Source organism: Carassius carassius, chromosome 10 (assembly GCF_963082965.1).
Source record: "Carassius carassius chromosome 10, fCarCar2.1, whole genome shotgun sequence".
Taxonomy (NCBI): domain Eukaryota; kingdom Metazoa; phylum Chordata; class Actinopteri; order Cypriniformes; family Cyprinidae; genus Carassius; species Carassius carassius.
In genome coordinates, this window is record NC_081764.1 from 11,130,320 (window position 1) to 11,246,842 (window position 116,523).

General features: G+C 38.1%; 5 protein-coding genes and 1 long non-coding RNA gene across 9 annotated transcripts; 4 read left to right on the forward strand and 2 right to left on the reverse strand.

Moving 5' to 3' along the window:
- Positions 1–1,905: 1,905 nt before the first annotated feature.
- LOC132151776 (E3 ubiquitin-protein ligase HERC2-like) lies at positions 1,906–56,024 on the reverse strand. 2 transcript variants are annotated; one of them, XM_059560135.1, is made up of 93 exons: positions 55,912–56,024; positions 54,619–54,728; positions 49,786–49,879; positions 49,543–49,671; positions 42,261–42,483; positions 42,057–42,157; positions 40,038–40,179; positions 39,321–39,431; positions 38,942–39,113; positions 38,691–38,864; positions 38,223–38,411; positions 37,907–38,058; positions 37,181–37,338; positions 36,971–37,084; positions 36,637–36,888; positions 35,748–35,941; positions 35,468–35,668; positions 35,114–35,342; positions 34,754–34,878; positions 34,307–34,485; positions 33,992–34,176; positions 33,736–33,900; positions 33,066–33,251; positions 32,719–32,889; positions 32,529–32,632; positions 32,289–32,439; positions 31,891–32,105; positions 31,652–31,784; positions 31,377–31,504; positions 29,578–29,773; positions 29,360–29,490; positions 28,714–28,890; positions 28,421–28,557; positions 28,106–28,257; positions 27,411–27,602; positions 26,950–27,137; positions 26,643–26,835; positions 26,348–26,527; positions 24,712–24,896; positions 24,341–24,488; positions 24,040–24,236; positions 23,660–23,890; positions 23,368–23,506; positions 23,063–23,209; positions 22,500–22,642; positions 22,059–22,323; positions 21,817–21,959; positions 21,608–21,706; positions 21,358–21,526; positions 21,134–21,259; positions 20,838–20,946; positions 20,611–20,750; positions 20,336–20,526; positions 20,073–20,178; positions 19,885–19,976; positions 19,625–19,800; positions 19,423–19,534; positions 19,190–19,271; positions 18,689–18,832; positions 18,518–18,608; positions 18,245–18,422; positions 17,751–17,832; positions 17,093–17,264; positions 16,868–17,012; positions 16,451–16,676; positions 16,191–16,362; positions 15,885–16,068; positions 15,554–15,697; positions 14,773–14,964; positions 14,508–14,661; positions 13,838–13,945; positions 13,605–13,736; positions 13,372–13,530; positions 12,393–12,511; positions 12,179–12,304; positions 11,935–12,090; positions 11,729–11,844; positions 11,373–11,571; positions 10,959–11,173; positions 10,415–10,592; positions 9,698–9,859; positions 9,510–9,601; positions 9,291–9,430; positions 8,980–9,167; positions 7,843–8,040; positions 7,669–7,752; positions 6,743–6,884; positions 6,458–6,652; positions 6,225–6,337; positions 3,939–4,129; positions 3,723–3,828; positions 3,416–3,628; positions 1,906–2,915 (listed from the first exon to the last, which is right to left on the reverse strand). In XM_059560135.1, exons 2-93 carry the CDS (start codon positions 54,688–54,690, stop codon positions 2,643–2,645), a joined length of 14,484 nt encoding a protein of 4,827 aa, XP_059416118.1. In that variant the 5' UTR covers positions 54,691–54,728; positions 55,912–56,024; the 3' UTR covers positions 1,906–2,642. The 2 variants fall into 2 exon arrangements, with proteins under 2 accessions (XP_059416118.1, XP_059416117.1); XM_059560134.1 differs by having other exon boundaries at positions 26,348–26,530.
- A 1,024-nt stretch (positions 56,025–57,048) lies between these two features.
- nipa1 (NIPA magnesium transporter 1) lies at positions 57,049–61,018 on the forward strand. The gene is made up of 5 exons (XM_059560141.1): positions 57,049–57,323; positions 57,422–57,469; positions 57,554–57,644; positions 57,849–58,009; positions 60,405–61,018. The coding sequence occupies exons 1-5, from the start codon at positions 57,209–57,211 to the stop codon at positions 60,908–60,910; spliced, it is 921 nt and encodes a 306-aa protein (XP_059416124.1). The 5' UTR covers positions 57,049–57,208; the 3' UTR covers positions 60,911–61,018.
- LOC132151780 (magnesium transporter NIPA2-like) lies at positions 57,899–70,461 on the forward strand. 3 transcript variants are annotated; one of them, XM_059560140.1, is made up of 6 exons: positions 57,899–58,009; positions 64,395–64,624; positions 66,167–66,223; positions 66,346–66,436; positions 68,649–68,809; positions 69,435–70,461. In XM_059560140.1, exons 2-6 carry the CDS (start codon positions 64,486–64,488, stop codon positions 70,088–70,090), a joined length of 1,104 nt encoding a protein of 367 aa, XP_059416123.1. In that variant the 5' UTR covers positions 57,899–58,009; positions 64,395–64,485; the 3' UTR covers positions 70,091–70,461. The 3 variants fall into 3 exon arrangements, with proteins under 3 accessions (XP_059416123.1, XP_059416121.1, XP_059416122.1); XM_059560138.1 differs by lacking the exon at positions 57,899–58,009 and adding an exon at positions 63,457–63,718; XM_059560139.1 differs by lacking the exon at positions 57,899–58,009 and adding an exon at positions 64,283–64,305.
- A 476-nt stretch (positions 70,462–70,937) lies between these two features.
- Positions 70,938–98,890, reverse strand: LOC132151779 (cytoplasmic FMR1-interacting protein 1 homolog). The gene is made up of 30 exons (XM_059560137.1): positions 98,760–98,890; positions 98,561–98,650; positions 96,532–96,609; positions 96,329–96,430; positions 96,061–96,242; positions 94,822–94,918; positions 94,475–94,603; positions 93,780–93,884; positions 93,515–93,606; positions 93,114–93,231; positions 92,127–92,249; positions 89,412–89,537; positions 89,050–89,216; positions 88,816–88,963; positions 87,487–87,640; positions 86,973–87,129; positions 86,792–86,888; positions 86,613–86,689; positions 86,380–86,488; positions 86,165–86,284; positions 85,538–85,737; positions 83,952–84,039; positions 79,683–79,826; positions 78,683–78,773; positions 77,275–77,405; positions 74,429–74,501; positions 74,229–74,323; positions 72,115–72,353; positions 71,865–72,012; positions 70,938–71,773 (listed from the first exon to the last, which is right to left on the reverse strand). The coding sequence occupies exons 1-30, from the start codon at positions 98,874–98,876 to the stop codon at positions 71,609–71,611; spliced, it is 3,762 nt and encodes a 1,253-aa protein (XP_059416120.1). The 5' UTR covers positions 98,877–98,890; the 3' UTR covers positions 70,938–71,608.
- LOC132151778 (uncharacterized) lies at positions 79,914–80,625 on the forward strand. Its single transcript, XR_009436441.1, has 2 exons — positions 79,914–80,120; positions 80,490–80,625. It is a non-coding gene; the product is annotated as an uncharacterized LOC132151778 (long non-coding RNA).
- LOC132151777 (fibronectin type III domain-containing protein 9-like) lies at positions 80,832–83,616 on the forward strand. Its single transcript, XM_059560136.1, has 2 exons — positions 80,832–80,983; positions 82,332–83,616. The coding sequence occupies exon 2, from the start codon at positions 82,351–82,353 to the stop codon at positions 83,092–83,094; it is 744 nt and encodes a 247-aa protein (XP_059416119.1). The 5' UTR covers positions 80,832–80,983; positions 82,332–82,350; the 3' UTR covers positions 83,095–83,616.
- Positions 98,891–116,523: the final 17,633 nt, after the last annotated feature.

Genomic DNA, 116,523 nt, shown 5'->3' on the forward strand with positions numbered 1-116,523 from the left:
CTGTGAAATTCAATGTCAGGGGTCATATGGCATCATGCTATTTATGTTTTAAAGGAAGTGAGATAGAGCATAAAAGGCATAGATTATTCAGAAGCTGATTCTGGTTGGGCGACTTTTAACACACACAGTTCTGCGGACCTTAAATTACGCACTTTCTTTCTTTTCATTGTGCATCACGTTTTGGAATAAAAATGTGAAAGTGTTAAAAACCTGCAGAAGAAAAGCGGGAGAGAGCGGAGTGTTCTTGGAAGTGATGTGGTGTATGTGGGGAAGAGGAAAGAGTCGGAAAGCCTTTCATGTGACTTCTGGGTTTTGGCCCAGTGCACACTCATCTACACTTGTGTCTGAAGGTTATGACCAATATAACAACACAGCATTTATACACAAGACAGATTATTATGCATGCACAAAAATTACATGTATATTAATAAAGTCGAGTCCAAAAATCTGAGATCCCATTGGACACAACTGCAATAAATAAATAAATAAAAAGGTAACAATTAAACAAAACAAATAACTGAAATTAATATGTCTTGTTTCCAAGATCATGCTGGATAAAATGATCATAATTGTGCATAATTGGACTTTGCAAAGGTCAAATAGAGTGTTCGGATAACAGCGAGGAAAGGAGAAAACTGACCACACACATGCCCTCCTATGCTTATGTAACCCAACCGACTGAATTCAACTCTTCTTACATAACATTTCATTTACCGAATCGACAGGAGCAGCAAGAAGGGTACAGGAACGCCTTTTTGGTGGGCGGGGGCGGAAGGATGGATGGATGTTTTCACAAACCCAAATTCAGATACACAGCCTGATTAACTTAAAACAAGTGTTTTGGTTTTCTCTGGCTTTTTGAACAATTTTATGAATGTGCAGTAAAGTCAGAATACAGTTCAAATACAGTTTTACAGCTCTGGTCCTTTTCTTCTGCCTGCCTGGAGCCCACCAGACATGAGTAGAGCACCTGACCCATTCCAGCATAATGCGCTCTGTGATTTCTGCTTATGAAAGAAAGAAAAAAGCATTAAGACGGAGAAGAATGCTCTGGATTTCTAAGCCAAACTAAGCCATCATAAAACACTTTCCTCTCTGTCATGCACCCATAATACCCTTTTATCTCCACAACAGAGGAGGCTGGTTACGTTGTGACCTTTGACCTCTGAACTTACTACTGTGGTCCATTAACAACAAAGCCTGTGAACCGAGAGTAGTATATGTCAAGCTAGATGGCTCAGCTGGTTCATGGATAAACATCACTTGACTATCCTCTGACTGCACGTGAGAGCTGTGAGGGGGTGGAAGTGCTCACTCTATTCCACATAAGCCAGTACGAGTCGTGCAGGTCATTATGAGGATTTTATTAAACCCTTTATGTTAGTGTTTGAGAGGAATGAACTGGCCTGGAAATCCCACACGAGTCTAAAGCCACAGTAGATTGAACCTGAACCATGTTAACCTGAAACAATGGCAAACTGACTACATATTTGGAGATTTCAAATATTATATATCAGGCATAATTAAAACTACATAATATATGTATATATATATATATATGTATGTAAGATGCATGTAAGTTGACAAAATATTGGTCAATATATCTGAAATGCACATTTTTTTTGTAGTGACATACAGTAATTTTACATTTTCTATTTTTGTAGATTGTATGTTAGCTTTGGTGTTTTTATTGCCAAATACAAAGTGTCTTTATATATATTTATAATACATTTATATATATATATATATATATATATGTATTATAAATGTATATAAAAGGTTTTTTTTGTTGTTTTTTTAGAAACCTGCATTGAATTTTTCCAATTTAAACAAGCAATTTATTCTCTATGAACACACGAAAATACACATATAAATTCAAAAATTCTAATCAAGAAAATTATACAATTTACTAGAGAAATTTGGTTTCAGTTTATTAACAGAAATGAACATTTATAACATGGGAATGAGACCTCTCATTAACACATGGCACAATCAAATTATATACATTCCATTAGGAGAACAGTGCAGACACATATAGGAGGAGGAGAGAATACAGTGACCGACAACCTAAAAACAACCCCTGCTCAGGCTTCCACTGACCAAGAAAACTAAATATCCTGTTCAGTTAAAAAGGTTTTTTAAAGAAACACTGCTGTTTTCAAATAAAGAGGAGAAGCTAAAGTTCATAATACTACTTCTTTAACACAAATTCGATCAGGAGTCAGTCAGGAGTCGTCTACCACAGTGCTAGGCTAAGCAGTCTGTCCTCTGTAATAAAACATGAACACAATGTTTAACAAAGAGATGTGTAGTTTCTCCTGGCTTCCTGGTTCTCTTCACAACAAAGATAAAAATAAAATAAAAAATCTCTATCTTGCTTTTCACCTGCTTAATAGTGCTTTAAAAAGTTAATTGCACATAATGATATACACTTATTACTCTTCTTTTAGATGTATTTGTGTCTATACACATATTAATAAGTGAGATTAAAACGGACAACTTCGGTTCAGTTTTCATTTAAACTTCTTTTGTCAGCTTATTGTCAAAACAACTGTGTGTGTGTGTGTGTCTGCCTGTGTGTGTGTGTGTGTGTGTGTGTGTGTGTATGTTTGTGGAACGGAGATAAACCAGAGGTTAAGAGTTCAGTGGCCTGTCAAGTAATCCTGCGTGGAGTCGGAAGCAAAGGAGTCTGCATCCTCATTGTCAGAGTCGTCGCTGCTGTCATCTGCGGCCGGCTCACCACTTAAAGCAATCCGTGCGTAATCATCTGTGTCAATTGACTTGCAGAAGTGAATGGCGTATTTTAGTTTCTCCTCCAAGACTAGCCTACAGGAGTAGCGAGGCAACTTGAGCAGGAAGAAGCAGGTGTAGGACTCTGGGAGGAAGTGGTCGGGTGGGTTGTATTTATCCAGAACCTGGTCAAATAGGACAAACACTCTAAAAATGAGCACTAATATTTATTTAGATATTATTTTTTATATACATAGAAAAAAACAAGATTTGAGGAAAAACTCAAAAGTCTGAGTTTTCATCTCATTATTTTAACATTTTCCCTCTGAATTCTGAATTTTATTAAAATTTCGCCACTGAGGAAAAAAAAAAAAAAGAATATCTTGCAATTGTGAGTTTATATTGTACAATTCTGACTTTTCTTCTAAGAATTACGAGAAGGAAGTCAGAACTTATATAAATGCATAACTGCCTGATTAAAAAAAGCATAATTAAGCAACTTAAGAAAATAAATAAAAATCAACTTTTCGTAAAAATAACATTGTTCTTTTGAAATTTCTACTCCACATTTTATAATTTCCGCAAAAAAAATATTATTTCATTAATAATAATAATATGAAATGTTTCTTGATCTACAAATAAGCATATTAGAATGATTTCTGAAGGATCATGTGACACAAGTTACCTGCACTACAAAGTCTCGTCCACGGAAGTCTGCAATGGTCCTGGGGAGGCGCGTGCGACCCCAGACGAACCTGAGGAAGAGCGAGCGCTCCGTGTTGGAGAAAGACTCCATCACCTCCCAGAACCACTGGATGAGAGGAGCAGTGGGTTCCACCCCCTTATATGTGGCCACTGATTTGAGCAGGTGCAGGGGGATGTCTGGACTGCCACACACCTAAACACCACAAACAAGTGATGTGGAGTCTAATAAGAATTCATGATGACATATTAGCTCAGTCTGCATTAATGCTGAAGACACACTCACTCACCATGGTCTCCAGCTCATAGCCAGTAAAGAGAGAGAGCAGAGGCACTGGTACAACACGTGCCATTCCTTCCCTTACTGCAGACACCTGCTCATCGAACTCATGCAGCCTGGAAGAACAAAACAACATACCATACATAATAAAATTCATTTTATTCATGAACACTTTTACCACAGAATTGGTTGCTAACACTTTTTTTTTTCAGCAGATTGTTCACACCTGTAGTTTATTGCTAGCCGCACATATTCGCTGCGGTTCTCTAGGCTAATGTGGGGATGTTTGGAGCTGAGCTGGACTTCCTGTCCACAAGCGCTGGGCACAGTGAAGGGCAGAGGCATAGCTTCAAACTCCTCTGCAGACGCCTCATTATCTCTGATATACATCAGACCGGGAATGAAGTCCTTGTCCACCTAAAACACAAAAAAGGGTGAGATCAGATGGAAAATGTTGTGAAAAGCAAGCATGTATATGTATATATATTAGTGGTGGGCATAGATACATTTTTTTAATCTAGATTAATCTCACTGTGATCTTGAAATTAATCTAGATTAATCTAGATTAAAATGGCTCATTCGAATTCTGCCGAAGGCATTCAGAATAAGTGTGTTACCCAAATAAAATTGACAAACAGTAAGTCTTTGAGGAGGGGTTTATCAAGCTAGGTGGTGCATTAGAAAAGGGGCTCATCTCCTGTTTCCAAAATGCATCACAAAGTGCTTGAAAAAGCTGTAAACTAATTCCACATTGCACAAGGTGTAAACAACCTTATGCCTGTTTCACACATACTCAGTCTGCAGTGCATATGCGTTTCATATTTTTTTACGCACTCATGTTAATGGATTCCAGTTGCGTTCACAGAGCGTTGCGTCTGCAGCAGTGCAGCGATCGTTTACGTACCGAGTAGCAGACTGCAAACGCGTCCTGTGTGAAAGTACATCGAGTCCGTGCTGCACCACATACTTAACGCACTCAGACTGCATACGCACTGCAGACGGAGTATGTGTGAAACAGGCGTGAGCAGGGCCGTAGCTGGGGTCAGCGGGGACCCGGTGAAGGTTGTACCAGTGGGCCCTGTTTGAAATTGTTTCATTTGTATGTTCGTTTATTTTTATTTATTAGTGCTATTTACACAATGTTTAAGTTTTTTTCAAGTTTGTAGGTGTCAAGGTACAGAAACCAAATAATTAAATGTAAAATAACACTGGATAGTCTTCAATGTAAAAATGAAACATACAATCAAACCTACATTTTTTCTGACACCTTAACATTTCTCACATTATTACAGTTTTGCTATATATATCATAAATTATATCTGGTGTTAAAACTACAAAGTAATTCAGTCAAGAGCAGTGAGTGATTTTCTTTCTTTCATTTTCTTGGATTAACATTACAGCAGCCAGTAGCTAAATTAGGCGCGGTCACTTTAAGAGACAATGAACGCATCCAATATAATACACATCCCATTTTTTTCCTCAACCGTTTACTTTCACTTAAGAAATAACTGACAGTTTTTTCGAGCATAATTTCCAAGGTGGATATTTTGACATATTTTGTATGTATTTGTCGGCACAAGAGCAAAAATAAGCAAACTCGATGTTCAAGTGTTATGAGACGCCTTTCTCTGCGTGAGCCCTGAACACCAGAACACCGTGCGTACTGAATTGGGCTCTTTCACATCTTTTTGTTTGTTCAAACTGCGATTTGTATTTGTTCGTTCAGGTGCAGGAGGGACTTTGAGGAGAACTTCGCAGAAGAGAGCTATATACACACACACACACACACACACACACACACACACACACACACACACACATACATATACACACACACACACACAAACATACTATAATTTCAAAGTTCCTTCAACAAAAATGACTGAATATAATCTAAACCTGTGCAATTTACTAGAAAAGGAATGAAAAGAATGTGTGTGTGTTTTTGATTGCATCACAGTCAGTGTCTCACTCTTGTCTTGTGCTCCGCAATCTCTCTTTTTAACCTTTCTAATATCTCCAGGCAAAAGTAACAAACAACAGTTGCTCTGTGAGCAAGAGACATCCTGCGCTGAAAAACGCCATCACTGCAGACGTCCCAGCAACACATGATCTCAGCATGAATGCAGGAGACGCATACACCCATTCATTTTCACGTGCATGTGCACACACTCACCCACAAGCTTTATATCTCTGACAGCACATCTCAGAGATCATTAAATAATATATACATATAAGTGAGTATAGAAAAGAATCACCCCCCACCCCCAAAAAAATAAATAATCACATTTTGTTGATTTGCAGCCTGAAATGAAGACAGACACAGTCTATCGGCCCAACCCTAATGTCAAGAAATAAATGAAAAGATGGGGGGCTATTTCCAGAAAGCAGGAAAAAAACTTACCATAAAACTTCATCTTTCGGCTGATTAATCTTAACCTTTAAGTTTTAATTTTGTATTCGTTTTAGTTGACAATAATAACCCTGGATTCACTCACACCCATGGCCCTACCTCACTCAGATCTGCGATGGTCAGATTCATGCCTGCCAGCTGTTTCCACACGGGTTCAGCCAGGTACAGACTTAGAGGACTTCCTGTACGGATTGCTATGCCCAGAAGCACTCCTATACACAAATAAAAGAAGTGAGCATGGTATATCAATAGATCTAAAGGTGGGACATTCTACAGCTATTTCCTCAAGTCTTGAAAGTATTTTCAATGTAGGAAACACAATTGGAAGGTACCTAGGAAGCGGAACATGCTGATGTGCAGAGGGGACTTGGCAGCTGGGTTGAGCAGGAAGCAATCTCTGTTTGCTCCCGACTCGTCCCGGCCGTTAGGAGTGACGATGAGGAGAGGAGTGAGACCGTTCTGTAGTTCCTCACACATTTCTGCGATAGATTCACTGTATCCACCACCACAGTCATCGACTGACTCTCCTACAAACACAAAGGGTCAAAAACAAGACCCAAGGGCCATTTTTCCTCTACATGCTGCCATCTTTTATCCTCCTCTAAATATAAACTCACCCACAAACTTGACCTTCCAGACCCGGTGTGGCAGCAGCAAACTGTCAGGGCTGAAAGAGCTCATCTTAGCACACATCTGCCCAAATACTGACTTGGTGCCATCTGGTCCTGCCAGTCCTCCTTTACTGCGGGAACGCTTGACCTGATCGAGAGAATGTTGGATAAATGAATATAACTTATTACCGGCTTCTCCACACAGCATTTCTGCTCTGATCTATAAACTCTACTCTATTGGTTTCTGGTTGTGAGACTTGCCAGATCACTGCCAGGCTCCAAAGGCCCTACTACAGGGCCAATGGTCCATGAACAAACACATTTGGAGGTAAACCTCATGCTGAGCAGATTCAAAAACAAATCACACAGGATGCTTTATGAACAAATCTCTCAAAATATTAAGATTTATTGCTGCTAATTCTCACTCAAATGATAGCTAAAATAAAAAAGGATGGTAATAATCATATGGTGTACATAGTACATGTGTGTGCATGCTGACAGGAAGGAGCAGAGAAGGCAACAGTAATTACGGTGATTAGGAAAAGAAGACAATTTTACAGAGGACCTGCTAGCTATTTTTGCCCATTAAAAGTGATTGTTCATTTTGGATCCTGTTTTACACTCTAATGAACTCTCAAAACCAAGTGGGAAATGCAAGCAAACATTAGCTTTGGAGATTAAATAACATGCACTTTGGAACATAAATACATGGTTTAAAATTACAACAAAAGAATGACTGTCTGAGAGCAAATTTAATGTATTTTTTTATATATGGTTGGAACATAACAACATACCTACTTTAAATTTACTGACATAAGAACCTGTTTGCTAACATATTTTAAATATGCAAAAAAGTGAGGTTTATTTCATGTCAAAGTAGGATACAGTTGAATGCAAATCTCAAACCTCATTTGAAGTAAATACAAGTGTACCTGTATCCTGTTTAGCTCCACCACTGGCCCGTGTTGTCGGTCTCGAACCATAGTGGCTTGAACCACCTTACGGAATGCTGCCTCCTACAGATATTTAAAACAAGTATTAATAAATATAATCAGGAACTGTAATTTAAAACATTATCCAAATACGATCCAAAAGCATATTCTTACCTTGCCCTGCGAAATAAGAATTCCACGCAGTGTGTCAAAGCCAACGGATACGCCGCGTCCAGTTTCACCCAGTCGTCCTTCTAGGTCAAACATTGGGATACAGGGGCAGAAGAGCTCAGAGATTTGGTGCAGTAGCAGTAATCGGTTCCTCAGGCCTATGATGGCGATCTCCTGCAGGTGGTTGTACTCCATAGGAACCTACAGACAGACATTTAATCACTTAAACACAACATTTAATCAGTGGTGGACAGTACGTTTTTTTACTTTAAAATACTTTTAAAATTTGCACTGAATGATTCTTTCGCGAATTGGATCAGATTGCAGCTGTTCTCAAATCAGCTACTCGCTGATTCAAATGATCCGGTCCAAGCGAGTCTCAAGTTAACAACTCACTGAATTCACAAGTCTGACTCAAAAGAACGGGAGATCCTTGGTGCTTGAGTGTGCGCGCAACTGATGCCATTAAAAATAAGTTATTAAATGCCAAACTTTAGCATTTAGTAAATGAAAATCCTATTTAGGTCATGAGTGTCCATTGCTTGCAAACTAAAACTGCTGTAAAAGTGCTGTTTAAGCCCACTGTATACATTTTTTGAACGCAGCCATGTCAATTTTTTGTGTATTACCCTCTAAATGGGGTAGGTTTTATTTAAAAACTAAACATAACGTAAAACAACGCAAAGTAATGCTCATAAATCTATCCCGCTGCCATAGCACTTTCAAATGATGTAAAAGTACCATGTCTATTTGATTTTTTTTATTGAAATGCTCACACATTTTAACCAATGCTACTCTGTGTTTTTATATTGTGCATTTATATTTAGAAACACAAATTTAGTTTTTCCTCTATTTCTATATTATATTATATGATATATTTTGTTATTTTGCACACTTAAATTATCAGTAATCATCAAAAATGGGTACTTTTACCCAAGTAAAAACTGAAAAGGAGTAGTTAATACTTTTACTGGAGTAATATTTTATTAGTATATCTGTACTTTTACTCAAGTATTTGATTTGTGTACTTCGTCCTATTTTGAATTGAATATGTTCAAAAGGTTAAACTATAAAATATTTAGTTCTTTGAGATTGAGATTTTGTAGTCGTGTGTGATTCAACTTTAGTGTGGTACAGTACCTGAGCAGGCAGTTTTCCAGCATTGGTAGGTTTGCTAGTGGACCAGGCAAGTGTGTGTGCAGAGCCACAAGCCACACGGTTGATCTTCTTGCCCTGCAGTGCTCCCACGAGCCTGGGCCGCTGAATAGCATTGGTGGTCCCATCACCCAGCTGACCCTCATCATTATCACCCCATGTGTACACTTCACCTGTGTGTTTAAATTCACGTCCTTAGCAAATACAAACAGGCATGCAGAATATGCCAGACAAAGGAAAACCTGATATCTATTTTATATCAACATGTTATATGACTTAACACCCAGATGACCTACCATCCTCTGTGCAGCATACACAGTGAAGGGAACCAGTTGCTATGGCAACGACCTTCTTGCCTTGCAAACCCTGGACCTGCCTGGGTCTGCGTACATGATCATCCGAGCCATGTCCCAGTCTGTGGTAGTCTCCTTTCCCCCTAAAACACACATAAACATTTAAATAACACGTTTTCACTAAATAAAAGCTTGGTTTATCTACATTATGGGATTGATTACCATGTGTAAACTGCTCCAGACTTTGTGAGCGCCACAGAGAACTGAGAGCCACATTCCACTTTCACAACACCCAATCCGGTTAACGAGTCAATCTGAGCAGAGAAACAGAGAATGAGATCTGAATATTCATACTGTAATCACTAACCAGAAAGCCTTTGATGCTTGAGTAACTACACCAGCAGTCCCACCTTCATAGGCACTTTACATCCATCACTTCCTCCTCGACCCAGCTTGCCATAGTCTCCATCCCCCCATGACCAGACCATGTCATCATCAGTCAGACACAGGGTCTGGGCGTCCCCACTGCCACATCCAACGTCTATCACCCGGTGACCCTGCAGAGCCTCCACCTATAAACATGCACAAGCAATTCACAGAATATACAGTCTTAGGGAGTCTAGATGATACTAACTAAACCAAATTTAGCAGCAGTTTTCAAAATATTCTAGATCCAAAAAAATTCAACTACCACTGACTGATTTCAGAGAATAAGTTTGTTTAGTTAGTTATTAATTCTAATACTAATAAAAAAAGATGTAAATATAATACATTATATTATGATAATTATATAATTAATCATAATTTTTCCAGTTGCTCTTAAAAAATAAAAATAAAATAAAAAGAATATATATATATATATATATTTTTTTTTTTTTCTTTTTGTTTTTTTTTGAGATTGTACACAACAATTGCTGAATCACCATTTTAGAGCAGATATAATATAATATTGTATTACAAAAGTCTAACAATATTAAGTAATGCAAATTTTATTAAATACAGTTATGTATCATGGTTTTGTAAAATAATTACAAAAATCTATATTTTACGAGATGTAAATTTGTGTTATTTTCTATTTGCAATCTTTTTTTTGGCAAACAAATATGCATAACTCGCAATAAACACACCAGTTTTGGTTTAAGCTGGTCCTCACTGTCTCCATGACCCAGGCGACCATAACGACCTTTGCCCCATGTGTAGAGCTCTCCGCTGGCTGTGATGCAGGCACTATGGGCCCCACCGGCTGCAATGTCCACCACCTCCACCCCTCTGAGAGACTCAATCACGCGTGGACGGTCACATGGGCTGGGAAAAAGACAGCACTACCAGTCACACAAACTGCACTTCTTGGTATAAGCTGCTAAACCGAATCAGTAATAGTCTAGCGCACATACTTGAGTGGGTACTGTGGTATGATACAGTCATATCCCATAGTACAGAATTCAGAAATCACATGGTACTCAAAAACACTTCTAAAGAATACCTTGGTACCAGTTTTAAAAATCATGGTATCATGTCCAAAAATGTGCTTTTCTTTCAGCATTTGTCTTCACAGTGAAAATAGGAAACTGTTAAATACTGAAAATTAAGTATGTAGAAGGTCACTACATGAGATGAACCAAAGGTGCCCATGTGAAAGGACAACTGTAGTAACCACAGCATGGGGCTGACCTTCTGTTTCCATGTCCCAGTTTTCCATCTTCAGCCTCTCCCCAGGAGTACAGTTCTCCTTCAGAGGAGAGAGCCAAGCAGTGCTTCCCGCCAGAGTTCACAGCCACCTTCCGGATGAAAACATGCTGGATCGACTCCAGCAGGGTCGGAGTGGAGACGGACTCTGTGCCTCCTATTCCCAGTCGACCGCCAGCACCATATCCTGTAGCATACAGCTAAGGACAACACAGACAAGTTACGAAGGACATTATTCAGCTGACAGAGTGACTAAAACTAGAGATTATAGCAACTGCTGAATATACAACATTGGTCTATATTTAAGTAAACAAAAAGGGATTTGTATTGAAGAACTTAAACCTTTACTGGCTTGGAACTACACATTTTTTTGATTGTAAGAAGCTAATTAAGCCTTACTTTCCCATCAGCAGTTACAGCAAACAGGGTCTGCTCTCCACCGATCAGCTGAACAGGTCTCAGTGTGGCTAGAGCTTCTGTTGGTGTTGGAACCTTGACTTTTGCTCCTTCAATACCACCTAACTGACCCCGGTGGTTGTGTCCCCAGCCGTAGATGGTCCCACTGCCACCGGCTGAGAGCGTCCAATCATCTGGCCGTCTAGTGAACCAAAACAGACATTGAGAAATAAAAATTAAAAAAGACTTAGATTATGAATCCCACCCATTTTAAAATGCTTAAAGGGTCACCAAGTCATGTTTGCTTTTGTTTCACTACCTAAAGCAACAGCAGTCTCGGATTTGTGAAGTTGATTTACCTGTTCATCCACAGAACTAACTGCTCATCCTGCTCCCTCTTAAACAGGTCGTGACTCTCATGGACTGTGTTCATGTTTTCATAGTCTGCCATGAGCTCACGGATTTTCTTTGCCACCTGGTGGAAAAATGGGAAACATTTACAGAACATAAACACAACAGCTCTCCGTAAAGTAAGTAATTTCAAACCAATCTTAGAAGTCCCTACCTCATCCAGGAAAGGACGGGGCAAAGGCGTCCTCTTGTCTAGAGCCACTAACACTCTTGAGGCAGTACAATAGCGGCGGAACCAAGCCCACTTGTGTGTTTCAGCACAGCATGGAAGAGTGTCCAACTCCAGGTCACATGCAAGTGCCACCAACACCTACACAGGACAAGTAAAAAAAAATATTTTAGGAAACCTTGTACTGCAATCTTACCATGTCCATCTGTTAGGGAGACAAAAAACATACCTTGAAGAAAGGACTGTGGAGCAGCTGTTTGCCACCTCTGACTACAGGTTCCTCATACTCATACTGTCTTTGTAAAGCCTCGGGAAGTCCTTTCACCAGAGCAGCTAGTGCACTTCCTGTAAAACTCTACACAACATTCAATACAAGTCATGTCAATTTTTATGTTTATTTATTTATTCACTTATTTATTTAATTATATAGAACACTGTCTAACCACAGAGCGAGCCTCTCCTTCACTGTCTCCTAAGAGGCGGTTGATGTTTATGGATTGACCATATTCAGTGGTTAGGAGCTTGCGGAGCCTCTGCAGGGCCCACATACGATGACCAGCCGCTGGACAAGCACAGAGACAATATTGAATAATGATTATAAAACATTCTAAAAATTCTAAAACATAATTGTATTAATTCTAAATATAAAAATAAATTATTAGAAATAAAATATAATAATATAATATCTAACAATTAGGGCTGCCCCCTAATCGTCGACCAACTATTAGTCGACTAGAAGAGGCTTAGACGTTAACATTTTTTTAGTCACTCAGTAGCAGGGACAAAAAAATTTATTAATAATTTCCACAGAGAGGTGCAAAGTCACGTATCCCATAGGAAACAGATTATTAATAGCTGGTACAGTACAGCGTTCAGGACATCCACACAGTCATTTTGTTTGGGACCTCAAATGTGGCTTTTCATCCGAAACATGCAAGTAGTAGCGACATTACATGGCCGCTTGCTGGAAAGTTAACCTAGAAAAATATGTGTCATTTAAGTGTTTGTGTGGAAGCTAAATATTAGCACGCTCACTCTGTGCAATCATTTGTTTTTAACTTAAAATACTCACAGACTCAGTAACAGCTTTTGAATCTGTAAAAGGATCCTTTCATTTGCGTGCAATAACAACAAAACGTTGTGCTTTTGTAAAATGATGAAAGAAAACAGGGTCCGCTTTTTACCGTCTAGGTCTCTGTGAACTTGAGCGCAAGCATAATGCTGATAAGCTATTGGCAATTAAAGGCTCATTATTATGAATTATATGGTTTATTAATATAAACGTGCAATTATTTGAATAAAAATCACTTTAAATTAACCACTATTTGTCAATCAGAAAAATCTTTAGTCGAGGGCAGCCCTAATAATAATAATAATAATAATAATAGAATAGAAAAAATTTTTCAAAGGCTCCTCTCTTACCCAAGGCACTGAGCTGGGCACATGCAGCAAGTGAGGCTGCCAACCTTGGAACAATGCTACGGTTTGAAGCAAAGTTCAGGCGAAAGTCCAGCAGACATGTTACTAAATCCATCGAAGGGCAGGACAGAATACAACGGTCTGACAGGAGGTCTTTCGGACCTGCAGGTAAATCAATAAAAGATCAAGCATATGAAGTATGTACAATGAAGTGATATCATATTAAACTGATGTACCAGCAGCAGGCATGATGGGATAGACAGTGAAGCGCCATCCCCAGCCGTTAACAGAGCCATCACTGGTGAACTTCCATTTAAGCTCGTCTCCCGTAATCCTCAATTCACTGGACCAATCAGACCACTCCCGACCTAAAGGGGTGCAAACAGGTATTGGTTATGTGGCCAATGATCAAACTACTTTTTTTTTTTTTTTTTACTAGTGCTAAAACAAAAAGAATAAAGAATGTGACCTGATCGAACAGACACAATCCTATTGGCTCCGTCCATGATGGTAAGAGGGTCGTGTCTCCTTTCTGTTGAACACTGGCGATCAAATTCCACCCTCAATCCTTCAGCACCTAAAATAACCACACAAAAGATAAGGTTTTCATGTCTTAAAATCTCCTAATTCTTAAAGCTTCATAAAGCATATACACTACAGTCCAAACATTTTTTTTGAAAGAAATTAATTTTTTCTTCCATAAGGATGTTAAATTGAAGTGCAAATAAATAAATTAACAGTATAATGTTACAGTATAAAAAAAATCTGTGGTTTCAGTAGCACAACTAATTTCAACATTGAAAGCTGAGATGAAGGATCATGTGACAATGAAGACTAGAATAATGGCAGCTAAAAATTCAGCTTTGCCATTAAACAATTCAAGTATATTTTAAAATACATTTAAAAAATAGTTACTGCAAATTTTAATATTTCACAATTTCACATTTTTTTCTGAATATTTGGTCAAATAAAAGCAGCACTTGTGTGTCGGTTAATTTCCATCAACAATAAAATACTAGATTTTTTTCTGTGGTTTTGTTTTATTTGTCCAAATAAAAATAATAATGCTTTAGCAAGCACCATTAATGAGGTTGTGATGGCTGCAGAGATGCTGAATAAACAGAAAAACACAAGGTGACCTGGTATTTTCACAGTTCCGCTAGTGGAAGTGTCGTCGGTGTATGGATGACTGCTCTCCACCACCACAGGCTGCGATGACAGCCGTCCGCTTTGAGAATCAGTGGCTACGTCCTCCAACTCAGTCACACACAACTCCAGCAGCATATCTGCCACCTGTGTGCCAACAAACACATTTGGATAGGAGTACACAAAATTTCAATGATGAAACAATACCATTTTAGTTCGAAAAAGATGTAGTGAGTTACTAAAGAGGTTGATTTTTACCTGTGGGAAGGCTGAACCTAAGCCAGACAGCACAGCAGACAGCACCTCCTTGCCTTTATCGCCTGAGCGCAGAGACACGGCCAGTTTTAACAGGTCTACCAACACACGTGTGTCATCAGGAACCAGCAGACTGGTGAACTCATCCAGATATTGTTGCTCTGGGCCCACTGCTTTACTCTGGCTCTCAGAGTCCTGTTCCAATAAATCAAACCAGGCCACTGTAAATATCACTTTAGTTTATACAAGCAATTGAAGCAAATCAACATACAAATGTAATCCTTTTTAAACAGACTTGAAGTGTGCGCATTACATTTTAAAGATCAGGAACAAACATCAACAACGAATGATTAACAGGAACATTTCTATGACCGGCAGCCTGGAATTCATTTGGGTCATCTTATTATTTTTCCTCTACAATGCAGTCAAAGAGCCATACATTTAAAGTAACACCATGTTCCTTAATAAAAAAAAAAAAAAAGTAAAATAAATATGAACGCTAGCTTGGTCAAACAATGAAATAATAAATCCCTTCTATTAAACAAAACAAGAAACACACCATCAAAAATTGTGACATGCATCCATAAACACAATTCATTATAGCAGTATAAGAAATTAGGTTTTAAAATAGCAGGCTGATGCTGCTATAAAAAAAATTATAAATGCAATAAATTGACAAATAATTAAAATAATATGGACAAACTCATTGACGAATACTCAAATACAGTGAAAAATAAATGTTTGACTTCATAAAACCAAATGCATCCAAGCATGTGAGACTCACCTCTTTGGTTTTGGTCATGGTCTCAGCAATGATGCTGGCAGCACCAGGGTCATCTGTGACTGGGATAAAGGGGCGAGATGAAGCAGAGGCAGTGGAAGGGGTCACCGCTGATGAAGGGGTAGTGGCATCCTCAGAAGTGGTCACCTAGAGCGCAATATACCATATGACAACATGAGCTAGCGAAATACACAGCATATACTGTTGTTTTGGACATTTGAATGATTGTGTTTTTAAAGAAAAAAATAACAACAAAAAATATTACAGAATATTTACTATATAATAAAAAAAAAAAAAGTACAGCAATTGTGAATGAACGGTAAGCACTACTCACCTCTCCTCGTTTGTCCATCCAGGGGTGCGGACTGACCCTCTCCTCTGTTTCTGAGGGCAGGACTGGACCCTCAGCCTCACAGGGGCTGGAGGCCGATGAACAATCTGAAGGGGGCACTGGAGAGCTTGAGGGACACTCCAGAGGCACCATAAAGGCAGGCATCAATGCCCCCACCACTGCATCTCTGTGTGACATGAGAGCAATTAAGTGATGCCAGAGCTTTTATTTTATTTTATGGAGCAGAAAACAATCAATCTGGAATGCAGAGTAGTTCTAATGACCTAAATATATGCTTTAAGGTTGTACCTGGCATACATGATCTGTAGGGCAGAGAGGACATGGGACAAGGCCTGCTGTTTGGCCAGATTACCATCCAGAGAGAGCAGAATCTTTGCCAGAGACGGCCGGTTGGGCTTTGCATTGTTCACACCATTGAACTTATTATTTAGTAAAGATGGATCACTGTCTGATGGGACACCTATAACAAAAAACACCCCAAAAAACTTTAACTTTAAGCAACAGGCACACAACAAAAGGAAAATCAATGTAGATTGGGTGGAAATTACCAAGGTAAGAGGCTCCCAGAGAGTCTCTAGCAGTCTGGAAGAGGACAGGCTCATGGACGGAAGGTGTGGTGACATCTACAGTGGTCCAGGCCACGCTGTGAGAGGAGCCGCAGGCCACACGGGTAATTTTCTGCCCTTCTAGACCCTGCACCAGTGTAGGCTTCCTGTTGACTGTGGTTGTGCCGTTCCCCTGCTGCCCATGGTCATTATCCCCCCATGCGTACACCTACCCAAACAACACTTCATCTTACACAAGCACTAAAGTGAACAACTGTTCATCAGCAAAAGGTGAGTCTTCTTTACCATGCAGCACGAGTTGTTAAATGTGCCAAAATAAAAAGCAGGAGGAAGTTGCTCTTGTGCTACTCCTCTACACCACCAAGCAGCTAAATGTAAAAAACCAAGCCTACAGCGCACCTGTCCAGTGTCTGTGACAGCCAGGCAGTGCAGGGCCCCTACAGCCACGTGAACAATCTTCTTTCCCCTCAGTCCTTCAACCATCTGGGGTTTGCGCACGTGAACATCTGTGCCATGACCCAGTCGGAAGTAATCCCCCTTACCCCTGCACAATGCAACAGCAGCATGTTAAAAAGTTTCACTGAGCAAAAAAGCTATTTTTAATATATCCCATGATATTCTTACCAGGTCCAGACAACTCCAGATTTGGTGAGGGCAAGGGAAAATTGAGCTCCACATTCGATCTGACACACCCCCTGCCCATTTAGACGCTCAATGTTTTGAGGAATGTTACAGCCTTCACTTCCGCCACGGCCCAGCTTCCCAAAGTCTCCATCTCCCCATGAGAACACCAGTCCTAAAGAATATACAAAAACATAAATTCATACATCCGAAACAACAAAAAAACGGAACTAAAGAAACAAAATCAAACCAAATGAAGCTAAGCGAAACCAAACAAAACCTTGGGTCGTTATCACACCAGGCGAATGAAACTAAAGCAAACAGAGCTAAATGAAACTAAATGAGAACAATCCAAACTAAAAACAAGGCCAAACAAAACCAAACTAAACAAAAAAAGGCCAAACAAAACCAAACTAAACAGAACCAAATGAAACTAAACACTACTAAATGGAAACTCACCAAATGAAACCAAATTAAGCTAACCTAAACTAGACAAACCCTGATAAACCTAAACAAAACCAAGGCCAAACAAAACCAGACAGATAAAAAATAAATGTAAACACTGAAACTGAACTAAAAACGAAACCAAAAGAAAGAAAGAAAAAAACAAAAAACAAATGAACCTCACATTAAATCCACAAAACAAAAAGCTGGTTTATACCTTCATCTGTAAGGGCAAGGGTCTGGGCATCTCGACTTCCGCAAGCCACCTGGACAACACGATGGCCTAAAAGCACTTTGACCTGCAAACCAGACACAGAGAAGTTTGATCTAGTGCATCGAAGGATACATACAGCATCCAGTGAATTTAAACTGCACAAGGAGAATAAACAAAGTCATCTTAAAGCAACTCCATCCACTTTGTACTCATCTTGTTACTTGTTGTTACATATCTTCTACGTAGAAATAGACATACAAGTGCTGCTACTATCTACAGAAATTGGGCATGACTTAAATCTTCAAAGATTCTGTCACAATTAATTTTCAATTACATATTAAAAAAAATTTATATTATATAAGATGTTTCTCCATTGTGCATTGCACATCACCTCCACCCAATATATAGGGATTCCTCTGCAAATATGGTAAAAATATGGTAACCATGCAGTTCAAAACAGAGAGGTCTGAGTTTACTGACGTAAGTAAAACAAATACCAGTTTGGGTCTGAGCTGAGTGGTGTTGTCCCCATGGCCCAGCCGGCCATATTCACCCAGACCCCAGCTGTACAGTTCACCACTGGAGGTGATGGCGGCACTATGAGAGCTACCACAGGCAATATCTCGTATGCGCTTTGTTTTCAATGCCTCAATTAGCCGTGGCTTATCACAGTTCCTGGGAAAAGAGAAAAAAAGAAAATTCTCATCAGATCCCTCTATATACCTTCCACATATTCTACATTCCTACTGGAAGAGGTATAAATAACCTACATTCGACTGAAATGCCCAAGCTTGCCATCATCTCCTTCACCCCAAGAGAATACTTTTCCATCCACAGTCAACGCCATGGCATGCCTTCCACCTGAACACAAAGTTTATACACTTTGAACAACACATTCTGACAGCAAAGGACATTTACATTTAAATGGAAAAAGCACATACCTGAATGTACAGCAACTTTCTTCACCACATAGTTGCTGAGGGCAGAAATCTGTCTTGGTATGGGGATTGTTCCACTGGACAGTCCTAAACCAAGTCTTCCGTTAGTGGCCTCTCCACAGGCATAAACTTTGCCTTCAGCCGTTACTGTAAAGACAAAGAAGCAATCATTCATTTGGTTAAAAGAGTATAGTGTCATACTCTAATTGCATCTAATTGCTAAATAATATGCATCCAACGCTAATAAAACAGTAATTTTATATTTAAAATCCAATTTGAGAGTCACACTGGTGGTCATGTATCATATTGATGTTGCTGCAATTTTGCAAAAGCAAAATGATACACAAGGCAATGTGTTACAGTGCTTTTTACCAACTTGCATCATAGACGAAGGGTTGGAACTTAAATTTCATAGACCACTTAACTGCTGGTGCAATCAAAGTAACGCATGGCACTAAGAAGCCATTTTATATAATTATTTTTTTTTTTTTTATAAATACTCACCAGCAAAAAGACTTTTAGAGCCTCCAGCCACCTGCACTACATTCAGACCAGACATGGTCTCTGAGAATGATGGGACTTTGATCTGAGAGAAAAAAAAAACAAGAAAATAAGAAAATTATGCTATTCTAGACATCTATAGAAAAATATATTTTATATAAAATAAATCATTTTTTAAATAAAATTATATATTTTTTTAAATTACAAAACTGAATGCGTTTTTACACATTACTGACCTTAGAGCCCTTAAGCCCTCCAAGTTGGTCCTTATCGTTGAGACCCCAGACGAAGACTTTGGTTCTGATGGTGGCAGCGGACTCCAGTCCCGCCAACCTCTTTCGGGTTAGACTGCAAAAGGAGATGGAAAGAGAAACTAAGTAATGTACAAGTTAATGCTTCTTTAGGTTTATGCATTACCAAACCCACTAAAACACACACCTTCCAGTCGCTGTCTTCTCATCCTCCTCTTCCTCATTGTCAGATGCCAAAAAAGGCACAGTAGCCAGATCTTCATCCTCGGCGCGAACACGCCCAACAATGCTCAAGCCGTGGATTTTACAGTCAATCCCTGAACTCCGGCACTGTTTTATGGCAATCTCGATGTACCTGTGATACTGAACACACAAACACAAGAATACTCAACATTCCTAAAGAAACAGTCCAAAAGAAAATTCTCTCAAATACGAATTCAAACCAACCTCTGTGCAGTCACTGAGCAGAGCGACAGCAGTGTCTGTGGGATTGATGTTGATGGTCTTCAACTCAATCAAATTATTGAGAGAGCTTCCACCTGGAGAATAAACACAGTTGATCAGGTCACCCATAAAAGGCTTCTCTATTAATGACCTGAAAGGCTTCACAGTTTTTTTTTTTCACAGTTCTTTACCCGATACCACCACCAGTGAAGGCATGTAGCTACTGTCAGCTGGATCTACAGTCGTTTTCAGTCTGTGGACCAGGATGTCTGGGAACAGCTCCAGCCTGATCCAGTGCTATTGAAAACAAGCAAAACTTTTTTTTCCTCACAATCAAGTGTTTCAAATTGATCTTTTCTATGTGAACAAGCACATATAAGAGTAAGGCTGCATTTATTTGATCAAAAAGCTTACGGACCCCAAATTTTTGAAAGGTGCCTAGTATTAGACTGACCTTGCCTTGAGAGCCTGAGGACTGCCAGCATTGCTCTCCACAGTCTATGAGTCGAGACGCCTGGTTAACAGAGGATGAAACACTGAGGTTCTTCACCACTCTGGACCACTCATCAATCAGCATGCCACGCTGACTGTTGTGATTTCTCTTCAGCTGCTTTCCTGAACGTCCACTGAGGGTGGGTGACTGGCCTAAAAGGAAATGGTTGGGTTACATTGTTGTAATGCTAAATGACATGTAGTAGCTATTGAATTACGCATGGAATTTTCCTAGACCTGGTTCATTTATTCGTCCAAATGAATGTCTAGGGTTGTGTTTACGGGTCTTGAAGCAGCTCTCACAAAAGTCAAAGTCATCACAGCTCCGACATTTAAACCTAGAGCCATTTATAGGGAACATCTGACATCCGTCACACCTACGGAAAATGTAGGAACCGGAGGAAAATTATTCTTAGTTGGTTTATTTATTGATTTAATTATTTATTTGCCGTCTAGATGTGTACCTGACACCAGGATGTATGCTAGGAACGAGTTCCATCTCTGACAGCAGCCCAGTCCAGTGTGACTGCTGAGGAAAGTCCACGATCACATCTTTACCATTGGCACTGAATGCTGGACACAAATGGTACATATTTAAACAGACTGTTGAAACCCAACTACAACAGTTCTCAAATTATACTTGAAGAGAAAGCCTACAGGTTTGAAACAATTTGCTAAATACAAAAATGGACCCAGGCTGTTAATTTTAGAGCAATTAGTTTAAACCGGTGAAAGAAATGTTTAAACATAATCAAGTTACCTTTGACAACTCCCACGCTCCTGTGCGTGACAGATCCCCACTTGTACTTTGGCGTTGTGACCGAGGGCTTCACTCGCACTTTATCACCAATCTTTATATGAGACGGAGAACTCTGGGGAGGAAACCCTGGAAAACACAGAGTTACATTTATTTATTTAAAACAAACAATTAAGTCTTAAGTGCATTTAAAGTGTTTAAGAGCAGAACACATAAAGAGGATTTACCCAGTAGCTCAGTGTGGATGTAACGGACCCAATACGTTCCTCCTTTCTGCTGCCAGTCACACTGCACATTCAGATCATGCAGGCCATCTCTGTCCAGCTTGATCACTTTCCCCACATCTCCCTCATATACTTCCTCATACGTCCTGCAGCACCGTACCATCATGCCCACCTGCAACACAAACAGGCTGTGATTAGCTCACCTCATCAGTTACCACCCAAAACCAGTCAATTAACAAGCACAGCTCCTCACCTGAATGTTCTCTCTCACATACACAGCGTAATCATCATTGCTCTGAAAATCGGACCTCTTTTTAAATGTCTGGCTCTCTGTCACCACAACCCCAGGAGGCTACCATGCAAGGGAAAGAGCATTTGTTATGCATTTAATGACTACAAGTGAATCTGCACCTCATATGTGGTGCATGACAGATCACTGTGTGAATGTGTAAATATACACACCAGAGGGAAGGCTGGTTCAGGCTCCTCTAGCTCTTCCGGCACCTCTTCATCGGAGTATTCATCTGATACAGTATCTGCATCTGACAGCTCTGTAATATGAACATCCGGATGGTCCAACAACCAGCCCACTAATGCCTCTACACCTGAAACCCAAGCAATCACGAAATAAGTTGCTAGCAAAAAAATATTGTGGCGGTAGCACGTTGTACAGACACCAAATTCAATTTAAAATGTTGCATTACCTGGCACTCCAGAAGTGCCTGTGGTTCCAGACAGTGATTTAAGGGCAAATTCAATGTTTTTCCTTTGAAAGCCCATCTCCATCAGCTGCAGGACGATGGGTGCAGGTGGCACAGGTGAAATCTTGGGTTTCTTCTGCTTGGGTGGGTGCATATGCTGCACAGTGACCGGTGTGGTGGCCTCGCTGGAGCTGCTGTCCTCAAACAAGGGGGAGGACGGGTGTGTGGATTCAACTGCCAAATACTGACACACTGCCAGAGCTGCTGCCTGAAAACATACCGGCACAAAGTATTTTGAAATTCAGGGAGAAAAAAAAAATGGAACAACTGGGTGAGCTGGTGATTGAAAGGCTTTAGGTTCACATTCACAAACCACCCAAGTTCAATGGCATCTGAGACATAATGTTGGTTACCACAGACAAATAATATTTGTTATAAAATGACCTCCAACTCCTGGCGGTGGAATATGGCTTTGATAGGGGATGGTTGAGTGGATGCTGACAGCAGCTGCTGGAGGAGGATGAGGGGAGGCTGAGGACCCTCAGGAGACAAATCTCCCACATCAGGAGACGACGCACAGTGATCCTCTGAACACAAACACACAAAATCCTTACAGAAGCACGTTACAAAATTGTCATTTCCACAGAAAATACAGTGTTGTTATTGTGAAACAGATGTGGAACATAGAGAAAAAAGACACCATATTTAAAATCAGATACCAAAAAACTAAACAAAATCTACACATGATCACCAGAGGGTAGTGCTGAGATACAGCTGAACAGGATTCAGGCATTCCCAGTACATTAGAAACAGTTAAAATATAATCAATCACTCCTGCATTTTCTGGTTGGTGTGTGAGCTGTGAGAAAATTGGATCACTTATGACACCAAAGAATTGAAACAACTGCACAGAGAGGAAGACAATAACAAATGACTGAAACAGGGCATCAGAAAATGCACGCCGTTTGAAACTAGAGGTCAGATGAAGGGAGACATTCTGGTCTTACCTGTAGGATTGGGGCTGACATCTATGACGGCTGGCTGAGAAAGGATCTGTCGGAGTTTGTCCTGGTGGGAGAGCAGAGCACGCGCTGCCTTCAGGATATACAGCCTGAGCTGCTGACACCGCAACAAATACACATCCACCTGATCGGCTGCAAAGACAAACACACAAACCAGAATATTTATTATCATACACAGATTAGTTTGAGTGGAATAGATGTTTTTGCATGGGAAGTCACATTAATTATTTTCCCATCAGATCATCAAAATGTCATTTGATTTGTGATTGCTGCATATAGCACAAGTATACCTGTAAGTCCTCTGCTGAGGGATTTCTTCATGCGTTGTTTCTCTAGTTTTCTTCCCGCCAAGTTGACTAGCTGAGCCCAGACCGTCAGCATAGGCTCAGTGAAGGGCAGGTTCTGAACACTGAATGGAACCATATGAATCTACAACGATATCAAGACAGACAGAAAATAAACAACATCAGTCCACAGAGCAAAACAATGGCTATGTACGGAAAATCATACTATTCTCAATATATCTACAGTATATAGTACTGTATACATATTGTGCATTACACATAACAGTTACACATGTACCGGTTTGAGCTGACTGAGCAGACAGACTTTGCAGTTCCTCATCTCATGGAACTGAACAGTGATTCGTCCTTTAGGTGTAATGCGAGTCACAGTGCCCTCCCCGTATTCCTCATGAACCACAGGTCCTCCCAGACGCAGACGCCCATCAATCCCACCAATGACTGCCAAAACTGCCATCAGACAGCCCACCGCAGGGGCTTCTGCATTGGGAAGGTAGTCTTCAAGCACAGCCTGATAGAGACCCAGTGTAGAAAAAAAGTCTATCATCAAAGACTCAAACTAATATATGGTACCTTAAAATAGTAAAATACTTCCATAATTTAACAACACTAATATTAGTTGGCTAAGGAATATGAAAAACATCAAAATTTGACGTGTACCGTTTCACTGTGTCTGCCTGCCATGACATCACTGATACCACTGAGCTGGGAGTTAATATATTCGTTAATAAGGCTATTCCATTGGCCAAGGGAGTGAAGTGTACGCAGTACAGCCACTATTTCCTCTGCTAGGGTACTGCTGTGAGTGGCTGTCAGAGAGGCTTGAGGGCGTGATTTCCTCCTACGCATCGAACCTTCTGTAAAGCACAAAACGTGATGTTAAAGTGACATCCTGATATCAGCATTTGTACTACCTCACAAAGAGCACATAGTGAGAAAGGAGTTAATGAATGTACAGTACCCCTGAGGAGGGGCAGATCTGAGGAACAAGTGCTGAGCAAGCTGCCAAGGAACCCAAAGAGTTTCTCCACCAGAAACTTCATATCCTGAAAGCGCTCGGTCTTATCCCAGGATGGCAATACTGCCTGTAAAAGCCGCAGGGCAAGAATCTGCCAGGGAGTGAGGAAAGATAGATTAAGTGGCAATAAATGGATCCCGTCAACAGCAATAATGTGTACGACACTTCTGCACTCATTTTAACCATGTGGTACTCATGAGGGTTTCAGAATGACAATTATACAGTAATGAGACAAGGAGAGCTCTCATCCTTTTGGCAAATCCAGTCAGAACCCTTGGTAAGTGTTGAATGAATCCAGGATGCAATGCTGGCACCTGTCTCTGTAGCGTGACTGCAGTGAAGGACTGGTGGCCCTCCACGATGCGTATAAGCAGACTGATCCAGGCAGAGGAGCTCAGGGTACTGCACATCTGGGGCATGAGAGCTATACTGCGAATAAATCCCAGTGTGCACCAGCTTCTGTGCTGCTCACGGGACACGAGCTTGTGAGATGAACAACCTAAAATACAGAGAGGGAAATTTAAACCATTATATTATATAGCCCACTTTGTTAAGAGTATTTAACTACATGCCAACATTTGTAATTTTATACAATGCACTTTGTGTATTTACATGCTTTCATGTTCTATTTATATTTTTTTATTATATTAGGGAGGCAGCGAAATTTCGTCCACCGAAAAGGGCCATTTTCAGATTTTGCCCGAAAGAAGAAAAACGAGCAAAAAATATGAGCCGAATTTGATTGTTTTACTTTTAAATAAAAGTGTGGTTATTTTATTGACCTTTAAAAAAAAATAGTATCAAATGAAAATTATTGAGTTAAATTAAAGTCTTACAAAATTATTTTTAGGGCTGCTCCGATCACGATCGGCCGATCATTAATGCGCATCTCGTCAGTGAAGCCGGTTCTCTAATCAGCGGTAAATTCCATCGGGTGCGTGATTTCACATAGAGCACCTGATACTACACAGAGCCGTTGTTAACTGAGAAGATGCACAAATAAACGCTGAAAATGAACGTGGATTTGCGCATCTTCTTAGTTAACAATGGCTCTGTGTAGTAACAGCTGCTCTATGTGAAATCACGCACCTGATGGAATTTACCGCTGATTAGAAAACCGGCTTCACTGACGAGATGCGCATTAATGATCGGCCGACCGTGATCGGAGCAGCCCTAATGATTTTAAAATAATAATTATTAAAAAGCATTTTCAGTTTCGGACCATCCCTAGTAATTACATCTGTATTACATATGTACTGTGTAATCTGTATTACACCGTATTTTCCAGACTATAAGTCGCACTTTTTTTCATAGTTTGGCTGGTCCTGCGACTTATAGTCAGGTGCGACTTATTTATCAAAATTAATTTGACATGAACCAAGAGAAATGAACCAAGAGAAATGAACCAATAGAAAACATTACCGTGCTCAGTGCTCCTGTAGTCTACCACTGAGCAGCATAGAGCGCCCTCTTGTGGATGTAGACTGTAATGTTTTCACTTGGTTCTAAATAAATGCGACTTATAGTCCAGTGCGACTTATATATGTTTTTTTCCTCATCATGATGTATTTTTGGACTGATGCGACTTATACTCAGGTGCGACTTATAGTCCGAAAAATACGGTATATACTTACACCACTGACCCCATATCTTAACCCACCCTTAAACCTAACCATACCACAAAACCAGTCCCTACCTTTAACTGCCTCAAAAGCAGCAATAAGTGTTTTGCAATACAATAACACACAAGTGTTAATAACTAACACTGTATATAACAATTATATTTTACAAAAGTACAAATTACAAACACCTAATAGAACCATATACTTAATACACCCAAATATACACCCTTATTCTAAAATGTGTACAAATAGGACCATATAATTTTAAAACAATATGAATAATTGTTTTATATTATTATATTAATAAAAAGAACTGTGTTACTGTTACCAGTCTTGTCATTGGCTCCACTCTCCACCAGTATCCGGAGTAGACCACACAGAGTGCTAACAGCCTCAGTCTGCATCACATCAGCATGAATCCCTGAGGATAGTGATAGTGTCTTCAACAGATTAACTGTACTGGTCAACATGATTGCAGTGGGGTGAACACTCTTCTCAATCACCTCCCCTTCTAAAAGAAAGAGGGAGAGACTGTATAAATCAACATGCCAATTTTAAGACTAAGGCTGGGTAGTAAATGCTTTGTTCTATGGCATGATAAACTGCCAAAGTGCATCACAAACCTGTGTCGTCCTCTGTGTCAGAGTCTTCTGTGGCCGGTTGGGTAGCAGGTGGAGGTTCTGCCAGTTTAAGGTCATACTTGCCCTCTTTGCCCATCCTGTAGGAATTGGTGCTGCTGGTATCCCACTGGACACGAATCCAGCCATCTTCTCCCAACTCCCCAATCACACGGCCCAGGCCTGGTGGTGGTCCGTCCTAATACACGCCATAAAGGAACTTGAATAAACTGACCTTAAAATGCCTTATCCACATTTCCAATGCAGAATTCATACAATACGCGCAAATGCAAACAAGTCAGCTTTAACTTACCTGATCTCCCCATTTCCAGTCAGGTCCTCTCATCACCCTAGTGCCAATCTTCATCATAGCTGCCAACTCGGGGCCAGAGGCAGGGAGAGGGGTGGGGGCCGTCTCCTTTCTGGACTCCTCGAGAACAGTAGCTGAGCCTCCATGAGCTACAGAGCTCAGCTCCTCCTCACTGCTATCAGAACTGGGACCTGTGCAATACAATGCAAACATATTCACAATCAAAACTTACAAAACACACTAAACAGTAATGAACAGACCATTCTGTGCCCATTTTAAAATACAACCAATATGTCCCTATAGAACAGAGGTCAACTGACACGACAGAATAGAACCTACCTTACCCTATACAATAAAGTTCATCTGACCCCAATGTATTTAACCAATCTGACACAGTACAACTGGCCCTATAAACTAAAACCCATCTGATTTAAAAAGAAAGCAAGTCAAGAGAAGGTCCTGACCAATGAGTCGTAGAACACTCTGGGTGAGGGCGAGGATGCCAGAGTTCAACAGGAGACTGAGGCTGTTGGCTCCATGTTTAAGAGTGAGCATATGGAGCATGGCAAGCAAGAAGCGAGCCTGAGGAATGGTACCCAGACTGGGGCCTGCTGGGTTCTCATTAGTGATGGTCTGCAGAGGTACTGGCTGCACACCTGGAGGAGAGAAAACAACACTAAATACCATACCGTTCAAATAGTTGGGGTCAGTAAGATTTTCTTTTTTTCTTATTTCATATTTCAAGCAAATGCTGTTCTTTTCAATTTGCTTTTCAAAGAATCCTGAAAAAAATTGTTTCCACAAACATACTAAGCGGCAAAACCGTTTTCTGCATTGATTATGTGAAACTGAAGAATGAGGTAATGGTCAAAACTAAGTGTTGCTATGAGAGCAATAATTTACATTTTAAAAATATTTTCAAACTGATAAGTTATTTTAAATAGCAATAATATTCCATAATATTGATGCTTTTACTGTATTTTCTAACAAATAAATGTGGCTTTGGTGAGCATAACAGGCTTTTTTCAAACAAATTAAAACAATCTTACTAACCGCAAACTTTTGAACGCGTAGTGTACTTCAATTATTAAATTTAAATGATTACTGCAAATTAAATGTATGATTACTGCAATTGTTTGGGTAAAGTGAAATGACGTACCCAGCTCTTTGAATTTGTCGCTGGCCTCCAACAAGATGTTGCGGATATTCTGGATGGCCCAGGCATAGAGTTTACCAAACGTCACCTCCAGCAGCATCCGGTTAAATGGAGGAATGAGATCTACATCTTTTAGACAGTCAGCCAATGGTTCTCTATCAAGGCAAAACAGATATTGATGTAAATACAAACCAATGTAATTCACGAGATACTGCAGAACAACCGCCATACTAACATAAGCAGCAAAACACAAAAGAATCTACTAAAAACATAAGAAAACAATCTTCCTGCTTGAAGATTCTGAATCTTTATACTTGCCCAATATTGGTCCCTTCAGGTATGACTCTCTGCCAACCACAGAGCATAGCGTACTGTACAGAGGGCAGGAGGAAGTTCTTGGATGCCAGCTTCAACATAGTGTCTATACCCTCCAGCCGGACCTCAGCTCGCTCCAGCTGTACACAGATGTGTCAGATAATATCAGACTGCCATACTTCTTTATGCCACATTAATGTTAGGAGTTAATTAGTATCATTTACAGGTCCATTTTATGTAAAGAACTACCTTTTTAGGAAAAACAGATGGGGGTGGTTGAACTTCATTTTAACTACCTGTTTAAGGAGGCACTTCCTCATCTTCTCCACATCCAGCGGTTCCTCCTTCAGAGCAAACTCCGAGATGGCACTCATGAGGCTGGACTGAGAGAAGGAGCCCTGAACGCTGTGCTTTATCCAGCGGTACTTCTGAACACTGCCTATGGAGTTTAGAAGAGGCTGCCACTTATCCTGCTACAAGATAAAAGAGTAGAAAATTAATAAAGCTGTCAATCAAATACAATTTTAACAGAATGAATTACATCAAATGTTTAATTCATCAAATTAATTGTATAATAGTGCTGTCAAAATGATTAATAGCATCCAAAATAAAATGATGTGCATATATTTGTTAATAAATAATTAACTAGCAAGTAAATTAGTAAAAATAGTAAAATAAGTAAATAAATTAGTAGAGACAAGAAGCGTATGTTAAACAAACAAATAAAAAGCATTAATACTGTGAAATATATAGAACGTAGTGAGTGAATCCCTAAATCAAGCAGTCAAACTGCTGTTGAAGGGGAAGGTATTTAAAGACACGCAAGAGTTATTTATAGAGACACACCACAGCTGTGATACAGTCTCATCAGATCCTGTTGAGATATGCAGAATTCAATTAGAGAAAGCAAGAGAGAGAGAGAGAAAAATAGAAATAGAAAACCTTTGGGGATTTGACAGTGGTTTGTTTCTTGTCCACAGGGACAGGGCCGATCGGGGCAGGTAGCTCCTCATTGGTCCCTTCCCTCTCCAGCTTACACTCCTCCAGGTCAGCTGACTCTGACTTCTTAGGCACTGAGAGAATTAGCAAAACATGTTATAATTATAAACTGAACAATCCTTTCAGACTGAACACTTAAATGAAACGTTAAGAGTTGTCACCTCTCTTTTTGCGGCGGTCTCTGATCAGTTTCTGCGTGATCCTCTTCCAGCGAGGCTGAGAGCTCAGCAGCTTCAGTTTGGACACAATGGAGAGGTCGTTACTGACGGCAGGTCTGAGCTCGTTAAACAGGAAACGCAGCCTCTCGATCACTGGGGCGCACACCTCCTTATAAGAGCGGCCTTGCTCCTGGTGCGTCTGTACCAGACGGGGAAAAGGTCAGAAAGCAGGGGTCAAAAAGGTCATCATGATGTAGATGACATCCCACATTACACTCAGACCTGGCATTATCATGTATTAAAATCTAAACTAAGATACTTAAGTGTGTATAATTTCAATTTCATCTCTAATATGACAGCTTAACCCTTAAAGACCTAGAACATTTTTGGGGCGCCTGACACACCTGCACTTTTCTTTGTTTTTCAGACCTATTCTAGCAGTCAGCATCAAGTGCCATATATCATTATAAACAGGAGGACTTACAGTTTAAGTTTAACTAATTCAAAGTCTCAATTTTACTTTCGTTTTCTCAAAGAATTACTGAAATTACAGAATTTTAAGAAAAATGCAAGCAACAGTTGGGTGTTTTTTACGGTGTACTCAAACAGAAACTCCTAAAGTTTGCATATTTTTCTTTAGAAAGTTGTGTCTGGGTGTTTTACACTTCCAAATAAAATTTTGTTTAGATATACCATTCCCCAAGCAAATTATAGCCATTTATTACAATATTGTTATCTGCGCTTTTAAGTAAAAAAAAACAGGCCTATTTCATTAACTAACAATAGAGATGTGTCCAAAAATTTTAATGAGTAAAGAAAATGGAAAGAGTGTTATTTGATAACAAAATCAAACAAAAGGTTTTTTTTCTTCTTCTGAGAAATATATTTTCAATCTGAGTATGAACTATAAACACAAACTATGCAGCATAGGCTATAGAAAAACAATTGCACAAATTGTCTTCAACAATACAGTGCAAAAACAGTGCAAATGATTCACAAACTACACAAAAATGAGTGAGAAATATTCAGAGTGCAACAGAAAAAACAGTGCAAACTATCTTTTTGAACTATATGTGTTGTATAATTATTTAATTATAATAGACATAATATAAATGAGAGATCCGTTGGCTGTAATATGTGTCAGAATCGATTTTACCGTGACATCGCCTAGCGACCCAAGACATAAATTCCAGTGCTTTATCAGATATGTACCACTGTATCATCCTTGGTTTTGATTTGTTTTATGTCAAAGTTCTCTGTCGTGTGTTTTTTTGTGCTTTTTCAGAGAGTTTTCTCCTGCAAATGTGTTAGTTTGTGTTTGTATTCATGCACTTGCGACAGACTTCACTTTCACTTTGTGTTCGTTCATATTTCAAAAGCAATATGTTAAGTAGTAGTTCAAAAGACTACTTATTGGTTGAATATGGTACAGTTTGAACCAATCTGGGCTCGGGGGTGGGACTACGCGTCAACAATCATTTCTGTTTGGCTCAGAGGAACGAAAGCATTGGTTTATTCTGACGAATCAATGTTGTCAAAATGTGATGACGTGCACTATGGCGCCTCTGAATATCCAAATGAGATAAAAAACGTGGAGAATCTCTGCTTTACATCACTTTTTAAAGCATTCAGATTGGATTAGCGGTTCAAAAGTTATTAAACATGAAAAAACAAGTTATTTTTAGCCGCGGGCGGCTATATCGGTCTTTGAGGGTTAAGCAGCAAATTCCAAAGAAAAAGGTACAATGAATTGAAATACAATTGCAATAAAATTATATTTCCATTAGATTGTCATTGCTCACTTTTATCAAAGAACACTTGGCCTGGTACACCATTCGACACACATCGATCACACATTTCGGAAGGGACCTCTGTTTCCCCTGGTCCACACCCAAGGCACATTGATCAACAAGCGAGAGGGCAACATGACCTGTACAGGAAAACAGAAATGGACCGTAATAATGACAACTCTGTTTAGAGGTTTCTGCTAGTTCACAGAACAGAAAAATGTAAAAATAATATAGGTAAATACAGAGCAGCCACCACGATTCAATACAACAAGAACTATTTAAGTTACCAAGGTCCTGGTGCTTGAGAAGGCAGCAAAGCAGCAGGCGGCCCACTTCCTCTACAGGATGTTCGGGTGGAAAAGCGATGGGAGTGATGAGATGGTACTGTTTACAACACCGCTCGATCTGGCATAGAAAGTCCTGCAGCAAATAAATAAGAATCCCACATTAACCATCAGAACATAACACAAATCATGTAAGACTAAATAAAGAGACAAATAAATGATACTCTTTCACTATGTATGACCTTCACAGTGTGGTCCTGGGTGTTGTTGTCAGCGATGGCCTGCAGGAAGGGCTGCGCGTGATCACTCAGGGTGATTCTGCGGCAGTACAGTTTGGCTTTGTCTGGTGTGGTGGTCCCAAGAGAGCTGCAGTGGTCCTCATCTTTCTCCTCGTTATAATTATAGTGGATCTGACTCGTCTGAAGACCACCGAAGAAAATCGATGACTGGAGCCATTCTGGAAGAAACATTTTTTTCCTTAATATTACTTTAAAAAGTAATACTTCTTTTTTTTTTTTTTTTTTTTTTACTTGGTAATTGTATATAACAAATATTGTATACATCATGTTTTTGTTTTGGATTGATTTTTTGATAAACCACTGAAAGTTTGCAATATTATAACCTAAATAAATAGACTCACTGGCACATTCTAACTCTATGCGAGAGAGAGGGGTGCTCAAAGCCAGATATGAGGCATGTAGCCCCAGTAGAAGACCAAGGTTTCTCTCAGCATCTATTAGAGGCGAGGACAGACTGCTCAAGTCAGGCGTTGTCACCATTTCCTGGTTGGGCTGGAGAAAGATGGGAGGCAAAAAAACATGAAGTCCAAACATTCTGAGAAAAAAGCAGCTCGAAAGTGTAACCCAAAAGTCAGACAGACCTCCATGTACTGTCCCACACAGAAAGCTTGCATGAACTCCCTGGTGTCTTCAACCTGCAGAGCAGCCTCTAAAGCTACCACAGGATCTTCTCCAGCAAACTGAGCTGTGGGGGGAAACAGATGTCAATAAACTCTTTATTTGAAAATAAACTTCAAGTTAAACGTTTCAGTCATTTTAGCGATGTTATACCAAGGATGCTGTTCCCAGTTAGAGTCTGAGTCTGGAAGTCTTTTATGTCATAAACCTTCCCATCAATGACAGTCCAGAAACCGCCATCTTTGTTATGATTCTCCAAGTCAGCTTTGCGGATAAGCGACACTTCCTCATTGTTCTTTGAGCTCAACCCATTAAAAAAGAAACCTGCAAAGTAAATATTGTCAATAAAAACATGCCAAGTTTTCATGTCAAGGTTTTATCACATTTAGTAGAAGAAATTAAAAAAAAAAAATATATATATATATATACACACACTAGATCAAAGCATTATCATACTATCTTGGTTATGAAGGGAGTGTCTGGATTGGTCTTTCACTTACCCATGAGTCCAGGCCAGGCGAGATCCTCATGATCATCTCTCTCCATACCAGGGGCAAGATGGTTAAAACGGTCCATGTGCTCTAGAAGAGCAGCGAGGAGAGGAATGGATCCAGTCTCCTGCATCAGGCCAGCATCATGGGTCAGCAGTAGCATGATGGACACAATCAACTCTGGTAGCAAAACACCTGCAGGATGAAGAAACAGGATGGTGTGGAAAGGAAAATGCATCAGCCATTGCTTTACATTTTTGTATTAAATATTCAAAATAAAAATAAAAAAAATCACCCTCATGTTATGTCCAATCCGGTTTGCTGTTATTTATTCATAGAATAAATCACAAATTCTCATAGCTCTCAAATCAAATTAGGTGCCAGTTGGAAGTCAGTTCGAAATCAAATTTCATTTGATAAGGCTTGACTTCTGAACAAAAGTCATGATGTCAAACTCTTTACACCATATTTATCTTTTAATATTTCAAATCTCTTCACTTGTGAAGAAAAGTCTCCAGAAGAAAAATAACACCACATAGGTTTGGAATGACATGAGGGGAATTAATTTTCAGAATTTAAATAAACAGAATTGTCATTGTTGGATGAATTATTCCTTCAATGCTAGAATTGCTCTGAATTTGAATATGGAAAATTGTATTTATTGACATGTCATTTTCACCTGTGAGATCTCCCTCAAGGACACGTGCCACCTCAGCAAAGTGACGATGACTGTTGACGGCGATGCTGGTGGCCACAGGAAGAATATCTCCAATGTGTGTGCACAGCAAAGCCATGTACTTCTTCAACAGAGACCCCACTCCCAGAATCTCTGAGTGACTCAAAGCTGTGACAATGAGAGATACTGTTGACTGGATGCTCAAATGGTGGCTTCTGTAACAAAATCCCTCCCCCCAAAATTAAGTTCTTCTACTTACTGTATCCTCCCACACCCACAGTGCCACTGACCCCCACGTACAACTTGCATACCAAAAGCCTCTGAAAGCGCAGCAGTAGGTCCAGAGAGGCTGAGCGCTCCTTGCTGACCTGCTCTGTGTCTTGGCAGTTTGTGATTCGTCGGGCCACATCCTTAAGACGAGCTACAGTCTGTGAAGCAATGTTTCTACAGAACAAACCGCAAGGAAGGGTGTTACTACAGGCTATGAAGTTCAAAATGCTACTTTAACAAAAACTCTCTGTAAGATTCCAAATGTTTCATGTATTGAACACAGAAAATTTAATCTCTGCAGTACCTGAGCAGCTGTTGGACAAGCTGGACCAGTGGAAGGCTCTGTTTGTTTGTCGACTCATAGATGCCGGTGTTGATCAGGTCTTTGTCCAGTGTGGTGCGACAGCGATGCAGAGAGGACGCACTGGCTTCCTGCTCATCGATTTCCTTCTCTTTCTGTGCCTCTTTCTTCGCCTCAATATCCTAATAGAAGATACGCAGAGAAAGAAGTTAACTGGAATGTCAAATCAAAACAGAAGACAGTAAAAACCAAATCGAAAAATAAAATAACAGTATATACATACTTTAGATAACGGTTTACACAATTACATCAAATTTAAATGATTTTTGACACTTTTCCCTCAGGGGTCATGATCAGTCTTGTTTTTGGCAGTGCTCTGTTGAATGTTGCAGATATAAGACATGAAGGGTGAATAAATGATGAAGTGACTTATGAATGAAGCATGCTGACCTGGATCTCGGCTGTGATGGCAGCATTCAAAGCGGATTCCAGCCCTCCGTCTGCCATCAGACTACTAACCAAGAGGTCAATCATGAAGCGACGGCCAGGACTTACACTCATCTCATTAGCAGATGCTAAAAAAAAAATACACAGAAATGCTTTTGACCATCAATGCTGTGACAACAAACATGACTTCTGTGGTGCTAAGATGATTTATCCACAGATGTTGCAAGATGTAAACCAGCCAACTGCATATAAATGAAGAGTGACAATGCAGGATCATTAAAGAAAACACTGACTAGACAGAGAGATGCAAAGAGTACTAAGTGTTATCTAGCAGTTTTCCAAGCACAGATTGTATGCACTGACCTGCATTGGGCAGCAGTGAGGACAGGGCTCTTGCTCTTTCCTCCGCAGTGGGCAGTAGCACTGACCAGCCACTCTGGAGCACAGCCTGGGCGGCTGACTGCACACTGTTTAAAACCCCAGCATTGCTGGCCAGCGTTACCACCATCTGCTTGAGGTTATTAAGCAGCCCACTTCCCAGGCCCAGACCCAGCTCCTCAGGGTCCACCTGGTTACTGATGGCTGCATGGAGCTGAAACAGATAAAATACAAAATGACAATTTAGGAGGACATCAGCTCTACCACAGGTTTTCCAGAATAAATCAATGTACATTCTGTCATTTAAACGACAGTAACCTGAAATTTTAGACAACTGACCTGTAGTCTGAGCAGGTTGAGAGCAGCTACAACCATGCACTCTTTCTCCTGCGGTGGTGGCCAATCAGAGCTGCCATCCATGCCGTCGCTGACCTGCCGAAGCAGCAGGTCCAGTTGGTCAAAGGTCATAGTGCACACGTCCACCACGAATGGTACGCGGAGCCCCACGGACCACTCAGAGCATGATGACCATGCAAAACTCTGAGAGACAGAATATATGAAAGATAAGAAGCATGCAGTCAAAAGCATTAATTACATCCTTGTAAAAGACAGTTCATACCTGGCCAGGACCGCAGGAGATGCCCACTATATGTTTGGAATTGAGGCCCGGCAGGGCTTTAGGCTGCTTCTTATTGGAGAAGAGAGTGTCAAAGTGCTGTAGTTTATCATTACTGCCCCAGCTGTGCACCTCCCCTTCTTCTGTGAGGGCCAGGCAGTGTGTAGAGCCAACCGCTATATCCACCACCCTCTTACCTAAATTCACAAAGAATTAAATGTTATGAGCAAACTTTAGATAAAAAAAAAAAAATGCAGATTAAAATTGGTGAAAATAAATAAAACAAAAGTCACAGTCAACATGAGATGGCAAATGTATACCATTTTGCTTTCATAACGAAACATTAACAAGTGAATATTAATTGGGTAAAAAAATAAAATGTAGGGAGAAACTTGGATTTGATCCATCTGGAACTGAATCTAAATCAGGATTGTGAAAAGTGGCTATTCCATTACAAAATGGAGAATGAGAAATGGCAATGGAGGACTACTACCCTTCTGAAAGTCAGGACCTACTTTTTGAGCCACTGAAAAAACGAAATAAACGGCAAGCAAGAAATGCTGTATTACCTACAGTAATGCCTAAATATTTGCCAATTGATTAAAATAAAGCATACTGAAGGTGACATAGTTGCAAAGTCCTTTCAGAGGCAGAGCAAGATATTTTATTTCAGTGTTATTTTAGTATTATTTTAATTGAGTTTTTATTCATATGTTTAGTTTTTTTATATCTATATAGCTTTATTTTTTAATTTTAGTAAATTTTACTAATACCAATAAGAGTAACATTTTAATAAAAGACTTTTTTTTTTTTTTTATTGTCATTCTGGCTTCAGTTTTCGAAAACCTGAAATGTGTATTTAGTGAAAACGCATTGTTTGACAACACTGAACCTTGTAGACTGTCAAGCAGTTTGGGATATCGGACGTGTTCGTCAGTGCCGTGGCCGAGTCTTTGATTGTCTCCTTTGCCCCAGGTGTACACTTGTCCATCTTTAGTAAGAGCTACGGAAAACTGGCTCCCACAGCACACTTTCCCGATATCCAAATCCTGTAACTTCTCCACGAGTTTTGGTGTTTTGCATCCATCACTGCCCCCACGGCCAAGTTTACCATAGTCCCCATCACCCCACGACCATACCTGACCTGTGAAGAGCATGCGAGAGCAATGATCCTCCACTCATCATCTTAAAACCACTGCTGAAAGTGCTCTTATCAGATGTCGTACCATTCTCAGTCACAGCGAGGGTCTGAGCATCTCCACTTCCACAGGCCACATCGATTACCTTAAGCCCCTTTAGAGCAGTTACCAGCAGGGGAGTGGTCTGGTCCTCACTAGAACCTTCAGAAAAAAACACACTTGTATCATTTTACGTGTCCTGAGGTAAGATTCTAAGTCTTGTTATAAACAGCAGTTGATTTATATCGGAGATCTTACCATGGCCCAGCCTGCCATAGTTTCCTCTGCCCCATGTGTACAGCTCTCCATCTGCTGTGATCGCTGCGCTGTACGTGCTGCCACATGCGATTTGAACAACTTGCTTCCCCGCCGGCCTCCCTGAGAATACTGCAATCATGGTGGGTTCCTCTAAATACCTGTAGAAGTCCAAAAAATAAACAAAATGTATTTTCTGTGATATTCATTTATTTTTCCCTTAAATATTACCACAAAGATTTTTTTTTTAGAAAGAAATTGTTTTTATTCATGTAAGGATGCATTAAATTGATCACAAGTCAGAGTAAATTAATTTAAAATGTACAAAATATTTATATTCAAAATAAATTGTAAAAAAGATTCTACTAATCTAAGAAATCTGAAAAAAGCTTTCCACTAAATAACTAGCATGAAAATGATAAGAAATCAGTATAATAAAATAACTTCTAAAGAATCAAAAATCATCTTTGATTACAGAAACAAATTACAAAAAATGATAAAAATAAATGAAAATTATTATATTATCAGGCATCTTAAATTGCAATAATAATATTTCACAATATTAGTGTTTTACTGTATTTTTTACAAATAAATGCAGCCTTGGTGAGCATTTATTTACATTTAAAAAAAAAAATTATATCTACCCCAAACTTCTGAACTGTAATGTGTATACTCTATATGGATCTGAGAGATATAATTGGATGTTTGATGACGTTGGTGTGCACTTACGTGGTGTCTCCATGTCCCAGCCTGCCTCCATCTCCACAGCCCCAGGAGAACACCTCCCCATTAACTGAAAGAGCCAAGTAGTGCTGGCCATCCGGGTGAGCTGCAAGCTTCATTATTTTCCTGGATGACAATGCGTGGACTAGCATAGGGGCCTGACAGGAAATCACAGGTTTATTAGTTTAGTGGGCAAATCCAAAGTAGAAAAAAATAAAGAAACAATTATGGGTCAGCAACAGCTATACAGACATTTACACTAATTTGTAAAGTATGGGTCAAAAAAAAAAAAAAAAAAACATTAACAAAATAAGCGACTCACTAGCGTATTGCTCTTGTAATTTTGTATGTAGACAGCACCAGTGATGGTCAGGATGAGGAAACCCTTCTCCGAGCAGACAATCTGTGTGACGCCCAGGTTTGACAGTGCCTTGCACTGAATTGGTCCATTCACATTAGCGTAAGGCTTCCATCCAAGCAGACCCCAACCAATCACCTCCTGCAGGGTACCCTGGAAGCAGGAAGACATGAAGAGATTGAGCTCTATGAAGAATGATTTTGGTTTCCTCACAGAGGGATTATAGATCATAATCACAAACAAGGATTCCCCGGAGCTTCCTAGAGAGTCATTGTGCTCTAGAGTCAAGAAGCAGCTTCAGCACAAACAACAATAAAGGGCGACTCTAGGCAACCAGGTAATTTGATTAAGATGACACAAAGCTGAACTACTGTTTCTTCCTGTATGCCAAATAAAATGTCAAGACACGGTTGAGCAGGTTTCATGCAGTACCTTGTTAGAGGTGGGTGAGCTGCACTGTGGGGGGCTGCATGGGGCTGCCAGGCGGTCCAAGTGTGCCATGATGACTACAGCTGTCTGCCGCAGATCAATGGCCAGGTCATTATCTTGAGGCAGTGTAAGGTAGCGCAGAAAACTCTCGTTTGGGCTCAGAGGGGCCGAAAGGATCTGAGAACATAAGCAGCCAGATATAAAACCTGGAAGGACAGTACAGTTCTAACAATTATCCAGGGATTCAATCTCACCTCAACCTCCTCTTCGGGAACAGGCTCCTCCTTAGTACTATGGATGTTCTGGAAGCGCTGCAGGAGGGGCAGCAAGGGGGCGCTAGTGCCTTGGGTCGAGCGCTCATTATCCATTTCTCTGGTTCCACTGTCCCAGAGCCTCAGCAGCAGCAGAACCGCAGACAGCAGCTGACTACAATACAAACACACGCAAAAGCAAGTTAGAGGATTTATGAATAATCGTCTCAGAAGAGTTGCATGCAAGGTCTAAAATTTACTCTAGGTAAGGGCCAACTGAAAGTAAATACTGGCTTTGGATTACAGCCAATGAAGTTTTTAGAAATTTTAGCAAAAGTTATTTTGGATAGTGGTCATATGTTGAACACAGCATGTTGAATACCTGAGAGTTCCCCGCTGCACTGCAAGCTCCAGCAGGATGGCCAGGGCCAAGTGCTGATCCTGCAGGGGAATGTTACTGGCCGCTTTTCCACTCGCACTTCCATGGATGTCACTGAATTAGAAAATTAGAGTAGAGTGAGATTAAATAGCTAAGAGCTTTAGAAACGCATGGATTCATGATCAGTTTGTGTTAAAAATAAAGTTGAGGTCAGAACTAATTTTTTGAAAGTTTAGTAAATTAATACTTTTATTTAGCAATGATGCTTTAAATTAATCAAAAGTTACAGTAAGTACATTTAGAATGTTAAAAATCTTTCAAAATAAATGCTTTAGTAGTTTTGAACTTTCTATTTAAAAATAAATAAATCTCTAACATTAAGAAGTAAAGCCGTTTTCAACATTGACAAAAACAAGAAATGTTTCTTGAGCACCAAATCAGCATAGAAGAATTATTTCTGAAGGATCATGTGACACTGAAGACTTCAGTAATGACTTCTGGGTTCAGCTTTGTCATCATAGAATTCTATTAATTTCTAATAATATTTTTACTGTATTTTTTATTCAAATAAATGCAATCTCGGCGAACATTTTAAAATCTTACTAAACCACATGCTTTTGAAGGATAGTCTAAGCTTTCTATTTGGAAGATAAAAAATTATTAAACAAGAATGAATATTACTACTTCTGCATTTGGGATTAGTGAAGATGATTGGTAAACCTGAGGAATTTGGTAGCCCTCTCAACCACCTCCAGCCAGACGGGCGACACTGTGCCCTCATCAAACAGGGTAGCTTCTGGGAGAGCCCGCAGAGCGTCCAGAGACTCCTGCAGTAACTCACTGCACAGGTCTGCATCATCTCCTGAGACATCACAACACACAAGTCAGTTACTTTTACAGTTTCTTTTTATCAGTATGTGTGAGCCACAGGAACATATTCCAGTTAATGAGCGTGGATATAAGACTTTGGTATGATATTCATTTTAATGCTTTAACAGCTGTCATTATCATGCAGTGCTTTAGCTACCGGACAGTATGCAGTCAAAAAAATAATTTATAACGTAAACTGCATCTTTAATATTAATAGTTAATTAATTAATAATTTAATTAAAACATTATAACATTATAAAATGATTCCATGATAAACTCCATTAAAATGTATAGTTAAGTTATACATTATACTGTTAAATATTATACTGTTAAAGGAACATTATCCGATTAGATTATACATTACATTTTGTAACAACAGAGTTAAAAAAGTCTTAAAAGCATATGACGTGACGCAGCACAGCTAGCATAATAAAACACATAATTCCAGCAGTACAAATGAATAGAGTGCACTGCCTTTTAAGTGGCTCACTGCTTTATTCTTAAATGAACTATTAACCATGATAGCATTCAGCTCCATGTATGATCTCTTATGTTGTCTCTATCCCACCAATGACAGGAAAACCAGAACACTATAAACTTTATTACAGGAAAAACATTCACTCTTCCTCCAGTCGTCATCTTTTCTCTCATATTCTCACAACTACGGCAGTTCAGCTCAAATCCATCTCTGCTGTTCAATGGAATGTGCATATGGCTCAGGTTTCAGGGCGCCTTTATTTGCTGGGCCAGAGAGGCTGTATCCACCCATTCCCTGTGGACACTGTGCTGCACCGTTTTTAACATCTAAACAGATCACAACTAGGATCTCCCACCAGTCTGTAACCTTCTTCTCAGACTCAAGGCTTCAGCTACAAGCAGAACAGAATATTCCGCTTACGTTAGCCCTCAACTCTGGGTTAAACTGCAAAGCCGACCTTTTATAGCACAACTTCCTACCTGAAGTGAAGATTAATGATCAGCCCAAAGAAAAACTTTTCAGGTTTCAGGTGCTTCACATTAAGCCCATGAATTCTAGAAGCTAAACAATTACTTGACTCAACATCTATCATTGTGCCTACATTTCCAAGAACCTGGTTCTGGAGAGATGGGTTTTGGTTATTGAAGACAATAGTCTCTCTTTGAATGTCATTTCACATGCAGATTGCTATGACATAGGAATCCTACAAAGGGATCAAGAAGTAAAATACAATGGCAAAGTGACATATTCATTAAATAGAAGGATTTCTGAACAGGTGATCTCTATATATAACCTCATATGAGTCTTAGAACAATTGGAGATTTAGATAACACAGGAAATACTTGTGAAGTAGCAGTAAATCCTCTGCTTATGTTAAACCACCCTTTCCAAGAACTTGATTTAAGAAGGATCTCACAAACATACAGATGCCATTAACATTTTTTCAACAGAAGTGCTATTGTAAACACAGCAAATTGGGGAAAGTCGTGGCCTAATGGTTAGAGAGTCGGACTCCCAATCGAAAGGTTGTGAGTTCGAGTCCCGGGCCGGCAGGAATTGTGGGTGGGGGGAGTACATGTACAGTTCTCTCTCCACCTTCAATACCACGACTTAGGGGCCCTTGAGCTAGGCATCGAACCCCCAACTGCTCCCCGGGCGCCGCAGCATAAATGGCTGCCCACTGCTCCGGGTGTGTGCTCACAGTGTGTGTGTGTGTGTTCACTGCTCTGTGTGTGTGCATTTCGGATGGGTTAAATGCAGAGCACAAATTCTGAGTATGGGTCACCATACTTGGCTGAATGTCACTTCACTTTCACATTTTGGGCAATGAATAAAGGGTAGTGTAACAAGTAACTTCCATGGCTAACCAAACCATGCTGGAAATGGCTTACCAGATCTCCAGGCTCGGCGAAGAAAGGCGAAAGCAAAGGAAAGAGCTGCTCTTGATCCCACCCTAGCCAAACCCTCCACTCCTTTACTGACTGGCCGAGCACTGAGGAAACAGACAAAAACATTCCGGCCCATTGTTTTCACTGCTTCTATATTAAGCAGTTTTAAATGTAATCCAATTTCAGTCAAAGCTCTGTTCCGCTTACCTTTTGTTATCGACGGCAGAGAGCGGAGGGCTGGGGGGACTCTTCCAGCGCACTTTGTACTTTTCCTCCATCATGCTGTGGGTGAGTGAGATGAGGTAGCGCTCCAGGATCACCAGTCTCTGGTTCAGACGCAGTGTGGAGAGGGTGCTCTTAGCCGTCTGTGAAGACAGCTTCTGTTGGTCATCTACCAGCGCCATCAGACAGTCCTTCAGCTCTCCAGTTTCTGCACAAACAATAATAAAAAAATAAAAATTTAAATAAATGTATATACTCACACAACTTCATATTTTATGTTAGATGTTAGATTTTAACTGTACAAAACAGCTTGTCTTTTCTGCTTGAGACCGCAAACTGGTGTTTCTTACCATATTATTTTAATATATTGTCTTAATTATAAACACACAGGGCTGTAGCACAAACTATTTTACCATTAATTGCACTCTGTTTTTCTTGTTATTTTTTTCCCACAGCGGCTAATGAAGCAGACATTCACAGAAAACAGCTACATCAAAAAATAAGGTGGATAAAATTATTTCAACTGTTACATTTTTATTTTTACATTTTAAACTAATATATATATATATATATATATATATATATATATATATATTAGTTTAAAATGTAAAAATAAAAATATATTTTATATATATATAAATAAATAAATAAACAGAACAGATTATATGGTTAATATAATATACAGCATATAAAGTGTTCACATTTATATTATACTATACTATATTATATTAAAAAAATATTTGATATGTTATAAAACATTTAACATATCATAACAGTATATAAGCGACCTGCTCAAGAGGGCTTGTAACTTTTGCTACTTCAATCCCTGACTATACAAAGGTTATAAATGGTCTCTGTGTGATTAAATGGCATAATGCACTAACATTTCATCAAGTTTTTGATATTATGATAGGACTAATTATATCTCGGTGTTGCACCAATTAACTAAGAAATATTGTTTGCTTGTGTGAAATACAATCTCAAGTTGCAAAGTACATGAATGCAATTCTATATGGAATTGAATCTAGTAATAATGATGCTGTATAACAATGTTGGCTGCAATTTGAGTCCTTGAAGTGCATTCCAGTCTAAAGCCTTCATTATGCTTGCCTGGCACCATTGGACTGTTGTTATGGATATGCATGCATTCATCTCTTCACAGCCTCTGGATAAAAGCCTCATATAGGCAGAGAGGGGGAATTAAAATAGCCTAACTGAAATACACTTAAGCCTTATGTAAGCCAAGCTGCCTAGCTCTCACAGGCCCTGAAGCAGGGCAGTCTGCACAGCAGCTAGTGCATGGCACTCGAGAAAAAGAAACGGTTGGAGTATGCCACACAAAAGATAAGAAAAGGAAAGTCTTTCTTTTACACTTAACAGAAGCTACAAAGCATCTGTTCATTTCCTGAAATTCAATATTATGCTTCTAGTATAGAAGTTGGTGCTGTTATCAGAAACTGTCCTCTGTTTCACCACCACTTTTATTGCTAGAACAATGGCGAGATGACAGGAAATGATAGGGCTCTTCTACTGCTCTCTTCCAGGGACCAGATGATCCAGGTCAAAACTCACTAACATTCACAGGCTCTTTTACAAAAGAAAACATGGGTAAAAAAACATATTTTACTTCCATATATTTGACTATCAATCTGAATAAGTATAAGAATTAAAAAAAAAGTACGAATTAAATAGCAATCTGATATGGAGTTATATTACATGAAGTATAGATTTTAAACTGAACAAAAAAAAGAAAGTCTGTTCATTCAGTTTCTCTAAGTGAGAGAAACAAGCTTTCATTCAGAAAGGACATATTGATCAATTGTAAAGACAACTGAAAAATGGTAGCAACTTGGGTTTCAACATGTATAATAATTACAAGAAAGATTTAGATTCAGCTTTGCCATCACAGAAATAAATTAGTAGTAGTAGTAGTAGTATGTAAAGAAAAGTGTTATAAAATACTTTTTCCCCAAAACAAAAAGTCTTACTGATCACAAACATTTGAAGGGTAGGGTATCTTGGAGCACTATGCAAAAAATCCATGTACATAATTTCAAACCTTTTCGCTTAGTGTTTACTGCACTAAATGTAGATTGGACATGCCCCTTCACTGCATTAACAAAATTGTATAGAAAACACTGCTATGGACATAGTATCTTGCAATCCTTCCGAGTTAGTGCATTGGACTGCACCCACTTTACTATCATGGGGGCCTACGTGGCTTTCCATCAACATGTTCTTATCACCACCCACCAGAAAGCTGCTCCACCTAGACCTGTCTGTAAACACACAGGGCCTACAACCACACATAGGGTAAAAATAACTCCACAGACAGTATGTACAGTCACCCGAGCCCCAAACCAGAACAGGGTATCTGCACATTTTTGATCAACAAATTTAATGACTTTTAAGACCTTTTTAAGACCTTCAAGAATAAAAATTAAGACCGTTATCCCGGCAAAATAAATAAAAATTATATTATATTATATTATATTTCGGTACGGTGCACGTGTGTACCGAATGACGGAATGCAATATTTTGTGCGCGGAACATAAGTACATTTTCGTGTGTCTAAACGAACATATTAAGTGGCAGAAGTCTCCGCATTCAGCGCAAATCCCGCCCTGCAGCTGATTCTAAGGCCGGCGACACACTGGATGCGTGGCGCAAGCGTCTCAGCTGCGTGGCGTGTCCGTTTGTAATTCGGCTCCCATGTTAACAGGTTAGAGCTTGCAGACTGCCTGCATCCGCGCGGAAAACGTGTGCATGCTAGAAATAGAACCGACGCCTATTTTTCACGCGACACGCAAGCATGTTGGAAGTGTTTCCAGGCAAAATAGAATAGGAAAATATGTTTATATGTCATTTTGACTTTAAAACCGAGGTACGTACCGAACCGTGATTTTTGCCTACCGTTACACCCCTAATATATATATATATATATATATATATATATATATATATATATATATATATTTACTATTTACTATTACTATTTTTAATGTTTTTGAAAGAAGTTTCTTCTGCTCATCAAGCCTGCATTTATTTGATCAAAAATACAGAAACGTAATATTGTGATATATTATTGCAATTTAAAATAATTGTTTTTAAATTTATCATACTTTAAATTATCATTTATTTCTGTGATGCAAAGCTGAATTTTCAGCATCATTACTCCAGCCTTCAGTGTCACATGTAACATCCAGTCTATCACATGATCATTTAGAAATCATTCTAATATTCTGATTTATTGTGAGTGTTGGAAACAGTGCTGCTGTCTAATATATTTGATGAATAAAAGGTTAAAAAGAACTGCATTTATTAAAAAAAAAAAAAAAAATTCTAATATATATTCTAATAATATATTTTCTTTACTGTCACTTTTTATCAATTTAACACATCCTTGCTGAATAAAAGTATTGATTTTATAAAAAAAAAGAAAAAGAAAGAAAAAAAAAAATTACTGACCCCAAATTACTGACCAGTAGTGTATATTGTTATTACAAAATATTTATATTTTAAAAACATAGCTTCTTTTTTTTTGTAATGAGGCGCCGGCAAGATCACTTGCATTGCATGTGAACTGGAGGGTGCCGAAACTCAGCTTGTGCCTCACAGATTTGAGAAATATAGGCTATATATTGCAGAAAGCTGGAAATGACTATTTTAAAATAAAATATTCAAACCAAAATAAGTAGGCTACTCTCCGATTATGTAATCCATATGAAATATGCATTTCTCTCTGGCATCCATGGCGAGTAAGCATAGTCAACTTCATCTTTGCAGCGACACAGAAAACACTAGTTTATTACTAAACAGTTAAATTTATCGAACCAGCAGGCCATTCTGGGTTGAGTGAGTGACCCCACGGAATGAGTGAGCTGAGCGGAATATTCAGAAATGCGCTCTCCGCTCATGAGCTCTGATCGGAACAAACCCGAAACTCTGCTGAACTTCAAACATCAAAATAGACATAGCCAGACTAGACTACTTTAGTACAAATTATGAGCTTATTGACGATTTTGTATAATTCTAAACAAAATTAGAATATAGTTTTTTTCCCTAGTTCCTATGTCTATGGCCCAATGACGCTACAATGAGCATTTTTTACTGCTTTTAAAAAATGCGGGTCAGGAAGCGGGTGGGGTACAATATTTTATTTTTATTTTTCCGTGGTCCGAGTTGCAGGCGGGTCAGTTGAAAATGTCTATCGTGTGCGGGTTATTAATACATTGACCCGCGCATCACTGGTGCTCACGTCTTCGTTGGAGTGATGTCGGCTAACCGTGTGCAAAGCCCACAGCATTTCGGCCTTCAGTGTAGTGGTTGGGGAGAATGTACCGAAGGCATTACTTGTACTGGGACCCGAAGACGCCAACGCGGGTGTAACGTTAGCCTTTGAAGTAGATACCGATGCTGCAAACATCTGAATGGGGACAGTTGTTGCCTGACTGTCGGCATAGCGCTTGTGCTACTCCCCTTTCATATGTGCGTCAAGTAGGGCTGTCGCGGTTAAGAAATTTCCCCTGCGGTTATTATGGGTGGCTCAATAGCGCGATATGCGGTATTACCGCCGTTTTTTTTTTTTACATACCTAATTTATCCTGATTTTGCTGCATACAAAGCTCTATCGTTGAGTTATGTAGCATATATTGTTGCTTTTTTTAACTGACAGAGAGACACGTTTTAAAACATTTGTTTATTGTTAAATGCCAAACAGCAACAAGAACATGCGTTTTCCAATACGTTTTTTTTTTAAAGAAATCAAAGAGTTCTAACATGTATTACACGTTATTGCACGCGACTTTGGACAGCAGCGGAAATCTAGACTGATTATTGCGTCACCTCTGGCCCACCAGGACAGTGGATTCGCGCTGGAGTCGATGCACTCCTCAAGCAGTTAGCATGTGAGCTCGTTATCTGCTCACGCTCTCTTGGGTATGGGCACTGACGCTGAGGTTGTCCGTGACTTCAGCAGGTATGCCTGTTACTTTCACAGCTGTATTTTACAGATTTCGCAAAGGCTTCAGCTACTCCTAACTGTTGGCCGGTCTCAGCTGTTCTTTTTGATGTTGCTCCGCGATCTGATGCTTGAGGGGGCAGCTGCGCTGGATGACAGGGGACACTCTAAAACGCTTAACATGGCTTAATGTACTAAGACAGTGATAGTAACAGACCAAACTCACTAAAAATCATACTAATAAAGTATACTATCTATAAAAAAAATCAGATGAGCCCAAAGTATAAATGCAACTCGTTTAATAACACGTTAAGCCTTTTCCTCCCATAGACAACCGTTATAAGTAAACGCTTAATGTGGCTTAATGTACTAAGACAGTGATTTTTAAAAACCAAACTCACTAAACATTATACTAATAAAGTAGTATACGATGTACAAAAAACAAAACAAAAAAACAGATGATCCCTGAATATGAATGCAAGTCGTTTAATAACACGTTAAGCCTTATGATGGTTTTCTATGAGAGGAAAAGGCTTAACGTGTTATTAAATGCGTTGAATTCATATTCAGGGATCATCTGATTTTTTGTAGATAATATACTTTATTAATATGATGTTTAGTAAGTTTGGTCTGTTAATATCACTGTATTGTATTAAACTACGTTAAGCATTTTAGAATGTCCCGATGACCTCAAATTAGATGTATTGCCGCGTCACAGGAACCTTTTTTGCAGCACATTTTGCATATCGGCTCATTTATATTCGCTGGCTCGTCCTTTTCATTGGGTTGAAAGCCAAAATGTTCCCAAACTGGCGACGTGACATTAGGTTTTGGGACGAGATCGAGCGTCTCCCATCGTTTCAGCCGGCCTATTCAAAACAAACAAAGCACCATAAAGCTACAACGCGACAGCCCTAGCGTCAAGGGCTTTGCAGCTCATTGTTCCCAATTGTATGGTCTTTTTGCAAAGTCTGCACCGCACTTCGTATTCCGTCGTTTTTGTAACCTGCTATATTTCTCATCATCGAGCCAGTTATCATTAAACCTGCACTTTCCCCTCTTGGCTCGCGTCTGCCACTCTAAATGAAACACTTCTTCGTCTGTTTCTATGACAGGCCTACTGGGAAAACACTGGGGAAACTCGGGCAATGGAAACTGCTCAAAGGTTTGCTTGCACTTAGATGTCATTTGCTGAGGAGGGAGAGGAGCATGTGAAGATGGGGATGTTGCATATGTTTGGATGTAGGACGTCCCATGCTGAAGTTTAATCATAATTCCTTACCTTTATATAGTGCTTTTCTGGGCACTCAACGCACTTTTACATAGATGGAGATGACCTCCTCGACCACCACCAGTGGTTTCGAGGAGATTACATTTAATATTTAAAGTTATTAAAATTAGGGGACATGCTTCTATGCATCGGTTTTTGATTGGATTTTGAGATGTAAGTGTTGAACTCATACATGGAGGCAGAATATCGTGAGCTTGCAGAAGAGGGTTTAAGCAGACTAAGGGGTTGTTCACACATAACAAGTTTTTTAATTTCACTTTGCTACTTTTTCTACACAAACACACGCTAGACTGACATGTTTGGTTGTTGCGCTCACATCTTTTGTCTTTGTCATGTGCATGACAACAATCTAGGTCCAAAAAAAAGCTCACATTAAGACCTATAACAAATATTTAGAAATTCCAAGCCCTTGACACCATGCATGAGCAATAGTAACAGTGATGCTTGCTTTAGCATTAACATCTATTGCTGAATCAAAGAACTCAAAATAATAGGCACAATCCAGACTGTAAAACTGAATGCAATGAATTCTACATACAATAGATTATGCATCTATTCCATATTATATGCTTGGGATGGACTGTGTACTTGCTACTACATCCATGAAACTAATGATCGAGGCATGATGGGACTGAATTCTAGAAACTACTGAATTCTAACAGTAACAATTATACACAGACTGTATGTAAAATGGGTCTAATTTTTAATTTTCCGATTGATTATAGAAGTATTTTTCTCCAATACTGCACATATACACCTAAAAACGGGACATGTTGCTCTGTTTTTTTAAACAGCTAGATGGCAAGCAACTGATTAAAATCTCGAGATGTTGAAATGCATTTCAAAAAGTATTTTTAGATGTTTTCGTGCACGTGGGAAATCCTATGCAGATTAAGCCGATGACGTGTGAGTGGGATGAGCATGCAAGATGACAGTCAGTGCATGCAGTAAACAGCATGTTGAGTTCAGCACTCTCTGTTTGAACCCAGAGCGTGTCATTAGGCATCACCACCCACCTGGCTGCCTCCCCCAGTCCCACATCTCAATGATGGAGTGATGGAAAGGTGAAGCCGCCGCCTCCTCCTCTTCCTTCTTTTCCTTATCGTTTGTATCATCTTTCTTTTGGGTGCAATCAGCACAGTCCTCTGTGAAGTGGAGATATTTTAGACATTCAGAAAACTAAAAATCAACATGAAAAGAATCCAACTTCACAAATATCTAGAAATCCAGTAGGAATTAATGGTAACGTGGTTTTTTACCTGGACTGGCAGACTCTTCTCGGTCAAAGACAATCTCTCCATCCTTCACCATCTCGTTCCACATCTCATTCAGTCCTTCAGGAGAGAAGGCTCGCTGTACCAGAGAGCATAGCTGTATAATCTTTCACAATTAATTATAAACCTAAAGTTTAACTAAAATATATATATATATATATATATATATATATATATATATATATATATATATATATATATATATATATATATATACATATTTATAGACACACACTACATGTCTCATATAAAAAAAACAAAAAAAAAACAAAAGCAGATATCTTTTGGTGACTGACCATTAGCATCTCTAACATTTCTATTTCTGCCAACTAGTCAGCACATTAAAATGCCACCCTGAGGACTTACTGAAATTCAGTGCCCAGACTCATGTTTCAAATGTTAAAAATTATTTTAGACACCAGACTTCAAACAGCAAAAAGCAGTAAGACTTTCACAACCAACGGGTTGAGCGAGGCTAATAACAACTACAGCACCTCGGGCAATATTCCAGACCAATGTCACAGAGACCCAAACACACGGATACACACAAACAGCATTTTGAGGTGTTGATTTCTTCACTTCCAGGAATCAGTATTAAATTCATCCACGGAAACGGAATCTGTTGAACAATTATTCAAAGCACAGGCATGTTCCCTTCAAAACAAGGGGATGTTTCTGCAAACAAGATGTCAATAGTTATATAGTGGTAAAAGGAATATAATGGAAACCATAATTAACAGAGAATTGGGCAGTATGGAGAGAAATAAATTAGCTGTGTAATCACTTAAATATAGCAATGTACCAACTGAGAGGACTTAAAAATGTGTCCCAGCACTACTTACTGAAATTATAAATATACATATATTATGCATGTATGCACACAGTGTTCTTTTATAAACAAACAGCAACTGATCAGGTGTTTTCAGGGTCTCAGAAATGCTTAGTTGGAAGTCAATTCTGCTCCTAAAGAACTCCATCCATGCAAACACTGTGATTTAGGGCACTTATAATGTGCATTGTGGGAATGCAACCTGCACCAACCATCATCCCAGATTTGTAATGAGGAACACTTACAAACCGGATGTTGTTGACAAAAAAAAAGATTTAAAGCACTGGTTTTGTAATAAAAGCTTGATGGTAATGTTTCAAAATGAAGAAATGAAGACAGAACTAAACATTAGTATTGTACTGGAACAGTTGTATGGTTTAAATAAAATTATCATCATCAAAATAATACCATTAATTTATATATTCTAGACATTGAATCACTAAATCTTTAGTCAAATTGTGCAGTGCTAAAAAACAAGTGCAGCTTAATGTGTGTGTGTGTGTGTGTGTGTGTGTGTGTGTGTGTGTGTATCTGAAGAATCACAATTTGATTTCACTGATCCATATGACCATACTAAAAAGAGGCAGCCAAACTTTCAAAACAAAACTGACAAGCAAACACATCTTGCTTAAAGCATTTCAGCCCTTGTTTTGTTAAATAAGTAACTAATCTTTATACTTCTCACAAAAAAGGGACCCAGGCAACTTCTGGCAACCTCATAATAATCATAAAATCAGGCCGCATGAGAAGTTTTCCTGTGAACACCAACAGGCCAGAAAACTAAGAATAAAGAGACTTCAGTTTGCTTTAGGAGCTCTGACAGTAAGGCACATTGACTGAAATGCTGTTACCCCACTGCTAAGGGAACGCTGTTTAAAAATGCACACAATGCAAGCTTTTCAACAGTTTAAGGCCTTAAGCGATACTTTTAATATGATACTGACCAGGAGAAAATTATCTATCTATCTATCTATAGCCACTCAGCATCAATGATCACCAAGAAACAAGATTCAAAAGATTTCAAGTGTCAAAAAAACTATTCCTGTTTCTGCTGAAGCTTAAAATGTTAGTTCACCCAAGTAGCAAATTTATGCCATTAATAACTTACCCTCATGTTGTTGCAAACCCGTAAGACCTTTTATCTTTGGAACACAGTTTAAGATATTTTAGATTTAGTCCGAGAGCTCTCAGTCCCTCCATTGAAGCTGTGTGTACGGTATACTGTCCATGTCCAGAAAGGTAAAAAAAACATCATCAAAGTAGTCCTTGTGACATCAGAGGGTCAGTTAGAATTTTTTGAAGCATTGAAAATACATTTTGGTCCAAAAATAGCAAAAACTATGACTTTATTCAACATTGTCTTCTTTTCCCTGTCTGTTGTGAGAGAGAGTTCAAAACAAAGCAGTTTGTGATATCCTGTTCAAGAAACGAATCATTCGATGTAACCGGATCTTTTAAAACCAGTTCACCAAATCGAACTGAATCGTTTTGAACTGTTCGCGTCTCCAATACGCATTAATCCACAAATGACTTAAGCTGTTAACTTTTTTAATGTGGCTGACACTCCCTCTGAGTTCAAACAAACCAATATCACGGAGTAATTCATTTCCTCAAACAGTACACTGACTGAACTGCTGTGAAGAGAGAACTGAAGATGAACGCCGAGCCAGATAACGAACAACAGACTGACTCGTTCACGAGTCAAGAACAGTTTCTGTCAGACGCGTCCGATTCGTGAACCGAGGAGCTGATGATAACTGCGCATGTGTGATTCAGCGTGAAGCAAACTGACACACAGAGCGTCAGAACCGAACTGATTCTTTTGATGATTGATTCTGAACTGATTCTGTGCTAGTGTTATGAGCGCGGGTAAACCGAAGGCTTGAATCAAGGGCAATCATCGCCAATGACGCCATAACGTTGAGCGCAAAAGAACTGTGAAACGTTTTTTTCAACTGGTTTATTGAATTGAACTGTCCGAAAGAACTACTGGTGATCCGAAAACCGATGCAACCGGTTCTTGACTCGTGAACGAGTCAGACTATGGGCTAGGTGCACAAGATGGCGCCGCGAGTGTGTGCATACTTTCTTCCGGTCTTGCGACGCTCGCATTGACTGCAAGGGAAACTTACATACGAAACGTGGCTAGATGTATATAATTAATGTTTTTCCAATTTAACAGCGGATAGTGGTATATAAAAAACATGGGGAAACATCCTCCCTACATTTTGCGTACCTCTGTGTGGAAATTCATCAAGATACAACTCGGAGATTGCTTTATTCTTCTGTTGATTATGCGATCAGCATCAGGTCAGGTCCACGGGGATTTCTTCTTTCAAACACAAACCACTTTTCATTTTCGAAAGAGCTGGTTTTGTTCTGACTGTTATGTAAGATCAAGGTTTCTGACTGTTAAACAAGACGCATAGAGATTTCTGATAAAGCATGTTTTATTAACTTTATTTGTTAACGATTTATAACTAACTGTACAATTAAACGTAATATAATTATGGTAGGTTTGCATTAAATAAAAGATCACTGTTTGCATTCGTGTGTATTTTTATCTACGTTTATTTGTTTTGTGAAAGATCTGCAGCATAAATCATTATCGGTCTATGAGCAGCCATGTATATTGTTATTCTTTTGCATTAATTATCAGATTAAACGCATATTAAAATTAGTAATGTATTTTTTACTGTGTAAATAAAATATGTAGTGAAAATAACGATGAAACAGAATGATGTATGTGTACAATTGAGAAACGGATACTTCTGAAGATACATTGCAGCCCATGTATCAGGAGATAAATATTTCATTAAAAAAAATAATGCAAACATTTTCAAGAAATAAGTAATTTGTACATTTACATATTTGGTAAGATAAAAATACATTTTGTAGCTGTGTATACACACCATGAGTTCAACTTTCATCTCGTGAACAGTAGTGAACATTAGTGTATTTAATTCATTCACCAGACCCAGACATACACAAATTTCAAATCCACTGGCTCAGTTAACATTTATAGTATAGTAATAATAGCAGTGTATATCTTATTTGCATTTGAAGTGATATTATAAATCCTGTAAACATATAGAAAGTAATATTTGGACTTCTCCGTTTCTCTGCACTGAGGTTTAGCACAACCGGAAATATCTACGCACACACTCGCAAGACCGGAAATCCAAGATGGCGGAGATATGCAACTAGCCCATTGTTCGTTATCTGGCTCGGCTCGGTGTTCATCTTCAGTTCTCTCTTCACAGCAGTTCAGTCAGTGTACTGTTTGAGTAAATGAATTACTCCGGGATATTGGTTTGTTTGAACTCGGAGGGAGTGTCAGCCACATTAAAAAAGTTAACAGCTTAAGTCATTTGTGGATTAATGCGTATTGGAGACGCGAACCGTTTAAAATGATTCAGTTCGATTTGGTGAACTAGTTCAAAAAAATCCGGTTACATCGAATGATTCGTTCGCGAACCGGATATCACAAACTGCTTTGTTTTGAACTCTCTCTCACAACAGACACAGAAGAGAAGACAATGCTGAATAAAGTCGTAGTTTTTGCTATTTTTGGACCAAAATGTATTTTCAATGCTTCAAAAATTCTAACTGACCCTCTTATGTCACATGGACTACTTTGATGATGTTTTTCTTACCTTTCTGGACATGGACAGTATACCGTACACACAGCTTCAATGAAGGGACTGAGTGCTCTCGGACTAAATCTAAAATATCTTAAACTGTGTTCCCAAGATAAACGGAGGTCTTAAGGGTTTGGAACAACATGAGGGTAAGTTATTAATGACATAATTTTGCTATTTGGGTGAACAAACGCTTTAAGTACCACGCTGCTTTTGTCATTGGACACAGCTATATAGATGAAAATATTGACCAACACTGCAACAAAATAGCTTTCGGATATGGACTATATTTAGCATCAAAGACTTATTTACATTTGGACTGATGACCAAATTCATTCCAAAATTTACCTGCAAGTCTATCTTCAGCCATTTGTCATGGAAGCGCAGCTGGGCATCAAGGGAAAAAGATGAAGACGGCATCCTTCCCTCGGCTGTCCAGGCTGCAGATGCAGCCTTCCCTAAAGAGACACATTCACGGATCAAACAGGAAGTTAACACCGTGAAGCTCTGAGCAGCAAAACACATCACATCATGCTATCTGCACCTCATTAAAACATCTATTCCCCCCATTTTCTTCATTCCACATTCAGTATAATACTTAGTGTTTAAAATGTATCTTAACAAACATCTAATGCACTTCAAAAACAATAAATTAGGTCCAGAAATTAAAGGGAGAGGGATGAATTTCAAGATTTTTTTTATTGTTTTCTATTAAATACATTTCTGTACCAAACCTTTTCAAGTCATATGATTATATTTGAGTGAGAAAAACACTGCAATTTAAGTATTTATTAGATTCAAGGAAGAAAACCTCTGCAATTAAAGTATTTATTCATTGATAATCTTACCCTCCGGTTTGCTGTTAACCACTGAGATTGAATCAATGAGTCAATGAACTCAAGAAACACCCAGACTGATTCTGTGACTTGGATAAAACAATTCTTGAAATATAAAGCACAAATTTTATGTCCTTGATGAGGAGCTCATTATCACTGTTCAAAAACAAAAACTCTAATTTTTTTCTTGAAGAATGTCATATGGTCTTATAACGATGTAAGGATCTGTAAATATTGACATAGGTTTATTTGTATTTTGGGGGGGAGAACTGTCCCTTTAAGTACAATCGTAAAACAACCTTGAAAGGTTAAAATGAATCTTCCACCTCTTTCCTCACTTCATAAAATTGATAAATTTGCAAATTCTAGCATACAAGCAATAATATATAAAAAATAACATTATTCAAAATGATTCAAATAAGATTGTGGTGTGTTAAAGCATCCACACCTGATCGAACAGGAGAGCATCAGTGAAATTATTTATTATAACAAACTGGGTGTTGGCTTGGTCATATTCTCCTGTTCATATCTAATCATCGGAGTCCAAATGTAAATGTTAGTAAAGCCTTGTTTGTTTGTTTTTAATCAATAGATGTTGCAGTAATGCTGCAGGTTGCTATCTGGGATCGGTGTGTTGTTGATAGAACTTAGGCTTGTCAACCGCTAGCAGCTAAAAGACAGGACGTTCCTAAATACTGACAGCGCTTTGACTTACTATTCTTAAACACACCACAGCCTATTAATACCGCAAAACCTCTATCTTTCCTCGTCCGAGAAGTCTTTACGGGATCAATGCATCTTTTACCTTTCTGGATGTCTTATTGAAGCCTTGCTTCTTCGGTCCTACCACCAGCTTTACTGCACTTCAGTGTCGGCCATGTCGTGTGCTGACTGACAGTCTCGGCAGCCAAACAGATGAAAAAGAATTAGATGACGTACAAAAGCCGGAGGGCGGGGCGCCGCAAGGGCCAATCACAGGCTGGGATTTACACACATGGAGCACGACGTTTACTAAAATGAAAATTGATCAAACAGTGTAAATTTCGTTTTAACGCATATACTTTGATATACAAATAAGTATATATTTTTTTAACTTACCTATATGGTGAGTTGACGCATAATTTATATGTATAGTTACAGTTCTAACTGGCGACTGGTCAGGATTTTCCTTTTTTAATTACATTATTAGGTTTCTTTAAATGATCATGATGTTTGACAAATTAATTCTTAAAAGTACAAGTATTCAATATAGTTTCACAATTAATACGAGGTCATAAAATAGCATGAGTAAAATTATAAAAGTATTAGGTAAATACTATTTTTAAAAGTTTAATTTTATGTTGTGTTTTTTAAAGGTGGTAAATTTATAAGGGATTTGAAGATTTTATTTTATTTTTTATTTTTTTTTTGCATATATTTATAAAATAATTGACCAGGACGGAAGTGATATTAACCATACGTTTCACATTACATTTACCAGAGTTTTAAAGTCAAAGTAAAGTATACTTTTCCTTTACTAACCGAAGGTGACGCCATAATTTTATTGTAAATTAGCCTTAATAAAATAAACGTTCCAGTGTCTATTTAATGAAAATTCTGTCATCATTTACTCACCAGCATTGGACTGACAGCCTCGATCACAACTCTTTTTTTTTTCTTTCTTTCTTTTTTTCTTTTCTTTCCACATACAATAAAATTAGACTGTCATTTGAACTATACGCTATTTTTACTATAGGCATCATTGTGAAACTCAGATAATGCAAGAATACATCATATTTAAATATAATAATTACTCTCTCTCTCTCTCTCCCTCTCTCTATCTCGAGACTCTCTCTCTCTCTCTCTCTCTCTCTCTATCTCTCTCTCTCTCTCTCTCTCTCTCTCTCTCTCTCTGCTATAACCAGTAGAGGTCGCTCGTTTGTCAAGTAACTCCTGGGAATAAACTTCCGGGTTGTACCGAACATCGGGTTATTTTTTTGTGTCTTTCTAGTCGAGTAACAAAGTCTACATCATAACAGGTCTACGAGGGCCTCATCAGCACCAGTAAAATCAAAGAGTGATTTAAAGACTGATATTGCCCTTTCATAAAATCGCATACATTTATGGACGAGGCTTCATTCCCAGTAGCCGGTGTTGTGATTGCTGTCGTGTCCAGTTTTATCAATGGATCCACGTTTGTACTACAGAAGAAGGGGATACTGCGAGCCCGCAAGTCAGGTATTTCACATAAAAGGACAATTATCCCCATATTTTGTCCGAATGCAAATATATTTATTTATTTATTTATTAAAAAATGATGCTGTATGTTGTTACAGGTGGGTCTTACCTGGCTGACTGTGTGTGGTGGTGTGGTACACTTGCAAGTGAGTCTTTCCTCTACTACTACAACAACAACTAAATTGTTAGTAATTGTCGTTTAAAAGTGTGTATTGATGCCTTATTTATAGTGATCGTCGGACAAATAGGAAATTTTCTTGCATACAATGTTGCCCCCGCAGTTGTGGTCACTCCCCTTGGAGCCCTTGGTGTCCTATTTGGGTGAATTTCTTTGTTATATTTTATTCAAGGCATTCTACTCTAATTTAAATGGATTTGATGCAGTGGTCTGAACAATTTCAAAATAATTATTAAAGCAACAACAACAACATTTGAGATTTAGGTCACTTTTGGTTTAGCATATCAAGGCACCTTTACTGTGGAATGGAATGATTTATGTGATTTTGTTTATTCATTATTAATCAGGGCCGTTCTGGCATCCTGGCTTCTTCAGGAACATCTCGATCTCATAGGGAAACTTGGCTGCACTTTGTGCTGTTGTGGTTCAGTTGTACTCATCATTCACTCGCCCAAGAGTGAGAATGTCACATCAAGAGCCGAACTGGAGGAGAGACTAATGGACCCAGGTATGGAAAACATGTCTGGTGAAGCCGTAATCCATCTATTCTCAGTGGTAGCCCAGTGGTTAAATGGATGCAAAGTCCAAAAGAAGATATTTTAAAGAATATTGTTATACCAAACAGTTTCAAGTTCACATTGACTATTATTTTATGGACCAAAAATACAATTAAAGTCCGTGGAAAACAACATTACCAACATTACATTATTTAAAATATCTTATTTCGTGCTTTGCTGGAATCATACAGGTTTAAAATGATACAAGTATTTGTAAATCATAATAAAATTTTAATTTTGGGTCAACTATCCCTATAGGAATTAGGACTGATAACCTAACACTCACAAGTTATGGAAATCAACCATTATTGTACTTTTGTGTAACACATTTTTTTCGAAAGGGTCTAGTCTATATATATATATATATATATATATATACACAGTTGTGGCCAAAAGTTTTCAGAATTACATAAATATTGGAAATTGGAAAAGTTGCTGCTTAAGTTTTTATAATAGCAATTTGCATATACTCCAGAATGTTATGAAAAGTGATCAGATGAATTGCATAGTCCTTCTTTGCCATGAAAATTAACTTAATCCCAAAAAACCCTTTCCACTGCATTTCATTGCTGTCATTAAAGGACCTGCTGAGATCATTTCAGTAATCGTCTTGTTAACTCAGGTGAGAATGTTGACGAGCACAAGGCTGGAGATCATTATGTCGGGCTGATTGGGTTAGAATGGCAGACTTGACATGTTAAAAGGAGGGTGATGCTTGCAATCATTGTTCTTCCATTGTTAACCATGGTGACCTGCAAAGAAACGCGTGCAGCCATCATTGCGTTGCATAAAAATGGCTTTACAGGCAAGGATATTGTGGCTACTAAGATTGCACCTAAATCAACAATTTATAGGATCATCAAGAACTTCAAGGAAAGAGGTTCAATTCTTGTAAAGAAGGCTTCAGGGCGTCCAAGAAAGTCCAGCAAGCGCCAGGATCGTCTCCTAAAGAGGATTCAGCTGCGGGATCGGAGTGCCACCAGTGCAGGGCTTGCTCAGGAATGGCAGCAGGCAGGTGTGAGCACATCTGCACGCACAGTGAGGCGAAGACTTTTGGAAGATGGCCTGGTGTCAAGAAGGGCAGCAAAGAAGCAACTTCTCTTCCAAAAAAAACATCAAGGACAGATTGATCTTCTGCAGAAAGTATAGTGAATGGACTGCTGAGGACTGGGGCAAAGTCATATTCTCCAATGAAGCCCCTTTCCAATTGTTTGGGGCATCTGGAAAAAGGCCTGTCCGGAGAAGAAAAGGTGAGCGCTACCATCAGTCCTGTGTCATGCCAACAGTAGCGCATCCTGACACCATTCATGTGTGGGGTTGCTTCTCATCCAAGGAAGTGGGCTCACTCACAATTCTGCCCAAAAACACAGCCATGAATAAAGAATGGTACCAAAACACCCTCCAACAGCAACTTCTTCCAACAATCCAACAACAGTTTGGTGAAGAACAATGCATTTTCCAGCACGATGGAGCACCGTGCCATAAGGCAAAAGTGATAACTAAGTGGCTCGGGGACCAGAATGTTGAAATTTTGGGTCCATGGCCTGGAAACTCCCCAGATCTTAATCCCATTGAGAACTCGTGGTCAATCCTCAAGAGGCGGGTGGACAAACAAAAACTCACTAATTCTGACAAACTCCAAGAAGTGATTATGAAAGAATGGGTTGCTATCAGTCAGGATTTGGCCCAGAAGTTGATTGAGAGCCTGCCCAGTCGAATTGCAGAGGTCCTGAAAAAGAAGGGCCAACACTGCAAATACTGACTCTTTGCATAAATGTCATGTAATTGTCGATAAAAGCCTTTCAAATGCATGAAGTGCTTGTAATTATATTTCAGTGCATCACAGAAACTACTGAAACAAAGATCTAAAAGCAGTTTAGCAGCAAACTTTTTGAAAACGAATATTTATGTAATTCTCAAACCTTTTGGCCACGACTGTATATGAGCATCTGCAGCTCTTTTTCTGATCTGTTTTTCTAGTTTTTATCAAGTCAAGTCAATTTTTTACAATACAGATTATGTCAAATAAGTTTCACAATAATACACAGGAAATAATAAATTATGGAAACTCAACTATGGAGACAGTTCAGATTCTGCTGTAAAGCAGCTCTAAATGACAGCAGTGTCATTGTTCAGATCAAATCAATAAAAATATAGCAGTAATAATTTGGTATCGCAATGATCCTGAACAAAAGACGACACCATTAAAGCTCCATTTATTTTGTCTGAAATCTCTTAGTGCTGCTTCATAATCATGTGTGGTGGAATATCCTTAACTCACTCTCAGAAATTACCAAAAACAAACATTGTCAAGCATCGTTTCTGATCTTTCTATTCATGTTTCAGTGTTCCTGGTCTACATCTCAGTGGTGGTCCTATTACTGATCATACTGATCGGGCGGTTTTCTCCAGCTCACGGAAAATCCAACATTATGGTGTACGTGGGCATTTGTTCTCTCCTCGGGAGCTTCACTGTGCCCAGCAGCAAAGGTCTGGGACTGGCTGCTCAGGAGGCCTTCAGTGGAACATCTACAAGTGATAGCAGAGCACTTTACCTCTTCCTGGGGTTGCTGGGAATTCTTTTAGTCAGCATTATGATCCAGTTCACCTTTATCAACAAAGCCTTGGAGTGCTTCAGCTCTAACATGTTTGAGGCCATTTACTATGTGACGTTCACCTCTTGTGTCATTCTGGCTTCTGCTATTCTCTTCAGGGAATGGACAGCACTTGGCATTGTGGACTGTTTTGGTATCCTGTGTGGTTTCATCACCGTATCTGTGGGTGTTGCCTTATTGCGCATCTCTCAAGAAGCTACATTTTCTTGGAGCCAAACCCGAGCTAAAAAGGACTAACTCATGAGTATTTTTTTCTACAATAACTGACAGTTTCACAAACATTGATTGGATATTATGTATTAATATTAATTAACCATTGCAGAGCCAAATAAGAGGTCCTTTAACATTTTACTGTATATACTAAATTATATTTTTTAAAAAATATTGAATTTTAATAATGTTTTGAATCAGTATTAACTCTATAAATTATTGATTGACTTTAATGATATGAATTTTTTTGTATAAATGTAAATGAAATAAAGTAGTTAATTGCTTACTCTAATTTATATTAACCTCGGTTTGTGTGTGTGTGCAGCCATGGATAAATTATTTTATTTATATCTTGAATGAATATATATATATATATATATATAATTTTTGTTTTTTTTTATCACCTGGTTAATATATAAAAAAGGTAGGAATTAAAACCAAGATAACCCAATTTTCTTAGCGTAAACCCCTGCTCAGAGCCTGACTCCACCCACTCACAATATTTGAAAAATGCTGAAAAGTGGGCAGATCACAGCGGAGATAGAGGGGACGAACCTAGGGTGGGGCTGAGTGAGTGCGGCGTGATCCTGAGACTCGCAGTGACGGATTGATTGACAGCTGCTGTCAGAGACGCTAAAATGGAGAGTGATTGTAATGACGCAAGTAGCTTTGCAACAGAGCGATCATTTGAAGTAGAGGACTTTTCTCCCCCACTTTCACCTGAAGTGGAGGGTGTCGAGGTGTCTGTTCATATCAATTTGAGCCGCTGGCTCAAACTGCGCTCTTAACTCCCTCACCGCGTCACTTTTCAGCACGAGCTGTGTGGAGAAGCCCATTTCCACCTCCATTGCGTTGGAGAAGCAATCCCGTGTAAAATGCAGTTTGCACACTCGAGCTCTAGGCGGGAACTCACGGTCTTCCAGGCCAAGTGCATGCAACCACTGGCTCCTAATTTTAAAGTCTGCTGGAAAACTATGCAGTCCAGCAGTGCTGTCGCAACCAGCAACACACCTCCGTACCATCCTGACCACTGTACTAAATGCAGATAAATCTACGCCAACTTGAAGATCTAAATAACTATATAATTGCTATGCTAAATAGATGCTATAATAGTCTATCCTGGTCGTTACCAATACTCGCAATTCCAGCTCCTGAATCCTGACTCACTACAGTGATTTTGATGGTTTTATACTGCCATGGGCGTGGTAGCTCGTACCTAAGGGGCGTGGTGAGCTGGAAACTGCTTACGTCACCTGCCACCGCTTACGTCACTTGCCACCGCAACATCCAATAGGAAAAATCAACTGCAGTAGCCACCGTTCAACCTGAAGAGGGCAGCCCTCACACGTTTTTACACCATATATTATAGAATTAAAACACTTTATACTCAAATGTCAAAAAAGTTACTCGAATCAATGAACAGCACTAATAAAGCCCCATTCTTATAGATCATTAACTAAAAAAAGTTGGTTTAGGGTTTAGTTACTCTTTAATCGATTTGATCGTTTGATACACAATGCGAATGTTTCAACCGTTTTAGTGTCAAGAGTGATTCCTGGTCACTGCACCGGAGTCCACGTTTATCTGTGGACATCTACACCACCTAGCTCAACATTAAGCAATTTTAATCTGATATTAGATGAGGAGGGGACCTTTTTGTAGATTTATTATATTTATTACTAAAAAAAAAATCATACTGATGATCAAAACGCACTTACATTAGGTTACAATGTTTAAACGCGTGAAAGGAAGACATTAACAAAGATGTAAGACGACAAAAGACCAATCAAAAGAGAGATTTATTATTATTATTTTTTTATTTTATTAAGCAATACAAACATTAAAACAACAAAAGAGAGAATGCTTCCTCGTTCTTATACTGATTCTGACTCATTTCGGCTCTTTCGAACAATTCAGTGATTCTTTGACGTCATGTCGTAATTACGCCATCATGTCCCAGGCAACTGGCGTAGCATATGAATCGGTTAATTTAGACATAATTTTGAACCTAAATATATTATATGCAATTACATGGAACAATATGTAATATTCAATGTAATATTCATAAAAAGTTAATATTTCGAACATACTTCCAGATCGTTTTATTGTCTTTTTTATATTCTGATTGTACCCCATCAGTCAAATCCTCAATTCACTTCAAATGGTCTTAGTAATCAGTTCTGATCATTAAAAGGTGGACAGCTCCGAATAAGTTAGAGAGAAGAGAATCATAGAGAATCACTCGGACGGATCCAGAATTAGTATTTTATGATTAATATTTTACTGTTGCCAATTTTCACATTCATCGTATTAAAGTAAGTCATCAAAAGCCTATTTTCATTGTTAACTCCAAAACTCTTAAGATAGTAAACATGTCATACGTTTTTTATTTATTTTGATCCAGTATATTGTTTCCATAGATTGTTTCGAGATATGTATATTTTTTTTACCTTGGCAATAAAAAAAAAATGATTCAGTCGAATATATGGAAGAATTGTTCAGACTGTTTGGTGAGCCGATTGATTCATTTAAAAGATTTGAATCAAAAGAATGAATCTTTCACGAATCGGACATCATTACAGTGAGTGTATTCAGGTGGACGTACATGGGTTCGCGTCAAGCCGTCAACATCGCGTCTGAATTACATGGTCGCGAGAAAATGTGAAAGTTAAAACCGTGAAATCTCTGTGACCGGACACGATGTCGAGCTGATCACAGCAATACAACTAGGTACTGTGAACGACTTCCTAACCTCCGTCAGCCACGCGCGTGTTTGCTGTGAAATATGGAGCTAATTGGCTAGGCTATCCGGCTGGGTTTGGCTGTATGAGTAAGGTAATTGTCATCATGTCAAGAATATGTCGCGACAACAAAACGTGAACTCCTATTAGATAACTTGTTTATACTCGAGTAAAATGGACATGGGATGTTGTTCTTAATTATACTGTAAAGTTTGCTGGATCAGCTGTATGCTCGTGTCTCGCTCCTTAAAGTGCTAGTTCACCCAAAATAATAATTCTGTCATTATTCACTCACCCTTTACGTTGAGCCAAACCTAAATGCTTAACTTCCGTGCACACGCACACAGAAATGCACAATGACAATCTCAGTCACCACCATTCAAATTCGTTGTACGGATTAGACGAAAGTCACGGAGGTTTTGAACAAAGTGAGCCTTTGTCACTAGGTCGAACCTTATTGATATATGCTGATAGTATTTATCTCATGTCATCATACGTAACTAGTAGGACTTCGAGCCAGAGTGTTAAATGGTGTCATTTCCTGTAGTGCTGATGATGTCACTTATTGTGCATCACACACGCATTATCATTCTTCATTCTCCCTCAGAGCAGTGTGTGTTGTCATGAATGTAACCTCAGATCGTTTGAGCTGCAATGTGTGTAGTGTTTCACATGAAAATGGTATGATAACTTTATTTTCCCCTCCACTGACTAGGAACTCACTGGCACTTAATTTCAAGATTATGGTTTGTATTTTTCTCTCTTGCCAGGTTTTGCAGTTGGCCGAGACTGCTCCTCTGGAATCAATCTTCGTTGCACATATGTCAATGTGACGAGAGAAGAAACTCTACTGACGGCATTATGGGTCAAGACCGAGGAAAGTACGATTTCTATATAGGCCTCGCTTTGGCTATAAGTTCCAGTATATTTATTGGCGGTAGTTTCATCTTAAAGAAAAAGGGACTCCTTCGACTGGCCAGAAAGGGCTCTATGCGGGCAGGTATGTTACTTTTTGTAAGCTTTTGATCTTGTGGTGTCTGAAAAACATATACCGCTGTGTCAGAGATGTTTAACTGGTATGGGTGGGAAAATGATTGAGATGTTTTGTTCAGACACACCTGTTCTGTATCCGTCATTGTTTAAACTTAAAGGTGCAGCACTGTACAGATTACTTGCTGCACACTTTTTATGAATCATTAATTCTGTTACCATGTCACTGACTTCTCCAGAGTAAGATATTTAACCCTGTATGAACTCGTGTCATTTAAAGTAAGTTTTACTGTTAAAAAAGAAAACTATAACTAACTGCTTTTCGCTTGAATAAAGTGAGAAGTCGGTTTTATTCATTCCAGTTTTGTGATAACATTATTTGATTGTCAAACATAAGCAATACAACACTTTTTAAGCCTTTTTGACTTATTTAAATCTTTCAATTTGATTTCAGTTATTTTGCTAATAAGTATTTATAAATGAAAATAAAAAATGTGTGTTGTAGTTGGCTTTCAAATTGTTAACATAATTTTCTTGGATGTATAGAAAATGGCCCATCGTGGAATACATATTTAGTGCATAGACTAAGTTATTATGTGTAATGATATTTTGTTTTCATGTAAAAATGAAATTCTCTTTCAGTTAACCAGGTTTTAAAATAACCCCTTTTTTTCATTTGAATAAATATTTCATCTATTAGAGATAATATAGTTGATTTTGTTGTAAACTTACACTACCATTCCTAAGTTTGCCGTCACTTTTTTTTTTTTAAAGAAATTAATACTTTTATTCAGTAAGAATGCATTAAATTGATTAAAATTGACAGTGAAGACTTTAAATGTTACAAAATATTTCTAATTGAAATAAGTGATAAATATTAAAAGAATCCTGAAAAAATTATCACAACTGTTTTTCAGCATTGATAATGATTAATGATGATAATGCGTATCGGGATTCGGGATATTAGAATGATTTCTGAAGGATCATGTGACACTGAAGATGCTGAAAATTCAGCTTTGCCATCGGGGAATAAATTACATTTAAAAAAATTTTTTTTAGAAAAGTTATTTTTATTTGTTCTAATGTTTTACAGTATTACCGTTTTACTGTGTTTTTGATCAAGTAATTTCAGCCTTTGTGAGCGCAAGAAACTGTCAAAAACATTACAAAATCATATTGACAACATTTTGAACTGAAGTGTATTTCATAATGTGGCCTGTAGAGCTTAAGGAAAATACTGATCCTCTATTTAGCACTGATACAAAGTTCAGTGTTGCCAAACTGTGAGGTCTTTTACCTTTAACCTTGTTGTAGCCATTTAGTTATTTAACTGTTGACATTTACAATCATTTCTGAGAGATTATAATGTTTGTACCAAGTAGTCATCAATGAGTTCTTCAATGGCCGATGCAGATGTTGACATGTAGAGAGCAGGGTGGCCGATACCTGATAGGCAGTGCAATTTAATTATTGCAAAAATGTCATACACAATATTGCTGACAGTAAATATATTGTTGAATAATGTTGAAACATGAATCATTCTGCTTTCCAGGCCAAGGAGGTCACGCATACTTAAAAGAATGGCTTTGGTGGGCTGGCTTGTTATCAAGTGAGTGACATAGATTAACCAACTAAGTTTCATCTTAAAGATGTTCATGTACAATATACATTTATCATGTTTGTGGCTCAGCTTCTTGGAAGTAACTACTTGGATTCTTTCTGCTTTGACAGTGGGGGCCGGCGAAGCTGCCAATTTCGCTGCATACGCCTTTGCTCCCGCCACCCTCGTCACTCCTCTTGGGGCTCTCAGTGTGCTGGTCAGGTCTGTAAACCTTTGGGGAATTTCTCAGAATTATAAAAACCTGTTTATTGTTAACTTGCAAATCAGTTTTAATGATACAGGAGGTGGATAGTATTATAGAAATGCAGCGTTGCGTGGGAGGATGTTACTCTCTTGGACTCATAACTATTGTGATTTATGTTGATCGTAAGCTATTTTCAACATTTAGAGGGGTTTGTCTGTGATTTTATTGCTGCCTATGCTTTTCTCCCACCACCCCTGTAAATATCTCTGGCGTTTTTTTGGTCAAAAACAAGGTCAAATACACATTTCTGAGTTTACAAGAAGAAATTGATTCAAAATTAACCATTTAAACTGTTTTGGCCACTGCCGAACACTGTACTGTAACTGTTGCACTTCGCTGTAATTTGCAGGCATATATATTAATGAATTGCTGGTATTTACAAGAACTGCTCTGCCACAGTGAGCGGGAGCTGTTAAAGGTGCTGTGTGTAGGATTGACACCGAGTGGTTGAACTAGGTATTGCAGTCCAAATTCAAAATATCGGAGAGGGGTTTTTTCACCCGGCCCCTCCTCTTCAGACCTGATTCACACGCAAGTTTTCAGATTGATAAAACCAACAGGAACGAGTAAGTTTCAGTCTCCGATGTCATGCCCATGGACTGTTGGCTAAACGTCTGATGCATATGGGACACAAGTGGAAACACTTCAACAGTGGCAAAGTCATCATTGGTTTCATTGAATTCTGCAGGATTTCCGCGAGATGTGTGTCGTGTTCTTTAAGGTAAAAAATGTTAGCCTGAATGCACTGTAAGTCGCTTTGGATAAAAGCGTCTACTAAAGGCATAAAAATAATTTAACGTTCCGCCTGGAAGCAAAGATGCCGCCAAACCCCCTCATGGAAGAAAAAAGCCATAGTGTTTACAACTGTGACGACGAGCGCTTATCAGGATCAACTAAACGCTGGGTTTTCAAAAGTATGTGAAATATTTAAAGTTTGCGGCATATAATCTTTAAAATAATTGAGTTTCACACACCGGTCTGTTATTGTGGCAACATTTGCACGCCCTGAAACGTGCCGCTAAACGAAACGAACTGTGATTGGTTGTTGGACATGTTGGTCAAACGGCCTCATGGGTGGGCCTTGGCCAAAGAAAGCTGCAATGAATTCCAGACCTTCAGTCTGAAGGTCTTGCTATGTGAGACTAGCAATGAGTGCACTTGACGAGGAATGAAATTAAATATGCTGTGTTTTCCGCCAACTGGCAACCCGGGGTGCTGAAATCCAATTGCCATAACTCGCAGTGGGCGGGTTTCACAAAGCAAAACAGAGACCGACATTCTGGCCCGGAACGCACATTTTCAAAGGAGAATAACTGACTGTAGAAGCATTGTTTTTCAGATAAACAAGTATGTTAACTTGACATGTTTCTTAAAAATCTGCAAACGTATAATGATATTTTTATGCTCAAGTAGAGTCAAAAACTTACATACAGCACCTTTAAGAACAGAAATAAGAAGACGTATACATTTTAAATGAGTCATTATTATGGCAGCAACAGATATGCAATAAATACAATTGTAAAATATTTATCATATAAAATTATATACATAACCATATCACATAATTACATACAACTATAGCTCATCTAGTTCCCCATAATTCCCCACAGGAGATTGAAATAATCAAATAATAAACAGTATATTATTAAATATGCTTGTTATAATAACAATAAATTTATATGACATTTTATTACAGCAGACAATCATGTGAGTGGCCCCGGGTTCATAGGATCTCAGAACTCAGAACTTCTTCACTGTGAATAAATAGCCATCCGAATCCATGAGTTTTATCACTGAGGTGCCACGTAAATGTATTTTTAGAAATAATCACCTTCCTAATAGAGTTATAGTTGTGGTTTCCTTTTTGTTGTTTTTAAACCAAGTACAATCTTTACTTTACAAAAGTGTTGCTTTTTTTTTTAATGCTCAATGCCAAAGTGTTAAAGGTATTAACTTCTCGAAAGGACAAAAACAAGCTACATCATTCACAAACTTCTAAAGGGGCCTTGAGATGACTCCATGGTTTAAGACCAAACCAACATTTAAAAAAAATAATATATATATAAAATAGTATTATTACTTAAGGGTGAGTAAATTAAGACAATGTTTATTTTTGGGTGAACTATACCTTAAAAGTTGGTCAAGTTTTATGCATGCCTGTTTTTGCAGTGCGGTACTGTCCTCGTACTTCCTGACAGAGAGGCTGAACCTGCATGGGAAGCTTGGCTGTCTGCTCAGTATCCTGGGCTCCACTACCATGGTGATACATGCGCCTAAAGAGGAGGAGATCGACAGCCTGGAAGACATGTCCAAAAAACTGGTTGATCCAGGTAAACCACGACATGTAAAGACAATGAAGGCCCTCCTGGAATGTGTATAACTTGTTTTTGCTCAGCAGTGTTGCGGAGTAATTCCACTATTCAAACATGCATTATTGTGGTCTTGATAAGACTACACAGGTTGCAGGTACACAATCATTCAAAAGTTTGAGGTCAGTAAGAATTTTTGGTTACTCTTGATTTGAAGTTGTCATTGGTATACATTTAAGAACGGAGTAATGTAAATTAACAACATTCAACTACTATTGCTTTAGGATTAGTTTTAGCTGCATGCAGTTGTGCATAATTCATTCACAAATCATAAAAAAAAAAAAACTGATTTGGTTCTTCTCAATCTTGAAAACAGTTGTGCTACTTAATATTTTTATTGAAACGGACATCAGTTTGTTTGTTTTTTAAGATTCTTTAATGCATAAAGAATTGCATTTAATAGGACTTTTTTTTGTAACGATGTAAAATCACTTTTTGATCAATTTAATGAATCCATGCAGAATATATGTATTCATTTCTTTTTACTGACCACACATTTTGAATGGTTGTATACATAAATATTTATATTGATACGAAAATAAAAGACTCCTTTATATAACTAATCATATTTGTTATCGGTCTCCAGGCTTCGTGGTCTTTGCGACAGCTGTCATCATCATAGCTCTCATCTTCATCTTCGTTGTAGGCCCACGCCACGGGCAGACTAACATCCTGGTCTACATCACCATCTGCTCAGTGATTGGTGCTCTGTCTGTCTCCTGTGTGAAGGGATTGGGCATCACCATTAAGGAGGCCATCGCTGGGAAGCCAGTGTTGCAAAAACCTTTGGCCTGGCTGCTGCTGCTGAGCCTGATAACTTGTGTTAGCACACAGATCAACTACCTGAACAAAGCACTGGACATCTTTAACACATCCCTGGTGACACCCATCTACTACGTGTTCTTCACCACCTCAGTGCTCTCCTGCTCAGCCATATTGTTCAAAGAATGGGAACACATGGGCACCGATGACATCATTGGCACACTGAGCGGCTTCCTTACGATTATCGTGGGCATCTTCCTGCTGCACGCCTTTAAGGACGTTAGCATTAGCTTGGCGACACTAGCTGTGTCCATCAGGAAGGACGAGAGGAATGGCCCTGTATTAAACGGCATGGCAGCTAACAGCCACTCCAGTTATGAGCTGCTACATAATGACATCATGGAGGACTTTGACGACAGAGAGGTAGGGTTGCCTTTCGACAGCGTCTCCAGAAGAAACGGCACTATGACAGTCTCTTAGGTTCAGTGAGGAACCAGTATGCAACAGTTCGTCTATGAAAATGTTTTGGCTGCTCTATGGACAATTAGCATTTTTCTTTCCTTTTCAGATAGGAGATAAACCTAAGACAATCAACTCTCAACGCAAAAAATACAAAAAGATGGACCAATCGATTGTACTAAGGGTTTCATTTAACTCATTTTTGTTTTTTTGCAACTAGACTACATGGTAGGCTTAATCTCATTCCTCATGTAGCACTGTAAATACACAACTGTACATTTTTAAGAGACTTTTGTTATATTTTATGTACACCTGTATTTACATGCACTGAGTTTCTTTCTACAAAATCGGTAGTTGTGTTGACTTTGTATTAAAGACATCCAAAGTGAAATGATGAGAAGACCTTCTCAGTTTATCATCAGCAGTGTTGTGATTATTAATCCAAATCTTCAGACATATATGTTAACTTAAACATGGATCAACATGTAACAAAAATTAAAATGTGCTCGTGAAAATTTGAGCTCCTGAACAAATAAACATTTACAGTATTGCAATTAAGGGTCCCCGAAAGCTGTTAATTTTGAGATCTGGTACAAATATGACATAAAAAAATAAAGGCTCATATGCACGATTGATCATTAAAAGATTGCGATCTCTTTAAATACATTCAAATATGTTCTTAAATGATGATGATTCCGCAATGACTATTAAACCTCTGAAATTACAATCAGATCGGAATATTTAAATCTGCTTTCGCGCATCAGCCGATTTAGACTTTTGGAGCCCTCATATTGATCAAACAATGACTATTTTTATTTTGTAAACTAGTCCTTTAACCCGTTTGATGTGGTGAAAAAAAACAGGAAACCAGGGTTTGATACATATTTATTGAATTAAAATTGATTACATAATTCAAATAAAAAAAAAGACATGTTTATTGAGAGTAAGGACTTGGTTATGCTTAAAGTTTTATTCAGGATAACAGAAGGAAAAAGATCTTGCATATAATCATTCAAAAACACCACACAGAAATATACCGCTGGTCTCTCACCACAGCAAAAGCTTAAATAATCAGTTGATAAAACCCACTTGGCCATTTTCCAACCCTTTCCCACTGCTCTCCCCAAGTATAAAACATGATAATGAGTAGTGCTGTGCTATCATTAACATAAAAGATAATAGTCATTTATCTATAATAAGGCACGAGTGTGTGTACAAAATAAAATCATCCTGCCATACACTAAGTAAAACTGAGCCGTGTTTGTCTACATCATATTAAAACACATTTTGGCCTAATTGACCAAAGCCTGAGACACGGGCAAAACCAATAATGGTACAACTGATCAGTGCTTACCAAACACTCAACTAATCAAAAGGCAACTTACTGGCTCTGTGAACACTACAGGCTGATGTAAGAAAGGCGTCTCTAAGTAGAATGTGACAGTGAAACTGGTCCTAAACATGAGGCTAAACTTAATGCTAAATATGTTCCCCCTTACCATCTCTTCCACTTCTAATTGGAGCAAATGTATGCCAGTCTCAGTTACTGGCCAAAGACTGATGGATTGGAGGCTGAAAACAACGGACATGTTCTACTGGCATGTTCTCTCCATCCCCAGACTTCAGGTACTTGTTCAAAATGGTGAAGATTTCATCATTCAGAACCTGGAACTTGCGAATTCGGTCAACCATTTTCTTTAGAGGCTAAAGTGGGAGGGGGAAAAAAAGATGGTTTAGTTGATGTCTTGACTGCAGAAGTTAAAATATACATTAAACTCATTAAGGAAAAACTTACCACACTCTTGATGATCTCATCTTTGCCATCATGTTTCTGCACCTTAAGGAGATGGTAGCTGAAGTCCAGGATATCAAAGCGTCTGTGCTGTCCAAGCAATGTGATAATCATGCAACCGGCCCAGTGCAGACCATCTCCAAAACATTGTCTAGAAGAAGATCGATATGCTTTAAAAAGCACAAATATCCTAATCTTACTGTAAACAGCCATTCTACATGACAAGAAAAACAGGTGATCAGTTTGCACTCACTCAACAGTGAACTCGTGTGCTCCCACCGGGATGCAGTACACAAACTGCATGGCGCTCCACAACCTGTGGAACTCCACGCATTCGTCCACGTGCATCACGCCATTGCTGGGCAATGGGCCGCGCCACATTGGGTCATCCAGATAACCGCGGACGCGAGTCAAAATGACCTCGAATATGGAGAGACCGCAGCACAGGCGCTCTTTAGTCAGCAGGTCACCCTCACGGGCGATGGCAATTTGCTGATGAGAGATTGTGCAGGGTATTGATTAAAATCACTCAAGTCTGCATTCAACAGTGATTATGGTATTTATTTTGTCAAGGCAGATGATTTGTCCTTCAAAGCATACGAACAGTAAGTCAGCACACTTATTCTGACAATGAATCATAACAATGGCATAAAATGTCAATGCCATAATTAAATTTTGTCTCACAATTGACTCAATTAGGAAGTATCTAAGTGTCGACTATGTCAATTATGGCATGCCTAATTGGGACTTTTTGGCCCGGTTTCACAGACAGGGCTTAGACTAAGCCAGGATTAGACCATAGATCAATTAGGACATTTAAGTAATTTTTATAAACATGCTTAGAAAAAAACATTACCGATGTGCATCTTAAAACTAAAAAGGCACTGATATATTTTTAAGATCAGTCAGTGCAAGTTTATTTCAGTGGAAACAGCTCAGACTTACATTTTAGTCTAGGACTAGTCTTAAGCCCTGTCTGTGAAACCAGGGGAAAATCTTCTAATTACGACATGAAAAGTTGGAATTGAGGGTCATGACTATTGACTTTTCAGGTCTATCTCAAAAAGCATGATAGTTTCAACTTGTCATAGTTAAGATCTTATCCAATAATTTCAACTTTTTTTCTCGAAGAGCGTGATTTACCAAAGCACGAGTGTGGTTACTGATTCCCTTTGTAGTACTTTGTACACGTTTCTTTAAGTTCACCATTTGTATTTTAAAACTGCCCACTATTACTGACACAACTCGATAAAAAAATTAATGTGGAAGTCTCAGGGATGAGATCAAACCAGCAGTAGTGTTGTCACGGTACCAAAATTTCAGTATTCGGTACTGATACCAGTGAAAATCCACGGTTCTCGGTACCAATTTCGATACCAAAGCAAAACACAAAAATATGCTAATTAAAAGAAAAAGACACACTTTTTATCACTAAAAATAAAACCAATGCCATTCTTAATAATTATTTTCAATTGTGTTTAAAGTTTTTCTACAAGTAATATAATTATGAAAAACAGTAAACAAGTTTCACCCAAATTTAAATTGTCCTAATGAAATGTAAAAATTTTATTTTTTGGTAAATAAAGGGGATTTGCTATTAAAATTAAAACATGGAAGAAATATTTTGTGATTTTATTTCTTTAAAAAGTTTTATACCTTTTTTTCAACAGTAGTAGAAGTATCACATACATTCTACTAAATAATAGTAATATTTCTAGCACAATGCCTTATTTTGACGGGTTGTTGTGGTATTACTCAAATGAAACGGTAAAATGCTTTTGAAGTGACTCAGAACAGTTCTGGTGATGTTGTTTATGTATTTATGTCCTCATTGAGACGGCTGATGCTGAAATTACTGCAAGAGTCACGCGCTTCAGTCTATGTAGTAAACAAACCCACACGTCTCTGCCATTCATTCATTCACACAGAAATGCGCAAAACATGCAGGATTCAGATTTCAACCAACTTTTGCTGCTTAACATTTACAGATACTGGTCCATATGGAGATTTGATTTGATTAAATTTATGCTAACTTTGACAAATTCAGTGACTGTCCATATTTAAATGTAAGTTTCATTTTCATGACTGGATTTTGAGACTCCGTCCGCGTTTTCTGCTTCGTGGAAATCATAGCGCTGTATGCATCAAGAACCGGGTTGACTGGTTACTCTGTACCACCGGTACATTTTCATTATTTTAGTACCGACTTGGTACCGAAGTAACGGGTCTTTTGACAACACTAACCAGCAGTAAGGTATGTAATCTGAGATGCTAATGACAATATCAACAGCTAGTTGTGTGTACTGGAGGCAGTAAAGCAGCAGAGCACGACTAAAGCGGCTGTCGGCGCAGTGATTTTTCACCCACCTGAGGGGTTCCCAGACGCTCAATTAGAGGCACCATATGCAGTGCAGTGTATTTGGCCTCCAAACGCTTCATCTTCGCATCCAGACGCTCACCTTCTGCTCAAGTGTGGGTTGTAAAAGGATTATTGGATATGTATGAGGAACTGCTCAAATAAAGCATGTTAAAAATACAGCATACAGTATCCTCAGCAAACATCTTACCTTTAACGTGAACTCTTGGCAAGATGTTCTGGAATGGTGCCGCATGCAACAAGTCACACACCTCCTCTTGAGACTGCAGGAAAGAAAAAAACTCATTTCACAAACTGAAACAATCTTATGTGGGCAAAGAGAGAGAAGTATGGGTACAAATCATGAGTTAAATCTGAGACAACATTGCCGCTTTGGCATAGCGCATGCATAATCAAAGAAGGTTAATGCATTGTTTTAATCAGCTCAACTAATGAAGCACAGAAGCCATTAGTGACCTGCTTAATGTTTAAACCATAAACATGAATACGTGTAGTAAAAAAAGCATTGTTCATTGACATTTCGTGTTAGCTTTTGTCATGTCAATGTATAGAAAATGGCAGACAGCTCTAAAAACAAAGAAAAGATACTGAGGTGAGCCTGCAGAAGGAAGAACCATTAGTAAACCGTTGATACAGCAAGGGAGATTAATATTAGATTGAAATAATATATTACACATATGTATTTTAATATTATATATATTTAGATAAATATATTTATTTTATTTAGCTGTTTGGCTGAATATCTTTTCAAACTACCGCTTGCAGAAACTGCCATGATTTATTCATACTGTGGCACATACTGGAAAAAAGGATTTCTGTTGTAGCACAGGAGGGTAAAAAAAAAAAAAAAACTGAAATGGCACTTCATGTCAAAATGGTGATTTTAAACATGTCTGATGAAGCCTTTGAGAGATCCTTGGAACAGATTTCTATAGTAACCAGGTACTGTTCCAGCAGATGGAGCCATGCAGTCACATGCACCACTGACATGAGCTATTACAGATGAGGCTGTTGACATTTCAATTCAAATGCAGAGAATTACAGCCGACTGCCTTGATTGCATTGACCTTGCCATCAGGCAGAGCAGGTACTTTCACACAGGCTAAGATGTTTTCTCTAGCAAGATTTTTTGGCTCTATTTTAGCAGACAACCCTTGATTGTTGATGTTTAAATGAGGAAGACAGCATCTCCCTGGGTAACTTTCATAATTGTGACTAATGGTTGGCAATTAAACAGGAGTTTATCATATCTGTGAAGAGTCTCTTGAGTGTCTGGATGAATGTCAGATATTCTCAACCATGCTGCAGTGATGTTCCATCCATTATTCAGTGAAAACCCAAGCAACTTCTTGTTTAGTTTTAATGTTTGATCATACATTTTGTGAATGAGCTCAATGAATTGAACTGATAAGAAATTATTAATCAATTCTTGAAATATACCTTGGTGTTAAATTGGAATTTAGGGGGGGGGGCATATATATATAAAATATATATATAAAATATATATATGTATATAAAATATATATATATATTATATATATATATTTGTAAAATAAAAATGAAATTTAATGAAATGTAATATACAAATAGAGGAATAATAATACAACTCATTTTAAAATATCACTGTTTGGCGTGTGTTAGTTTGCTGTTTTTATTTATTTCAATGTGAACAGTCCTGTTTCAAAAGCGCAGTCTGTAAAAGAACTGGTGGTTGCAAAATGTGGCTGATGTGAGTCTTTAGACTGTGATTTACTGCTAATAGCAAGCTTTGTTTTGGATTTATTTGTGCCCTAAAGTGGATAAACTCATTAACAAATTACAAATCAAACTAATCACATTAAGAGCTGTGGAACAGACGATGAAAGTTTGCCAAACAACTGAATGGCCTGTCTTTGGGTGGACAAACATTTCTTCGAATGACTGATAATATAAAAAGAAAAGGTGTCAAAGTATGTGGTCATTCATCACGTTTGATTTAAGTGATTTGTTACCATTCAGACTTTAAAAAGAACAGAAAAATTAGTAGCAAAGAAGACTACATTGTTAGTGCCAAGTAACAAAATACAGCTCTATACAGAAAATATGCACATAATGGCTTTAGGGGCTGGTTAAAAAATAAATATATAATACATTTTTGCAGCTGATCTGCATCTTAAAAGGGCTGAAATCTGACATGGACAGTGCTGACACATGCAACACAACTACAGATGTGTTCCCATGACAACAGTGTGTCAGAGTCAGACATCCTAAACTCTGAGCAGGTGGCGGACTAAATAATGGAAGTCACCTGTGCTGGGTACTCTATATAAAATATACATTCACATATATACACATGTAAAATTCATATATATATCTGAATGAATGTGTGTAACTGTTTGTGTGAATGTGTATAAATCATTTAAGCTCGTTAATAACAATACGTGCTGATTAATCTAATTAAATCACACATCAGTTTGAGCTGAGAAATTCCCCTCCAAAAGATAAAGTCACTATTGTGTTAAATACACAGTCAGTCATTGCCCTGCATCATGTTCGTCAACAGCTGCATGCAACTTAAGATGATATACAGGTTTGTGTTACATATGTTAATGATTTTTTTCATAATTAAATCACACCTAATTAACGTACTATGGTACATATATATTGCTCTGTCCTTTCATGGAGTCATGAATAATTAATAAGTTTAAACATGAATAGATTCATCAGTGAAGTTATGCATCTTGTGTGTCACTTGTCGCAGCACAAAAAGAGAGAATATGAAAGGTGCCAAGTTAATTAGTAAAGCTCACTACCACATTCTTCAAAAAATATTTCAAAACCACATTATTAATATACAAAAGGTGATGTTTTTTGGTGATGGCATTGACCTTCTGCTTAGATTAAGTACTGAAAGTGGTAAAAAAAATAGATGGGATATTCTTACATGAGCTGGGATTTCTTCTTTAAAGAAAAGATTATATCAAGCAGCAACATGTTAAGGTTTAGTGATGCAGTGAGAACTTTCTGCATTATAGTGTGAATGCTCAGTGGTCATACCAAGCTCTGTTCACTCAGAAGGCAGAACAGCAAAGCATTTCCAACTTCCCTCAGGCTCTGGAAGCACACGGTCTTCAGCTCAGCATACTCCACAATGTCCTTCAACTGGTGGTGGAAGAACTCCAGAATACCTGCATCCGGGAGACACAATCATACTTTCACTGTAATGACAGCCTCATTTTGGTTGTTTTAGGAAATAAAGAACTATAAATATTCCTCTATTTGCACAGTGACGAACATAAACAGATCCTTTTCCTGTATCAGCATCCCCTAATAATTAATGCCTAAAATTCAGGATGTCTATTTGATATTAATATTGTTCCAGCCCCTAAAACTAATCTTGACTTGACCAGTGCAGGGTTTCTGCAGGTTTTATGAAGGTAAATGTATGATTTTAAGACTTTAAGATCAGGTAGAGAAATTTTAAATTTGAATACCGTAATTTTTAAAGGAATAAATTCAAGGGAATATCAATATGTACTCTGAACCTTCTGATCACACTGCAAAAAAAAATTATGTTCTTCCTCAATAATTGTCTTGTTTTCCAGTGCAAATGTAATAATTTGAGAAGAAAAATGTCAAGATGAGAAGTTTATCAAAATCAAGAGAGTTTATGATTCAAACCATGACAAATATCTGCCAATGGTCTCAGAAAACAACTTAATTCAAAGAGAAAACAAGTTTTCATACCCCAATGACATATTCGTTCTTGCTTAAAGCATAAACTCGCTTCATTTGTCTTGTATTAAGGGTCATTAGATTTCAATTGGAAAACATGGTTATTTTGCGACTATATATCTTATATTAACAGTAAATTAAACAGTAAACAATTAAAAATTCTAAAGAACAGTAGGAATCTACAGTCACTGACTGTTCTCAAGTATATTCTCTTTTGTTATTCATATTACGTCCAAGAATAAGTAATGCTCTTACAAGCAGAAGCTTTTAATTACATATACAGACTCTTTGGCATTTTTCTCTCTCCTCCACCCACTTTTTCATTTTTCCTTTCATTTCTATTTGTCTGAAGCCCACATTATCAGACGAAGTCATGATTTAAGTGTGTAGTGCACCCTATCAGTATAGTCAGCCAGAAAGAAATAACAAACAAGGAAAGGGAGAAAGAGAGCAAGAGGCAATTAGCAAACCTTCTCAAGTCTAGAGGGGTCTGATTAAGTCTAAGACACCCAGTGTCTGCTGCATGAGCTCTGCGAAAAGCACCACTGTGTGACTGGCACATTGCAGACAGCCAATCAGGCCAGCAGCACAGCTGGATTTATGAAAGCTTAATGATTCAGTGCATATCTTCTATTTGGTGATAGAGGGAGCTCATATTTACACAAGTGTCTCTCTTGGGTCAGAAAATAAAAGGCTTGCTTAAGAGTGTCCAAAGAAATGCAATTTTCACCTGGCGAGCCATACTCATGGCGAGGCAGACGGCATATCTTGGGCATCACTTCCATCAGGGTCTTCACATACTGCAGAATGGTTCCCTGAAGCTTCACCAAAAAAAACAATATGACAAGGTAATTTCAGCAAAAATCTCAAATCCTGAACTTTATCTTTTTTATTATCCTTTAAAGTTAGATTAGTGGTGTAAAAAGATTTGCTCTGACAAAGATCAGATTCAGTTAAGAGCCTTATAAATGGTCTGATGCATCGTGAAAACAAATTTGGTATAGACCACATACCTCCACTATTTGAAACCTCTACAATTAAGGCATCATTTGAGAAGTTCTACTGGGAATGTGGCTTAACATGAATATTAAATACACCTTGTACACTGTATTAGTTGTTTTCTTTTCTTTTTTATTAATTTATAAATGAAATTAAAATGGGCAGTTAAAATTGAAATACACATCTAAATTAAATTAAAATAAAACAAGTAATGTAGGAAATATGCTTCAAAGACTGGGGGAAAAAATCTGTCAATGACTTGCTGACGTGCACAAAAACCATGTATTGTAACCAGAAATAATGTCTCTCTCTCTCTATATACTGCATATAAAGTATATTATATATTATTTTGTAAAGTTGAATATAATACAATGTAATATAATATATTATATAATAGTTATATCCAAGTTGTCTGTCTGGAACGCAGAATTAGGTTAACATTTCAATAAACGATCGTGTACAACAATTACAAGCCGTTCTATAAGGTGACATTTCAGCACTAGACAAACAGATAGCAACGCCTAAGTGGCACTTAAAGCATGGCTATGTGCATTGCTTTAAGTGCATTTTTGAAAAAATGCATGTGAAACAATAACGAACAATCATAAAGGACTCGAAGAAAACGCTCTTAAGTGCTAAGATCTATTGTTATCGGGAAACCCGGCCCAGGGTCATGCAAAAGCCCCTAGATCTCCATACACAAACTTCAGATTGCATGCTTATGCACATACCAGGCTTTTGACGACCTTTAACAGCTCTTCCATCACCACAGCGATGCCCTGGTATCCTAGAAGTCTGCAAATAGCCTTAACATGTGGAGGTCCCAGGAAGTTCCGGTAGAGGCTGTATACGCTACTGTACGCCAAATTCAAGGTCTGAATCATCATGAAAAAGAAAAGAGAAAACATTTTCATCAGCCATTACTACATTATTTCAGTGTCACATCATCAAGTTTCATATTGACCCCAAACATTTGACAGTGTATATTGTTACAAAAGAATTATATTTTAAATAAATGCTGTTCTTTTTTACTTTTTATTGATTGATATAAATAAATACATTTATAAATAAAATAAATACATTTTAAGCATCACAACTGTTTCCAACATTGATAATAAATCAGCATATTAGAATAATTTCTGAAGGCCTCATATGCAACAGAAACGGGAGTAATGGCTGATGAAAATTCAACTTTGCATTACAGGAATGAATAATACTTTAAAGTATATACATTTTGAAAACCATTACTTTAAATTGCAATAATAATAATAATTCACAATATTACAGTTTAAATGTATTTTTGATTAAATAAATGCAGCCTTGATAAACAAATGTACACACACACACACACAGACATATATATATATATATACATATATATATATATATATATATACATATATATATATACATATATATATACACATATATATATATATTGTTTTTTATACAATGGCTGACAAAGTCTAAAATACTTTAGAGTAGTAACAAAACTGGAAAGAAATAAGCTTCCTTCTGTTATTTTAATTAGAATGCAGTAACTGCAAGTTGACCGATTAATGATCAATCATAAATTCATGAGCATACATGTCCGTAGGTGTTGTGGCAGTGAGTCAGGGGAGACAGGTCACCAGTCTGAGGGAGTAATTGAGAACCGAGTGTGGGAGGAAAAGATAAATATAAAAAGGGAGAAATGATGTGTAAGAGATGTGGATGAACGAGAGTTCAAGCTCTCCCAGCTGTAATACTGTTCAAAATGCTTTCTATGCAAAACGCTGATGTGTCATCTCCCCTTCCCCACTGCACTCTCTCTCTCTCTCTCTCTCTCTCTCTCTGCTTTAGTTGCCATCTGCTGTTCTAATCAGATAGAAGAGCTTTTCTGTGCAGCGGTGTGGATGTGAAGCTCTTTCTGCAGGAGACCTGAGCCATGCCAAACGGAGACGGCTACAGGTCACACTCTCTGAATGCTTCAGGGGGATTCTGTCTGCAACAGCAAGATGATCGGTGCATGAAGTGACACTCATCTTTTACGGTAAGATTTTTGCTCCTTTACCTATCAATTTCAGTTTTCCAAGAGACACCTGTGTCTCTGTAAAAAAAAAAAAAAAAGGTGTGGCTCACCTGTAAACAATAGTAAAAAAAGTACTGTCTGAAAAGACAACTACAGAAAATCTTTAGCAGCTGTGTGGATTCGTCCTATTTTCCTCAGACCTCTCTAAGAGTTATTGACAGTGTGTTTTCGGAAGATCAAAATGATTAGTGCTGAAGCTTTCCTACGGTACTGACTGCCGTGTTATTACAGCATGCGTGTGTAGCATACAGAGTCACCAATCATCTGCACAAGTCCAATGTGGTGATTTATTGATTCAGTTAATGGGCTTCAAACAACCAAAGGCTTGAGCAGCAAAGAAAGAAAAAGGAACTATGGCAACTACTATGAAGAAACTAATTCACATTTTAAGCAAAAGATAAAGATCCAGAAATTTCAAAGCAGCATAATTCTTGAAGAGCTAAATCAGATGATGTTAAATATAAATGTTTATAAATAAAGAAAAATAAAATAAAGAATAATCGTGCAGCAGTGTTTGATCATGCAAAGTGCATGTCTGATATTAGAACAGTGAAGACTGAATAAATAACTGCTTGTTATATAAACCACAACATTTTTTAAATTGAACCTCAGTTAAATTTATTGGGCTGTAATGCTATTCATTTAAAATTACTTGAGGGAATCTTTTAGAACCTTTTTCTTGACAAGGGGATACATGGATGTAATGTCAATTGGAAATTTCTGTTCAACTCATTCACATAATCCTGCTTTAGATACCTAGTTTAAGAAAAAAAAAATTGATACAAAGCAATCATGGCGGATAAATGAAATAAATCTGTTCTTGTACTTAACCTGGTGATTTTCCCCTCTAGATAAATCTGCTTTTCCTAACACCATGATAGAGCACAGAAATTGTACTTGAATAAAAAAGAAAATTACAAAATAGGATATAACCATCAAAAAAAGCCTCCTTGTGTGTTACCTACAAAGCCATTTTCAATGTTAATCATTTCAATATGAAAGACAAATTAGACCGAAAAGAGCAGCTTACAATACTTACAAAACTGCTGCATAAATGTTCAAAACATCTGCAGTGTGTATAGCAAAGCTGTATTTTTTTGTGCGTGTTTTCTGATTAAATCCTTTTGAAAAAGCAATTTAATTCAAAATCAATATCAGTCCTAAAACCAACAACTGAAGTTTTCCAATTAATAAACATGCTTTAATTCCAGAAGGAAGCCCATTACTAATCTATTAAGGTCTTGTTGTACTACATTCAAGGTTAGAACTGATCTGAATGAATGCTTTTTTCCCTCCTCTATTCTTCCAGATCCTTTCGGAATCATTGCATGTTGTGTCAAACCAGCTACATCATCAAACTGTGTGAGCATAAGAGACTTAAGTTCCAACCTAAAAACAAGCTCAACATGACTATTACCATTCAAAACATCACAGCCACCTCTGCCATCGTCAGCTGGCCGTCATCCCCAGGCTGCGTGGACACATTCTACAGCGTCATGTATCACCCTAACTGGAACAGCCTGCTGATGGGTTACACACGCAAGAGCTTCCTGCAGGAGGAAAGAGTTCCTGTGAGCCAGACATCCACCAGTCTGGGCCACCTCAGTCCACAGACCACTTACATCCTCTGTGTCACCTGCCAGTCCGCCAATCCCACCCGAGAGCAGTGCCAGGTCTTCAGTACTCTAAACGAGGGCACTGAACTTGGTGAGAGTGGCCGGGATCTGGCAATGGGAGTCTGGCTGGCCAGCAGCATCCTGTTGCTGATCATTGCTTTGGCTCTGCTTTGGGGATGTCTCCACACCATGTGTCCAGCAAAAAGGGACCCAGAAAGAGGCAGCCAGTCAGGTCCAAACCCTCCACACCTGGCTCTGACCCCCATGGTTGGGAACATGGACAGCGAAGGAAGAAAAAGTCTGTACATGCCCGGTTGTGGTGGGGTAGACTCTCAGAACGCAACGGTGATTGAGAATGTTTATAGAGACGAGCACGGCAGAGAAATGGCAAAGGGGCAGAGTTGTGAACTCCAAACACCCAGTAATAAACATAGATTTGCCCCCGGGTCAGAATAACGGACACACCAGATTGTTACCTTGATGCACTGACCCCGAAAACTCAAACTATTAGAGCTTACACAACAAGGACATTCACAGGGTTGAAACCATTTTGAAGAAATTAGACTTGGACTTTTGAGCTGGGCTTATGGGGATAAATTAGCATTAAAATGTCAGATGAAAACATTACTAACTTATTAAAAAAGGAAACTGAAGGAGGGCTTATAATACATTCTACAAACTGACGTGTTATGTATTTTTTTTTTTGTATTTGTTAGCATGAATTAATGAATTTGGTATCAAAATTAATCTAGGTTTACATTATTTAAAACATTTTTATTCATTTATAAAAAATACCCACCCCCACACACTATTTTTTATAGTTTAAAATAATAATCATAATTATTACAATAATAATAATCCTTATTTGAAAATGATAATTTTTACACTATTAAATAGTACCAAATGTTCCTGTACACACAAGATTAAGGACGCATTCAAATCAGAAGCATAGATTTTATATATTTATATTTCTACATAATATGGGTCACCTATAAACAGCTTTGTGTCTGTAGTCTGTATAGTGTCCGTTTAAAGTGAAATACCGCTGCCATATTGGTTTTTACCTTTAAAGGACATTTAAGTGTTTGTTTGAATGTCTTTGTGAGTTGATAGTCTGTCTGTTTTGTGTTAGCTGCATTTAAATCCTACTATGCTTAAAATGTATGCTTTATCTATGCTTTGCCTACCTATCTCATCTTGCTTAATAAAAACCATTTCCCTTTATGGTACAGTTTGTAAGAGGCGTATTGTAACTCAAGTGAATGCTGGAGATGTAACAGATGTTGGTGAGATTTAAACTCATGCAAACCCACCTTTGAGCCATATAGGTACTGCGGCTGGGCATTGGGAGGCTTGTCTCTCTGAAACTCCTGTGAAAATGGCAGCACAGTGCGAACAAACCTAAAGGAAAGGGGGAAATTGTTTTAAATTATATTGGACCATTTTTGCGTTATTGGGTTTGTCGTCCAGTTATTGTCAATTCTGTTCAATAAGGCTGTGATCAGCATGTCCACTCTGGCCCTTTTCATATATAACAATAAAGTGAGAAAAACTCACCACACAAGTCAAACTGCATCTTTCAAATGGACATGTTTCTAAGGGAAATGAAAAGCTACAAATATATGCTGTGACACGACCAACTTTTATAAGTTGAAGTGATTTGTGGGTGTGAGAGTAATACAACAGGAGCAGGTGAAAAGTGGAATCACTGGGCTCTCTGTACCCATCTAACACTCTGAAAGTCTACTGAGAATCAAGTAGCAAAATGATTGTCATTCATCCTTTATCTCAAAAAAAAAAAAAAAAAAAAACACTCAGGGGCCAACTGGGACTTTTTGCATGCAGGGCTGAAGCAAAAAAAATATGTCTCCCGGTTTCTGGAACCTGAAAAAGAGATGTAACCTCCAGAGATGGCATCCACCTACCAGTTATGAGCTGTACTGAGACAACAGCTAAACCCTGATGACTAAATGGGTACATTTATGATGAATTCGTCATCAATAGGTCTATCTACCTTGAAAGGTCACAAAACGTTGAAGTCATCTTAACCTGACAGTGTAAAGATGACTTTACTTTAGCTCAGTAAAAAGATTATATTTGTGCTATTTGACAGTCTAAAAAAAGACAAAAAGGTAGGTAAACAAACACTCAATTCACAGGGGACAAATTAATAAAAAGGTAACTGTTTTGCCTCCACTTGGAGCAGTTTACACACTTGCAAAGTGCAAACAAAAATCTATGCACAGGAATGTCTCTCAAATGTGGAGAAATGTATCTGAAACATAACAGTCTTTTTTACTAGTTGAAATAATCATAGACTTTCAAACTGATTATCAACAACTAATGAATTAACTTAATAATTAACCATTCTATAAAAAATAAAAGATTAAAGCAATGCTCCATCTTCATTTAAAAGTTTCATACATCTGGCTTTTTGACAAGTGATCAAAGAAATTTTCTATGCAATTTGACTTTTAATTTCAATCACGTCTGTTTAACTGAAATATGGATGAATAAATACATATTGCATCAGCTTAAGCCTGAAAGTTAGTCTTCCTGAAAGTTAGTCTTCACCAATATAGCTGTTATAGTGCTCTCCATTTATGACATTATCATTTATATTATAGCACAACCCTGTCATTTAAGATTAGTAGAGCCTGCTTAATTTTATATTTTATATTAAAGGTGTTAATTACCTGAATTAATGATCTGATTTTGATGCTGTACGAATTTCCATGTCAATCAATTACAGATTTGTCAGTTTACTACAGAAAAAATATATATATACAGATGTCCTAAAATGCATCCTTGTCCAATCAGCCTTTAAACATAACCATTCTTCTTCTTCTTAAATAAATAACTTTTAAATGAAAAAGTTTAAGAGGCCCTTCCTACCCACCTGTTCGTGGAGCCATTGTAACAGTAGTTGGGCAAGAAGTCATAGTTGAGTTCCCAGAAGACATGGAGAGTGATTCTGCCATAGGGTGCGGATACGTTGTGGTTTGCCTCACGGAACATGGTGTCGATACTGTCCAGTGTCAAATACTTACTGAGGAGCTTATGGGTCAGCCGGTTTATCTCCAACAAACTCTCCAACTCCTGATCAATTGGAAAAAAACAAATACCCTCTCACTTTCTGACACAACAATAACATTGATCAACAACGCATTTCTATTCCAAAGCACACACAGACCTCCAAAACCAATAATGAGCTTTGGAACAATTTCATGCATTGGAAACGTATGCGTCACAGTCAGACGTCTATTCAAATGTCTCTATATTAGCACCCGCACTCAAACACACATATAGGAAGCAGTTATTATAAATGATTCACTATCTGGCAGCCTATCCTAAATTATTACCGGCGTACTGAATTTCAATTCTGCTAGAGAGGTGGTCTCTCTTTAAATTTAATTAAATATCCCGAACGACCAAATATACCAAAAGGCTGAGCAAATTCAGGGTCTCTCTATAAGAAAATGAAAACTGCAAATTTCAATAAAAAGAGATTTTCAAGTATAAGCACCATGATGGAAGTGAGGTCCTCGCTCTCAAAGCGGTTGATGGCAAGTTCTAGGGATTTGTACAGCGCTGAGGACACTCGCTGGGTGATCAGACGGTTCAAGTCAATCGATCGTCCAAGGAGCTGCAAGAGAAAAGGAACAAAACAAGATGAGTGGACTTGAAAACAGCATTAATAAGCAGTACTGAATGTGTAAACAGAACAGTGGCTGTCCTTACCTGGACATGTCTCTGTTTGAGAAGCGTCTCGTAACGATTGGAGGTAGGCCATGATATGTTGGCGCCCTGATTCTTACATTCTGCTCTTAGCCTCTTATCCAGGAGGAGGCTACAGAGAGGGAGAAAAAAAAGCACAGTCCCCAAATTAACTTCCATTACTACAGAAAAACTGTTATATATTTGCCCTGAAAACAAAATCTGTCCGAATAAGGCTTTTAAACAGACAGACTTACCTTCCGGCAAGAATCTTGTAGTAGGCAAAGATTTGATCAGCAAGTTTATAGACAAACTGGTCAAAGCAGAGGTTCACCTAGGAGAAAGAAAGAGAAAATAACCAAGATGCACAATCACTTAAAAGAACACTGAAACAATGCAATAACTGCTTCAGAGGATTTTCAAGAGGGATTTTTACCTCAGCTTCAATCTCATCATAAAGGAACTGCTTTTTAAACTTGGTGAGAGCATAGTGTGCACTGTCGTTGTACAGATCCAATGAATACAACACATACCTGTAGAGATCAGAGATACTTAGAAGCATATTTCATGAAAGCATTCTTTTTTTGTGCATGTATTAATTGTTTTTTGGTTCTCACTCCATCATAGAGGCCTCTTTAGTCTCCAGGATGTGGTCGGTAAGGATCCAGGGCACGGACATCTCAATTGGGAACTGAATGCGACGCCCCATTGTGAGCTCCAGAAAGAACTCACGGAACCAGAGCTGGGACAAATCACAACACTGCTGCAGAGTCTCTGCAACACATCACGCATTAGTACACACAAAACATTCTTAACACCATCTGCATTCAACCAAATACAATGGCCATTTTTAATGGAACACTGCCATGTTAATTACAAATAATAGATGAGGAAACAAAAACGTGTCCATGGTCATTAATTCCCTATAGATTGAATCAATTCCTGATGGACAAAATCCAGTTGCCTTCCTATAAGTTTCATTTGATATACAATAGACAATAAAATATGGTCACAAAAAGTTGGACAATAAAAACACATTAACACGTTATTGGTTTTACTGTAGTTTAAAGGTTTGAATGCTGTAAACAAACGCCTATATTGGATTGAATGTCCATTTAGACTGTTCCTTACCACTGAAGTTGAGCAGGTGAGTGTAGAAGAATGATTCGCGATGGAACTTCTCGATGTCCAGGATGGTCGGACCCTCCAAACCACTGCGCAGCGTCTTCTTTGAGCCGCTCTTATCAGCAACCAGAGACTCCAGCATTGTCCTGACCATATACAGCTACACAGAGGAACAGAAAGAGGAAGTCCTTTACTCTTCTCACATGCATGTTTAGTCACCCCTCGACACACATTAACAGCAACATTCTGCTCTGGTTTTCTTGCCAGAGGTGGACCTATTTTGCATTTGGGTCTGAGTGCATTAACGTGCTGATGGAGGACACACAAGTGTCAAAGCTTCCCTGGAGAAGTGGATGTGTGTCCGTGTAGCACTATATTTAAATACTGAGAAGCTATGTCCACACAGTTATTGTTTGGGTCAAATTGTCTTGAATAAAGTATGACAGGGATTTTTCATTAAAATCATAATACTAAATAAAACTACCAAAATAATCAATCATAATAATATTTACTCCTTTTTGATCCCGTTTGAAAAACCCTTTAACATGAGACAAGAATGGATCAAATACTGTCTGTATAATCAAGGAGGTCTATAACAGTAAACTACCCACTGAGGTATTAGTCTAATACCGAATTGCACGCAAAGCCAAAATTCCAGGTCTCAATGCAAACCTAATTCAGAGCTGAGCCTCTTGATAGAAACCTCTCGTGGTGACATTCAACCATAATCATACAGAGCTAAAGGCAATGACAAAAAAGCCACACGAACACAAAAACAAGTCAAAAATGTAAATAAAAAAAATTAAAACAATGCAGCATGGGAACAATCCTCAACACATACTTCATCAAATTAAACTGACAGTTCAATCAGGACACATTTATGAATCTTTCAAAAATTCCAGCAGCAAAGCAATGAGATCACGTTGAGAGGCAGAACCGATTACAGCTCAAATCCCTGAGGCGCTATTGACATTCAATACGACACCCTTCCATGCCACACCGGATCAACCGTGCTTCATGCAACATCTGCAGCAGAAACGAGTGGAAGATTACAAGCTCTTCTGAATGACACTGGGCTTAGCTGTGTGTGTGCTTGGAACAGACGGAAAACACATAGCAGTATGGCTGGTTAGGTTGTTTCAGGTTAGAAGTTGTATAAGGTGAAAAAAGTGAAAATTCACATGCCATTGCATTCAGAATGCAAAAAGTATTAAAGACATTTGAAGGTGACAGAGTTCTCAAGTGTGTTACTGTCGTACGTTCTGTAAGTGCTACATTGTCTAAATTTGTATAGAATCCTTAATAGAATAGAAATTGGGAACTAGAACCACATACCTGAGTGCTGGAGGGTCCTACTGCACGACGAGGAACTTTGATATCAAATCCCCCTTTAGGGTCCTTCTCGCCCCGCAGAGCTGGGTCATTATGTGGCTCTTTGCCAGTCTCCCAATCACAGATGGTCTTACGGATGGCCTGGAGGACACTACAACAAAGTCAAAGTCAGCCAAATCAGACAAACAACTAGAGATGAAAGACAGAAAGATCATCCGGTTTGGTGCTCTGTTGTACCTCTGGATGACATTCTTCTTCCTCTTGATGGCCTGGCGCAGCGGTTCTCTGAGCGTTACCTGGGCAAAGTCTTGCAGAGCTGCGTAGATGGTGTGACGGATCGCGTGGTTGAACACGCTCTCCATACGGCCCATCAGCACCTGCAGGCCCTTTATCATAGCGATGACCTAAACACAAGTAGACAGAAGCACATTCAAGCAGAGTACTGGAACACAGACACAAACTCTGAGTTCACTTCAGATTATACTAAAACAGTCAGTTACTTAACACTGAACACTTGAAGCTGAATTACATTTTATTTTATTTTATGCTTCAAATTACAAAGCAACACAGCTGAGCTTTGGACCTGCCGGTGAACTGACCTCCACCAGAGCAAATTTCTCCTCACAGGTGTAATTGTATCTAGTGGCACGTTCATACTCCTCAGCATTGTCTGGGCATTCTTTGTTGGAGTATTTATCTGTGGGGTGCACCAACTTCCAGGAATACTGCAAAAAGGAAAACATTTTATAATCTTTCATGTATAAGTGCCTATGATGATTATTCTGCAAGAGATGTATGAAAATCAAATGTTGTCTACAAAGCTCCTTCACAAATTTCAGAAACTATGATCCATCATTCTCCATCCTTAGCCTAATTTGCTACGAATACCAAAACCCATTTGACTAATTACCAAGAATGGACTTTCTTCTGGCTGTTTCCATGGCAACAACAGTTCACAAGATCGACAACATAAAATGTTTTGCTCAGAGGGAAAAAAGTATAGCTGAAACGGAAAGGGTTTCGAAATGAAAGGTGAAAACATGGCTGGCCTTGTGAAACCAAAAATAAATGCACACCAGGGGAGTGACCCCACGATTCAAGCTGTCTTGAATGGTGGGTCAGTGATACTAGAAATTAGAGGTTAGTCTTTAGTAAGTGCGACAGGCAGGCTTTCTGCCTGATGAAGTACATGGTGTGAATAACTGTCCTTAAGAAAGGACTAAATCAAAATCTGAGAGAATTCATCTTGGCTCAATTCAGCAGCTCTCAAAGACTGGACAACACTCATTAAAAGAGCTTTTTACAGGCTGGTATTCATTATTGCTGATAGACTGTTACAAAGGACAAAGCATGTTCATTAATCATCTTTTGGAGGAATGTATACTCCATGCAGAACACAAAAAAAAACATTTTAGAGTTGACCATCGAGCAATTCAAGTGTATATAATATGGTTTATTTTTCTTCCTTAGTCTTTTGTATAGAAGAAATTATGCTTAAAGCAAAAGACACTTTAAGACTGGAAATATAATGGAGCTTATTACAGGCATGATGCACCTGCACATTAATTATTACTCCGCTTTTTTATTTGTATTTTTTCCATTTTTCCATTAACAAACAGGACGTCTTTAGAATATATTACCCAAATAAGATTTTTCACCATATGATGTCATCTGAACAAGTAACAAGTCTGCCACGCTTTGTTCAGACCAACTGAGGAAAAAAGCATTACAATAAATCGCGCTACCAATGGTGATTTTTAATCTAACGATCGATTAGCTCATATCACATCAAACTCTGCCAATTATTATTATGGTTTTACTTTATTCTCAAATAATTAATGTTAACAACATCAGCATTGCGTGAGTGAGTCAGTGTTGTCAAAAGACCTGGTACTTCCGTACCAAGTCGGTACTAAAATAATGAAAATGACACAGTACCAGGTTTCTTTAAGTACCGGTGGTACCGAGTACCCGGTCAACCCGGTTCTTGACGCATACAGCATTATGATTTCCGTGAAGCAGAAAACGCGGACGGAATCTCAAAATCCAGTCATGAAAATGAAACTTACATTTTAATATGGACAGTCACCGAATTTATCAAAGTTAGCATAAATTGGACCAGTATCTGTAAATGTTAAGCCGCAAAAGTTGGTTGAAATATGAATCCTGCATGTTCTGTGCGTCTGTGTGAATGAATGAATGGCAGAGACGTGCGGGTTTGTTTACTACAAAGACTGAAGCGCGTGATGCTTGCAGTAATTTCAGCATCTGCCATCTCAATGAGGACATAAATACATAAACAACATCACCAGAACTGTTCTGAGTCACCAAAAAATTTAAATGTTTACATTTCATTAATTAAAAGACAAATAAAATTTGGGTGAAACTTGTTAACTGTTTTTTTTATAATTATATTACTTGTAAAAAACTTTAAACACAATTTTAAATAGGTGTAAAGAATGGCATTGTTTTTTTTTTCAGTGATGATAAGTTTTTTTTTTGTGTTTTGCTTTGGTACCGAAATTAGTACCGAGAACCGTGGATTTTCACTGATATCGGTATCGAATACTAAAATTTTGGTACCGTGACAACACTACTATGAGTATAGTGTGTATTAGCATGTAGATTTCAATTTCGGTACAGTCTAATCTCTAATTGTCACATTATTCAAATTTCATATTAAGAAATTCTTTTAACCCTGAAAGCAAACTATGCTCCCATCGTACTGGTTGTCTTTAAAATACACATCTTGTGTAAACCCAGGCTATCTGTAATCAGAAGCACATTTAAAACTAGAATATAATTTAGATAATAGAAACATGTTTATAAATAAACTGTTGTGAATCAGCCTAAAGTAAGGTGATGGTTCCGAACACTGGCTGGTTATGTACTTGCTCAAATATTGATTTTGGATCTTTTTCAACCCCAAAAAGTTAAGGACTTATATCATAACGTACATGGCAATATATTCTTTATGAAATTAATAAAACTAACAAACAAAAACATTTCCAGGTTTTGAACCCCAGACTTTAAACGAGGTCTCGAACTTTTGGACCTGATTATATGTAGTTTTGCATATCTTTATTGCAAACACGTATTCCATGGCTCCAAAATTTCTGAATTTAATATATTTTGCATAAAGCATTATTGGAGACTCGGTTTCAGGACAGTTTTGAGAATAAATACTCAAAAGAACAGCATGAAACCAGGGATCCAGCCATGTGTCACCCACATAATCATCCCAGCTCAAAATAATTCACCTCTTCCTTGTTGGGGGTCTCATACATAAATATGAGTGCGACAAGTCCACTCACCACTTCCATGACCTGAGCGCTCCAATGAGAAAGCAGCTGCAGACCCTGCAGAGCCAGATCAAACAGCTTTTTGTATTCAGAGTCCGTCTTCTGAGCCTCCTGACGCCCTGACCCCGTCACTACCTGCAAAAATGAGAAAAGGAGGCAAGATAACATAACATAGTACAACTACTATCAGAGAGAAAAAGAGCGAATTAAAGAACCACTGAAATCTCTTAACAAAACCTAATGACAGAAATCCAGGCTCCCTGCCACAGCTACAGAAGCAGGGGCTGCATTCAAAATGAACAAACACAGAAGGAAATGCAAAAACCCATATATCTGTGCATTTGTTTCAGCAGTCCAAGACAGCACAAGTCAAGAACTGTGTGTTAAAACCCCTGACATCTGACAACCAGGGCTGTGGAACGAACAAACAAATTTCTTGCCGTTTCTCCTCGTCACAGGGCTGCTGTCACTGACAACGGACCCCAGTTGTCCTCTGGCCGCCAGTACATTCTCACTACAGTGCTGCTGCTATGTCTTAATTCAATCCCAGGCTGGCCTTCTCCCCTCACATTTCCATATTCTTCTAGTGAGTAGAAGATGGACAAGTTTTCATTCTCGGTTGAACAAACCCTTTACTGATGACTGGAGTAATGGCTGCTGAAAATGCAGCTTTGCCATTACAAGAATAAATTACATTAAAATAAAAACATGTATTTTACAGTCTCTGTGAGCATAAGAGACACTAAAAAAAACCTCCAAACATTTGAAATGTATATCAATCAATGTGTCAACACATATGTCAATACTGCAGAACATTACTGCAGCCAAAATTTTGATTTAAATCCAATCCAAATAAGCAACAACTGCTTTAATTTGATGCTATACAACAAAGGTATTATGCTCAGAAATAGAAAGTCATTTGGGTAATAATTATTAGGTAATAGACATATCCCCTAATGTCAGTGGCAGTATGCATTTGCTTTTGTACAAGCCTCTCACCTCACTGTTGCTGTAGCGAGCCAGCTCAGAAATGAAGCGCATGTGGTCTTCACGGATCTGAATCATCTGCTCGCAGATGTTATACTGTGGGCTACTGCCTGTAGATGTGCACGACCACCTAGAGGACAGGGGAGGCCAGGCAATTAAAAAAAAAACATGGAAGGGTATAGCAAATAGAACAACATTTGGCTATTTTAATTTCATATTTCCAATTATGTTCTGCAATCTCAATTTTTCATTCATTGCAGTGTAATAGAAAAGAGGATTATTAAAATATCTTTAAAAATGATAAAGTTTGGAAGGGCAGATTTAAATTTTGGGTTATCTACTCTTTAAAGTAAGCTAAAACACATCTGCATTTACAGTGTTCTCATTTAAGTACGGCATCCTACGACACCCACCTGGATTTGTTTTCCTCGTAGTGAGCGCTGGTTTTGATATAGCGCGACAGCTCAATTTGCATGTCACCAAACAGAGGCACTACCTGCAGTTGCTGTAGGGGTAGGGCAGAATGGCAAATCAAATTAAAATCCACCTCGGGCGATCCCAACACAAGCGATGAGACGGACTGTGTTTACAGCAGGTTTTACCATGCATCTCAAATGCATTTCCATTTCTGAAGCTCAGAGATTTCATATTATCAAAAGCTCACCTACAGATACGCACCTTGAAAAACTTGTCAATTTTCGTGAGGTTGATTCTCTTCTTGGCATCTAGTTTGTAAATGCTGCTGTTGGTTCCATCCATGAGATAAAGACCAAAGCCCATCACCTACAAGACACAGTCACAACCAATTATGGGGGAAAAAATCCTTCACAATATCAGCATTTTTACATAGTAACCTAATTAGTAACAGTGACTGCTTGATTGTGATACATAAATATCAGGACTCACATTTAATAATGTCAAAAGTCTAAGAAAGATTAGCAAAAACATAGTACTAATCCTTACCTAGAAACCCAGTGGCACTTGTTTCTACTTTTAATTTTTTTTGTTTTGGGGGTGATTTTGGGGTGAGTCATTTTTTTTTTTTTTTTTTATAAAGAACTCTTTATTCAGCAAGGATGAATTAAATTGATCAAAAAAAGATTCCTTAAGAAAATTTAGCATGGTTTAAACAAAAATACTGTATTAAACATGACTTTTCTGAAGGTTCGTCTGACACTGAAGACTGGAGTAATGGCGGCAGATAATTTAGCTTAGCCTTCACAGGACTAAATTACATTTTAAAATACATTAAAAACACACACAAAAAAAACATTTTAAACTGTAATATCATCACAATATTGCTGTTTTACTGTGTTTGTAAACCAATAAACGCAGCTTTGGTGAGCATAAGAGACATACAAATATATGCGTACTTTGAGTAGCGTGTGTTTCTCACTGGGGGTGAGGTACATCTTGTTTTCGTAGTAGTCCACGCACAGGTTAACAATGTCTGCCAACAGCTCATCAAATCCGTTAATCACCTCAAGCTGCTGCTGTAGGGACTGAAACAGAGATGCCCGTCAATATCAGCAACTCATACACAGAACATGTCTAAACCACTGGTGCATGTATTGTGTTTATTATGCTGCTGTATGCAGGGACATAAAGTCAATTTAGTGAATTTCCATTCAAGAGATGGTCTATATTAAACAAACATCTTCACAACAAAACTGCTTGTTTGTTTGGATACAGTATTAAGTGTTATTTTATGGTGTGGTACCTGAGTTATCTTGTTATGGTTGGCCAGGAACATGGATAAGTTCTGAGATTCCTGAATGGAGGATGGCTCTGACATTTTCCTCAGGAACTGGGCAGCTCTGAGGAACCAAGAGAAAAATATAAGCAAAGAAGAGAAAGACTGACACAGAACACATCACAAATAAACCAGTCACTATGACAAGTCACTATGACAAAGAATTATGCACAATTCAGGCCAAATATAAGTATTTGTTGGATTCTTTTTTAAGAAAACAAAAATGTAATGAAAAATATTGTATGAAACTTATTTAAAAAAAATTATATATATATTATGTTGCTTTTGTGGTGGGCACAGTGTAAATGTTGGCAGTATGTCTGATCTACTGGCCAACAGGGGGGAAAAAATGTAGTGCAGAGACCTAGAAAGAAAAACACAATAAAAAAGACAAAGACATAGAGACACAGAAAGAGACAGCAAGAGAGTGACAAGAAAAGTGTTTAGTGTCATGGGGTGGAAAACTGGATAGGTGGTTGACAAATCTGACATTTCGTAAAGTGTGTTAAGCGAGTAGGCACACTGAAAATACACTTAAATATATGCAGATACACCTACTCACACGAACACCTTGAAAAAAAAGTGGTAAAAAGTAGACCGCTCTAGTGTCATGACACATAGATGTGAAGCATAAAATATTATAGTCACAGGCAATATATATACACATATACTGTATATGTGGTGTATCTGTGTATGAATATATACACACAAATCATCAAATATAGTTTGAAATGTAAGTTATTCATGTGATGGCAAAGATATATTTTCAGCAGTCATTATTTTAGTCTCCACTGTCTAATGATGCTTAAGAAATCATTCTAATATGCTGATTCTGTGCTCAAAGAACATTTCTTCTTATTAATGTTGACATATTTGTGGAAACCATGATAATTTTTTCAGGATTCTTTGATGAACCGAAAGTTTCAAACTTTTTAAATATATTTACTGTCAGTTTTGACCAATTTAATGCATTCTTACTGAATAAAAGTATTAATTGGCTTTAAAAAATGGTCTTACTGACAAATTCTTAGTTTATTTATAGAAATTTCAGTTTAAAGCCAATGAAGCACCAAAAATGGGTTATTCTACAGCGATAACAACTGACCAGAAGAATCCAGATGTGGAATGACTGCCATCTACAGGATGCATGAATTAATGACAAGGTTAGATGCAAAACTGAGGCTCACAGAAAGCAGTTGTGATTACCTTTTGTATGCGGAGTGGTCATTTTTGACACTGCACTTCATGTTCTTAAGTTCATCCAGCACGGCAAACATGTTGATGAACTTCCCCAGCGTGAGCAGATAGGCTTCAGACACAAAGTCCTTCCTCCGCTCGGCATGACACAGTCGACGCACTTCCCCGCAGAAGCGATCTATTGCTGTCCTCTGAGAGTGAAGTATAATATTAGAGAAGGATTAGTGTATCTTACAACACCTTGTATTCAAATCTGTAGAACGGCACTAATCTTTACCTGAAAGTACATAAAGTTCATTAGTTTAGTGACTTCAGGCTCAAGCACTTCCACTGTCTTCTCATAGATCTCCACCCTGTTGGGCTGTTCATTACATTTCACCTGAGAGAGGGACAGATGGAAATGGTCAAAACAACAGACTTCCAGTCTGTGATGGTGGTGCTGTGAGTTTTTTTGACTGGCTTTAGGCGTGACTAATTTACCTGAGGAATAGCTCTTGAACAGCTCCTCCAAGTATACAGCATCGTAGCATACTCCTGCCCTTCCTCTAACATCTCATTCTGTAACACAGCAAAAGAGCTCCATGAAATTAGAATACACTTGAGCAAATGAAAGCACACAGACTTATTCAACATACAGTGGGGTCCAAAAGTCTGAGGCCACACTGAAAATCAGAATTTTTTTGTCTAAATAAAATATTATATTGATTTCATTGATTGATTGATTGATTATATTTAAAAATATTATATAGTAAAATACAGACATGTTTGAGATTTATTCTACACTGTTTCTAGATAAAAATAAATAAATGTTAATAAAAATATATTTTAATGTTTTTAATATTTTAATTTTTGTTAAACTTAAATTGTGCTATGCTAAATGCTAATTTAATATTCAACATTTTCTATTAAAGGGTTAGTTCACCCAGATAGCAAAATTATGTCATTAATAACTTACCCTCATGTTGTTCCAAATCCGTAAGACCTCAGATTATTTTTGGAACACAGTTTAAGATATTTTAGATTTAGTCCGAGAGCTCTCAGTCCCTTCATTGAAGCTGTGTGTACAGTATACTGTCCATGTCCAGAAAGGTAAGAAAAACATCATCAAAGTAGTCCATGTGACATCACACATGCGCAGTTATCATCAGCTCCTCGGTTCTTGAATCGGACGCGTCTGACAGAAACGGTTCTTGACTCGAGAACGAGTCAGTCTGTTGTTCGTTATCTGGCTCGGCTCGGTGTTTATCTTCAGTTCTCTCTTCACAGCAGTTCAGTCAGTGTACTGTTTGAGGAAATGAATTACTCCGGGATATTGGTTTGTTTGAACTCAGAGGGAGTGTCAGCCACATTAAAAAAGTTAACAGCTTAAGTCATTTGTGGATTAATGCGTATTGGAGACGCGAACAGTTTAAAACGATTCAGTTCGATTTGATGAACTGGTTCAAATCGATCTGAATACATCGAATGATTCGTTCGCGAACCGGATATCACTAAACTGCTTTGTTTTGAACTCTCTCACACAACAGACACAGAAGAAAAGACAATGCTGAATAAAGTCGTCGTTTTTGCTATTTTTGGACCAAAATGTATTTTTGATACTTCAAAAAATTCTAACTGACCCTCTGATGTCACATGGACTGCTTTGATGATGTTTTTCTTACCTTTCTGGACATGGACAGTATACCGTACACACAGCTTCAATGGAGGGACTGAGAGCTCTCGGACTAAATCTAAAATATCTTAAACTGTGTCCCGAAGATAAACGGAGGTCTTACGGGTTTGGAACAACATGAGGGCAAGTTATTAATTACATAATTTTGCTATCTGGGTGAACTAACCCTTTAAATAATAATTAATGCCTAAATAAGTAAATAATAATAATAAAAAGTAAATAATAATGCAAAATAGATTTCAAAAAAGAAATCCGATTTCTGAACTAGTGACCTCAAATTTTAAGCCCAATGTATTATTACTTTACAGATTCTACAATAAACCTTTATTTAATGTTGAATGAATTTCTAGAGAACAGATTAGCCCACTTAGTCTTAAGATCTTAACAAGTCTCTAAAGAAACTTTGAAGAAAATCTCCCCTAAAGTAACAACGAAAAAAAACCTTTCACTCTTTCACTCTGAGACTTTGTGTGTGTGTGTGTGTAGCACCACAATACTTCCACACACACTCTTCAATTCCTCAATGATGTCAAACAGTCCCTCACAGCTATTATCTCTCACTAATAGAGCACACAGCAGTTCACATTCAATACAAAAACCATTCAGAGCGACCTACTCCACTTGGCCAGGCTGCTCAAATGAACATGGTGAATGTGGACAATGAGAGAGTCTATTGGGCCCTCTTAAATCCACTCAAGCCCCTGACAGACTCCTTTAGCAGGACTTCCAGAGGGCTGGCTTGATGGACTGGTGACCGAGGTTTGGTGATTTAAAGAAGGTTAGCTAGTGAAGAGAGTTGAACAATTGCCTGTTTTTGTGGAAACATTAAGAACTTACCATGTTGGAGTGGACGGTGGCCTGCTCGATGTAACGGGCAATGCCTGTCACAAAAGCATTGCGGTCCTCAAAGTTGGTGTTGAAGTTGGGCTAAGGGTGGTAAAAAGAAAAGGTCTGGTTATGCAAGCACTTCTTGTACATCTTGTATTTTGGGTTTATATGTTTATAAAATACACTGCAGATCTAGGTCAGTTGTTACCTGGTAAATGAGGGAGGAGGGCAGAGGCTCAATGCAGGGCTGCTGATCTGGGAGCGGCAGCTCCTCCAGCAGGTCCACATTGGACAGAGCATCTTCCAGAGTAACTGTGGATGCCATCACTCTAGAAGAAAACACATTTGAGGCAAGGGTAACGTACTATGTAGAGCTGAAACAACGAATCGATTTAATCGATTAAAATCGATTATTAAAATAGTTGTCAACTAATTTAGTCATCGATTCGTTGCTAAATAATTTATTTGCCGTAAGCGGCTTATTTCGTGCATATTTCAGATCTGCGGTGACCAAAGTGTGGCAGTAATGAGCCACCGGAGGATTTACTCAGCCAGTACAACAGGAGAAGTAGCGAATAGCCAATAGCTGGCCTCGTTTTATGTCACGTGCTTCCCGAACGGCGTCTCTGCAGCATTCAGTACTTTATTTTGAGCCTTCAAAAAAGAAGATTAACCTGTAAACTCTGCACTACTGAACTGTTTAAGGGACCGTTCACATATCGCGTCTTTTGCGCGCTCATGTTCGTTATTTCCAGTGTAGGAAGCTCATAATGGAAGCGACGCGGTCGCGACGCACCCGTTTTTCCAGGCGCGTGCACACCGCATCGAGTTAAAAACATTTCAACTTTTCAGAATGCAGCAAGCGCATCGCGGGTCATGTGACAAGAACTAAATAATCAGCTTCATCCTTTCCCGTAACAACGTTAAAAGCTCAGCCAAGATGAAGGAACAGCTGATCATAGCTGTATATGGATTCCCATTTTGAAATAAATTTAGTAGCAGAGCTACTGCAAGCGATTTTTAGAGCTGCAAATCCATTTATCCTTTGCTGAAATTTCCGCGTCTTCTAGGAGAGAGCACGTCATGGTTGCTTAGCAAAGGCAGACGCCTCAGGGGCGCTTCTGCACGAGCGCTTTGGAAAGGAGGAGAAAGCGGTGCGGACAGTCTATGGGTGCGCCTAGCGTTTTAGGCGCGATATGTGAACGGCCCCTAAGCCTTTTATTTGTGCAGATTCTCCAGTACAATGTTGTTTGCAAATGTTTAGTTGTAAAAGCTGATAACATTGCTTTTTAACAGTTAACATTTAAGGCTTTACAAACATGTTCTGTGATCAGTTTGTCGTTTACCAGTTCATAATTCAGTCGTGCAGCCTAATTATGACTGAACGAGAGAGGTAAATGTTTAAAGATATTTGAAATGCACTTTTTTTCCTAAGTATTTACTGCTCTTTTTCACACAGCAGGTTTTTTGTGTGTCCGTTTTTTCTGGACAACCTTCTGATGGATTTTACTTTAAATTGTGAGTTCCATTCAGGTTTCATGCCATTGGCACTTTATTCGAAGGATTGTTTACAATTTCACAGCATAAGCTATAAAGCTGTTTCCCAGTAAATAATAAAATACAACGCACTGCAATCTTATTCTGTTTTATCCTTATTCTTCGTGAAAATATGTTCCGAAAGATTCCTTAATAAGCTTTGTTCGGGATGTTAAACTACTTTAGGAGCTCTAAGGACTGCCACGGTGAAAACATTATTTGAAATCTTGTGAAATTTGCTAGAGTATGGGTCAGTGTTTTGATTGCAGAAGAGTTTGACAAGGGATCACTAACACATAATAAAACAACTCCAGGTATATTTGTGATGAGGATATGACAATGCAAAATTATTAAAATCTCTTAAAAATCTATGCTGAATGATAAAGACCCTTTATTAATAATTTACTTTGGGGGAAAAATGGAAAAACTAAAATATAAGTACATAAACCGATTAATCGTAAAAATAATCGACAGATTAATTGATTATCAAAATAATCGTTAGTTGCAGCCCTAGTACTATGAGAACTATGAATAAAATAAGTATATTTATCAGAATGTCCTAGATTAATCGCATGCGATTGTCATGCGCATCTCATCAGTAAAGCTGGTTCTGTGATTCTGCATTTACTATACACAGCTGTAGTTCGCTGACAAGCTACGCAATATCACGTTCATAACCGAATTCAATTCATTTGCGATTATGACGCGATATTGCGTAGCTTGTAACAAGTAAGAGTAGTCTTCAGAAATCTCCTCCAGGATGCTCTGTGCAAAACACAGCTGCCACTCTTCAGCTCTGATTTCAAAGATGGCAAGCATCAATATGAATTAAGTAAATGTTTGGAAACCATTGCAACAGAGTAAAAGCAAATAAGAGGTTTCATAGTTGACAGGAAACAACCAAAAAACTCTCCCTTATCAATGCAGCTGGGCAACTTTTTCACACCTCACAGTGTCGAGTGTCAGAATAAAAGTGCCATCCTCCTTCAAAAAAAAAAAAAAAGTCTCTTCCCTGTATAGTGCCATTGTGTTGACAGTGATTAAACTGCTAGAAATTCCCAACTAATATTACATTGAAAATATAAAAATTGTTGTGAAATCTCACTGGTCCAGAACCTGTTCATTAAACAAACATCATTTAATCGGCTGTGATTGTGTGTCATGTTTTGCAGCAGTTTTACATCTAACATGGAAAGACACATTGCTTGTTGCTGAAACTGGACACACAAACACAGAAGTGGCTGACACACATTTAAAGGACAACAAAAGAGGAAACACGATGAAGGGCAGAGGAAATGGCGATAGGATGCTGTGGTCTTGCAGCAGTTATAACATAAACAATGCAGATATCCTTATTGAGCTGTGCCTTGTACTCGCACACATCTAGACTCATCTAGGAAAGAAAGGAGCACCTGATGTGATCGTGGTGGTGCACTTCTAGAGAGCTAAAAGAGAACTTAACAGAAGACAAAAGCAGAAGGAGATACATTATCAGGAAGCGAGTGAAAAGAAGAGAGTAGGGCCTGCAGCCTATCACGAAGAACAGAGTCTCTCTAGAGAAACAAAGTGATGTTATCAAACACACACTACTGCTGTGGCTGATACTGACAGCTGTTTCTAACAAGTGTTTTGTCTGAGCAGCTGTACTCTTAAATGCAAATCATACACACTCAATTGAAGCTGAAGAGTATCATTGCTTTAATGTTAAGGTATTAGTATAAAGTGCAGAGAAAACTAAGTAAGCCACCTCTAGACTGACTTCCTGAAGAATGTTAACAGGGAGGGTCTACTTGTTTGGCAGACAGGGTTGGGGAAGCAGGGGTAGCATTCTGGAATCCTGTTTGGAATTCGGATATTATTATTATTATTGCAATTCAGTTTTTATGTCAATAGTGGTGAAATCTGAAAACCGAACACTACTTTTGAGATTAAACTAAATATATATTCTAAAACAAAATATGCACATATATACTCAAAGGGTTTCTGCAGGTTTTATGAAGGTAAATTTAGGACATTTTTAAAACTAAGTAAAGAAAATTTAAAACTTGAAGCAAGCACAATATGCTTTCTAAATGTAAATAGTGTTGTCACGGTACCAAAATTTCAGTATTCGGTACCGATACCAGTGAAAATCCATGGTTCTCGGTACCAATTTCGGTACCAAAGCAAAACACAATATGCTAATATAAAAAAAAAAAAAAAAAAAAAAAAAAAACTTTTTATCCCTAAAAAATAAAACCAATGCCATTCTTTATACTTATTTAAAATTGGGATTAAAGTTTTTTTTTACAAGTAATACAATTATACAAAAAACAGTAAACAAGTTTCACCCAAATTTTATTTGTCTTTTAATTAATGAAATTTGAACACATTCTATTTTTTGGTAAATAAAGGATTTGCTATTCAAATTAAAACATGGAAGAAATATTGTGTGATTTATTTCTTTAAAAAGTTTTATTAATTTTCTCAACAGTAGTAGCAGTATCACATACATTCTACTAAATAATAGTAATATTTCTAGCACAATGCCTTCTTGTAAAAATAAACCTGAAATAAATACCTTTAAACTGACACTGGTTTTACTCAAATGAAACGGTAAAATGCTTGTGAAGTGACTCAGAACAGTTCTGGTGATGTTGTTTATGTATTTATGTCCTCATTGAGATTGCAGATGCTGAGATTACTGCAAATGTCACATGCTTCAGTGTATGCAACCCTCTACGGACACCTCTGCAATTGAATCGCCATTGGCCAATAAATATTTTAGTTTACACGCCAGACTGATATATAATTAGAACTTTAGTAATTAGAAGTAAACTTGATAACCATGTTTAAATGCATATTAGTCAATTTAACTGAACATTTTAACTGGAATGGTGGTGGTGCTTTTTTTGTCATTCAGTGATTCTGTAAAAAAAATAGTTTAAATGTAGTGCATCAATTCTCTCTCTCGGTCTCTGCGTGTGTGAGAGAGAAAGCGACAGCGATCTGTGCGCCTTCACACTAGAGGTACATTAAACATAGGTGCACTGTGCATCCATTGAGATGAACTGAATCACACAGATCGCCTGACTGAGAGTGAAACTTTAAAGCACTCAGCCAGAGAGTGTTCGGCGAGTGAACATATATCTGAGCTAAACTTATACTTGGCCTCTAACTCACACAATGGCGAGTAAAATCTGAGAATTTAAGGAAGATTTAGTAGCATATGCGAGTGGTGTACTTGCAATGTAGAGGGTCGCTATGAAGTAAACAAACCCGCACATCTCTGCATTCATTCATTCACACAGAGACGCGCAGAACATGCAGTATTCAGATTTCAACCAACTTTTGCGGCTTAACATTTAAATACTGGTCCATATGGAGATTTGATTTGATTAATTTATGCTAACTTTGACAAATTTTTTGACTGTCCATATTAAAATGTAAGTTTCATTATCATGACTGGATTTTGAGATTCCGTCCGTGTCTTCTGCTTCGCGGTAATCATATCGCTGTATGCGTCAAGAACCGGGTTTGAACGGGACCTCGGTACTACCGGTACTTAAAGAAACCTGGTACCGTCACATTTTCATTTTTTTTATACCGGCTTGGTACCGAAGTACCGGGTCTTTTGACAACACAATGTAAATATCTAGGACAATACAATTAGTTATATTAGCCACACTTCAAAGTTTTCAAAAACAATCTCCATTTCTTTTAATTAAGAAAAAAAAAAAGTCCTTACGTCCTAATTAGCATTGCTCCAAACCAAGACTTTCTTCTCTGATTTAAGACCTTAAGTACTTAAATTTGTGGTTGGGTTATATTAAATCCTGTATTATACCTGTAAAGACCTGTATTATTATGTGAAACAGTTGCTAATCAATATTTCCCATGCATCTCAATCTTAACTGACTTTTTAAAAAATTAATGTAAAAAATAATAATAATTACTGTTGAAAAATAACTGATTACATTTATGGCTGTCATCATGATTAAATAATCATAAAAAGTTTTCATTGCAGCATTGCATTTACATTGCATGTAATACATACTCCTCCTAATGCATTTAACATGAAGTTGACGGTTTAAGAAATTTCTTGATTTAAGAAACAATTACGTATTAGCCTGTTCTGGATGTGCATTTTAGATGTCATGCAATTAATCAACAATAGAAATTGCAACTACAATATGAACATTCAGAAAAAAACTGGTACACAAGCTGTCATGGGAGTGGTGCAATTTCAAAAGTTACTAATATGTACAATTTAGGTAGTATTATGCACACTTCAGGTAGTAGCGTACCTTTAATGTACTAAAATGCAGGTTTGTGTGACAGCTTTTGTAACTTTTTTAATCGATAAATATAATTTGCCATAATGCAGATCTAACAGAACATAAACCCAAACAGAAATGCATATAGATCAAAAATCTGATCTTTGACAGTGAACGGAGATTGGTGAAAATAAGTGATGTAACTCACACTGTAACTGTAATCACACAATTGCTACGCCCTTAGTGTGTAGCAATGTATAGTATGAGCTGGTGATGTAACTGCAGCTGCTTTTAGCATGCTACACCCACTTCTGGCAGCTCCATTAATAAACCAATATTACGAATATTCAAAAATGAACAACTAATCCACGCAGGATGCTACCAAATTGAACAATCTACTGTCCCTTCAATTTCCAAAACAGCGCACTTCTTTTTTTAAAGCTTAACACAGCATGAAACCATAAAGGTCAGTATCTTTCATTGAAAAGGAAGTTGGTTAGAGGTTGTGGACAAAACAAAACATGACCGGTCAATATTGTGATTTTATTTGCATTTGAAAATTCGAAGAAACAATGTTGCTGATGGCATAATCTAGCACATTTCACTCTAGGTTCACTTGCTTCAAACATAATGCAAATGATTATAATACATAAATCCAAATTTTGGGATTAAACAACCTTTCTTAATTGCTGTGAGGCAAAACGGAAGTTGTCTTGAGTAAGCAGAACATTGTTCCTCTTTAATACTGTTGTAGTTCCCAATCTCATTTGTTCAGATGACACATTCTTAGAAAAATGCTGACATGCAATCAGAAATCTTATCTTTTCTTATTACTCAATGGCAGTAAACCAGATAATTAGGCCTAGAGGTTCGGTCATTGAGAAGGACGTGCTTCGCTCCATCAGAAGTGCAATGATGTTTAGAGACCACAATCATTCCATAGCCTCGTCATGTCGCTAAAGTTCTGGGGCAGGTCATGATCAAGCACAGTCATACAAATGGGGACAGAATTAGAGAAGATTAGAAACTTGCTAAAACATTTAGCCTTTAATTATCTTTTTTTTTGGATGGCCAATTTTCGGGCGGAAATACCAAAATGTGGAAGTTCAATCTGTAGTTTAAAAAAAGCCCTAGAGCTGTCAAAAAAAAAAAAAAAAAAGTGTTGCATTTTGAGTCATCTTCATTTAGATATAATATAGATATGCAACAATACATAGCTGAATCAAAATATGCAAACTGTATTATAAAAACTTGCTTAAATTTAAAAAGGACATAACTGAAAGCATGTCATTTGTTCATGAATTGGACTACACTGGTTGTGCCTCACATATTTGATTCATTTTAAATCAACCAGCAGCAAGAGCTGTTTGTTCATGAATCAAACTAAACTGGATGCATTGTATACTTTTGATTCCATTATAAGCTAAGAGTGAGTGATACGACCAAAACCTTATTTTACTGTGTGAGAAATTTTATTTCATGACAATGATATGTACAGTCGTGGCCAAAAGTTTTGAGAATTACATAAATATTGGAAATTGGAAAAGTTGCTGCTTAAGTTTTTATAATAGCAATTTGCATATACTCCAGAATGTTATGAAGAGTGATCAGATGAATTGCATAGTCCTTCTTTGCCATGAAAATTAACTTAATCCCAAAAAAACCTTTCCACTGCATTTCATTGCTGTCATTAAAGGACCTGCTGAGATCATTTCAGTAATCGTCTTGTTAACTCAGGTGAGAATGTTGACGAGCACAAGGATGGAGATCATTATGTCAGGCTGATTGGGTTAGAATGGCAGACTTGACATGTTAAAAGGAGGGTGATGCTTGATATCATTGTTCTTCCATTGTTAACCATGGTGACCTGCAAAGAAATGCGTGCAGCCATCATTGCGTTGCATAAAAATGGCTTTACAGGCAAGGATATTGTGGCTACTAAGATTGCACCTAAATCAACAATTTATAGGATCATCAAGAACTTCAAGGAAAGAGGTTCAATTCTTGTAAAGAAGGCTTCAGGGCGTCCAAGAAAGTCCAGCAAGCGCCGGGATCGTCTCCTAAAGAGGATTCAGCTGTGGGATCGGAGAGCCACCAGTGCAGGGCTTGCTCAGGAATGGCAGCAGGCAGGTGTGAGCGCATCTGCACGCACAGTGAGGCGAAGACTTTTGGAAGATGGCCTGGTGTCAAGAAGGGCAGCAAAGAAGCCACTTCTCTCCAAAAAAAACATCAGGGACAGATTGATCTTCTGCAGAAAGTATAGTGAATGGACTGCTGAGGACTGGGGTAAAGTCATATTCTCCGATGAAGCCCCTTTCCGATTGTTTGGGGCATCTGGAAAAAGGCTTGTCTGGAGAAGAAAAGGTGAGCGCTACCATCAGTCCTGTGTAGGGCTGTCAAAATTGCTCAAAATTGACGTTCGAATATTCCCTCTAAAAAATACACGAATATTCGAACTATTCGAACATCTGTTGCGCATGTTGTCAATGACGCGCATTACGTCAATAACAGGCAAAAATAATACAAAGAGACATAACTACTTGTATAGATAGTCTATTTAAGTTTAAACATATATGACAACGTATTACCTACACAAAAACAAGGAAATCAACTAATGGCCAAGACTGCAGACCTCACGCTCTCTCACCCTCACGTTCTCTGCGCATAATGGTTTAAATGAACAAACACATTTTTGTGCAAGCAATTTAAGGTCGCGACTGTTGTCCCAAATATAGCAGGCTTTATTCAGTAATTTAAACAAATATTATTAATATTAATTGAAGTTTTACAGCATATAGAACTGACATTGAATGCTCCGAGCGAGCTGTGCTGTGGTAAACATGGAACTTTTCCTTGACATGAAACGATAAATAATCAAACCTCGGATCCGTTGCTTGACAGAACTCCCCGAAGCGTGCCCCATCCGCGATACTGATCGGTCTCATGTCCTTACAAATGAACGAAATTATTTTATCCGTTATGGCCTCTTGTCGTGTTGCAGACAAAGAGCTTGTGGCGGGCGATGCAAAGTAATGTTAAGTGTCAAGACGTGACTGTTTAGCTGGAGTTCCACACATTATGCCATGCTCATTTGGGTGCACATTTTTGAGATGTGACCTCATGTTGCTAGTGGTCGAATGCTATGCTAACTGTATCTTAAATAGCTTGCATACAACTCCTCGCGGGTCAACAATTTTACCTAATTTTCTCTGCTGCGGTCGAGTTGGGCTCTGCACTTGCTGCCATCTTCCATGAAGACGCGTCAACTTTCAGCAGTGATGCTGTGCCAGACAGTGCGACTCCTGTGACCTGTCCCTGAACCCTCAGGCGTGCTAGCGCGCCCACTCACAAAGCAGACAACCACGCCTCTACTACCGCGGGCCTTTTTTTCCACATTTTTTTATTTATTCGAATATTAATTTTTCACCTTCGAAATTGTTTTTTTTTAAACTATTCGAATACATATTCGAATTTAGAATATTCGTTGACAGCCCTAGTCCTGTGTCATGCCAACAGTAGCGCATCCTGACACCATTCATGTGTGGGGTTGCTTCTCATCCAAGGGAGTGGGCTCACTCACAATTCTGCCCAAAAACACAGCCATGAATAAAGAATGGTACCAAAACACCCTCCAACAGCAACTTCTTCCAACAATCCAACAACAATTTGGTGAAGAACAATGCATTTTCCAGCACGATGGAGCACCGCGCCATAAGGCAAAAGTGATAACTAAGTGGCTCGGGGACCAGAATGTTGAAATTTTGGGTCCATGGCCTGGAAACTCCCCAGATCTTAATCCCATTGAGAACTTGTGGTCAATCCTCAAGAGGCGGATGGACAAACAAAAACCCACTAATTCTGACAAACTCCAAGAAGTGATTATGAAAGAATGGGTTGCTATCAGTCAGGATTTGGCCCAGAAGTTGATTGAGAGCATGCCCAGTCGAATTGCAGAGGTCCTGAAAAAGAAGGGCCAACACTGCAAATACTGACTCTTTGCATAAATGTCAAGTAATTGTCGATAAAAGCCTTTGAAACGTATGAAGTGCTTTTAATTATATTTCAGTACATCACAGAAACAACTGAAACAAAGATCTAAAAGCAGTTTAGCAGCAAACTTTTTGAAAACTTATATTTATGTAATTCTCAAAACTTTTGGCCACGACTGTACCTCAATATAGCTATTTTTATTTTATTTTTGTTTTTAAAATTAAGAAAAAGAAACAAATTACAAGAACAACAGAAAAAATAATTATGATTATTTATTAATTATAAATATGAAATAAACTTAATTTTTTCAGCTACAGTAGGCTAGGTTTAACATGTAGAAAGAAATTACAGAAACTGAATAAAAAAAACTGCATAGTCTTTACTGTACCAATCAAACATAATTAACATTAATACTGACAGACAGCAGCAGGTAAATAAATCTGGATCCATTATACTGAAATATGTCGCGGTAACGATTATATACCATCATACCACCCAGCCCTATTATAAGGTGCTGATTCCCCAAGAATCCCTTATCCAGGAATCGTACTAAACTGGCTGAATGTTTGTATTTGCATGCAGCCCACTATAACTTTGAAGTACACTATCTTTGTTTCATCACTTTTAATTTAGAAACACATTCACAACTTTGGTAAAAATATGACTTGTTTGTTGAATATGGTGCAGTGGTTTGTCACCCTGTTGTCAGTCAGATGAGCTCAGTGTTTCTTGGTCAGAATAAGCTGTAAAGTGAATCAGGCTTAGTGCCAATTGTGACTACACAAGACTGCTAAACCAATTCAACAATAAAAAACATTGGACGCTGAACTTGGACATCACTTGACATTGGACTGTTCTCAGTTTGACAGGCAGGGTGGAGATAAGACACTGATTCTGAGCATATGCATGAATCACAACCTGAAATACAAGAAAAACACTTAAGCTACTCTCTAGTCACACAGTCCTATGGAAATCAAAAAACAATCTAAACTAACAGAAAACATCCAGACCAAATAATCCCTGAGACTCATTGTGCCATCTTCAGTGTGACTCCCCATATGCCCTGGTCTGGCTGTCTGCCCTAAGCTCTTTTACTCTCTGACGTTTACTAAGTCAGTATTAAAGTACACTGACTCTCCTCCACACTAAGAAGATGATTTAGGCCCAATCCCAATTCTACCCCTTAGCCCTTCCCCTTTCCCCTAGCCCTCCATTTGTTTTATGTTACATTCAATTGTGAGTTCATATTAATGGTCATGTTACTCAAAGAAATGTTTTTAAAAAAATCGCTAATATTTGCTAACGTCATATCATTACAGACTGCATGATAGTGCCACAGCACATGTCTGATCAGGGAGATAACTGCCGTAGACATTGAGGGGGGCTAATCACCCCAATAATTAGAAATCGCTAAACCAATTTTCTCAAATATTGCCTATTCGAGAGATAGAGAGAGAGAGAGAGAGAGAGAGAGAGAGAGAGAGAGAGAGAGAGAAATGGAAGGTGCGTGTATTCGAGTCTGTGCATTTATCTTTTTAGAATGAGTTACTTAAAAACAGTGATTGTATCCTCAGGTCGATTCAGAATTTAAACTGTATTTAACAAAAGTCGTGGGGCAGCGTTGACAAGTTTATTTTCTCCTGGATGTGTGAGCTGCGCGATTTCCGATATGTGTGTGTGTGTCAGTAAGCAGCTCATTAATACAGAATGATAATTAAAGGCTCTAATGCACACCAGCACACCAGTATGTGTGTATTGTAAGAGCTAGACGACAAATGATGGCATATGACGTCATGGTAGTGGGGTCCCAATCCTTAGGGGAATATCTTCTCCCCTACCCTTTGACACTCTGTTTTAAGGGACAAGGGGAAGGGGTATAAAATAGAATTGGGATAGGGCCTTAGATTTAGATATTTACTGACCATGCCAAAACATGACCTCATCTCCTGCTGCATGCAGGATGAAAAAATAAAAAAAAGCATCTTTTCATCAACACCTCCTGCACAGGGTCTTCCTCCCTGAAATGTTCACATTTTCACACACACATTTTTCTCTCGTGGCAGCAAAGGTGGTGGCACATGTACAAAAATTTCACAACATGCAGAATGCCCTGGTGTGCTCTCTCACAGAAAATGCCCACAACTTTGACACATGCTGCTTTCACCTCTCACTCTGCACTCATTTCTGAAAAATGCACACACTTAATGTGAATATCATATGCTGAACAGCATATTCTGCTGCATAACACAAACTAAGTAAACTTGTGATTTCCTGCCACCAACTAGGCCTGTCGCTATAATCAATATATTTACATATCGTGCAACATATGTATATGACCTCAATAATTTTTGGTGACGCAATATATCACCCATTATATTTACTTAAAAATGTATCTCATCATGTTTTGTACATTCCACTTGCACCTGTGTCTTTTGCAGCTTCTCGTACATAACGTGGTGTAGTTGTCAAGAGCTTGTTCAAATTTAAAACATGCTTCTACAAAAAAACATTTCATCTGCAGATTTGGTCTTGTTTAGGCCATCTTTAAAAATATTCTTGTTTGCCGTAACCCGACCGACCCTGTCAATTTAGCACCGACTCAAATTTTATTTTTTTTTGCTTTTAGTCCGACCGACTTGCCGATTGTAAATTTGCGTTAAGACCGACCAATTATTTTTTTACTCTTCAAACAACTAATACAAACGCAATAAAATACTATTAATTATATTTAAGTAAGTATTGTAAATATATAAATTGCCTTGGCCTACATACAAATGAAGGCTATCTTCTTTAATAAAAATAAAAAAAACCTTGACGTCATCTGTGCTTACACGGATGTCACACTGTGGCCTGTGCGTTCGCTTCATCTCATACTCTCACTCACTGTCAGAGTCAACGGTTCGCGCTTGGTAATGATGGCTGCGGCTGCAGTAAACTAAATGTTCCCGGTCTCTGTTCAAAGTCATACGGGTTCGGGCACCATAATACATCTAAAAAAATTTGTTAAAACAGCTGGACACTGCTTAAACTTGGCACAAAGTTCTGGAAAAACTGTGCCCAGATCTTTTCCCATCCCTTCTCCTCTCTAGTCTAAAACCGTGACCGTGTCGACTGTCACTTTATGTTCGAAAATCTATTGCACGAATCAAGCAACAACAATAAACCAACAACAATAAACCAACACAAGTTTCGAAAACGAAAATAAGAAAATGATTTTAACGACCTTTTCTCGGAGCACCTCCAGGTTTTTTTTTTGTTTGTTTTTTTTTTTTTTGAACAGGCGTCACACAGCAACTGCAGCTTCGGACAAACACGCATAACAGCAAATAATACTTCTGCACAATGTTTCTCTTTTTACAACAGAAATGTGAATTCAGCTGGTATTCAGTCTCATACAGTTTCGGGCTTGAATCGCCTAGGGCTGTCAAAATAGCTGAAAAAACTAAATTCGAATTTTTTACTTAAATATGATCAAAATTCGAATTGTTTTCGAATTTTTTGCTTCTCTTCTGAGGCTCAAGATAGCGCATCGAGCAAAATATTACTGCATGTTTATTCAAAGCATTAGAATACATGACTGTGAAAAAAACATAATATTTAAAATAATGTTTATGAACCAATTATTATTAATTAAGTTGCTTAAAGAACTATAAACAAAACAGCATCATGTATGCATGCATTGTTAAATAAATAAAAAGGGCGGAAAACCAGTCACACAGGATACATTTTTTCATTTAAAAACATGAGATACAGTGGAATGGGGAATAAAAACCCAACATAAAGTCTCGAGATATTTTTAGAAAATTAAATTAATACATTAATTTTACATGTCTTTCTAAACATGCGGCTCTCTTGTGCGAGACGCGAGTCCAACGGTGTCCCTCTAGAAAATGCGCGAAATATGCGTTCTGTGTGAACGGCTTTGTTTCAGTTTTGATGTAACCACATTGACTTCTCCACATTGATTTTTTTTTAAAGTGGCTTAAACTGGATAGGCTAACATAACCTTATAATGCAATGGCAGATACATCGTCATCGCATCTCGTGCGCGTACACGAGGTGAAAGATGAGAAAGCAGATCCTGCGTGTCGAGCTCGTCCGCCTTTGAAAGTTGTGTAGACACCGCTGTGCGCGGCGAGATGGCATGGAACACGTACCAGGGCTCATAAGGCAGCTTCCTTAATGCACACCTACAAGAGTGACAACCCAAGAAAGCAAAGTAAACGTTCTCTCATTTGTAGGTTGCATTGATATGTAGCGGTGGATGCAAGTAAAACAGTACCTCATTTTTTTCTCACCTGAAATTCATGCAATAAACATGTTTTTGACAAAGATTTAAATTTGTTTGTGGTCTAGCCTGCATCAAAATGAGGTTTGCAATGATGCGCCTGAAGGCACGGGTTGAAGACCCAGTCAGTGACGTCACAATATGCTAATTTGTTTAAATTCATACCGACGTCATCACAATCACAAAAATTTACTTTTTTTTGTTACATTGAAACTTGGAAAAAAAATATAGACAGACCTACCGACCCTCTTTTTAAAAAAAATTACTGTTACTGCAAACCAAAATATTTTTAAGGATGGCCTTAGGGATCTGTGCCTTTCTGCATACAGACATCTGACTGCTAAGTAGTGATGCACTTTGTTACTTGGCACTTTAAAAAAATATATATAGAATAAATAAAAGTTAATTCACTATTAAGGTATTTAATATTTGGATACTTAATTTCCACAATCTAAATATTCTCAAAAATTAAAGGTTTGTTGTCATTTGGAAGTGTGTAGGCCTTCTTGCATTTTTATGCTGTTACATTATGATTTTATATATCTTCTATATCTATATGTCTTTAAAATGACAATAATATTGATTATCGCAATAGTTCCTGGGGCAATATATCGCACAACTAAAAGTTGATATTGTGACAGGCCTACCACCAACTGTCTCTGGTTGGACCTTTCAAGCCTAAAGATGCCTTTCACTATCACCAGCATTCACGTATGATTGTTGCATTTCACCTCCTAGAAGCAGTAACACAGATCTACACAGAACTTTCAAATCCATAATAATGCAGTCCTTCTCAAAGCATTTGTCATCATAGTTGGGTAAACTTATATAGAGGTGAATAAAATCTACAACAAATATCATTTTACCATACCCATTTACCCCAATAGCAAAAGTAAAAATGGCACAGCATTTCCATGACTTTCCAAATTTGGAGAAAAAACTATTAGGAGATTGATTACACTGGTCAGAAGAGAGAAAGATGTCAAATTTTCCATCACTCCCTCATACAGCAACAGTGGATTTAACCAGTTTTCTGTTATTTAATGTAATGGTATTAAAACAAGGTATACTGCTATAAATGTACACATTAAAAAATGGAAAGAAAAAAAAAATTCAGCCTGTGAAAAGGGTCCATATGTTTTAACGAAAATTTTGCATATGCATTTGGTCGGAACACCCTACAGATCGTGTCAATAGAAATGAATGACTTGTGGTCTTTGTTTGTCAATGCTAAATAATTTGCTGAATCACAAAACCCACTCAGGCTGCCACATAGGAACAAATGGCTTCCTAAAGCATCATTATCAGAATCTCAAAAGGGTGTGGGCTGATAAATGGCCTGCTTGAACTTCCAACAATTCATCTGACCTCCAGCCAATGAAGACATTTCCACTTTCTTTTCTCTCTCGAACTCATTTTCAGTCCAAAAAAAGAAGAGGATTAAAAACTGACACAATAGAATTGGTTTACAGACATAGCCTAGTTCTATCAAGACTAAAGGGATTTTGGACAGAAAACCTGACAGAGTGGTTTAATCCATGTTTAGTCTCAATCTGCATTAAAGAAACAAACTGACAGGGTATTAGAAGACAGTCTGAAAGTTCACAGTGCTGTGATTAACTGAAGTTGATGGTCCTGATTAGAGATGGTCAACCACGATGAAACCCAATGCTAATCTGTAAACCTTAATCTTAAAATGGCATGCAGAATAGCAACATCAAACATATGTAAAGAATATATTATATATGTAATACATTTTAGGAAATAACTTTATGTATCAATTAATTCCTTTTATTAAAGGGCAATACCTGCTTATACTTGAATTCATTATCGGGGCATTTCCTTAAATTTTCTTAAAACTAGAGTTGTTCTGATTCCGATACTAGTATCGGAAATATCACCGATACCACAACAAATTCTGGCATCGGCGAGTACATGAACCCATATAACGATCCGATACCATTTTCTTAAACAAAACCTAGTTATGACCGCTAGCTTTGCCTAACCGCTGCACGGTTCTTCTTTGCTGCTCAGAATGCATTGCAAACACAAGAAGTTGTGCTGTGTTGCCACAAGCAACCCCTGTTTAGAGCAGCAAAGAAGAAATGAAAACGCGTTAGCAGCACTGATCTATATATGACTGGATCGCTCATCGCGTTCTAAACTGCCAACAGACAGTGAAGCCGCTTCTATATTATAGCTCAGTGGTTAGCAGTATGTCCGCTGTTTAGCAGTATTTCAGACTGGACCAACCAGACAGTAAAACGGTGACTAAGGATGCCACAAGTACTGCCACTTCACTAGCAAGTTGGTGCTGAAAATAAAAAAATGAGTTTATACCAGCGTCTCTGTAGTACCGGTAGTAAGTTTGAGTATATTCGGTACCCGCAGCTGCATTCAGTCGCTTCCGTGTTAGTCTAAGCGCAGGGCTCCAGACTGTTGCCAAATATATATACTAGTGTCTTTGAATATTAAACTGCAAAATAATATTTAAATATTACTCCTGCAAATTCTACATCGCTGTGGGTGACGGGCGCAGATGCGCGGGAGCTCGCTGTTTTGTAGTCTCTGCCGTGTGTCATTATATGAGGACACGAACGCATAAACCGTCACTTCATGAGAATTTACTGTTTCATTTGAGAAAACTGTTCGGTTTAACGTGAGTAAATGGACAATATATTAAGCTACTGTTGTAGCCTACAGTAGATTTAGCTATGTCTATATGTAGTAATAATAATACGTCTCTATTAATAATAATAATTATGCCTAGACGGTTGCTTGTTTTTTTACTTGTTTTGTTGTAAAGAGATTATCTGATTATTAATTTTTTATAAAAAAATTTTTTTTATATTCCTAGAATTATGTGTTGCAGTTTTTTATACAGTTATATTGTAAAACTAAAATACCTTTTTTCGTTTGCGGTGGTATATTTTTGGCTGCATTTTAAGTTCTTTTTCGCTTAAGAAAATAAATAATATTACTGTCAAATTCATGTCAGATAATAAAAACACTGTAATAAATACAGTAGTTCACCATGTATTTGTTCATGTTTTATTAAGGGATACATCTGAAGCACACCATAAAATAATTCTAGCAATTTACACAGGGCTAGTAGTATATACAGCTGTATATACAGATACACACCCAGGTATCGGATCAGTACTCGGTATCGGCCGATACCCTGAGCCCAGGTATTGGAATTGGTATCGGGAAGAGAAAAAGGGTATCGGAACATCTCTACTTAAAACATACTTTTCACCGTCACCAAATACTTTATATTATTTTCACATTCTACAACAGTTTAAAAAAGACAACAACCTCAGATAGAGGTGCCAAACCAATATTTTAAGCCCCATATTTAATACATCTGGGACATTTTGCCCCAAGAAATGTGTGCAGATAGATAGATAGATAGATAGATAGATAGATAGATAGATAGAAGGGGTGTAACGGTATGCAAAAATCACGGTTCGGTACGTACCTCGGTTTAAAAGTCACGGTTCGGTTCAAACTGCAGGTTGTTTATTAGGCCATCCTTAAAAAATATTTTGGTTTGCAGTAACAGTAATTTTTTTTTAAAAAAAGGGTCGGTAGGTCGGTCGATATTTTTATTTTTTTTAAGTTTCAATGTAAAAAAAAAAAAAAAGTAAATTTTTGTGATGGTGATGACGTCGGTATGAATTTAAACAAATTAGCATATCGCGACGTCACTGACTGGGGCTTTAACCCGTGCCTTTGGGCGCATCATTGCAAATCTCATTTTGATGCAGGCTATATAGACCACAAACAAATTTAAATCTTTGTCAAAAACATGTTTATTGCATGAATTTCAGGTGAGAAAAAAAATGAGGTACTGTTTTACTTGCATCTACCGCTACGTATTAGGACTGGGACAACGCGTC

What these genes read in the sequence shown, in the direction of transcription:
- LOC132151777 (XM_059560136.1), top strand. Translation starts at nt 82,351, where the DNA reads ATGTTGTGTCAAACCAGCTACATCATCAAACTGTGTGAGCATAAGAGA.
- LOC132151780 (XM_059560140.1), top strand. Translation starts at nt 64,486, where the DNA reads ATGGGTCAAGACCGAGGAAAGTACGATTTCTATATAGGCCTCGCTTTG. An exon ending in AAAGGGCTCTATGCGGGCAG is followed by an intron (nt 64,625 to 66,166) that starts GTATGTTACTTT and finishes TCTGCTTTCCAG; the next exon opens with GCCAAGGAGGTCACGCATAC. An exon ending in CAAAAAACTGGTTGATCCAG is followed by an intron (nt 68,810 to 69,434) that starts GTAAACCACGAC and finishes ATCGGTCTCCAG; the next exon opens with GCTTCGTGGTCTTTGCGACA.
- nipa1 (XM_059560141.1), top strand. Translation starts at nt 57,209, where the DNA reads ATGGACGAGGCTTCATTCCCAGTAGCCGGTGTTGTGATTGCTGTCGTG. An exon ending in GCCCTTGGTGTCCTATTTGG is followed by an intron (nt 57,645 to 57,848) that starts GTGAATTTCTTT and finishes ATTATTAATCAG; the next exon opens with GGCCGTTCTGGCATCCTGGC. An exon ending in GGAGAGACTAATGGACCCAG is followed by an intron (nt 58,010 to 60,404) that starts GTATGGAAAACA and finishes TTCATGTTTCAG; the next exon opens with TGTTCCTGGTCTACATCTCA.
- LOC132151776 (XM_059560134.1), bottom strand. Translation starts at nt 54,690, where the DNA reads ATGCCGTCTTCATCTTTTTCCCTTGATGCCCAGCTGCGCTTCCATGAC. An exon ending in CCACTGTCAAATCCCCAAAG is followed by an intron (nt 28,891 to 29,359) that starts GTTTTCTATTTC and finishes TTTATCTTGTAG; the next exon opens with CAGGATAAGTGGCAGCCTCT. An exon ending in CTCTAAAAGTCTTTTTGCTG is followed by an intron (nt 18,833 to 19,189) that starts GTGAGTATTTAT and finishes TTGTCTTTACAG; the next exon opens with TAACGGCTGAAGGCAAAGTT.
- LOC132151779 (XM_059560137.1), bottom strand. Translation starts at nt 98,876, where the DNA reads ATGGCATCCACAGTTACTCTGGAAGATGCTCTGTCCAATGTGGACCTG. An exon ending in GCCAAGAGTTCACGTTAAAG is followed by an intron (nt 74,324 to 74,428) that starts GTAAGATGTTTG and finishes ACACTTGAGCAG; the next exon opens with AAGGTGAGCGTCTGGATGCG. An exon ending in ATGAGATCATCAAGAGTGTG is followed by an intron (nt 71,774 to 71,864) that starts GTAAGTTTTTCC and finishes CTCCCACTTTAG; the next exon opens with CCTCTAAAGAAAATGGTTGA.